The 109714-nt window shown below is 52.6% G+C and overlaps 1 protein-coding gene across 7 annotated transcripts; it reads left to right on the top strand.

The window, feature by feature from the left end:
• The first annotated feature begins 11451 nt into the window (after positions 1–11451).
• On the top strand, positions 11452–102515 carry RFX2 (regulatory factor X2). 7 transcript variants are annotated; one of them, XM_047095409.1, is made up of 18 exons: positions 50144–51468; positions 63424–63536; positions 65250–65339; positions 67224–67303; positions 68727–68988; positions 82758–82832; positions 88280–88461; positions 89885–90004; positions 92667–92782; positions 93709–93827; positions 94433–94545; positions 94954–95108; positions 96318–96415; positions 97256–97405; positions 98054–98262; positions 98726–98879; positions 100352–100394; positions 100922–102515. In XM_047095409.1, the coding sequence occupies exons 1-18, from the start codon at positions 51363–51365 to the stop codon at positions 101032–101034; spliced, it is 2298 nt and encodes a 765-aa protein (XP_046951365.1). In that variant the 5' UTR covers positions 50144–51362; the 3' UTR covers positions 101035–102515. The 7 variants fall into 7 exon arrangements, with proteins under 7 accessions (XP_046951363.1, XP_046951364.1, XP_046951366.1 ...); XM_047095407.1 differs by lacking the exons at positions 50144–51468; positions 100352–100394; positions 100922–102515 and adding exons at positions 11452–11630; positions 99695–100345; XM_047095408.1 differs by lacking the exons at positions 50144–51468; positions 100352–100394; positions 100922–102515 and adding exons at positions 39355–45783; positions 99695–100345.
• The last annotated feature ends 7199 nt before the right edge of the window (positions 102516–109714 follow it).

Below are 109714 nucleotides of genomic sequence, written 5' to 3'. Positions count from 1 at the left end.
ATGCCAGCATCCATTTACATGTCGATTTCCCCTCTGGTGAGAAAAAAGTAACTCCAGTTTTTTAAAGGTTTTATTTTTAAATAATCCCAACGCCCAATGTGGGGTTTGAACTCATAACCCTGAGACCAAGAGTGGCGCAGGTGCCCCAAGCCCCTATTTTAAAACCTGCTTCGGTTAGATTTTCTTTTAGATGCAGGTCAAATGCTAACTGCTGTAATCTTCAAATGAGAGTTCTGGGCTGACTAGAAGTTAGCAGTTTATGATGGGCGTAAGTTATCTAGCTAAGTAATTAGCCCCAGTTTCTCAAGACAAAAGTCTGAACCTCATTCGTGAGGCCCACATACTGTTGGTAGCAATGCATCAGTACAACTCTGTTGAAGAAAAACTTGACTGTGTTTGTCAAAAATTGAAAACATATATCCTTTTCCCCCTGTCCCTGTATTGAGTCAATTTAGTATTGGGTGGGGGGGGGGTGCTAACCCGTTACTTTTTTATATTTAAATTAATTCCTAGAGGCACCTGGGTGGCTCAGTCAGTTAAGCATCCGACTTCAGCTCAGGTCACGATCTCACGGTCCGTGAGTTCGAGCCCCGCGACGGGCTCCGTGCTGACAGCTCAGAGCCTGGAGCCTGCTTCGGATTCTGTGTCTCCCTCTCTCTGCCCCTCTCCCTCACACACACATTCTCTGTTTCTTTCTCTCTCTCTATCAAAATAAACAAATATATATTTTAAAAAAAAGGAAGTTGCTAAGAGAACAGATCTTAAAAGTTCTCACCCCAAGAAAAAAAATTCTAAGTACCTACAATGATGGTAACAGGATTTGTGATCACTTTGCAATATATGCAGATAGAATTGTGTTGTACATCTGAAACTAATGTTATATGTCATTTATATCTCAATTAAAAAAAAAAAACAGGATAAAATAACAAGGCAAAACAGAAACAAAGCCCGCAGGTAGAGGGCCGGATTTGGCCCACCGCGTGGCGGTTTGGCGTTCCCTGCTGTAGACCAGCCTTGGTGATTTTCAGTTTTACTTTTTCCAGACAAAAGTCGTTGCGTTTTGTCACAGCTCCCCCTGGTGGGAGCTTCCACATCTCTCTCTACCTTCCAGGCAGCCGAGACGGACTGTCCAGACGGGACTCCCCGCCGTGGTGGTTTTAATTTATACATTGTTTCCCCGTTGTTCCAGTATCAAAAAGATTAGAAAGGTTTATCCCGGAATAACAGCCCCTTGTGCTGTCTCTGCTACTCAAATCCCTCCACTAGCAACCAACCCTTTTCAACACTGACTCTTTCCCCTGGTATCAACCTTACTTTCAGACATTGTCTTTTTTGACTTCCTCTTACGGCCTTGCTCTCTGACGATTTCCTACGCGCTTTAATATTTTTTCCATTATGTTTGCCTTAGGCCTACCGGTAGGTTTGTTTTGTTTTGTCTTTTCGTTTTGCCGTGTGCTTGAACACACAGGACAAAGATTGGCAAACTGCGACCATTAGGCCAAGTCCGGCCTTCTGCCTGTTCTCATAAATCAAGTTTTATTGACACATAGTCATGCCTGTTCGTGTACTTCTTGTCTCTGGCTACTTTTCGTGCTGTAACAACAAAGATGCGTAGTTGCGACAGAGACCATAGGACCCCCAAAGCCAAAAATGTTTGTTATCTGGCCCTGAGAGAAAAAGTTTGCCAACCCCTGATATCGGGCAATACATCAGTTCTTTCTTTTCCCTCCTGGGAATCTTGGACTCTGAGCCCACTCTCCGCTCAGTTCCATTCTTCCTGTCTGTTTTTTTTTTTTTTTAATTTTTTTTTTCAACGTTAACCTATTTTTGGGACAGAGAGAGACAGAGCATGAATGGGGGAGGGGCAGAGAGAGAGGGAGACACAGAATCGGAAACAGGCTCCAGGCTCTGAGCCATCAGCCCAGAGCCCGACGCGGGGCTCGAACTCGCGGACCGCGAGATCGTGACCTGGCTGAAGTCGGACGCTTAACCGACTGCGCCACCCAGGCGCCCCTCTTCCTGTCTGTTCTTATGTGGGATGAGGTCATGCTGGATTTGGGTGAGTCCTAAATTCAATGACTAGTGTCCTTACGGGAGAGACGCACAAGTTGCCGGAGGGGGGCTCCCAGTAGAGACATCTCCCGGCAAAGGCCCCAGTCCCCACATAATGTCACTTTTCATAATTTGTGAATGGCTTGTAAAATAATTCCTATCACCTGTCAACTATAATTTTACCTGTGGCACAACTTACAAAAGTTGTTTGTCATTTCTTTTTTTTTTTTTTACTATTTATTTTGAGAGACAGCAAGAGAGGGTGAGAGGGGGAGGGGGAAGTGCAGAGAGAGAGAGAGAGAGAGAGAGAGAGAGAGAGAGAGAGAATCCCAAGCCCCAAGATGTGGGGCTCGATCCCGCAACCCTGGGATCATGACCTGAGCCTATATGATGAGTTGGACGCTTTAGCGACTGAGCCACCCAGGCGCCCCTGTTTGTCATTTCTTATCAACTGTGTTTGCATACAAAGTTTCTTGCCAGTTGTGCGTATCAAGAATTGGAGGACAGGGCACCTGGGTGGCTCATTTGGTTGGGCATCAGACTCCTGATTTCAGTTCAGGTCATGATCTCATGGGTCATGAGTTCGAGCTCTGCATCGGGCTCTGCACCGACAGTGTGGAGCCTGCTTTGGGATTCTCTTTCTCTCCTCTCTCTCTGCCCCTCCCCTGTTCTCTCTTTCTCTCTCTCTCAAATAAATAGATTAATTTAAGAAAAAAGAGTTGGAGGAAATTGGGACCCATCCAAATGCCCATCAACAGGGGAGTAGATAGCTAAATCCTGGTGTATTCATACAATGCAATCCTACTCACCAGTAGTTTTTAGGGTGAATAAATGATGACTCAACAATAGGGGTGAATCTCACAGACATAATTTTACACAAAGAATCGGGCACAAGAGAGTCCATTCTGTGTACTCCCGTCACCGTGAAGTCAAGAGTAAGCAAAAGCCGTGTGGCGGCACAAGTCAGAATCGTGGGCGCAGAGGTGTTTACTGGGAAAGGACGTGAGGGAACCATCTAGAGGGCTGGGAGTGTTCCGGGGACAAAGGTCCACACACATGTAAAAAGTCACACATAGGTAAAAAATGAACAACTGTTCGCTTTGAGGTACATAAGTTATAGCCCAGGAAAAAAGAAAAGTGTAAAATGCTTTTTTTTTTTTTTTTTTAATTTCGTAACATTCTCAAACAATTTGAAAAGACCATTAGCAAAATGTATCCATCGGAAACGGGAGTTAGTGATTACAAGCATGGAAGTTAATTTAAAAAGTTATTCACCCAAGGGGCACCTGGGTGGCTCAGTCGGACTCCTTGGGATTCTCTGTCTCCCCCCCACCCCCCGCCCCTCCCCAGCTTGTGCACGCTCTCTCTCAAAATAAATAAATAAATAAATGTTTTTTAAAAAAGAATTTTGGGGGCACCTGGGTGGCTCAGTCGGTTGAGCATCCGACTTCGGCTCAGGTCATGATCTCACTCACAGTTTGTGAGTTCGAGCCCCGCATCGGGCTCTGTACTGACAGCTCGGAGCCTGGAGCCTGCTTCCGATTCTGTGTCTCCCTCTCTCTCTCTGCCCCTCCCCCACTCATACTCTCTCTGTCTCTCTGTCTGTCTCTCTCAAGATTAAATAAACATTTGGGGTGCCTGGGTGGCTCAGTCGGTTGGGCGTCCGACTTTGGCTCAGGTCATGACCTCACTCACAGTTTGTGAGTTCGAGCCCCACATTGGGCTCTGTGCTGACAGCTCAGAGTCTGGAGCCCGCGTTGGATTCTGTGTCTCCCTCTCTGTCTGCCCCTCCCCCGCTCTCTCTCTCTCTCTCTCTCTCTCTCTGTCTCAAAAATAAATAAGCATTAAAAAATAAAAGTAAACCAGGGGCGCCTGGGTGGCGCAGTCGGTTAAGCGTCCGACTTCAGCCAGGTCACGATCTCGCGGTCCGCGAGTTCGAGCCCCGCGTCGGGCTCTGGGCTGACGGCTCAGAGCCTGGAGCCTGTTTCCGATTCTGTGTCTCCCTCTCTCTCTGCCCCTCCCCCGTTCATGCTCTGTCTCTCTCTGTCCCAAAAATAAATAAATGTTGAAAAAAAAATTTAAAAAAAAATAAATAAATAAAAAAATAAAAGTAAACCAAATGAAGAATTTTTGACAGCTTTTGTCACCGAATTGTTTCTCTTGCCCGCTTTCTAAAACCCTTCCGTGCCTCTTTTTATCCTCTCTCCTCCCCTTTGCCCTGTCATTCTCAGGCAATATGGAACGTTGGCACGGCCATTCTGTTCCCCTGCTTCCTGGTTGCCTAGAAGTGGTTAAGACTGAAAAAAATGGGATTTAAGGGGAAAAAAATGTGCTTGACGTGGATTCAGCCAGCCCTTGCGAAGGCTGTCCGAGGTCACAGCAGTTTGCTATGGAAATGATTCAGTATCGCGGAGAAATGTGGCAGCCAGTGGCCAGAAAGCCATGAGAAAAATAAGGATCTTGGTGGCACACAGGTGTTTTCCACACAAAATCCACTATTCAGAAGCTGCATCATTATGGAAATTGTCCTTTTGTGCCACCCTTGAAAGGATCAGATGCTCAGGTCTGTGCCAAAAAAGTGGCCTTTAAAACCTTCCCCCCACCAATTCATAAATGGTCTTTAAAGTCCTAATAGCACTGGTTAATTAACAGCCATTAGTTAAATAAAAACAGTCAATTAGGAAGAAGCCCTTCTGGGAGGGAAAAAAAAAAAAAGTTTTAACAACCACCGAGGGGAAATCCTTTCAAGGAGATTTGGAAAGCTCCCAGAGGGATGTATTTCATACCATTCTTGGACTCAAAACTCATTTTTGGTGGTCCTGTGGTTTTACTGGTTAATTCTTTTCTTGTAAACATGTGGTGAAACTTTTCTTAAACTTAATTTTTATTTGATCTTTCAGCCAAAGCTATCTTTTCATTTTATTCTGCTTTCAGGTTTTTTTTTTTACACCCTCCCCCCTCCCCCCCCTGCCAAAAAAACCCAAATCTGATTGGAATAGTAATGTTTGTGCTTGGAAATACAGACACACAGACATGCAGACAGCCTCAACAGTACGAAAAGATCTATGGAGAAAAGCTCAGCCTTTCTCCTCGTGTGTATGTTCCCTGATTATGCTCACTCTCTTCCAGGAATGTTCTCTCCAGGCTGCAGAAGGGCCACGAGACGTCCTGAGTAGAGGCCGAGCACATGGGTACCCCCCCCCCCTCCGGCTCTGTGGTTTATTAGCTCCGTGAGCTTTCTCCAAGGAGCCTCTGGTGGCAGTCACCAAGGCCAGGGCTCAGCAAAGGGGAGCAGGGACTCGCTCTCAATATCAATCTGTTTGCAACCCGATCCCTGAGTTACGGCACCTGGAGTGTTCCCGGGGACCTGGACCTTTCAGGGTTTAAAAAAAAAAAAAAAAACATTTAAAAAATCATTGCTCAGATATAATCCACATAACATAAACGCCATCGTATTAAAGTGTGCAGGCTGGTGGTTTTAGCATATTTGAAGTGTCACGTGCTCATTCCCATCGCTTAATTCCAGAGCATTTTCACTACCCCGGAAGGAAACCCCCAACATCTGACCCCGTTACACAGGCCCTCAATTCCCCCTCTCCGGGTCCCTGCCAGCCGCTAATCCGATGTCTCCCGGGCACGGAATCCCACATCTCGTGGCCTCTTGTGTCTGGTTTCTCTCACTGAGCGTCGTGTGTCCCGTGTTCATCTACGTTGTGTCTACGCTTCATCTCCGCGTGTCACCGCTTCACTCGTTCTGGCTGCATACTGGTCCCACCGTGTAACTACACCCCGTTTTGTTCATCCATTCAGCCGCCGGTGGCCATCTGGGTCCTTGCCACGTTTTGGTCCTTGTGCGTAATCTGCCACAGACATTCGTGGACCAGTTTTGGTGTGGACGAATGTTCCCCATCCCTTTGGGCATTTACCTAGTAGGGTTGCTGGGTCATAGGAGAACTCGGTTGAGGTTTTCCGTTTAAACAGCGGGAAAGTCCCAGGGAAGCCAGGATGTGTTGGCCACAGCCTGTGAATGATGCCTCCTTGATGTCATTGGCCCTGGACCTTTCGTTGAGAGGACAAAGCAAGCAGGAATGCGTCCCATCCCCTCCACCGCCACCAGCTTTCCTGGTCCTGTGGCTTCCCATTCTGCAGACTCTGGTTGTGCCATTTTCCCTTTAAACCGTGCCCTGCGTGGTCCTCGGGAGAGCAGGCTGTGGTCCGAGTGGCCTCTCTAAGCCGGCAACACTTTCTCTCGGGAACCGACTGTAAGCGGAGGGCACGAGGGGAAATGTCAGCCTCTCCTTGGTCCGTTGAGGAGCAGAGGCCTATCCCTCTCCTCCATGGCTGTCCCCGATGCCCCGTGAGAGCAGGGACCTGGCGCTCCTTTGGTAAGGGATCACTTGGGCCTGCATAGGGATCCTGGGAAGCAAGGAGTGACGGAACAGAAGGTTAAGGCCTGAGCTGAAGTTGCCTGCGGGAAGTTCACACGTGCCCCCTGCCCGGACGCGATGCGTAACCACCGCTTGGGCCGCCACGGGTGGATCTGGGAGCAACGCCTGTGTGTGTTTCCTGGGTTGGAGTCAGAGGGTTCAAACCCTTCCCATCAGCACAGAATTGCATTCTCTTCCTCTGACTCGTGGGAGAACCGCTTCACAGTCTCCGCCCATCTCACCTGAACAGATTCGAGCAACAAAAGAATGGAAAGCAGGGACTCTGGAGAGGTTGGCGACACCCGCTTCCTCAGCAGCTTTGTTCACAGTAGCCAAGAAGTGGGGCGACCTGTGTGTCCATCCGTGGACGAAGGATGAAGGCAATGTGGTCTGTCCACACACTGGAATATGGTTCCGCCTCAGGCCATCCTGAAACCTGCATCATAGACGGACCCTGAAGACATTACACTCAGAGAGAGAAGGCAGACACAGAAGGACACAACCTGTGTGACCCCGCGCACAGCGGGTCCCTAGAGGAGTCGCGTCCACAAAGACAGAGAGTAGGTGGTGGGGGCGGGGGTGGGGAGTCCGTGTTTCATGGGGCGGAGTCTCAGGTTGGGGAGATGGCAAGTTCTGGAGACCGATGGTGGGGGTGGCTGCACGACAGTGTGAGTGTCCCGGATGCCACTGGAGCGTACATGAAAAACGGTTAAACTGGTAAATTTCATGTATATTTTATCTCAAGTTTTAAAAACTCTTTAAAAACAAAGATTTGGGCAAGATTCCTGCACATGTGCCGTCCTACCACCCGTTTATTCAGCAGCGATTTAGTAAAGGAACAGCTGTGCTCCGGGTTCGATTCTAGAGCAGGGCTCCTGAGCCTCAGCACTTGACATTGGTGCCGGATCATTCTCTGGACCGGGACCATCCCATGTGTGCCGGGTGTGGAGTGGCGTCCCCACCTTCGACCCGTCAGATGCTCGTAGCCTCCTCTTCCCCATTCATGACTGCGCCAGCTCTGCAGGGACACGGAGCAGGGGACTTAGCCATGCCGGGGAGGGTGCCCAGGGGGGCATCACACACACCAGCTCCCAACCGAGTGAGCCACCCAGGCTCCCCAAGAAATTTCATTTTCAGACTGTTCATTGCTAGTGTATAGAAAAACAATTGAGTTTTGTATATTGACCTTGTATTCTGCAACCTTGCTGAACTCATGGATTAGTTCTCAAAGAATGTTAGAATGGCCTCACAGAGTATTCTTTACTCTTCTGACTTTAATAATAGTCTGGGAAGGATTGACATTAATCTTTATTTTTTTTAAGTTTATTCATTTATTTGAGAGAGAGAGTGCATGTGCTCGAGCAGAGGAGGGGCAGAGAGCAGGAGAGAGAGAATCCCAAGCAGCCTCCGCACCGTCAGCATGGAGACCAATGTGGGGCTCGAACTCACAAACCTTGAGGTCACGACCTGAGCCAAAACCAAGAGCCAGATGCCCAACCAACTGAGCCTCCCCTAATTTTCCTTTAAATAGTTGGTAGAATTCACCAGAGACACCATCTGGTCCTAGGCTTTTCTTTGTGGGAGGTTTTTTGATTACTCATGCGATTTCTCTATTTGTCATAGGTCCACTCAGATTTTCTATTTCTTCTTGAGTCACTTTCTAGGAATTTGCCCATTGCATCTGGGATATCTAATTCGGTGGCATAGAGTCGTTGACAGTATTGCCTTACCATCTTTTCTGTTTACATAAAGTTTGTGGTGACGTCCCCTCTTTGACTCCTGATGTGAGTAATTTGAGTCGTCTCTTTTTTTACCCCGATCTGTCGAGTTCAAGATTTGTCAGCTTTGCTGATCTCTCCAAAGGACTAACTTGTGATCTTTTTAATTCTCTGATTTTCGAATCTCTGTTCCATTCATTCCTAGAATCTTTATTATCTCCTTCCTTCTGCCAGCTTTGGGTTTAGTTTCCTTGTATTTGCCATCTTAAGGTGGAAGATTTGAAGTCTTTCTCTCTTTTTTGACACGTGACTATAGCTATAAATAGTCCTGTACTTCAGCTGAATCCACAAATTTTGGTATGTTGTGTCATTTTCATTCATCTTGAAGTATTATCTAATTACTCTAGTTTCTAATTTTCTAATTCCTAATATTTCTGATTCCAAAGTACTTGCTAGTTTCTCCTCATTTCTTCTTTGAGATAGCTGAGTCTTACATGTGTCAAATGGTTAAGGGGCGCCTGGGTGGCTCGGTCGGTTAAGCGTCCGACTTCGGCTCAGGTCACGATCTCTCGGTCCGTGAGTTCGAGCCCCGCGTCGGGCTCTGGGCTGATGGCTCGGAGCCTGGAGCCTGCTTCGGATTCTGTGTCTCCCTCTCTCTCTGCCCCTCCCCCCTTCATGCTCTGTCTCTCTCTGTCTCAAAAATAAATAAAATGTTAAAAAAAATTTTTTTAAAAAAACGGTTAAGAAAAACATACACATTATTGTAAATACAGCATCAAGTTGGGACAAACTTGAATTTTCAAAACACAAGTTATATCGGAATGGGCTGTGCAACGTGGCTTATAAGACACCTCCCATCACGCCCTGACACTTTACCACTCAGCTCCTCACATCCGGTCCATCAGAATGTTCTCCAAAATGTACCTCCACGCCGTCTACTTATCTCCGTCTTCACTACCAGGTGCCTAATCCAAGCCACCATACTCATCAGTCCAGGAGAACTGTAACAGTCTCCTGAGAGCTCTTGCTCTGTCTTTCTTGTGTCCTTCAATCTGGCCCCCATGTGGTGAGCTTTTAAAATCACAGACCACAAATCTGGTTACATCTCCCTCCTGCTTAAAGCCCTCCCATGGCTTCCCGATCTGATGAGGAGCCCTTCCTATGGCCTGGCAGACCTAAAGTGAAACGACTCCCTCCAACCCCTGACTCACCACCCCCCACCCACTTATGCCCTCCCCATTCCTTCAGCTCCAACCATACCCAGTGATCTGTTGTTTATTTAAAACGAGTTTCCACACCAGGGATTTTGAATTCTTGATAATTTCCTTTCCCTCTTCCTCATTATTCCAACATTGGCCCAAACATCACCCTCTCAGAGAGACCTAGGGTGACCAGCTCTTCCTGTTGGGTCCAGGAACTTCCTCTATTTAGCACTGAAAATCTCACGTCCCGGGAAACCCCATAATCTCAAACCATCCAGGATGGTTGGTCACTCTTGAGAGGCCATCCCTGGCTACTCTATCCAAAATAAGCCCCACCCACTCACCCCCAAGTTACTATCATATCCCTTTTCCTGTAAGCCTGGGAATTGTGTCCCTAGCACCTAGAGTGGTGTCTGGCAAATAGTAGGCAAACAGTACATATTTTGACTAAATTAATAATTGAAGGAAAGGAACTGATTCCTGCAGTCCTAAGCTTAAGGCCCCATCATACAGGTTATTTGCAAGAAGAAACCCATTAGAAAGTGGCCAAATCAATTCAGCAGGTCACCATCAAGCATTTTCATTAAAATGAAAAGAATAGAAAAGATCAAGCATTGCCTCAAGTATCATGCTTTGAAAATTTTGTTTTAGTTATGATGTGTTTGTGTGGACTGGGCCTTTGAGTCAAATGTATTTCCTGCTGTGATTCTGTGGTCAAAAACATTTGAAAACCACCCATCTAGTGGTCAAATGCATGGACTTTGGTACCAGACTGCTGGGATTTGAAGCCTTACAAGCTGTTTGGCATTGGGCAAATTCACTCATACTTTCCAGACCTCAGTTCCCTGATCTGTAATATGGGGGTAAATGCATATCACATTTCTTGGGAAATGAATGTGAGATTCAACCGAGTTAGCATACAAAAAATGTTTAGATCAGTTTCTGGCACCTAAGAACAATTTAATCAGCGCTCACTAATATGATTATTTGTTGAGTGAATGGATGAATGGATGAATGAACGGGGCTGAGGTCTAATCTTCCTTTAAATTGCCCTGCTTGTTTCTTCCCCAAACAAGTTTTCTCTCTTGGTGTTCCAGCCCCTTCCCCCGAATAACTATATATGTTTACTTATTTATTCAGTTTATTGTCAGCGTTCCCCCATTAGACCAAAAGCTCTAGGAGAGGCTGGATTGTTTGTGCAATGTGTAGTTGGATTTACGATCTAGGGATGAGGGGGGATGGTGAGAAGGGAAGAGGGTTGGCAAACATTTTCTTGTGAATGGCTGGGTGGTAAATATTCTAGGCTCTGCTTATGCCATTCCATTTTTGTGCAACGAATAAACTTTTCACTATGTAACTCTTGTCCATGTAGTGTGAAAACAGCCTTCCACAGTTTCTTAAAGGATGGGCCTGGCTGTGTTCCAATAAAACTTTATTTACAAACACAGAGACACAGTTTGCCAAAGACCACAGTTTGCCAACTCTTAAAGATATTGAAATACTGGATTCAGTAACACAAGAGTTTCATATAGATAACACAAAATTCTTCTTTTGACTGTTTTAAACCACTTAAAAAATATTCTAAAACTCTCGGCTTGTGGTCCATGAAAAACAGGCGGCGCGTAGGATTTGGGCCGCAGGTCGGAGTTTGCTGATCCCAGACTCAGACTGTGTTCGCAGGTCCGGTAATCATTTGTGGAAGAAACTAAGGCCCCATTAAAGTCACCGAAACTTAGCCTTCCCGGAGCAGCGCCACCCACCGGGGGGCCACGAGCGCTTCCCGCTCGCCAACCCTCCGAGCGGGGCGCGCCTCCTGCCAAGCCCCGCCCCCCTCCGCGGCAATTGGTCGAGCCTCGCCCTCATCCTCTCCAGGGAACGCCCCTCCTGACAGGCACTGTGGGCAGCCAATGGGGTGCCGGAGGGCCTTACGCCCCGCCCCCTCGTGCCCTTTGGAGGCGGGCGTGGGCGGGCCGTTGAGGGGTGGGGCGTGGAGCCTGGTAACCGTTGCCGGTAACAACGCCCCGCCCCGTCGCGGCGGGCGGGCAGGCGGGCAGGCGCGCGAGGCTGGCGGGCGGGCGGCGAGAGCGGGAGGAGGAGCGGCTGCCGCCGCCACCGCCGCCGCCATAGAGACTGTAGCCGTGGAGACTGTTACTTACCAACGGGGACCAACACGCAGCAGCCGCTGCTGCCGCCGCGGGAGCTGCTGCCCGAACTCCCGGCCCGAACTCCAGGTGACCGATGCGACCGCCCCAGGCCCGGCCGGGCCGGGGGAGTGCGGGGGGCGGCGGGGGTCCGGCTTGGGGTGGGGGGGCGGCAGGCGGGCGGCGCGGCCCCCAGCCGCTCACCCCAAACGTCCGGGACGGCGCGCCCGCGGGACCCGCCTCCTTTGCCCAGTTCCCCAGGCGCGGCCGAGTTTGGGGGCGCCCGGGAACCTCCCCCTTCTTTTAGCCAAACTCGGGGGCAAGTGGGAGCCCATCGCTTCGCTGTTCAAAAAACTTCCCGAGTCGCGGGCCCCCGAGACCCCACTCTCAACACTTACCCTCGAAGGCCACGAATTGGGTGCGCCCGAGGCCCCTCAAACTTTTACCTTCAAATTCCCAGAATTGGGGCTTCTGGGAACCTCCTGTTACTTTTATTCCCCAGATCCTTAAATTGAGGGCGCCCGGGCACCCCTCTCTCACTTTCTCTCAACTTCTTGAAACCATCTCAAGCCCTTACCTTAAACTCTCTGAATTGGGGGCTCCTGGGGACCCCTCTTCTCTTTTAGTCCCCAAATATCCGAAATTGGCGTTCCCGGGGCCCCCTCTCTCACTCCTCGCCCCAGACTCCTGAATCGGGGAGGGGGCCTGGAAGATTCGTTTTCACCTTTGCCCCAATTTCCTGGGTGTGGGGTGTCCCGGGGACTGGCTGTTCGTTAGCGAGTTTGAGGGCTCCCTTGGAATCCTTCTCAGCCTTTAGCCAGAAGTCGATGCGCTCGTCTTGGGGGAAACACCCCCCCTCACGTTTTCGCCCCAAACTCGCCGATAATCGGACTTCCCGGGGACCTGTTTCTCACTTCTTGAGGTCTTGAGCAAAGATCCTCGCGGCTAAGGCTCCTCGGACACTCCTCCCCTCTCTCCCTTTGAACCCCCATTCCTGAGTTTGGGCGGGGGGGGGGTCCTCCAGTGCTTCCACGCCCCTCGGGAAGCCCCTTCGCACACCCGCAGCTCCCCCATTTGGACTGATCTCCAAGCGAGAGAAGAGTTTCACCAAAAGTTTGTTGTTGTTGTTTTTTTAACGTATCAATTTATGATTTTGTTTAAAGAGCCCAACTCGTGGCCCAAACTGCTCAGTGACACTTTCTCTTGAGATTGTGCGAGTGCGTGTGCGTTTGTGAATTTAAACCCCACCCCTGAACACCCCCTCCCAAACGCGCACTTGCACACGCGCGCGCGCGCGCGCGCACACACACACAGACACACACACACACACACACCCACACCCAAACGCTCTAGTCCTCTCCCGGCCCCCTGGGATGAGCCACGGCGCTCCCTCCCGCTCAGTCCCCGCTGGCTGTTCTCGGCTGCTGCACCGGCAAAGTTGGGTTTCCCGATCCCAGTGGCTATTTCAGGGGCCCCTGAGGCCGAAGTTCCCCTGCCATTCCGGCGGAGGCGGGGATGGTTCATCGTCCTAATTTTAACCTCCCGCTTGCCCCGCAGGAATGAGGGAGGGCGTCCAGGTCCGCTTCTGGATGCTTTCCTTACGCGGCCCCCCAACGCACAGAGCACGCACGCACGCACGCACAACTACACAACTACCGTCTTGCTGGGCGCCGCGAACTGTCAGTGCAGAGCACCCCCCCCCCCGCCCGCCCCCAGCGGTTTCCCCTCCCGGCCTTGCCTCCGCCAATCCAAAATATCAAACCTTATACAAGACTCTCGGTTTCCACTGAGATTCCACTAAATCATTCATTACGGTAATGGTAATAATGACGCAGAACAGCAACAACGAAAACTTTTTTTTCCTTGCACATATTGTCAGCATGTTCCTATCATTTGGCTACCTGTTGTTTCTCTCCCTCAAGTTTAAAAATAACCTTAGAGTTGGTTCCTCACCTGCTCTTGCCAGAGAAGTGAGGAGGAGAGTGTATGGTAAGCGCCTTCCCCTCTCCTCCCCCCCCACCGCCCACGTCTCAGCCTGGCCCAGCACCCCTGCCACTCCACCAGGAATCTGATTTCCTTAATCACTGATCACTGCTAATTTGGACCCGGACAGGCTTGGTGAAGTATCAGAGGGGATTTGGTAGCTTTAAAAAAAAAAAAAAAGACTTCCTACAACACGATGGACAAACGTAACTGCTCCTGTGGTCCTGTGATATTCCGGCTGATTTTGGCTGGGAATGAGCTCAGAAACCGTTGGCCTCCGCAGTAAAAGCGAAACTGAATTATTTAGCCCCTTAGGTACATTCCTCTCTTGTGCCAGATAAGCTGCCGAGACGCTCCAAAGGGGCATCTGGGAACAGGGCGGCAGAGTTATGAATTACACCGGGCAACAGAACAAGTCCTTTGAAACTCAGCTGATATTTGCATTCTGGGTGAAGGGCACGCATTGCCTCAATGTCCATCTTTTAGCCATGCTTACTTACCACCCAAGTGCTGCCGGGAGGGAGCCATTCTCCAGAGATACAGATCCTGGGAAATTGTTTATCTGGATCTCATTCCTTGGAGCTAATTTGTAGTTTCAGACTCGAGTTAAAATTAAGTTCATATTAAGGCAATATTTAATTAATTGAACTTTAACTAATATTGTAACTGAGTCAAAGTTTTGAAGGTACTGGTGGGATTTTTTTAAATAATCACTTGCAATTGTTTTGCTCGTAAAATTCCAGGGCCCGTAGGAACCATATCTTACAATATATTTGGCCCTTTTTAATTAATTGCGAGTTGACCACTTATTTAAATAATGTACCTCCCCCACCCACCGCCCCACCCCAGACACCTACTTACTTGTAAAATGTGGACTATTTAAAAGGCAAGGGAAGTTCACAGAGACACCTTCTGGCTAGTTGGGACCCTCACTGAACTTGGGGACAGGAAAGCACAAGTCCTGATCCAGTGTCCGAAACCCCTGGCCCGATATGCAGGCAGCAAACACATCCATATTGTTTGAGTATTCCAACCAAATGGGTAGATAAGGACCATAAACAACCTCAAGCCAGTTCGGGTTAGAGTCTGCCAAATTTACCAAAAAACTTCCAGATTTCAGAGCTTTTTGGCTATCAGCACTGTTATAAGGGATTGTGGACTGGGGCGCCTGGGTGGCTCAGTCGGTTAAGCGTCCGACTTCAGCCAGGTCACGATCTTGCGGTCCGTGAGTTCGAGCCCCGCGTCAGGCTCTGGGCTGATGGCTCGGAGCCTGGAGCCTGCTTCCGATTCATGTCTCCCTCTCTCTCTGCCCCTCCCCCGTTCATGCTCTGTCTCTCTCTGTCTCAAAAATAAATAAATGTTAAAAAAAATTTAAAAAAAATAAGGGATTGTGGACTTACATATTTAAAAAGACGTTTCCACTCCCTTTCTAGAATTTAAATGGTGAGCAGCTCTGCCACAGGTCATGTTCTCTAGACGAGTGCCTGGCACACTTAATTTGCCGAATGAGGGAGTAAGTGAATACGCACCGAAAATTAGAGAGAAAGCTGAGAACCACCTAGGTGCTTCTTGGAAGCCACAAGAGCCGCAAAGGAATTCTTACGGGGGGGGGGGGCGGGGGGGGGGGAGAAGAGGGAAGACTTTAGGAGAGGAAGACCCAGAATCAAGTGTGTGTGGGACAAGGAGTAGGTGAAGGAGGCTGGGAAGAAGAACCAGGGATCTGCGCCTGGGAAGCATGGTCTGCCTAAGGTGATGAGTGGGGGCACCGGACCCTCAGGCCTTCCGAGCAGAGAAATCTGTCCAGCTACTCGCCGCGCACATCCAGGTGGATTCTGACAGGCAGCTTAAACACAAGGTGGCCAAACGGAGCTCCCGAAAGGCCCCACGGTCTCCCCCAGGCTCTACGCCCGCTGGCTTCTTCCGCTGGCTTCTCCTGGTTGATTTGGAGCCGCCCCGTATTCTTTTTCTCGTAAGCCATCAGCAAATGCTCCGGCTCCACTGTCAGTGGGGACCTAGAATCTGAGCACGCCTCACCACCCCCGCCGCCAGCCCCCGCTCCGGGCCACCAGCGCCTCTGGCCCAGATGATTCCAGCCCGCTAACCTGGCGGGGGCATGTTCCCTCCTGTTGCGTATCCCTCAACTCCAGACCCTCCCACGGCTCCCATCTCACTAGGAGCTGAGGCCAGCCTCCTCCCACCCTGGGCCTCTCCAACCCAGGACTCTTTGGCCTCATCGCGGACAGTGATCCTGTTCCTCAGGCCACTTCACCCCTGCAGGCCTCTTGGAAGCCCCTCGAGCCTTCTGTCTGGAAAGCTCTTCACGCATGGAATTGGGGGGTGGTGCTCTCCCACCTCCTCCAGGCCTTCTCTCAGACATCACCCTCCCAGCCCACCCCTCCAAAGTGACACACTCTCAGCCCCCTTCCCTTTCTCGTTCCTTAGCATTTATTGCTCACGTGCCAGACATAATGCGCATTTATTTTCTTATCACCATTTCGTCAGAAGGTCAGCTCCTTAAGGGGAGGAAGCTGTGTGTTTAATTCACTTCTCTTTCCTCCGAGCTGAGCACAATTCTGGCACCGAGTAGGCACTCAAGCACGTTTGTTAAATGAATCGTTTCCTGCATACCTACAGGGGGAGCCTATGTGGAAACTGAGAGTTGCTGCTCAACTTGCCATATGTCGCCGCCCGTGTCTGTCTTGCAACAGCTTGGGTGGGACGCGTGGGGGGCAGAGGGAAGAATCAAGGGGAAACCGTAGACCCGGGCCGGGACTCAGCAGAGAAGGGCTCGCGTGTGGTGTCTCCGCCGCTTAGCTCGGGGGCTCCAGGCAGGGTGTGGAATCCGTGAAACATGACGATGGTGCTACGGTCACCATATTAGAAAGATTATCGCTATTTAGCACAGGGCCTGGCCCAGAGCAGGTGCTGCCCGGAGACTAGCTGTGAACTATTCTTATCACAATGGTTATTATTACGATTAGGGAGCGAACGAGCAGCAGCGGCCTGGGATCACGTTCTTAGTTGGGTTTTCCGACCAGTACAAGCGCAAGGAGGCCTTCGGGACGTGGGTTTCGCCCGATGGAGTGGATGAGCCTGCGCTGTCTGCGGGCGAGGAAGGCCCTCCAGTGAGTGTAGAGGCGGGCTGGTACAAATACATCATCCCGCAAGCGTTAAGTGCGCGGCCAAAACACAAGCAACCAAAGCGACAGGAGCTCTTCCATTTTGGTTGTGGCGTGGGCCCGTCTCCGCTTAGTGCCCACACGTCATCGTCTCGGGTGAGCTCTGGCAAGTGGCCAGCTCTGCACACGGACGTTTAAAAGCCGGTTTCCCTTCTCTGTTACCGCTGGCCCTTGGGCGCCGTCCTGGCCGGAGTCCGGAAATCAGCCGCTCGGAGGTGAGAAGCGGCCTGCCCTTCGTGCCAGGACTCGAGTTAGGCCCTCAGGAGTAGACAGCCTGGCCTGGCTCCTTGCTGTGTTTCCTTCTCTTTTCCCGAAACGCATTCCTGCCTTATGATACACAGGGCTCGTGTGCCTGAAAACACTGTTGGTATGCCCTGGCAGCTCCCAATTCTCATTTTAAACGTTCTGGAGTTCTGTGGCTTCCTGGGAAATACAGTTGACCTCCCAAAGCTGTAAGTGGCACATACAGCAAGAGGGTATCAGACGCTGTGAGTCAGACCACACCTGCCGTAGTCTGCTTTAGGAAGGAAGGAAGGAAGGAAGGAAGGAAGGAAGGAAGGAAGGAAGGAAGGAAGAGAGAAAGAAAAAGAAAGAAAGAAAGAAAGAAAGAAAGAAAGAAAGAAAGAAAGAAAGAAAGAAAGAAAAGAAAGAGAGAGAGAGAGAAAGAAAGAAAGAAAGAAAGAAAGAAAAAGAAAAAATCATACAGCCAATTAAAAATAGGTTGTCGTACTTACACGGAAGGCCCGAGACAGTGATTCTTTGTCATGCACTCTGTAATGAAGCCCAGACGTGCTATATGCAGTAAGCCTATTTCTACTAAGATCTCCACGGTTATTTTGAGCCTGTGTATGTGTGTGTGTGTGTGTGTGTGTAAGAACTGGGCCACTGGGTCCCGGGGAGCTCTTCAGGAGGTGACAGTTGAGCTGAGACTGAAATGCTGAAGGGGAGCAGCCCTGTGGAGTTCAGAGGAAAGAGTCTTTCCAGGCATGGGGTGGATGTGGGGGGTCAGGTGCAAAGGGCCTGTGGTTGGAGGACACAGCTGGGCCTGGGCAAGGCAGAGAAAGGCAGCCATGTGGTTGATGCCAGTGACATCTCTGTGGGGCAGGCATTTGGGTGGGGACAGTCCTGGCATGACCGTGTTTTCAGGAACCTGCGAGCAGCCCTGAGCAGCCAAGTACAGGGTACAAGGGAGATGACATTAGAGAGAGGAGCAGGTGTCGGCAGACGACAGCCCTCAGGCCCATTCCAGCCTGCAGCCTGTTTTTGTGAGTGAGGTTTTATTGGAACGCAGCTACGCTCATCTACGTACTGTCTCTAGCTGCTTCTGCGAGGCAACGGCAGAGTCCAGTTTTTGCAAAAGAAGCAGAATGTGACCAGCAACACCTGGAATATTTACCCCCCGGGCCTTTAGAGGAAAAGCGTGCCGAGCCCTGGCTGGACATGTGGCTCTTGTCTCTGGCGCTGGGCTGAGAGCCGCTTGTGGGGAAGCAGCTTTGTGGTCACGTGTGATTTTGGAGGGTGCGTCGGAAGGCTTCGAGTCTGGAGGTAGGCAGGGGAGAGGAGGTTGTTGCCACGGTCCGCGCGTAAGGCGACAGGGGCCTGCCCGACAGCACCGGCCAGGGGGCTCTGGGGAAGGCTGAGCGGCCAGGTTCTCAGAGGCTCGGGGACTTCTGGACTCTCTGGGCCGAGGCGCGGGGAGGGCGATTCTCAGCTGTCTGACGTTGGGGGGTTCTGGTAGAACGTGTCACTGCAGTGAGTCAGGGGCCACGGGAGAAGCTGGTGTTGGGCAGGGGCAGTAATGAGTCCCGTCGTGAGCGCGGCCAGCTTGAGGTGTCTTTGGGACATCCTGCTGGGGACGGCTTTGCAGCAGGCAGCCGATTGCAGGGTCTGGAGCCGACGGGGGTGGTCCAGGCCAGGGGTTAGCATGTAGGAGCTGTCGGCACACAAATGGTCACTTCAGTCACGAGAACGCATGGGACCATGCAAGGAGAGGGTGCAGAGTGAGAACAGAAGGCCAGAGCCGTCAACATCCAAGAAGCAGGAGCCAAGAGTCAGCAAAGGAAAGTGGTTTTTTAAATTGTGGCAAAGTACATGGACCACATAAAATTCACCATCGTACCCATTGTTAAGTGTGCAATTCAGCGGTATTGAGTGCATTCACAGTGGTGTGCAGCCATCCCCACTGTTTCCAAAACTTTTTTGTCACCCCAAATGGAAGCTCTATTCCTGGTAGCAGAAACTTTCAGTTCCTTTTCTTTCTTTCTTTCTTTCTTTCAAGTTTATCCATCTGTTTTGAGAGAGAGAGAGAGAGAGAGAGAGAGAGAGATGTGGGAGGGGCAGAGAAAGAGGGAGAGACAGAGAATCCCACGCAGGCTCCACACTGTCAGTTCAGAGCCCAGTGTGGGGCTCAGACTCACGAACCACAAGATCATGACCTGAGCCAAAACCAGAAGCTTACCCAACAGAGCCACCCAGCCTCCCCTTTTAGTTCCCTTTCTACCCTCCCAGGCCCTTGGCAATCTTTAATCTACTTTCCGTCCCTATGAACTTACCCATCCTAGATGTTTTGCGGAAGTGGGATCGCATAACAAACGTGTCCTTTTGTGTCTGGCTTATTGCACTAAGCACGGCGTCCTCCAGGTGCATCCACACAGTGGCAGGTGTCAGAATGGCCTTCCTTCCTGCGGCTGCCTGATACTGCAGCGTGTGGGTGGGCCAGTCTGTGCCTACCCACTCATCCGTCAGTGGACACTTGGGCCGTCGCCACCCTCTGGCTACTGTGGCTAAGGCCGGGCGGAGGAGAGTTTGAAGGGATCCTTAGGTGGAAAGGGAGGCTGGGAAAGGACGCTGAAGGCCAAGGAGACGCAAGGCAGGGGCCGAGCCCCAGGCAGAGCGAGGCCCGGTAGAGACAGGCGGATGAGACCTGGGCAGCCCGAGGAGAGAAAGGAAAAGGGCCAGTCCCCACCGACAGAAGGCCCTGCTCGCATGCGCCTGTCTCCGTGGAACACTGCTGAAACCATACTCGTGATACAGAAGTCCATTCCTAAGGTTGCAGCGACACTTAATTACACTTACACCTTTAAAAATGCAAACTGTTTATCTTTTAGAAACAGTGCTGTGTCCAGGATGCGTTTCTGTCTGAAAGGTGATCTGTGGGGTGAGGCCTTGGAAGCCGAGGCCCCCACCCCCAAATTACCAGCCCACAAATATGTGTTCTTGCTCCACCCCAGCCAGTGAGAACCCAAAGAAAACACCAGACAGCACTCTCCCACCTCTCCTGTCCTCAGAATACAGACAGACAGATGTAGCCTGCCTTGAGAAAAAAAAAAAATATATTTGGAATCCCAGACTCGCAGAAAATAGCTTGAAGGATGTGCTTCTGATTTTTAAAATTCTTCATATTCTAGAAGAATCCACCTTCGTGGGGACGTCTTTGTGTGAGTTGCTCTCTGGGGTCTCTGTCCACTCGGCAAATATGCGTGGGCCCCAGACAGCAAGCATCTGAGGCGTTTATACTTGGCCGAGCACGTTCGTGTGTTAACATACCCTCCCGGGAGAAGTTGAGACCAGAGAAGGGGCTACAGCAATTTGGAATTGTCCGTGGCCATTGGCCGCTGCGCTGAGGTTAGAGCACGAAGGGGACATACTTCAGGAGCTCATCAGTTGTGTGGTTATACTGGCAACTCTTCAAATGCCAGACAGGAGTGCATAGAAAGTATTTCTGGAAGCCCCGTGTGACCCAGTCCCTTGCAGTCTTACTTTGCAGCCGGGCGTCCCATCTGTCAGCTGGACGGTGGCCTTCGGGGAGCCTTGGTGGGGAAAAGACACTGTTCCTCAGTTGGGGGTTAAGGGAAACTGCAGGCGGTGGGGTTAGAAGGGCCGCGGGGCCGCGCCGTGGTGCCCCCGCCTCATTTCGGGCCGCGCATCCCCACCTTCCTCCCAGCTGGGGGGTCCGCACGAGCCCAGCTTCCGTCCTCATTCTGGCTGCAGGGGCCACCACAGTCCTTTGGCCCCCTTGCGGCAGACAGCCCAGCCCTGCTCCCCTGCTCTGGAAGCAATATTGCCCCAGCGCCCAGGAGCGCACTCCGCGGTCACCTCCGTGCCCTTGCACAGGGCTGGTTCCTTCCCCTGGCACTCTGGTCTTGCCTCCCACCCACCTTGCTCGGCCCTTCTGGGCTGTTTCGGGAGGGCCGACGGGCACATCCCCCGCCTACTGGCCGACCTGGTGGACTGGCCCCTGGCCTTTGGCGCAACCACATGGTGCTTACCTCAGCGTTCGAGGCTGTTTCCGGCCTTGAAATGAAAAGGCTTCCTTGCCATCACCTTGTCCCTTGGTCCCTGGAATGGACTTGCCATGCCTCACACATGCCTTCTGTCTGCCCTCCTCCCTGAAATGTCATTTCTGCTGATGGAAATCTTACTTTTCCCTCAGGACCCGTGTCCGGGGCTCTCTTACCTGGGAACCTTGAGATGTGGCTTAGTGAGCCGAGTGGGAAGATGTTCAGACTCGAGCCAGATGTCTCCCTCTCGCCGCTGTCGCCTTTGCGCCTCGTAGGGCTCTGAGTCTCCACTGGCCTCCATCTGCCGGTAGCACTGCCCCCTGTCCCCCGGGTCGTGACAACAACCGTGTCTTCAGGTGTGTCTGAATGTCACCCCCTACTTAGGGACCGTGGGATTAATTGGCCAGAAGTGGCACTACTCCTGAACTGCCACGGCACAAGGCTCCTTGGACATGTGGTGTGATTTACGTGTCTTGTTTCCTGTTCTGGGTCGTAAGCTCCTGGAGGACAGGGGAAGCCGTGCCCGCCACACTTCCCCCAAGGCTTCATAGTTAGTGTGTGAGTGAGCCAAACGCCGGAGCCCAAAGCGTTCTTCAGGGGGCAAGGCCTCCATCAGGTAACGGCGGCCTTTGGTTTTAGCGAGAAGCAAAAGTCATGAAACCCTTGCCTGAGATCCGATAGCCCTAAAGGTGCCCTGTTTTTGATTCAGTCTAGATTAACATTCCAGTCGTTTCGACGCGTGGTTTGCCTTTACCAAATCCCCAAAGAAATTTGAATCAAAGGCCCCTTCCATTCGTGATGCCCCTTTTTGCTCAGCAAAGAGATCGCGCGTCAGGCAAGTCGGGTGCTTTTCCGGGAAGCGTGGGGTCTTCCTGGAGAAACGGGGCCTCAGAAGCCAGCGGCTGTACACAGTGGAGGGTACTAAATGCCTCGTTCTGCATCCAGGCCACTTGCCGTGTCTTGATTCGTATTTGGAACTTTTCAAAGATTGGACTTTGTTAAAAAGCTGGTTTGGAGCAAACCCAGTCACTGTGCCTGTTGGAAGTGTTTCATCCACAAAACGTAGCGCCCAAAATTTGTTGAATGGATGCATTCTTCTTTTTGCACCTTGTCAGTACTTAGACCCTTAGCTCCTGTGTGGCTCTGGCACTTTGTGAGGGTTTGAAAGCCTGCCGTGCTGTGCTGGAGGAAGGCGTCACAGAGGACCAACAGAACTGTGTAGAGTCGACTCACTTTGTAGGTAAATACTTCTAACCCTGGCTCCCTTCCTGAAAGATCCGTTTCCCCAGCTCAGGAGCGGTTCCCATAAGGAGACGCTGGTTCAAGGTCATGGCCCCTTGAGGTGGTGGACGTGGTGGACGTGTGTGGGGTGGGTGCCCAGGGAAGCTCATCTCACCGAAGGCACTTCCTCTCCTGCAGCCCCTTCCCCTGTCCTCTGTGAAAGTGTGAACGTTAGTCCCGTACCCGCCGCAATGCCCAGGCTGGGGAGGGCCCCACGTCCGACGTTTCCACCGCAAAGCTCCCAATTCTAGTTAGATCGTCATGATTCTTACTGGGAATAAGAATAACTGTGAATGCCACTCAAAATGGAAACCAGTTGGACAGGCTGAGATGCACTTCATGGAAACCAAAGCCCCCGTATTGTTTGCCAGTAGAGACCCTGAGATATCTATCTGTACGGTCCCTTGTCCTGTTACCAAAGCTTGTAGCTAACGTGACACGTGCCGTCATTTAGTATATGTGCTGCCGAAGCGAGCACACACGTGCCGGCATTTAGTGCGCCATTTTCACCTTCTCAGGGCCATATGAGACCTTCCAGTGCTGGAGGGATTCTTGTCCAAGGGAACTGGAGACACTTGGATGCAGGAACATGTTCTCAAACGACCGTGAGCCATATCCTGAGAGTTTCAGGCCGAGAGACTGCCTTCTGCGGCCAGGGAGGGGACGGGGCCCGGCAGCCCAGCACTTCTGACAAGCGCTTGTTGAGTGGCCAGGCTCCCCCTTGTGCTTTAGACCAAGGAAAAGGAGGTTTTTCGAGAAAGGCAGAGAGTGGCAGATGGGGCGGGGAATAAAGAGCAGCTCTCAGGAGGGGGCAGCCACTTTAAAAGTCGTGACCGCGGGATCCCAAGGTTATGTTTTGAAAGTAAAGGGGTTGCCGTGACCTCACACCCTGAGCACCTACCATATGCCTGGTGCTTTACACACATGCCTTCTGACCCTGGTGCAGCCCTGCTGGGGTCAGTAGGGCCAGCAGGCCCCGACAGAGCTAGAAACGCCTCCTGTGCTTCCTGGTCCCTTGGGCAGGTAGCGGAGAAATCCTTCCTCCTGCAAAACCCAGCTCGACTTGCCTTTCGGCCGCAGCGTGAGCTCAGTCTAGACTCCTCTCTAGTTTTAGAGAGGACTGGGCCCAGGGCCAGAGAGGACGGCAAGGCGGTAAGTGAAGGAGAAATTATTATCCTGATGCCACAGTCTCGGTGGCCAGCCTTGAACGCTGGGCCCCGCGCCCCCCGCCTTCTTCCCCTGTCCTTCACCCCACTAACCGCTGCCCACACGTCTCCATCCTGTCCATTCTGCTCCTTCTGTTCCAGTTCAGATGCTCTAGTGGAAGACTGCAGACTGCCCTTGCGAGGGCCGTGGCGCAGACCCACTGTTCCGCCTTCTCCTTCCACTGCTCAGCCGTGGCCTTAAGCTGCTGGCGGTGGCGGGATGGTGCCTGACGTGTTTGCGGGACACCGTGGAATATCAACGCCCTTAATTCAAATCACGTGCACTCACAATGTTCTTATTAAGCAAAACATGATTAAATTATAAAATACGATGCTGGTGCGCAACGGCCGCTCCGAGCAAATGTCCTTTAAAACTCCTGCCGTCGAGTCAGACACAACGGGCTGACCCAGCATCTCCCAGTAACGCCGTACGTGTAGGGAGTTGGTTGCATTGCTTACTGCTGGTCACTAGCAGATGAGAGGAGACCTGTACCAAGGGTTTAAGAAATATTCTAGGGCAGATTGTCTTTAATTTGAGAAATATATCCCTTACGTATATTTCTGCAAATCAGCAAAAGTACCATTACTTTATCTGAGCACATAAAGCCCATAGAATCTTTTGGTATTCCAAGAAAGTGGAGGAGTCAGCAACCATTCTCTATAAAGGACCAGACAGGAAATATTTTAGGCTTTGTGGGCCAGACGGGGCTCTGCTGTTGACAACATGTAAATGAATGGGTGTGGCCATGTGCCAATAAAACTTTATTTATGGGCACTGAAATGTGGATTTCATGTAATTTTCATATGCCACAAAATATTTTGGCTCTGATTTTTTTTATAACCCTTTATGAATATAAAGACCATTTTTAGCTTACGGGCTATATACACACCAGGCAGTAGAGTGGGCGGGACTGGCTGGGGCGTTGGGCCGTTGGGCCGTGGTTTGCTGACCTCTGCCCTGTAGGATGGAGTCGGGTGGGGGGGTGGGGGGCGGCTCCACCTGGCATTCACAGCCTTTCTCCGGGTGGCCGAGACTGTGCCCTCTGCTCCAACCAGCTCCAACCCATCACAGCCCCCTGCTGTGCCCAGCTTCCCACTCTTGAACTAGTCCCTCCTTCCTGTTTGCCCGACCCCCCATAGGTCCTGCCCCTCCCTCAGGGTCCAGGATGGGGCCGTCCCAGATTCCCAGCTGGAGTCTGCACCTGTCCCCTTTGCCGCATAAGAGTTATTTGTGACTCTCCTTTTCTCTCTCCTGAGATGAGAGAATGGAGACCATGTCTCAATGCCTCTGTGGGACACCAAATAATTACACCAAGTAATCACTTGTTGAATTGACTCGAGTTCTTACCAGGTCAAAATCTTACCTAGCTCTAGCAGTCATTTTGCTTACTTTCTAGGAAAATAGGACCTCGTAAGGTATTTGCAAATTCACAGTTTGTTGATTTACTCTAGGATTGTTCTAGATCACAGTTGTCTAACAAACACAATGTGAGCTGCATGTGCAATTTAAAATTTTCTAGTAGCCTCAGTTAAAAAGTAAACACAGACAGGTGAAGTTAATTTGAATAACGTGTTTCACTTACTCCAATATATCCAGAACATTGTTGTTTTTTTTTTATTTTAAATTTTTTTTTTTTTACGTTTATTTATTTTTGAGACAGAGAGAGACAGAGCATGAGCGGGGGAGGGGCAGAGAGAGAGGGAGACACAGAATCGGAAGCAGGCTCCAGGCTCTGAGCCATCGGCCCAGAGCCCGACGCGGGGCTCGAACTCACAGACCGCGAGATCGTGACCTGGCTGAAGTCGGACGCTTAACCGACTGCGCCACCCAGGCGCCCCCAGAACATTGTTGTTTTAACATGGGGTCTGTATGAACACATCTTTGGTAGGATGTTTCACATTCTTCCTGCGTGCCGAGTCTTTGGAATCCAGTGTGCACTTTACACGCACAGCACATCTCGGTTTGGACCGGCCGCATTCCAGGTGCACCGTGACCACAGATGGCCTGCGGTGTCAAAATGAAAACAGGCACACCTCCTTGGTCACTGCCATTCTTTCTAAAAGGTGACCATTGTCTGAGCTACAAACCGGCGTTCAGATAGTTCACGGCCAGTTCAGTTTTAGGTCACTCACAAGGTGTGAGTAGCACAGGCCCACCTGACTCAAATGTTTTCCATTTTCTCAAGTGGTCGTGGTTGGGCTTTGCGCACCAGTGTCCCTTCCGGGCCACTGAACAGTTTGATCCCAGAATTCCGTGGTGACCGGAATTCACGACTTGGGGACCCTACTGGGCAGTTCCCAATAACTCTTGTTTCCTTCCTCTTTTACGTCAGGGGAGTCTTTTCGTGGTGAAGCCTCCAGATAATACCCAAAAATACAAACGGGGAAGAAGAGCCCCTGGCTTCCTCCGCCTCTCTTCCTCTGCCCGTCCCACCGCTAATAAAGTTTGGTGTGGATTCTTTCCGATATTTTGTATGCATATAAAAGACACATGCCATACGGTGTTATTTTGAATTGAAATACATTCATATGCCATAAAAACTCCCTCTTTGATGTAAGTGTATAGCGTATAATAGTTTGGTGGGTTTTTTGTATATTCACCAGGTTGTATAACCATCACCACTGTGTAGTTCCAGAACATTCCGTCACCCTATAAAGAAACCCTGTGCCCATCAGTAGTCCTCCTCCACCCCGCCTCCTCCCCGCCGGCCCCCACGAGCCCCCTTCCTGTCTGTGGATGAGCCTGTTCCGGACGTTTCGCACACATGGAATCACACACCGTGTGGCCCTTTGTATCTGGTTCCCTCTCTGAGCGTCATGTGTTCAGGGTCTGTCCACGGGGTAATGTGTGTTGGCGCCTTGCTCCTTTTATGGCTAGTCTAGTATTTTTTCTTTTTACAGAAAAAGGATCATATCATGCCCACTTTTCTGCACCTTCTCCCTCACCTAGTACTTTCCTCATCACTGTTTGCCTGTCATCTTCATTCTTTCTCCAAAACCGCGTGACTTTCCACAGTACCCGTGTGCCCTGAGGTACTTAACTAGCCCTTTATTGAGGGGTGTTTTGTTGATCATTTTTCACTTCACCAACAGTGCTGCGGTAAACATCCTTGTCCAAATGTATTTGTGCACAAGTGCGGGATGTGTGAAAATTCCCGGAAGGGGACTTGCTGGGTGGGAGGGACTTCCTTCCCCTTTGCATTAGATCTCTTTCACCCACGTTCACGCTGCAGCCCTGCAGAGATGGTTACTTTCCGCTGTGTCCTTGCCTGCACGACACCATCCACAGCACGTCCGCTCTGCCACGCCCTCCGCTCCCGCCCACGCCACGGGCACCCTGACAATATGCCCGTCCTTCCCTCCACTCCCCATCCCGTCCAGAGAACAGTGGGCCACAGGACTTTTGGCAATCCGGTGAAAACGTCCCCCCACCCCCAATCACCTCTCTCCGGGCCAGCCCCTACTTCCGAAACTTGTTCCCTGTCGATTCTGCTCTGCCTAGTTTCCAGCCCACGGGGGCTGACTCAGCCCCAGTCTGTCACCACGAGCTGCACCCATGCCCGCGTGTGCCTCTGGGGGAGGCCCAGCCACCCGGCCGGTTTGTGCCCGCACAAGTTCACGCTTGTTGCCCTGGCTCTGAGCTGCCTCTCCCACAGCAACGGCATCTTCCCAGCCCTTTGAATTCCCTGCCGACACGTGGTTCCAACTCCTTGCCTCCTTGACACTCCAGCAAAGCGTTCATCCTGCTGCACCCCCAGCAGACCGGTCCCAGCAGGCCAGCAGGCCACCTCCGGGCCACCTCTGTTCTTGACCCGCGCATGGGGTCCGAGCCCCGCTGCAGTGCCTGCTCTCGAACCTCTGTCTTTCCGCTGTAGTGTAGACTCTTTCTCGTTAACGCCACACAGTTTGAAACCAGAAATCCGACGCCCTGGTCACGGATAAGCCTATCCAGCCTTCGTCTGAGCTTTCTGCCCACCTTAAATTCGATGGATCTTATTTTTCTTCTCAACCTCCTTTAAGACTTCTGAGACACTAACCTATCTGGCTTTTCTTTGTTAGTGCTTCGTGAGCGTAGAGTCTTCCAGAAACTATCTGCTCTTTCTCCAGTGGTAATGTTCACGTAGGCCTTGGCCAGAAGGTCTATAATTCAACTCCAGAATTGAGCCCTATTCTCGTGTCGAGTCCTGATGGTGAAATCCCTGCCTGTCGCCTCTCATTTTTCGCTCATTACCCACCATTGGTTCTGTGTACACATTGAACAAATGTTTTGGCATTTCTAAAAGAGGCTTCCTTACACCTTTCACCAGTACCCACCCCCTCCCACCCCCACTGCTGCACCTGTCCCTGGAGGTCTTCAAACAGAAAGTCTCTCAGGGATTGTGTGCAAGGGCTGTTCTGCTTGTTAACGAAGTTTGTTTCTGAAAATGTTAGGAAGGGTTTCGACCCGAGGCGCCTGGCTGGCTCAGTCTTGGTCCCAGGGTTGTGAGTTCAAGCTCCACATTGGGCGTAGAGATTACTTAAAAATAAAATCTTAAACAACAACAACAACAACAACAACAACAACAACAAAAGATTTGAACCTTCTTTGATTTGAACCCAGGCCTCACTTTCTTGTTGTTTCAAGCTGTATCATCTTTGCTTCTCAAGTAGAGAATATAGGCACAATTTCGGTTTATATGTTGTCGGTTCTCTTCTTGTCTGGCCTTTGCCAACACGTTTGCTGGGTCACCTTTCTCTAAAAATTGAGATAAAATTCGCGTAACGTAAAATTGACCATTTTAAAGGGCAATTCGGTGGTTTTTAGGCTATCCGAAATGTTATGTGACCACTGCCATGCCACCATCTAATTCTAGAATGTTTCCAGCACTTCAAAAAGAAGCCGCATTCCATTAAGAAGTCACTCCCCCCCGCCCCCACACCCCGGCAGCCATGAGCCCCCTTCCTGTGTGCGGATGTGCCTGTTGCAGACGTTCCACGTAAATAGAACCACGCGCCGTGTGGCCCTCTGTGTCTGGTTCCCTCACCGAGCGTCGTGTGTTCAGGGCAGCCGGCGTCGACGCCTCGCTCCTTTTCATGACTAAATAACATTCTGCCGTGTGAATGGACCACAGTCCTCTGCCGACGGACGTTCGGGTGGCTCCTGCTTTTTGGCTGTTACCAGAAATGCTGCTGTGAACATGTGTGGACGAGCTTTTGTGTGAACACGGGCTTTCATTTCCCTTGGGCAGACACGCTGGAGGGGGGCTGCTGGGTCACATGCTCACCCCGTATCCGACTCCTTGGGAAACTGCCCAGGGTGTGGCACGGCGCTGTGCCATTTTACGTTCCCACCAGCCCCGCAGGAGAGCTCTGCTTCCTCCCGCCAACACGCTGCCTTCCCTTGTTCTTGTTATGGCCAGCCTGGCAGGCGTGTGGTGGTTTCGACCTTCGTTTCCACGTGACCAATGACATTGAGCATCTCGTCATGTGCTTACTGGCCATGCGTGTAGCTTCTTTGGAGAACTGTGTGTTCAAGAGCGTCACCTCTCACAATTTTCTCGCATCCACAAATTTCTCTTCTGTGAAATGCCCAAAGACCCTGAATCGTGAAGGGGTAGGGTAGACGCCGGAACTAGAGCGGGCAGGGGCGCCTGGGTGGCTTAGTCGGCTGAGCATCTGTTGATTTCAGCTCAGGTCCTGATCCCAGGTTTGTGGGATTGAGCCCTGTGTCAGGCTCCGTGCTGAGCCTGGAGCCTCCTTAAAATGCTCGCTCTCTCTTTCTCTCTCTTTCTCTCTCCCCCTTTCTCTGCCCCTCTCCTCCGCTTGTGCGCTCTCTCTCTCTCTCTCTCTCTCTCTTAAATAAAATAAAATAGGGGCGCCTGGGGGGCTCAGCCGGTTGGGCATCCAACTTCGGCTCAGGTCATGATCTCATGGTTCATGAGTTTGAGCCCCACATCGGGCTCTGTGCTGACAGCTCAGAGCCTGGAGCCTGCTTCGGATTCTGTGTCTCTCTCTCTCTCTCTCTGCCCCTCCCCCGCTCATGCTCTGTCTTTCTCTCTCTCTCTCAGAAAGAAATAAACATTAAAAAAAATTTTTAATAAAATAAAATATAAAAATACTTAAAAAAAAAAACCACAGCAGGCGGTAGAGGCAAGAGAGGGTCAGAATCAGCAGGACATGAAGGCTGTCCTCTCTCTCCCTTGTGACACAGCTCCAGCTCCGGCCTGTGGGCGTGCCCATTTCAGAGACTTCCCACAATCCTACATCGTCATGGTTTAGGAGGAGGACGTGACAGATGTCGGCCTTTACCCTCAGAGGGTCCTTGACTGTCTGGGCACTGAGCTATCTGGAATGTTATTTGTAAATTAAATGTGCTATCTGATTCCTGTCCATTTGTCCAGAATTATTTAAGTCTCTCTTTTAGAGACACAAGTCCAAACATTGGAGTCTAGTACAGATTCAAAAAACCACCTCATGGGCTGACTCCAACCCACCATCCGATTTGGGATGGACGAGAGCTAATAATGACTTTTTATGTTTCATGGTTAAAAAAATAAACGGAAGAATAATATTTGGGAACACATGAAGTTACATGAAATTCACATTTCAGTGCCCGTAAATGAAGTTTGATGGGCAGGTGGCCATGCTCATTAGTGCACATATTGTTGCTGGTGGCCTTCGCCCTACAGTGGAGGGGTTGAGCAAGTCCCACCAGGGGCCGTTTGACCTGCAAAGCCTAAAATATTTGCTATTGGGCCCTTCACAGAAAAAGTTTGCTGACAGCTGGTCTAACAAAGAGTCCTGGTTACATCTGACTTGTAGTATAGCATAACATCACGCGTATATGGATACGATGTTGGTTTGGAGGTACATGAACGTCTTAGACTTTTTTTTTATGTCAATGAGACTGTGCCTTTTTTCTTTCTCTCTTTCTTTTTTTAATTCCACAGCACCCTGGCCTTTCTCTCCGTGGCGTTCCTCCTTGTCTCCCAGGCCGCGGAGAGCCCGGGTCAGGTTCAGACTATCACCCCAGGGCAGTAAGGCGCTCTGCAGTTGGGAAGCATGCGTTTCTCTCCTTTCTGGTCTCCAGCTCTCCAACACTCAGCCCTGCGTGGCTGTCACTTGAGGACTGCCACTCCCTTTTGGCAGGTGGCACCAGCTCTGGAATTTGGTGTGCAAATCCTGGCATCCAGGAGTGATTCTGGACACAAGTTACTGCTGCAGACCAGGGCCCAAGGAGGCAGGCTCCCGTGTGGGAGAAGCCGACGTCTGTGACCACATACCTTCGTACTGGAATATGCCGTTAACAGTGACTCCTAAGAAGTAAAAATGTGTGATGGCTAATCACTAAGGAAAAAAATCAGCGTTCAGAGATCAAAAAAGCCATTTCCACATTTCAGCCATCTTATATTGCACTAAAATCCCACCTGAAATGAATTCTGCGCGACCTTGTAATCTTTCGTTGTGGCCGTGTTTTTTTAGAATTAAGACGTTCTAGGGATCGCTGCTCGAAGCAGAACGGGTGTGGGGCTTCTCTGGGGTAAGAGCAAGTGGGGCCTCGCCTTAACCTCCTTGCTGCAGGGCCGGTCAGTGTTGGCTACCAAAGATGGCAAATCAGTTATGTTTCCTCAGGTCGGCTGCTCCCTTCTCCTCTCAGTGCCCCGCTGGCAGAGGCTTCTCTCTCAAGTTTCAAATCCGTGGCACGCGTGGGCTTGGTGGCCTGTGGGTTGCTTATTGCCGAGGTGCTCATTGAAGGTGTAGCTACTTATCAGCACAATCCCTTCCTGGACTGTTTGAATTCCTAACTGTGGGCTGGTAGGAAAGGAGACCAGATGCCTTCACACTGTGGCTTCCTGCTAGAGATGGGGCGTGCGTCTCACCGTACTCCCGTGACAGTCACCTGGCCCCATGTCTCTGCCATATGTGATTGGGGCCCACGGCCACCCTTACGACCTTCCTCCAAGAAGTGAATTGTGTGTCTTTCTTCTAAAGACCGCTGACCTGCCTGGATTATACAACAAGGCCCGTTTAAATTGGAGTCCTTGAATTTATAAACTTAACTTTAAAAAAAAGACAAACCCACATATCACGATAGCCCAGTGGTTCTTAACCCTTCTTCAGGCTGGACCTTTTTTGTAGTCTGCTGAAAGTTGGGAATTTCTCCCCAGAAATTACTCCCCAGGTGTAAGCACACATGCCCCCACTTAAATTTCACATTCAAGCTCAAGTTCATGGACTCCCTGAAGTGTGACCCTTGTGAATCTATTGACCCAAGGTATAGAATCCTGCTGTAGCTATTTGAGGGGGCATATTACAGAATTTAAGCCACTTCCAAATATTCTGTAGAAATTTTTAATGTTTACTTATTATTTTGAGGGAGAGACAGAGCATGAACAGGGGATGGTCAGAGAGAGGGGGAGACACAGAATCCGAGGCAGGTTCCAGGCTCCGAGCTGTCAGCACAGAGCCCGACGTGCGAACTCACAAACCGAGAGATCATGACTCCCCTGAGCTGAAGTCGGCCACTTAACCGACTGAGCCACCCAGGCACCCCTAGATTTTTTTTAATAAAAGAGGGCTGAAATGAGGTGGAAATCTAACACTTCAGTAGGAACCAGAAAAAGCAGGTCCTCACGAGACGTTTGTATCTCTGTAGAGTTGTGCGGGTCAGCTACGCACAAGTTCCATTTGAAAATGATCATGAGAAAGTCACCATGGAAAACAGAAATGAGAGGTGTGCACGGACCTATCCATCACCATTGAAGGGGAAAAGTAGAATTCACCTCATTTATGCCAGCTTCTTTCACAAATTCATATTGAGGGCGCCCTCTTGGCAAGACTGGATCTTCACATGTCACTTTAATTACTTCTTTATAATATCTTACTCCAGCAAGGGTGCCAGGACCATTCAATGGGGGAAATGACAGTCTTTTCAACAAATGATGTTGGGAAACTAGATATCCACCTGCAAAAGAATGAAGTTGGATCCTTACCTCACACCATATACAAGACTAGCTCAAAATGGATCAAAGACCTAAATGTCAGGGCTAATAGTACAACAGTCTTAGAAGAAGGCACGGGGGGAAAGCTGCGTGAGATTGGATTCAGCAGTGATTCCTTTGCTGTGACACCAAAGGCAAGGTCACAAAAGGGAAAAAGTAGATAAATCGGGATTCATGAAACTTAAAAAACTTTTCTGTACATCAGAGCATACTAGAAACAGAGTGAGAAGGCAACCCACAGAATGTGAAAAAATATTTGCAGATCATGTATCTCAGAAGGGGTTAATATTTAGAATATATAAAGACCTCCTACAATTTTACAGCAACAAAGAAACAACCCAATTAGAAAGTGGGCAAAGGACTTGAATAGACATTTCTCCAGAGAAGGTATGAAGATGGCCAATAATCACAGGAAAAGGTGCTCAACATCACTTAGCATTAGGGAAACACAAATCAAAACCACAATGAGGCCACTTTGCACCATTAGGGTGGCTATCCTTAAAAAAACACCCAAACAAACAGAAAAGTACGAAGATTGTTGGCAAAGATTTGGAGAAATGGAAACCATTGTGAACTGCTAGTGGGAAAGTAAATTGTGCAGCTGCTATGGAGAACGGTCAGGCAGCTCCTTGGGAAAAAGAAAATTAAACATAGAACTACCATATGGTCCAGCAACTCCACTTCTGGGCATACACCCGAAGGACTGAAAGCAGGGGCTTGAACAGATATTTGCACACCCACGTTCACAGCAGCACGTCTCACAGTAGCCAAGAGGTGGAAACGGCCCATCGACGGGTGAACAGATAAACACGGTGTGGTGCCACCAACAGTCTTCAGCTTTAAAAAGGAAGGAAATCTGACACCTGCTACACCACGGATGGACCTTGAGGGTGTTATGCTCAGTGAAATAAGCCAGTTCCAAAAGGACCAAACGCGCTATGGTTCTACCTCTGTGAGGTCCCTAGAGAAGCCAGATTCATGACGGAAAGTAGATGGTGGGAGCCAGGGGCACGGAGAGTTACAGTTAAGAGGGACAGAGTCTCCGATTTTGCAAGATGGATGGTGGCGACGGCTGTACCTAATGCCACACTGGAAAACCGTGCACCTGGGGCGCCTGGGTGGCGCAGTCGGTTAAGCGTCCGACTTCAGCCAGGTCACGATCTCGCGGTCTGTGAGTTCGAGCCCCGCGTCAGGCTCTGGGCTGATGGCTCAGAGCCTGGAGCCTGTTTCCGATTCTGTGTCTCCTTCTCTCTCTGCCCCTCCCCCGTTCATGCTCTGTCTCTCTCTGTCCCAAAAATAAATAAACGTTGAAAAAAAATAAAATAAAAAAAAAAAAAAGAAAACCGTGCACCTGATAAATTTATATATTTTATATATATATGTATGTTTGTAATATATAAATAATATGTGTGCATATATATATGTATAATGTATAAATAATATATATAATCATATATTTTACCACAATTAAAAATAAGAATAATAGGGGCGCCCGGGTGGCTCAGTCGGTTAAGCATCTGATTTCCGTTCAGGTCATGATCTCATGGTCTGTGAATTTGAGCTCCGCATTGACCTCTCTGCTGTCAGCACAGAGCTCACTTCAGATCCTCTGTTCCCCTCTGTCTCTGCCCCTCCATGGTCATTCTCTCTACCTCTCTCTCCCTCTCTCTCTCTCTCTCTCTCTCTCAAAAAATAAATAAATAATAAAAAATACTTTAAAAACTAAGAATAATAGACACTCCAGTTATATTTTCTAGTATTATATTAAAGGAGGCATATTCTTTCATCGTTTCTAGTTTCATAGTTTATTCTTTCATAGTTTATAGTCCTTGGGAGTCCCATCCCTCCTGCTGCATCATGGGAATGGAGCTTCAGTAGAGACCCTGGGAATTTATCTTGTGGTTGTGTACCAGCTGGATGGTGTGTAGCTAACTCACTGAACTTGCATACCCCCACTTAGGAAAATTACACTTCTTTAAAAAATAGTTTATTTGAGAGAGAGAGAGAGCGCGTGAGCAGGGAAGGGAGAGAGAGAGAGGAGAGAGAATCCCAAGCAGGCCCCTCACTGTCAGCACGGAGCCCGAGGCGGGGCTCAATCTCATGAACTGTGAGCTCATGACCTGAGCTGAAACCGACTGAACCCCCCGGAGCCCGGCGCCCTGGGAAAACTACACTTCTGAGTCAGTGGTCCTTACTGGAAAGGAAAGCACGAGGCAGATGGGGGACACGGTCTACAGATGGCTGGCGTTCTGGGTCTGTGTGCTGGTGCCTTTGGGGGACCTTTGGGTGAGAAGAGAATGGCAAGTAACCCAAGCAGGAAGCTCAGAAAGGTGAAAAGAGCACTTTTGTTCAGAGTCATCTGAGTGCCAACTTGCTAGAAGTTGCTTTTCCAAGAATACAAGGAGGAACCAGACCTGCTTCACAAACGGCCACCCAAAACAGAGGTCAGCCAACTACACGCTGGGGGGCCACACGGGGCACCCGCCTGTTTTTTTGTAAGTCCTACAAGCTGAGAATATCTCCTGCATTTTCAAATGGTTGAAAAAAAATCAAGAGAATAATATTTTGTGCCACATGAAAACTATATGAAAATCAAGTTTCAGTGTCTGTAAATAAAGTTTTATTGAAACAGGTCCAGGGCCAGAAAACCTCAGGTATCAAGATAAGTCACATTTCACTTATGTAGCATTTTAAAAATCGAAACATGCCACACACACACAAAAATCCATCGAGCAAAATGTCAACATTTTAAAGACAGGATCAGTATTGCTGATGTATGTCCTTTGCCGCAGGTTCTGGTAGGGCTCTGAATGCAACCACACCCATTCCTTATGTAAGGTCACTGGCAGCTTTCTGGAAACAGTGAGAGTTGAGTAGTTTTGACATAGACCCTATGGTCTGCAAAGCCAAAAACATACTCTGGCCCTTTACCGAAGAAGTTTGCCAACCCCTGATTGAACTCAATTTACTATATTAATCCCTACCAGTGAGTAACTGTAACCAAACTACAGGTTCAAGGCCTTGTTCATTTCCTCTGTCTACTTTTTTATGTCCCTTTTTAAAACAAATAAGTATGCTTGTAAATTATTTGATTTTGGGATAATGGCATGTATAAGTCAATACGGACAGTTAACACTGAATTAATAAGCAAGCTGATGCTTGTGGGCTGTGATGACTTACTAAGAGTGCAATTACCTGCATGAAAGTCGTAGAGGCTTTCATTTACTTTCGTGGTGACTAAATACTTAATTAGTTAACCTTTCATTTACTGGGATCAATGTTACTTGACTTCTTTATAAAATGACAGATTTGCTATCCAGCCTCCATATATAGGTGCTAATAAGCTCAGTTAGGGACTTAAAAAGCATTAATTATTATTAAAATCTTTAAACAGTGTATGCCGTGGGAGCTTCCTCCCTGGTTTTCCTGCCTTCACTCTTTCTCCCAATAGTCTAAGAAGAATATAGTTTAACCAGAATGTGTTGTGGCCCTGCTTGGAGTTTCCCTCAGGAACTGGAATAAGATTCAGACCTCTGGCCATGCCCTCGGGGTCTCTGCTGTTGTCTCCAGCCCCCTGCCCTCCCTTGCCACAGGGCCTTTGCACCTCCTGCTCCCTGTGCTGGGAGTGCTTGCTCCCATCTCCCTATGTCTGGCCAGGTCTCATGTCAGCACCGTCCTCCACAACACCCTTCACTGGCCTGGTGACAGCTTGGGAGCCCCTTTTCCACCACCCCTCCCCACCGGCTCTGTCCCTCTGCCTTCTCCCTTTGTCACGGCCCAGATCTCTATGAAATAACCTTGTATATCTGGTGACTGGTTTCTTGTCTACTCTGCTGCATGAGGATGTCCGCACCCCCAGATCTGGCTTGTTCACTTTTGAATCCTCTGAGCCTGCGCCTGCTTTTTGGTAAATTCACTTTGTTCCTTTCTGTTTATTCATAGTTTAAGTTTACATACAGTCATGTTTACATTTTGGGGTGAGTTTTCTCACACACGCATAGGTTCTGGTAACCACCACCCACCAAGTGGGCAGAGAGCAGTTCCGACCCTGGGGTGCGTTCTCTTGAGCTGCCCCTCTGCAGCCAGACCCTCACTCCACCCTTGACCCCTGGCCACCCGCTCTGCTCCCCTCCCCGTCGCTTGGCGTAACGCCTTCGAGACTCATCGTGCCGTCACGCGCGTCGATGGCTGGTTCTTTTCATTGCTGAGTTGTACTCCACTGTACGAATGCTCCACAGTTGGTTTGTCCAGCAAATTTCCTCTTGGTGTTTGATATTGAATTAATATTAAAGCCTCTGGCCGTGTAAGTGGCAGCATACTGTAGACCAAGTGGGTCGAATAGCAGTGGTGTTGCCTGTACGCTCCGCATTCACGACAGAGCGTGAGTGGGGGAGGGGCAGAGAGAGAGGGAGACCCAGAATCGGAAGCAGGCTCCAGGCTCCGAGCTGTCGGCACAGAGCCCGACGCGGGACTCGAACCCACGGACCGTGAGATCGTGACCTGAGCCGAGGTCGGACGCCCAACCGACTGAGCCCCCGGGTGCCCCGTGCTTCATTCTTTTTGATGGTGTCATGGCATCACACTAGGGATGTACCGTAATTTATTGAACGATTTTACTACTGATGAACATTTAAGTTGTTTGCAGTTTTTTTGTGACTTCGAGTAACTCCGCCAGGGCACTGTAGATCTTGTTTTCACAGCTGTATTGAGATATATTTTACTTACCACAGAGTTGGCCCATTTAGAGTGTGTAATTCAGTGGGTCTTTGTGTATCCTTGGGGCTTATGTAACCATCACCACTGTCTAACTCCAGAACATTTCCATCACTCCCAAAAGAAGTCCTGTCCGATTAGCAGTCACCCCAATGCCACCCCCCCCCCACCGACCCCGGCACCCACTAACTCACTCTCCGTGGGTGCGCCTGTTCTGAACATTTCACATAAATGGCTTTTGTGTCTGAGCGTTGTGTGTTCAAGGTCCATTCACACTGTGGCGTGAGTTAGAGCTTCACTCCTTCTTACGGCCGAGTAACATTCTCTTGCGTGGATAGACCACATTTTGCTTAATCAGCTGATGGACACGTGAATTGTTTCTGCTTGGGAGCTGTTATGAATCCTGCTGCTACGAACACCAGGGTACAGCACTTGGCCCTTTGCCTCTTCGGACATGTGTGTTTCCATAGGATCAGTTCCGAGGGAGAAAGGAAATCGTGCTTCCGGCTAGCTCTGCATCCCTGACAAGTAGGTTCAGACACGTCCCAGGCCTTGAGGGATGCTCAAAGGTCGTTTTCTGCGGGGGCTGACCCTGCTGTCGGGCAGGAGCCCCTCACTTTGTTGCGGGGCTTTGCGTCAGCCTTCATCAGTTTAACAACACAAAGCCTGGAAACTTGTAGCAAAGAAGAAAAGGCCAAGAGGGTCTCCTTATGGGGAATTGAAGAGACCCACCAGCTCCCGCTCCGTCTCCGCCAGGAACGACAGCACTGGACACATCTGCATCAGGCACCACTTGTCAAGCGATGTAAGAGATGCTCGGCCGTGGAAAATGTACCGTCTACGCTCTGAGGTCCCACGGAAGGACAGGATGCCTGAGAAGGGAAAAGGAGGCAATGATAAAATGTAATTTTTATGACAGTAAGGCAGCAGGGTTACGTTGGAAGTTTGGCTGGATGCTGCAAGAGGTGTGAGTTTTAAGTATTGGCCAAAATGACGAACCCGACAAATATGCCCTGGGATGGACGCAGCACACAGCGCGAGCCATCCCCCGAGGCGTTTAGCATGCTTGTTTGCCTGTGAGATCCCAAATAGCAAAGCGTCTCCCTGCTTTCAGAGTTTCAGATCAATGAACAGGCAAAACCCGGCAGGAGCTCTTGGCTACCTCGTAGTGGAGGGGATTCCGACCAGGACTTTAATGGATATTTACGGAGCGCTTCCCATGTGCAGCGCTGGTAATTAAACTCCACGATTGTCAGCCTCACCTTGTTCAGCACGGTGGCCCCCGGGGGGCAGACAGAAGGTATTTGCTCCATTTACCGGTAGAGAAATGGAAGCTCTGAAGGCCTTAAGTCACTGGCTGAAGGTCACCAGCTAGAAGGTGGAGGACACGGGACTTGGACGCAGCGCCTCCTCTCAGGAAGCATGTTCTGTTTACACGGCGTCATCGCTCTGCTTGGGCCGTGTGTCGAGGGGAAGACACGGGCCCTGGGCGCTCTCCCCTGTCGCGCACTCAAGGGTAGGAGGATGCTGGTCGGGGAGGAGAGCAGGAGTGAGGGGAAACGCTCAGGGAGGGCACTGGCGCCCCCCTGCTCCTCTCAGCAGGTGCCCCTGCCCTGGGTGCCTCCTACCCTGCCCCCAGCTCCACAGCGGCCCCCACCTGGGCCCGTCAGCCCGCTTGGGGTGGGACTGCCCCATTCCATCTTCTGTCTTCTTGAGTGTTGACCTTGACTGGGACACTTCCCAGAGCCCCTGAGGCCTGCACAGGCCTGTCTAGCGGCTACAAGAAGTCCCCGTGTGGTTAGCCGCGGTCACACACAAGTAAGGACCAAATGCACACGTCCTATCCGCCAGAGAGAGAAGAATCCGGCAGCTTTCTGCTGGTCTCCTGCACCCTCACAGATGTCCTCCTCATCAACACGCGCTGAGTAGTAGCCCGGGGAGATGCCTTAGATCCCCAGAGAGGGGCACCGAGCCCACACCACTGAGGTCAGCCATCCATGCTTAATCTCCTCTTAAGCATGAAATTCGGGGTGGCGCCTGGATGGCTCAGTCGCTTGATCGCCAGACTTCGGCTCAGGTCATGATCTCAAGTTCATGGGTTCAAGCCCCGCGTCAGGCTCTGTGCTGTCAGATCGGAGCCTGGAGCCTGCTTCGGATTCTGTGTCTCCCTCTCTCTCTGCCCCTGCCCCGCTCGCACTCTCTCGCTCTCTCTCAAAAATCAATAAATGTTAAAAAAAAAATTTAAGCATGAAATTCAGGTCGCAAAACAGATTTGACTTCTGCAGAAGGCAATCGGGTCTTCATTATCCCAGGCAGTAGTAAGCTTTAGAGGGCTTTTTATTGATTCGACCCGACTTTTTTCTTTACTCCAACAGTTTCAAATTTCATTTGGACAGAAGTGTCTCAACTGTTTATCTTTTTAAAAATCCGGCTGAAGTAGTAGTAAATGCTTTTCAAGCGTAGTGATGGTCCAGATCGCCCAGCAGCTAGGCGACATCAGCCCCGAGACTTCCAGAAGCAAGGAGGATTGGAACCAATATGGGGCCTGGGAGGACAGGGGTGGGGGAGAGGTGGCCAGTGGAGGCCGCTCACTGTTACTTGTGTTACGTTTCAGAGGACTCCTCTCTGTCGCTCTTGCCACCTTTCAAGCAGAGCTAGAACATTCTATTCCAGTTTTTTCCAAAATTATCTTGTGCTCTGCTTTGGGAGCTGACTTAATACGGAGCCGGGAATGGAGACACCAAAAACAGAAGCGCACAAAGCCAGGCATTTGTGCCCGACAGAGCGAGCTGCCCCCTGGTCTCACGCCCCACGGTCCCACCCCGCTGCACGCCAGCCCAGAGCGCCTGCTGAGAAAGACGAGGGCCCACCTCAAACCTTTATGAAATAGGAAACCATTTAAAATATTTTCAAGGTTTCATGGCACCTTCTTAATTAAAAAATTAAAATGTCCCCCCAGCCTTTTGATTAGAATGCCTTCTGAAAATGGAATCTGTTTCAGTGTATCGTCTTAGAATTAATTAGGGTTCGTTAAAAAAAAAAAAAAAAAACCTAACATATCTCCAAGACTTCTCTCTTTGGATTTAATTAGAAAAATGAGTTTAACACTTTTGTAAAAGGCTGTTTTGCTCCGTTCTGTCAGAGCACACTGAGGTTTGCACTGGGGTTGAAACTTTCGCGGGGACAGACACAGAATGTGCTTTTGTTCTCGTAGGATTGGATGGCGGGGCCAGAGATGAGGTGGGAGGTGACGGGTTGGGTAAACATTTCCAATTTTGCCTTTTGTTGCTTCATTTTCATTTCCTCAGAGACCCCTGGGTCCTGCCGAAGGGATGTCAGACTAGATTCTTGGTCCCGGGCCCCTAGAGGCGCAGCTCCCAGGCCACTTGAAGCAACGAGAGGTCCTCCCAGCAGGGGACAGCGTGCCAGCCCGGTGCCGAGTGCATTGGTGGCCCCAGCCGGAGGACTCTGCGTTTGAAACTCCCACAGCAGGATTCCTGGCCGTACTTGTTTATCTTACGCTAAATTTCTTGGTAATCTTGCATACTTCCAGCATGACTTAGCAAGAAATACACTTTTGTTTTTCAACGTGATGCTGAGACTTTTTCTTATTTAAGCTTGCATGTTTGTACGTTGACATGGCAGAAAAAGGAGCCGTATTAGAACTAGTCTCTAGCAATCGTTGGACCTGGAAAGATCAGACGTTTTGGTGGATCTGGAAAGAGGTGCATAGTCATCATAAAGAAAGCAATGAAAAGAGCAAATCATGTGTGGGGCGAAACACGAAGGATGGGTTCTGTGAGGCTGTTGAGGGAGACCCACAGGGTGGGGGGCAAGCGTGGGGTTGGCTCAGTCCATCGTAACAATACCACGGACTGGCCAGCTTCTAAACCACGGAAATCCAGTGTTCCCAGTTCTGAGTTCGGGTGCTGGCATGACCGGTGAGGGCCCTCTTCGGGGCAGCAGACTTCTCGCTGTGTCCTCACAGCCTGGAAGGGCTGAGGGAGCTCCCTGGGGCCTCTTTCATAAGGGCGTTCAACCCCCTCCCCAAGACCCCACCGCCCAACACCTTGAGCATTAGGTGTTGCCACGTATGAATTTGGGGGGGACGCAAACTTTCAGACTCCTGCATGGGCGGATGGAGCCCTGAAGCCTTGGGGCCCAGGGAGGCCATGTGGGGGCTCGTCCCTAGCTCCAGCTCACCCTTCTCAGCCCGGGCTCTGCCGGAGACTCTGGCGTGAGATCTGCAGACCTGAGTCATCTTGTGCGATGCCCAGCTCCCACCCCACGCTTCAAGCCTTCCACCTTGCTGAGGTTGGAGGCCTCCCAGCAGCCTTGCAGGGGCCAGCGCTCTGGCTGTCGGGGGCTTGAGTAGACTTGGAAGGGCCCTGGAATCGTCACACAGGGACCCCACAGCTGAGGGATGGCACTGGGGACTGGGAGCTCCTGAAGAGACTTGCGGATTTGGGATAACCCATTTATGACTTGGTGGTACCCCACCTCTCCCTGCGTCTGGGTGGAGGCCCTGTCCTGGGCTGGTGGACCAATGGCCACGTGCAAGTTCTGGCCAGCCCCTCCTCTCTTCCGCGGGATGTCTCCATCCCGTCTCACCTGTGTAACGGCACTCTGCCAGCAGTTCTCTCCACTCCCGCCCGCTGGGTCCTGCCCGTCCCTTCTTCCATTTCAGAAGCCCTCTCCCAAGCGGACTTCCCATTTCCATGGCTACCCTCTTCCTCTCCTTTCCTTTCCAGCAGAGATGCCTCAGGGGCTGCCTGTGCCTGGGGTCTCCAGTTCCACGACTCTTGGTTTCTCTTGAATCCCCCAATCTCTGTGGACTTTGCCCACAGGGTTCCCCTGGAACTGCTCTGTCACGTCACCATAATCCAGCGATCAGTTCTCAGCCCCCAATTCAACTAATGCTCAGGACGCTACTCGGTTTGCTGGATTTCCTCCTCTTTAGGATCGCTAAATGGTGGAGAGCCAAAGAGCCCAACCCTGGGCCTCTTCTCCGCCCTCTTTTGATGAGCTCAGCCAGGCTCCTGGCCTTAAGTAGGCATCTATACACTGCTGGCTCCAGTCCTTGTCAGCGATACACTGCTGGCTCCAGTCCACATCCTTAGACGCTACGCACATCTGTACATCTGTATACTAAAACTCTGGCCCAGGGCATCTGGACACTGGTGACTCCAGCCTACCACTGGCCCCTCCGGCCCTCACTTATATATCTGTTGACCTTCTCAGCATTCCAGCTTGGGTGTCTAAGAGCCTCTCACCCACCTCACACCTTTAAAACTCAACTTCTGAGTGCTCCCCAGTCCTCTTCTAGAAGGAGCACTTCTAATGCTCCTTAGAACTTCTCCCTCGGTTTTCCTGATCTCATCCTTTTCCCTGCCAAAAATCTTTGACACAGTCTTAACTCCCTTCTCTCACACCCCACATCCAGCCCATCAGTAGATCCTATCGACTCCACCTCCCTTTATCCAGAGTCTGACTGCTTTGCACCCCTCCACTGCCATCACCCAGGCTCAGCCACGTCACCGTCTCTCACCTGGACCATCACACCACCCTCTTAGCTGCTCTGTCTCCTTGCATCCTTTTCCTTGTTTGCCTGTTCTCTCAACCCAGTAGCCAGAGGCACCTGGTTAAAGCCAAGTCAGATCAGATCATTCCCTGGGCTAAAACCCTCTGATCACTTCTATTTCATCCTGAGCAGAAGCCGAAGCCTGTATGATTGTCTCTGTGGGCCTTTCCCCCTCTTCTTGTCTCCTAGTTTGCCCAGCTCAAGTCACCAGCCAGGCATGGCCTCATCTCAAGGCCTTTGCACTGGCTATTCCCTCCACAGGAATGCTCTTCCCCTAGATGGCTCAGCCCCTCACTTTCCTTGTTTCCTTAATGAGTCTTCTGGGGGAGGCATTCGGCAATCCTTTAAAAATTGCAACCCCATCTCACCCCACTGCTCCCTGCCTCCACTCCATTCCCACCCCCCACCTCTGGCATCTATCGCCATCTGACATATTGTAGATTTTCTTATTTTGTTTACTGTCTCTATCCTTCCCCACCCACCCCCACTACCTGGGGACAGAATATAAGTTCCAGAAGGGAAGGGAACTTTGTCTGTTTGTCTGTGGGAAATGCCTGGCCCATGCCAGGCACTCAATAAATAGTTTGTATTGAGATCAATGAATAATGTACAGAGGACCCCCATGTCAATCCTCTTTCCAGAGATGGGGTTCGGGACCCTCACAGCTGTGTGTCAGAGCCTCCCTTCAGATGCAGAGCACAGGCAGAATTGGCAGTGTCCCCTAGGCCTTGGGAGCAGTGACTCCCACACTTTCAGCTGCTGGTGGTCTCACTTCCAGGCTAGAGATCAGCGTTACTGCTTTGCCATGCGTTAATGGCCCAAATATCTGGCTTCAAACTTCCCATCTCCCTAGAACCCAGGTTCAGATTTTAACAGTGTGGAGTCTGCCTCCCCTTACTCTCAAGGAAACACTTTCATTCTGACTTGTTTATTCAAAGAGCGCCTCCTGTATGCTCTCTTAGGAAAAGAAGGTTGCTTTGCGTCAGTCATGTCTATCTCAAAGGCCAGGTTTCGCTGGAGGCCAAACCTCAGCTGGGAGCTGAAAGTGTATACCTTAATCACGCACAAATCTATCAGTGCCGGGTGCCTTTATAACCTAAAATGTGGACCCACTGTGGCTACGGCCACATACTTCCTGTTCTGTCAGCATGTTTTAAGATTCTTGGCCATGCTCCCCCCTTAGAATAAGACCATCCCCTTAGAACTGTGCCCTCCCCTTGTAAGATGGGGTGCTATCCCCTTCCCTTCCAAGTTCCAAAGCCCAAATTCCTCTGGACAGAGCCAAGGCTGGATTGGCTTTGAGGTTAGCTTGGGTTTTTTTCTCGGTGGGTCAAGATTGGCCAAAGCTAGACACCTCCCTATCACTGCTCTCCGAGACTGTGTGTCCCTGTGCTTCCCAGGCCTGGCTTCCTCTTCCTCTTCGTCTTCCTCTTCCTGTTGCTGAGTGGGGCAGGAAGAGCAGGCACAGGGACACCAGATGCTGTCGGTTCCTTCCCGCAGAGTCCCAGGAGGCACTTCTAATGCTGAGTCAACAATTTGGTTTGCACTTATTTGTCTGTACATGACATTTTCAAAAGTCTTTTAAATTAGGTATCTACTCCTCTGTTCTTACATCTTTTTCAAATAGCTCAATCCCCAGTTAGTTTTAGTTTGTATAATCCCTGCCCAGAAAACCCATGTGCAGCTATGAATATCCCACATTGTTTGCTTGATGATAAATAAATTCTTTCCTCTTGGAGAAAAAGGCACTTTCTCCTCCCAGCACTGGGAAGGCTTGTAGACGTTTCTGCTCTGATGCTGACCGCGGGGAGATTGGTCCTTCTTGGGTTTTGTTATTTCAGAACAAATATGGTAAACTGTTTCCCCCTTGGTTACTATAGAGAAGAGATTATTTGCCTTTCTCTTAGGGCTTCTGAAAATAATAGATTACATATTTGGGAGGGTTTTTTTTTAGATCTGGTTAATGTGAGATAGAGGGGATTGCTCCAGGGATGACATTGTTTGGTTTGGGAAGTATTCTTGCGGTTGCCCAGCAACAGGCTCTTAGAGACGGGAGTGGACTGCGTTGTCCCTGGCAACCGTTGTTACTCAGCAAACAATGAGGGCCAGCAAACAGCGCCAGGACTGCGGACTCCAGGTTTTAATTGAACATCTGCATATATTTTTCTCTGATGAAATTATGTTTGAGTTTGATTTGCCACAACAGGTAGACCTGGGTCCCCCTGGGGTCTCCGTGGAAGAAAACGTGCTCTCATTGTGACAGCTCATCCGGGGGGAAGAACCTTTAGCCATTTGAACATATCCTAGACTGCTCTCCACTGGAGACTTGTTTCAGTCCCGAGTGGAATTTCTTTTTTGATCTAATTCCCCGTGTTTGTAAAATTATTGCCTGGCCAACCTACTTTTCAAGTGCTTTCCAGCCTGATGTTTTCCTTGCGGCTGCTGGAGAGTATCAGAAAAGCCGGGACCTGAACCCAGTGGGTCACATGTGACAAAATTCACATATAAGATTGGCTGGTGATGGACACTGGACCCAGAGCCTTCTGGTTCTTTACTCTCCCTCGCTCTTCCCGTTGAGAAGTTGGATACTCGGGTGACCCTCAGGCGAACGCGTATATTGCGCATATTGGGGCAGCAGATGTGTTCCCTCTAACTGGAGCGGAAAACCCTCACCCCGTGGAGGGGCACTTTGCAGCCACCCCGTGGATTTTGATCAAAACAGTGTCACTCCCTACCTCCTCCTCAGTGAGCCAGAGATAGCGACTGTTTACCAGGGCTGGTTGCTTGGGTAAACATGCCCCTGCGCTTCATTCAAAGCCGGTGACACATTTCTTTCCCCCACTCTCGGCCCCGCCCTCCCCGCCCCGCCCCGCCCACCAGCCAGGGCTATAAATTGGGAACTGTCAGTCAGCGCAGGCTCTTGGTGGGGGCTCGGTCCTGCCTTGTTCATCTCGAGCGCAGCCTGTCTAAGGCAGCAGCAACCGCAGAAGTGCAGCCTGTATCAGAGCACAGCGCCCGCGGTCAGTCAGACAGCTCCGTGGTGAGATTCGCTTTAGTTGTACGGATCGGTTGGTTTACGGGCAGCTCGCTCTGTAGCTGAATGCCCCGAGAAGTGTCCCTTGCACTTTTCCCCAGCACCCCGGCTAGTGTCTCGGGACAATGCGAAGTATGTGAACAAGCTTCCGACTTAGTCTTGCAGCCAAAACTTACAATGGGATGTCATTTGCGTTCTAGAACAAATAAAAGCAAGCTGTGAGTATCTATAAAAGGCAAGCTTGTTAGCCACCAGCCCTGTTAGATGCAATAATTAAGATTCCGGTGACAGCAAGCGTTACTGGAATCAAAATGAGTAAGTTCTGACTTACACTAAGATGCCCCAAAAGATTAATCAGAATACAAGATTCTTCCTGTAACCTGTTAACAGCAGGATCGCGGGAGAGGAGTTTGTGCTGAGGAGGTCAGTCCTTCCACAGAAATGCTACTATGCATTCCAGAAAATTGGCAAGTGCTTTTCAGGAATTGTCGCCTCGCTTAAAAACTTCCTATTAAATGGATCATTTAAAAAACTTCCCCACGGAGATACCTCCCCCCACGTGAGGACTTGCAGCTTGGGCAAAGCGCTTAACATCTTCGCGTCCCTTCATCCTGCGGGCAGAGGAGCGGGGCTGGCTGATTCGTACGGGCCCCTCCAGTGCTGGCCTGTTACGGGGAAAGTTCCTGATGTTCAGCTCGGCCGTTTGTCTGCTTTCGAAACTCCGGAGTGAGGGGTGACTCCCGAGAGGAGTCGGGGTCACTTGGAAAGGTCCCGGGTGTGATGCTGGCAGCAGGAGAAAAGCCAGCCTCTCCTTTGCCTGAGTCAGTCGTGGAGGTACCGCCCGACGCTCGGGCCTATTGGCCATTTCCAGGAACAGGAAGTGCCCCTGTCACTGGGCAGCACCGTCCTGTGCGGGGTGGGGTCAATCGGGCAGATGTCCTGGAGCAGGGAGCCCCCGGCCAGCCCCCGGTCGGCCTGCCTTGCTCCTCCTCTCCCAGGCTGTCGGGGGCGCTCTAAAAGCCTTGTTTTCTTGAGGACGGCCTCGTCCGGGAACCAAACTTGCACAACTGGGAGACAGAAAGCAGAACCGAGGGCAGTGAGCATAGAGAATGGCTTGGTTGGTCTAGAAGTACCAGGTTCAGCGAGGCCGTGGCGTCAGACCAGTGGTTCTCAAAGGGGGCTGCGCTGACCTTCAGGGAACACCACTGGGTGGTGTCATTTGGGGTTGTGATGAGGAGGGGAGGCCCCTGGCATGGAGTGCGTGGGGCCGGGGATGCTGTCCCACCCCCCGCAGTGCCTGGGATGCCCCACAGAGAACAACGTGGCCCCAAACGTCTGCAGTGGGGAGGGGGGAAATGGTGGTTCAGAGAAGCGCCCCTCAAACTTTCATGCACGTACAAATCTCCCGGGGATTGGGCTGAAATGCAGGTTATAGTTTATGAGCAGTTCCAGAAAAGGCAGAGCAGTGCCTCTCACCCCCTGCTGACTAGTCCCCTAGGGGACACTTGGTTTCCACGGCTGGGGGTGTTCCTGGTTTGGAGTGGGTGGCAGCCGGGATGCTGCTCAGCCTACCCCCCTCCCCGCCCCCACACACAGGGCCCCGGACAGCCCCCCCGCAGCCAAAACCGATCCAGCCCCAGTGGCCACGGCACCGAGGCCAGGGAGCCCTGCTCTAGACCGGGGCGGGGGGGTGACGGACGGCGGGTGTTCATCGCTGTGCATGGTGCTGCTTGGGTCCATTCGGAAGCTGCCGATGGCGGCTCCCTGTGACCCAGCAGTCCTGTTCTAGCGGTCACGGGTGGGTGGACTTTGCGGGCCGCGGCGCTCTCTAGCCTCAGCCCTGCTTTCCGGGGCCACATCAGTCCCATCCTGGCAGGTGTCGTCGCCTCTGTCCTCACAATCGCTGCGCTGCTCACGGGGACGCCAGTCCCAGCCTCCAGTGGACCCTCACACCAGAATGGCCCCCACCCACCTCGTCCCTGCCAGTCGGGACCTCTGCAGCCACACTGGCCACCCGCAGAGCCGTATATTTGGTGGAGGCAGCACAGTGGCCCGCACCCGGGCCCACGGGCTCGGAACCTGGCACACTGAATGCCGTTGGGATTGAACTGGGGGTGCCGAGGGGTCGGGTAACCGTCCCATTCAGACCATAGAGGAGGCCTCGCTTTCTCCAGAGAGCGCCAGCCAAAGTGGGCACAAAGCAGAGGGCGGGACGGGGAGGGCTGCAGAAGATGAAGCCCAAGTGGATAGGCCGTAGCGTCCAGATGAACCCGTGAGGCTGGGAGAGGGCCGAGGGGGGCGCGGAAAACAAGGTGGCAGCGGGGCCACGGGGCATGGGATGTGCCCAGCTGGGCAGGGGCCCCCGGCGTGCTCCCCACTACGATACCACTCTGCTTTCTGGTTGCTTTGTGGGAAAAGACGGAGGGGACGGTGGCATCGGAGTCATTATTGACAAGTCCCTCCCAGGGACTGAGTGGCAGGAAGAGCAGCTTCTTGACTGGAGCCAGACAGAAAGGGCCAAACGTACATGTCCAGCTTGGACCCGTGTCGTTCGTCCGCATGAATCATTTCAGCTGATCCACAACTCCAGCCAGTGACATAAGCTCAATTACGTAGACACCTGTAGAGCAGGAAACTGAGCTCATGATATCATCCCGAGTGCTCTCTGCCGCGGGGCGGAGGAACGATTTACACGGGAAGGAGACGGCCTCTGCAGCACAGACAGTGGGAGCCTCGGGGGCCTTTACAGACCAAGTGCGCCTCCTTTGCCGAAAGGAGGAAGACCCGGTTCGAACCCGGCTCTGCCTCTTCAGGCTGTGTGGCCTCGAGCTCTCGCTTGACCTCTCTGAGCCTCCGTTTGTCCCTCGTTGTTTCTAAAACGAGGATGATAATGGAGTAGCTTCCCGAAGAGTTAAGTAGGATCACACTTGGCCCAGAGTCTGGGGTACAGTTAGGCCGAACCGCATTGCTGGCCGCTGCCGATGCAGGTGTCTTTGGGGTTCTCACCCTTCTCCCTTTCCACTAGGTTGTATTCTATTTATCAGGCACCGGCTGGGGGCCAGGCTCGGGACGGGCACGCCTCATGCATCATTGCACCTCATCCGCCCGACCCCTTTCTCAGATAAAGAAACTGAGGCCACAGCGAATGACGGAACTAAGATCCGAACTCATCCGTGGGAGTCCACACGGCGGGTCAGCCACCTCAGTGTTTGCTCAGAAGTTGTGCCTGCCTTACGTCTGCGATGACGGCTGCTGGGTCTTTTCCGTGACAGAGCTGAGACCCTGTGGCGGGCTGGGAAGCGGGAAGCGAGCCAGGTGTCTGTTCCCGGGACGCGCTCACGGAGCAGGGCTCTCGGACCAGCTCTGAGCAGACAGTCTTCATGTCAGAAGGTCTGGAACATCCAGGGCAGGCTGGGCCGCCTCGTGAGTGTGAACCGCGCCTGGAACCACGTGACGCTCGATGCTCAACCTTCTCGAGGACCACAGACCCTTGGCATCGGAACGTGACAGACGCCGCCCCACCCCTCAGTGGTCAGACTCCTAGTAGCCCTTGATTCCGGACCGGCAGTGTTGCCCTGGAGGCAGACCCAGAACTTCCAGCGTGCAAGGAGGAGGAGGCCGGGATTGCACCAGGTCCCTGGGAGGCGGGCGGTCCCGTCCGCGCCGGAGACATCGTTCGACGTGGCCCCGAGGCCTGGGGACATGCCTGCTGACCTGAACTAGTCCAGTGGCTTAGGAGGCAGAGAGGAGGCGGCAAGTCTGAGGAAAAGAAGTGGTTGGAAACCAAGTCTGGTGGCGTTCAAGGGATTACGAACGAGCGGCGGAATTGGGCTGCCTCCCAGAAGCGTATTTCCTGGGTGAAGATGCCCGTGAGGGCTGGGTGGTTTTTAATTCACGCGCCCCCTAAACCCATGACGTTGTAAACGGCAACCAAAATCAGACTGCGTGTGAGTTGACGTAACCATACCTTAGTTTGGACAATTTGTTTTTTTTGAGAGAGAGAGTGAGTGGGGGAGGGACAGAGAGAGAGGGAGACAGAGGATCCGAAACGGGTTCCGTGCCAACAGCAGCAAGCCCGAGGTGGGGCTCGAACTTGTGAACTGCGAGATCATGGCCTGAGCCGAAGTCGGACACAACCAACTGAGCCACCCAGGCGCCCCAAAAATTTTAAACTAATTGCCAAATCGTGTCCTTCAGGGAGGAACGTAAGCGGGTGTTGCCCCGTTGCGATGGGGGGCGGGAGGGAAGGCCGCTGTCCTTTGTGATGAGAGTAGCCTGTCCCACCCGTTGCGTCCTGCCTGGAGCCCTTCAGACGGCCAACTTGCAGGGCTCGGGCCCACTCCTCTGCTGGACGGCGAGGGAACGTTTGGCTGCTGTGAAGAAAACAGGAACAGAAGCCCAGTTCTTACCAACAGAAAAAGGAATTTGAATTCTGTCGAGACTTCATTCCAGAGAAACTCGGAGCCAGCTCCGACCCTTCAGAGTCGGCTGCTGCAGAAGAAAAAAATGAAAAATTGAGGAACGACGGGGCGTCCGAAGGGTTTAGGCAAAGAAGGAATAATGGGGCGCCCTTGCTGGCAGTTGAGACTGGATACCCCCCAGAAACGGGGGAAGCCTCCGCAGGGCCCACGTTTCTGCCTCCAGTTCTGCCTCCCGTTGGGCAGAATTGCGGTTACTTTGTGTCCGGTCACTGCAGCGTCCTCCTCTGTTGTCCTTCCTGTTGGTCACCTGTCTACATGTGCCTTCTACCCAAGGGCCGTCTGTCCAACTCCTTTCTCGGACACTGCACTTCACTTAGAGCGGTGGCTCTCCTTCGGCCGCCATCCTGCCCCCAGGGGACGGTCGCCAGTGTCTGGAGGCTCAGGGCCGAGGGAGGGTGTTCCCGGTGTGTGGTGGGAGGGGCCGGGGATGCTGATCAGCCCCCCACAGAGCCCGGGACAACCCCCCACGGGGAAACGGGCTGATGTCTGCAGTGCCCAGGCTGGGAGCCCTGCTTTAGTGCCCACTGGGTGGGTGCCTCGGCGGGGATCCGAGAGCGAGAAAGGATGTGTTAACGAGTACACTTTCCAGCAAGGAGATGGACATTTAGATCTCCAAGTGCACGAGCCTTTTCCGGGTGCCTGGAGCTGAGCAGGGCTATCCCGACGCCAGCAAGGATAGTTGGGACAGAATCTAAAGTGGGCGTCGCTGGCTCCTTAGACCTCGCGCCCACACTGAAGGAGGTCCAAGAGAAGCAAATGGACATGGTTTTTCTGGCCACCGAGATGACACTCGGAATGTCAAACGGGCATCAGGGCAGAAGCCGGGCTGGAAACAACGGTACTCTCTGAGGGCGTTCTGGACTTGTTGCTTCTTGTTCACGGGAAAATAGGAATTGCTTTCTCGGGGGCAAGGGGACCCTGGTGCCACCAGTACCAGGGACCAGGAGAGCATGAACTGAGAGCTTTGAGGAGGCCACGGGTCTCTCCCCACAGGAAGAGGGAAAGGCCCTGTGTCTCCCCAGAGCGGAAGTTAACTGGCCAATCAGAACGAAGGTGGCTAAAAGCGCCATTCTTGCTCCCCCCCCCCACCCCGTTCCTGCAGAGATGACAAGATGTTTTCTAAATACCGATCCGACCTATGTAAGGCAGGCGACCCCTCCGCTCCGCACACGGAGGAACAGGAATAGAAAGGAGATTGCTTCAGGTTGTGGTGAGTCAGCGCCCGCCCGGCCAGGAGCAGGGCCCAGAACTGCCCTCAGCTTTTTCTGCGTTTCCTTTCCTGTCATTACTGGTTACTAGGTAACCGGAGTATTTTCCTGTAAACAGAAGCCTCTTCCCTTTGTGCCCAGGGCAGATCCATTCATCGGGAGGGCGTGATCCAGGCTGCTGCCCGCCGGTCCCCCCGCTGCCCCTCACTTACACTCGGGAAACCCGGGCAGAGGCTCCCCCTGCCGAGTGTCGCCGGCAGGGCCCCCAGGTCGGATGAGCCTTCTCAGGCCTGAGCCGCAGAGGGGGGCAGTCGCACCAAGGAGGCTGTTCTTGCCCACTTCCTTCCCCAAGTGTGTCTTCATCAGGGACCAGGTGGCCAACGAAACCTGCTTGGCTTACAAACAACACACTGGGCGCGATTCTGAGCCAACCTCACAGGCTGGGCAATGGCTCGCATTCGAGGCCTCTCTCCTCTTGACTGACCATCTTGAGGCCCCCAGAGCCCAGTCGAAAGTGGCCACAGATGAAGGGAGTCAGAGGAAGAATGCTCAGGCCCCCGCCTTGGTCAGGGTTCTCCTGTTTAGGGGAGCAGGCAAACGAAGCTGAGGGAGCAAGCGGGGAGTCAGACAGACTGATTCCCAGTTCCCGTTGCAAGTTCAAGTTCAGAGCAGAAGCACAGACCCACACTCTTCCCTACCAGAGCGTGTCCAGGGGTCCAGGGTGACTGCCATCACTCAGGAGCCTGACCAGCTGAGCAGAGAAGGCGAAAAGCAGAACTTAGGGATTCCCCGACCTCACATCCTATGTGGTTGGTGCCCTTGTCCCTGGGGCCAGCCCTCCCCCTTCCCCTGCTGGTCCCTGTTCTGCCGGGTGGAGGGGTCACTCACATCCAGCCTCACACCTTCTAGAAGGACTCCCCGATCCCCTGCCCTCATCGCCAAGGGCTGCTCGCATGGCAAGCCAGCACATGCAGAGAGAGGCGGTGACAGCATGTGCCTGCACATACCCATTTGGACTGACGGCTAATTGCCGGGTGGGTTTTTATTTAACCTTTTATCACGGAAAACTCAAACATCTACAAATCAGCAGACGGTATAATGAGCCCAGTGCAGCTATCACTGGGCTGTACAGGTATCATCATTCTGCCACTCTCATGCCACTTATTCCTGCCCACCCCCAACCTCCACTCCGTTACTATATTTTTACAGGGTTTTCTGGGTTAAAATTTACATACTGTAAATGCACGAATCTTGACTGTCACCTCTTGACAAATGAGTGTTCCGTGTAATGCATACCCTGTTTTCATGGAAAATGTGTCCATCCACCTCCCCGGAAAGTTCCTGCCTGTCCCTTGCCCATCAGTTCCTGCCCCCTACACTGATCTGATTTTGTTGTTTTTTTAATATTTATGTATTTTTGAGAGACAGAGCGTGAACTGGGGAGGGGCAGAGAGAGAGGGAGACACAGAATCGGAAGCAGGCTCCAGGCTCCGAGCTGTCAGCACAGAGCCTGACGCGGGGCCCGAACCCACGAACCGCGAGATCGTGACCTGAGCCGAAGTCAGATGCTTAACCATCTGAGCCCCCCAGGGATCCCTGAGTTTTTTTGTTTTTTAAAAAACCTTAGATTAGTTTTGTCTGTTCTACATCATGTACTCTTGGGTACGGCTTCCTTCGCTCAGCGTAATGACTTTGAAATTCACCCAGGGGTTGTATATTTCAGAGTTCATCCTCTTAGATTGATCAGTAATATCTCAGCAGTGTTCCCCTGTTAGCTTTTAGCTGCATCTTTTGTATTTTTTTTTAAGTAGTTGCTTTAGGGATTACAATCTGCATCTTTAATCTAGCACAGCCTACAGTTTCTCATCCATTCTCCCGATGATGGACATTTGGGTTATTTCACTTTGGGGCTGTTGTGAATAAAATTGCTGTGAGCCTGTGTATACGGGGTTTCGTGTAGACACGTTTCCATATTTCCTGGATGAACACCTCGGAGATGCATTCTGGGCTAAAGGGTGGGTTTAACTTTCTAGAAAACTGTCAAAGCTTTTTTCCAACATGGTTGTATCATTTTACATTTCCACACGTGTGTGAGAGTTACGATTACTCCCTGTGGTCACAACATTGGTTGTTGTCAGATTTTATTTTAGCCATTCTAGTGAGTGTTTAGTGGTATCTCATTGTGGTTCTAATCTGCATTTCCCTGGTGACTAACAATGTTGAGCATTGTTTCGTATACTTGTTGGGGATCTGGATATCTTTGTCAAGTGCCTGTTAAAGTCTTTTGCCCATTAGATTGTCTTCTTATTATTGAATTATTGGAGCTTTTTACATATCATAAATAAAAGCCCTTTGTCAGATACTTGTTTTGCAAATATTTTCTCCCAGACTGTGGCTTACTGATTTGTGTTGTTGAAGTCTTTTAATGAACAGAAGTTTTAAATTTTTCACAAATCAAATTTATTGAGTTTTTCAGTCATACTTACTACTTTCTGCATTCTGTCTAAAAAATTTTTGCCTATGCCCTTATGTTTTCTCTCAGAAGTTGTATAGTTTTGACTTCTTTGTGTAAGTCTGTGATCTAATTTAAAATCACTTTTGTGTGAGGTATTGGACAGGGATCGAAGTTCGCTTGTTTTATTCTTCCCATATGGATATATAATTTGCTTAAACAATTTTCCTTTCTCTGTTGAATTGCTTTGTCACCTTTGTCAAAAATCATTTGAGGAGGGAAGGAGCTGGGGCTTCATTAGGGGGAAAAAATTGAAAATGTAAGTATGGGTTGTTAGTTTCATATTGCTGGATTTGATTTATAATATTTTGTATGATTTTTCTGTATGTGTTCATGAGAGATATTGATCTAAATACTTCTCTTATAATGTCTTTATCAAGTTTTGGTATCAGGTTTTTTTTTAATTTTATTTAAATTCATGTTAGTTAACATAGTGTAGTATCGGTTCCAGGAATAGAATTTAGTGATTGTCACTTACATATAACGATGAGTGCTCATCACGACAAGTGTCCTCCTTAACGTCCATCTCCCATTTATCACATTCCCCCACCCACCTCGCCAGTATCAGGGTTTTGATGACCTCCTAAAATGAGTGAAGTATCCCTTTCTGTATTTTCTGATGGAATTGATGTATTAATTTTTGTTTCAGTGTTTTATAGCATTTAACAGTGAAAGTCTCTGGGCCTGAAGTGTTCTCTGTAAGGAGGATTTCAATAACATATTCAATTTCTTTGTTAGATATTCCATCCACAGTTTCTATTTCATCTTGTGTCAGTTTTGGTATGTTGTGTTTTTTAAAAAACGTGTTCATTTGATCTAAGTTGGTGAATTTATTGGCTAAAGTTCATAATAGTTCCTTATCATTTTGGTTTCTATAAGATTTATGATATATCTCATTTTGCTTTTGATATTGGCAATTTGGGGTTTTTTTTTTCTTTCTTTTCTCTTATCAATCTTTTATAGGGGGTTGGCAATCTTTTCTCTAAGACTTTATCTTTTTTAGGGCAGTTTTAGGTTCACAGCAAAATTGAGAGGAAGATACAGAGATCTCCCGTGTCGTCTCTGTTCTCACACATGCACAGCCTCCCCCTTCGTAACATCCCCCCACCCCACCCCCCCCGCCCCAGAGTGGTGTATTTGTAGAGGAAATCTGCACTGACACATCGTTATCACCCAACGTGCATAGTTAACATTAAGGTCCACCCCTGATATGGTACATTCTGTGGGTTTGGACAGATATATGATGACATGTGTCCACCACGGTAACGTAGCATCACACAAGGTAGTTTCTCTGCCCCAAAAAATCCTCTGTGCTCCACCTGTGATCCCACCTTCCCCTTAAACCTCTGGCAGTCACTGATCTTTTTACCATTTCCATAGTTGTTCCTTTTCCAGAATTGTCATATAGTTGGAATCGTACAGCATGTATGCATTTACCTAATAGTATAAATTAGTATAAATAGTATAAAATAGTATAAATTTACTTTTACCTAATAGTATAAATTTATGTTTCCTCCAGGTCTGTTCATAGCTTTATAGCTCATTTATTTTTGGAAGAAATTTCACTTTTGGAGAAATTTGGGTTCTGTTGGTTTTTTCTCCATGGTTTGTGGAGTTTTCTTTCATTATTTTAAAAAAAATTTTTTTTTCAACGTTTATTTATTTTTGGGACAGAGAGAGACAGAGCATGAACGGGGGAGGGGCAGAGAGAGAGGGAGACACAGAATCGGAAACAGGCTCCAGGCTCTGAGCCATCAGCCCAGAGCCCGACGCGGGGCTCGAACTCACAGACCGCGAGATCGTGACCTGGCTGAAGTCGGACGCTTAACCAACTGCGCCACCCAGGCGCCCCTCTTTCATTATTTTTTGACTTTATTATTTCCTTTTTTCTACTAAAGTTGGTTTGCTTGTCTTTTTGTAGTTTTCTAAGGCTGAAAACTTGAATGGCTGATTTTTAAGCCATCCTTTTGAACTTAAGTTTATAAAGCTAAACATTTCTCTCTAAGCACTGCTTTATATGCATCCCACAAATTTTGATATGTGATGTTTTCGTTATCAGTCAGTTCAAAATATTTTCTAGTTTTTCTTATGGTTTATTCTTTGACCTGTGGGTTATTTGACCTGTGGGTGTGTTTAAAAATTTCAAAATATTTAGCGTATTTCTAGATATCTTACTGACTTCTAATTTATTCCGTTGTTGTCAAAATACATATATTTACTTTATGGCCCAGAATATGACCCACCTCAGCGAATATTCCTTGCACATTTGAAAAGAATGTTCAGGTTTGGTTTGTTGTGTTATATAAATGTCAGTTAGGTCCCTGTGGTTGATTGTGTCATCCAGATACTCTGTATCCTGACTGCTGTTTTTGTTTGGTTTCTATCAAAAGGGAAGAGTGTTTCCACTCCAAATCTCCACTGTGACTATTTATTTTTTCCTTTAAGTCTGTTAATTTCTTCTTTGTGGTAATTTGAAGCTGTACTACTAGCTGCATGTACCTTTGTCATGATTAGGTCATCCTGATGAGTTAATTGATAATTTTATCAGGATGAAATGTCCCTCATTATCTCTAGTAATATTCCTTGTCTTGAAGTTGCTTTTGTCTCCTCATTACAGCCACTCCAGCTTTCTTAAGATTAGAGTTTGCATGGTATGTCTTTTTCCATTCGATTACTTTCCACCTTTGTGTGCCTTTGTATTTAAAGAGGATTTCTTTGGGGGCTCCTGGGTGGCTCAGTCGGTTAAGTGTACTGCTTTTGGTTCAGCTCAGGTCATGATCTCACAATTCGTGGGTCTGAGCCCCACATCGGGCTCCATGCTGACAGTGTGGAGGCTGCTTGGAATTCTTTCTCTCTCCCTCTCTCTGCACCCCCCTCTCAAAATAAATAAATCAACTTTAAAGAGGATTTGTTTTGGGGTGCCCGGATGGCTCAGTCGGTTGGGCATCTGACTTCGGCTCAGGTCATGATCTCAATGGTTTGTGACTTCGAGCCCCGCGTCAGGCTCTGTGCGACAGCTCAGAGCCTGGAGCCTGCTTCGGATTCTGTGTCTCCCTCTCTCTTGGCCCCACCCCAGCTCATGCTCTGTCTCTCTGTCTGTCTGTCTCTCTCTCTCTCAAAAATAAACATCAAAAAAAATTAAAGAGGATTTCTTTTAAAAAGGCAACTTACCATTGGATCTTGGGTTTTTTTCATCTAGGCTGACCATTTCTGTCTTTTCATTCAAGTGTTTCATATATTTACACTTAATGTAACTATTAATATACCTCAATTTAGGAAAGCCATTTTGCTATTTGTTTCATCTTTTTTGTTGTTCCTGTGTTCTTCATTTTCTGCCTTCTTTGAGGACAACCAAATATGTTTAGAATTTCATTTGCTTCTTCATTAGTTTTTAAGCTATATATTTTTTTAATTTTTTCAGAGATTACATTAGGGATTACATGATGCATCTTTAATTTATCACAAACGAGATTACTACATGATGTAAAATGCAAGAACCTTGCATGCCTAATTCCATTTACCCCTCCCCTTCCTTTGTGCTATTGTTGTTGTATAGATTACCTCTACATATGTCATAAAAACACACACTAGAGTGTTATAATATTTTTTTGTTAAATAGATGTATTTTAAAGAAATTAAGAGGAGAAGGGGTGCCTGGGTGACTCACTGAGTTAAGCATTGGACTTCGGCTCAGGTCATCATCTCACAGTTCATGAGTTCGAGCCCCGTGCCAGGCTCTGCTGACAGCTCAGAGCCTGCTGGAGCCTGCTTCGGATTCTGTGTCTTCCTCTCTCTCTGCCCCTCCCCAGCTCATGCTCTGCCTCTCTCTCTCTCTCTCTCTCTCTCTCTCTCTCTCTCTCTCTCTCTCAAAAATAAATAAACATTAAAAATTAAAAAAAAAAAGAAATTAAGAGAAGAAAAGGAAAAAATACAGTTTTGCTGGATATAGAATTCTAGATTGGCAGGTTTTCTGCAGCGCCATAAATATGTCATCCCATTATCTTCTGGTCACCGTTATTATTGATGGGAAGTTGGTTACTATCCATACTATTGTTCCCTTACAGATCATGTGTAGTTTTTCTCTGACTGCCTTCAAGATTTTCTTTTTCTTTTTTTATTTTAGCAGTTCAACCGTAACACATCTAAGTCAGTTTTCTTTGTATTTGTCATTCTTGGGCTTTGTTGAGCTTCTTGGATCTATAAGTTGATGACTTTTTAAAAATTTTTTAATGTTTATTTATTTTTGAAAGAGAGACAGAGAGACAGAGAGAGAGAGACAGAGTGCAAGTGGGGGAGGGGCAGAGAGAGAGGGAGACACAGAATCCAAAGCTGGCTCCAGGCTCTGAGCTGTCAGCACAGACCCCGATGTGGGGCTCGAATCCACGAATCGTGAGATCATGACCTGAGCCAAAGTCACTTGCTTAACTGACTGAGCCACCCAGGCGCCTCTCTATAAGTTGGTATCTTTTACCAAATTTAAGAGATGTTTGGCCATTCTTCAAATACACGTTTTTCCTCTCCCATTCTCTCCTTTTCTTCTGGGACTTCAGTCACATATATGTTAGACCTCATGTTCTGTTCATTTTTCTTCAGCTTTTCTCTCTCTCAGTTCTTTAGATTGGGTTCCATTGATCTATTTTCCAGTTCACTGATTCTTCTTTCTGCCATCTCCAATCAGCTATTAGGTTTATTCAGGGACATTTCCATTTTAGTTATTGTACTTTTCAACTCCAGAATTTCTACTTGTGTTTGTTTTTTTTTTTTTTTTTTATAGTTGGTCTTTCTCCATGGAGATTCCTGTATGTTCCTTTATTGTGCATATAACTTCCTTCAAGTTCTTGGCCATATTTTTAGTAGCTGCTTTGTCTATATCACCTGGATTCTCTTGGTTTGGCTATCGACTCTTCCCCTTTTTTCTTGGGTATGGGTCACAATTTCTTATTTCCTGCCCCTCATGCAAATATATCTTTTTCAGCAGCTGAACTCTCCTCTTAGCTTGTCCATCTTTGAGCTGCTGGTTTTTCTCCAAAACCCCTGGTGTCTTTCCCACACAAGTGTGGCTTAGTCAGCTCATCAAAGATTTCGGTGGACTCCAGGCAGATCTGGGGGCTCGCCCCCTCTGTGGCTCTCTATCTTCCAGGATTCCCCCTAGCATACTGAACTCTCTTCTCTGACACTTCAAGACAACCAGACTGCTGCTTTCTGCCACCCAAACATTCATGGAGCGTGCCCCTGGCAAAACTCCAGAATCATCAGTCTGACTGGCAGAAATCTTTCAAGGGTGGGCTCGCTGGCAGTGTCTGCCTGCTTTGGTCGCCCCCCAGTGTCTTTAAATAGGTGTGTGCCCTTGAATAATGGACCTGAATTTTTTTTAAAAATTCAGGAAACTGGATCAGCTTATATGCAATGTACCACCTCTTAGATGGGTAAGGGAGGATTTCATGCCCTCTGCAGACAGGCATATTGTGTGTCAATGTATTGGGGCAGCCAGGCTGACCTACATGGTGTCTGTGAGTCTGTCTGTCCGATACTAACATGAAGGGATGTGTCCACAGAGAGCAGAATGGTCAGTCGCCAAAGGTGATTACATTTCCCAGAATAGTCCTATTTATCCTTAAAGTAACCAGGTAGATTGTAGGGGCGCCTGGGTGGCTCAGTCAGTTGAACGTCTGACTTTGGCTCAGGTCACGATCTCACGGTTCTTGGGTTTGAGCCCCGCATCAGGCTCTGTGCTGACAGCTCAGAGCCTGGAGTCTGTTCCAGATTCTGTGTGTGCCTCTCTCTCTGCCCCTCCCCGACTCGTGCTCTGCCTCTCTGTCTCTCTCAAAAAATGAAGAAACATTAAAAAAATTTTTTTAATAAAATAAAATAACCAGGTAGATTGTAAATGTTCTGAAGCTTTATGTGGATGCTCAGTATATATAATTTCCTACAATTCAGTATGGGCTGTAATCCTAAAGAGGCACTAAGGTATTTATTTAGTTGGTAAACATCAGCTGCCTGGGTTGTGTGTGGCACCGCGTACTACACAGAAGCCATCTCGTAGGATGCTTTTGTCCCAACTGTACGGGACTGTCCCAGCTGTCCCAACTTGTCCCAACTGTCTTCATCGTACGGATCCCTGCATGCGTTTCCTGGGGTCGCCATGCTAACTACCACAGACCGGGTGGCTTGAAACACGTGAAATTTACTCTCACAGTTCTGGAGACCAGAAGGTGTCAGCGGACTGCGCTCCCTCCAGACAAGGACGCTCCCTGCCTCCTCTGGTTTCTGGGGGCCCCAGCCATCCTTGGCTTCCTAGGCTTGTCGCTGTCTCCATCTGTCTCCTCCTCTGTCGTCACACAGCCTTCCTCCCTGTGTGTCCTATCCTGTCTGTTGTAAGAACACTGTCCCTGGATTTAGGGCCCGTCCTAATCCAATATGACCTCATTTTGATCCTTTACCTTGATTATATCTGCAAAGACACTCTTTCCAAATAAGGTCACATTCAGAGATCCTGAGTGGACATGAGTTTTGGGGGTCACTATTCAATGCAGTACAACTTCCCAAAGTGATCTGCCCCTTATGCCCAAACTCCTGTCTTTTTCTTTTTAATGTTTATTTATTTTTGAGAGACACAGAGAGACAGAGCATGACCTAGGGAGGGGCAGAGAGTGAGGGAGACACAGAATCTGAAGCAGGCTCCAGGCCCTGAGTTGTCAGCACAGAGCCCGACACGGGGCTCGAACCCACAAACAGCAAGATGATGACCTGGGCTGAAGTCGGTTGCTTAACCAGCTGAGCCACCCAGGCGCCCGTCCTGTCTTAAGTTTTAAGGGCTGTGACTGGCTTCTGAGATTCCGGGACTTGGTGATTTTATTTGTAACCTTATAAACTTCAGGAGCACCGTTGTCAGTTCAGGCCAGATGATATTTCCATTCGTCTTTAAATGCTGGCAGCTTCATCCTCCTAACAATTTGGATCATCCCCTATGGCCCCCCCAGTTCTCTCATGCTGGTGAGATGTGGCCACAGGACGTTTGCAGTGGTTCCAGGGCCTGGGACCTCAAGACTTTGACCCCAGACAGTGTAATTTTTCAACCCACCTTCCAAAACCACATCACTTCATCAAACCTAAATTATATGAGCCAAGGACCAACAACTATAGTCTATAGGACATTTTGTAATGGCCTTTTTTTTTTTTTTTTTAAGAAATGAAGTCTTATTAGTGCTCAACCAGCATCACTCGTGTGTGTTAGCAGTGGCCGCTCCTGTGCCAGCACAGCAAAGTGTAGTAGTTGCAAGAAAAGCCTCTTGTCCTTTGTGGAAAAAATTTTGTGACCCTGGGCCTACACACCGTACGCTGAGCAGGGTGACAGACAGCACATGGTAAATAGTGCAGTAAACCAGGAAGCACGTCAGAGTGAAAACTTGGCGTGGTGTCGGATGACCTGCATTCTGGAAGTCGCATTCCGGCCGCGGTGAGCCGAGCATGGGCTCGCTGTCTACCTCACACTCTCACGGGCTCCCCGGGTTTTCATAAGACTTAGACTGTGGAGCACAGTTATTTCCTGCCCGTGAGCAAGGAGCCGGCCTCTGACTCAGCTCGCTGGCTTCATCACTGGTGGATTCTTTCCACCAAGAGCCCAGGTCCAATGCTTTCCTGCTCCTACCACTGGAGTTACCCACTTCCTGGCTTCAGATTGGAACAAAGGGGCGCATGGTGTGCAGATGACTGATTCGGATGTTGGAGGAACTGTGCATAAGACCTCGACTGCGCAACTTCCTGCAGAATAATTCCGAAGGTCAGTTCTGTCAGGAAGGCAGAGAGTTGGAGACCCAGGAAATACACACTGGAAATTCTCACGTCTCCTCCTCTTGTGGAAGAGGAAAAGAAAAGTAGGGGGTGCCACTCATCACATGGCTCTGGGGACATCTAGTGGTAAGGACCGAGTCAGGGAAACAGGGAAGCGCCACAGGCACAGGCCACAGATCCGTGGATCCAGCCAGCAGCTCTCGTGGTGCCAAAGTCTTTGGGAGGGGGATGGGCCACGTCATAGAATACTCCTCATCAACAAAGATGGGGTCAAACCAACACTCAACAGATTTAAAACACTCACAACGCTGCCTTCCGCTTTCTTTAGGCAAATTATATTCATCTGTTAGCAGTTTTTCTTTGCATTAAAAGAAAAAAAAAAAGAAGTTTTCAACAAATTCTTCACTCGTCCTCAGAGGTGGGAGCCCTCGCGGTGATAGAAGCATATGGAAAGTTCTGGCAGGTGCCTCCTGAGCAGCATGCTGTGTACCTGCTGCTCAGGCCCCGCATGAGGCAGAAGTGGGGAGACCCCACCTGTGGCTTGGGGGGACGTGCTCAGGACAGGGCTGTACCTGCCCACAAAGCCACCTCCTCTCTGCAGTTTGCATATTTAACAGCTTCTCAAGTGCCGAAGGTAGCCGGTTCTTACAAAGTGCAGACCGTCTGACCTTGAGCATGTTGATGGAATGATTTTTTTGTACCATCTGCCACTTTGTTCTGGTATTAAATGAGTCTTTTTGTATGGAATTTAAAAAAAAATTTTTTTTTAACGTTTTATTTATTTTTGAGAGAGAGACAGAGACAGAGTACAAGCAGGGGAGGGGCGGAGAGAGGAGACAGAATCCAAAGAGGGCTCCAGGCTCTGAGCTGTCAGCACAGAGCCCAACGTGGGGCTTCAACTCACGAACCGCGAGGTCATGACCTGAGCCGAAGTCAGACGCTTAACCGACTGAGCCACCCAGGCCCCCTCTGTATGGAATGTTTAAACTACCTACTTGAAAGATGTACGCATCTGGCTGCAAAGAAATACACTTTTATGCCCTTCTCGTGGGCGAGGATCTCCAGGAACAGAAGGCAGGACTTCTAGCCAGCCCAAGAGAAAATGCTTCTCTCCTCCCACTGTGTATCTCCTATCTTGGACAACGTCTGAAGATATTTTGGGTTGTCATGACTGGTGGGGGGTGGGAAGGGGAGAGGCGCTCCTGGCATCTAACGAGCGGAGGTCAGGGATGCCGAGGTCGGCCTGAAGGACAATCCGGCCCCGGTGTCCCCAGTGCTGAGGGGCAGAAACCCCGCCTTAGGAGGATGCACTTGTAGTTTGGGGTACCGTAGCCCGCCAGATGGCAAGCATGCATTAGGAGCTTGTGATTCACTGGATGGATGAGTAAACAATTGTAGGAGCCCTGGAAAGGACTGTCTGCAGAGCTAACGTTTGGTTTTATATTGGGAAAAACGTTTCCTGCCACCCCTCCCCACCCCCGCTGCTCTTCCTATGAGGCATTTGTGCCACTGGGTTCCCTTTCTTCCTTCCCCAGTGTGGCCAGCCGACTTGCACGTGAAGTTTGAAGACCGTAGGTAGTTTGAAGTTTGAAGACTTGGGCCTCCGTGGCTGCAGTCCCGCCCCACTCAACCTCTCTCCGCCTTTCTTTAGAGCTGAGCATGCAGAATTCAGAGGGTGGATCCGATTCGCCGGCTTCTGTGGCTCTGTGTCCGTCGGCAGCAGCCCAGGCCCCCGTGGCTCAGCCTGTGCCAGCCTCCCCGCAGGTAACAGACCAGCCTGCCCGCTGCTCGGGGCTCAGGCTGTTCCGAGAAAGCCAGTGTGGCCTGGGGGGGGGGAACGCCCCCACTTAGGTTTGGGAAAACACTTGAGACAGCAGAGAAAGGAATCTATATTTTCCTGAACTGACATTACGGTCCCAACGCTGCTCCTGTCAAAATGGCAACCCCTCTGTTCTGTTCCCCCTGCCCCTCCATGTCACACTGGCTTTTTCGCTATTTGTTGCAAAGGCCCCACCAAGGACCCAATGCTACAAACTCAAAAAGAAACTTGGCTTGGTATATTCCTATCTTTTAATGGACATTTTCTTATGCCTTGGAAGTACCCCTATTACACGGGGAAACCTTATGGATAAGGCAAAAGATCGGTTAAAATTCTACCATCCAAACGGATACGTTCTTTACAATTTGCAAGGAGAGAACGTCCACGTTAAGGCTCTTGCCTTCTGGATTTCTACCACGGCTGGAAACACACCATAGACTTAAACATAAAGTTAGCGATGTAGGACCACACCAAGCTGAAGGCCACGGAACAGACTGGAAACCTGGAGACATGCACGGAGGCCCCCTGTGGCCATGTGACCACCTACGAGTACGAATGCAAAAGTCAGAAGCATGACAGAATTGACAAAGGTAGAAAAGCCCCATCATTCAGCCCAAACCAGAGGGCAGACTGAAAGCGGCTTGTTCATTTCAGAACAGATAAGCAGACGTGTTTAAGCTCTCATTTCTTGCAAACACGCAGCCCCGGTGTGGGCCTTGGAAGCCCGTCTCAGGGCACCAAGGGGATGTGATCAGACCGAGTTGTAGCTAATTGACTTGTTTCCCTGCCCACTTGAACCTGACACGCCGGCCCTCCGCCCCCGGCCGCCTTGGCTCCTTCTCGCCACACCGCAGTCTCGGGCCTGAGTGGCCCAGCCTTTCTCGGTAGCAGCCCCGGGCTGGCTGGGGCCCAGGCCCTGCCTCCAGGGTCCTGCCATGGCCACCGCGTGCCTCCCAAGTTCCAAGGCTTCGTCCCTGCCAGCAATGCATCCGGTCCCCGCAGCCACCCACGCACCGTCCCTGGCCTCACCTCCCCCCGCCCCCAGGGCGCATTGTCCGCTCCCCGTGCAGACTCCCTGCCGCTGACATGGGGTGCTCTCTTTCTGGAAAGTTCCAAGCACTCCTGCTGGTGGGCTTCCCTGCCTCCCCGCAACAGTGGGTGCCTCTCTCCTTGCCAGAGAGAAGAGTTCCTGCTGCCTCAGTTCCCCCAACGGGCTCTTCACGCTTCGCCTTCCAGCTTGCCCCATCCAGCATAGCTTCCCACCGCGCTGGACACGTGCGGCCACCAGCCCCAGCTTGGTGCCAGGGATGGGAGAGGTGGTGTGGACAGCTGTCTGCAGGGTTCTTCTTATCACCCAGCCTCTCAGCCTGATGTCAGGGACAGCCCAGGCCACCTCGCAGACAGACCCGAGGGAGGGAAAGCTGCTGGGGGCAGGTGGAGGCGCATGTGCTCCTGCGTGAGAATGAGAGTGTGTGTGTGTGTGTGTGTGTGTGTGTGTGTGTGTGTGTGCGCGCGCGCGCACTCCTCTCCTGCCAATCTCGCTTATGTTTCTGGAAGGTGATGGTGGAGTAGATGGCGGTAGCCCTGGTTATAACCTGTATTTGCTTTAAGGACTAACCTCTGACAAGTCTAAATGTCCTTTTCTCCTTCTATTTTAGAGGGTGTTGGTCCAGACAGCGGGCTCGGCTCCCAAAGGGGCCCAGATGCAGCCAATCTCCCTCCCCAGGGTCCAGCAGGTGCCACAGCAGGTAACTATAGCCCAGGTGAAACGGGACACATCAGCACTGAGTGATCCGGTGCCCTCTCTGGACAATGCACCCTTTTCTGTTGTTGCTATTGCTTTGTCTTTGATATCTTCAGCTCTGTACCAGAAGGTTCTTTTGAAGGCTATGTTTAAAAAAAATTTTTAATGTTTATTGATTTTTGAGAGAGAGAGACAGAGTGCGAGCAAGGGAGGAGAGGCAGAGAGAGGGAGTCACAGAATCCGAAGCAGGCTCCAGGCTCTGAGCTGTCAGCACGGAGCCTGACGCGGGGCTCGAACCCACAGACTGTGGACTGTGAGATCATGACCTGAGCCGAAGTTGGATGCTTAACCGACTGAGCCACCCCTTGAAAGCTATGCCCCTTGAAAGGCTCAGCCTTTCTCAAGGCTCAGCCCCTTGAAAGCTATGTTTAAAAAAATTCTTTTACTGCAGATAGTTTGCAACAAGCCAAGAAAGCTGATGATCTTTCATTCATTCAGAGATTCAGCATTTGGGGGGCAACCCAGCACCCCGACGGAGCACTGGGGTGCTGAGGTAGACACGCAGACAGAGAGCCAAGTTTCAGGTTTGGAGGAACATGGAACCTCTTGGGGAGGCAATTGTCGTGCCCTCAGACGAGTGCACGACCCAGGAAGCACTTCTTGTGACATGAGGTTATCTGGCAACCGAGCTTCAGGGCCTGGGTGCACCAGCCACACAGAGTCGTCATGATCCGGGACAGCGGAGGGCAGAACTTTTCCAGAAAAAGCCAAATAGTGTATTTTTTGGCTTAGCAGGCCAGCTGCTGGACTCTGCCACTGTCCCACAAAAGCAGCTGTAGATGTACCCGAAGGGGCGTGGCCGTGTCCCAGGGAAACTTAATGTACAAAAAGAGACGGGCCAGATTTGGCTGGAGTTGGCGGACTTGTGCCCTGTCACATACGGAATTAAAATTAGTGCACATTCCTGCCTGAAAAGACCCCTGAGCGTGATTGTGGTGACAGCTGAGACCAGAGAGCACACCTCTCTCCCCCGGCAGCTCCGGCTTAAATCTAAACTGGTGAGTTTAGAGGCGCTTGTCCGGTAACTGCGTCAGTGAAAACGGGAGCAGGTTTTCGGGTCGTGGGCAAGAAGCGAAGGCTTCGGCAGGCCCGGCAGGGAGCCAATGGCTCTGTCTCAGCTCCTTGGGGGACAGGAGAACAAGACCAGTGTCGTGATTCTAGAAGCTTCCTCTCTGTGGGGCCTTTGTCCCTGAGCAACTTGCACTGGCAGAGTGACTTCTGTGTTTCACCCAGTCCCCTAAGGCACAGCCCGCCCAGCATGTTAATCCCTAGAAGCTTCTCACGATCCATCGATTGTTAATTCCAGCACCACACTGGCCTGGCCTGGCCTGGGAGGTGGGAGTCAGTCCCATCATCCTGCCAACCCCACACGAAGGCTTAGCGGTCACGATGACACCCAGCCCCAGATTTTTTCACCCCAAAAGGAAGCTGGATTAGGCATCCATTAAGGTTCCCTCCGTGGTGAGGTTTTCAAGGTCTGTGCGCAGAGCTCTGGGTCTCCACCACCAGGGCCAGCGTCCCTGTCCGCGGAGGTGCGCCACGGCCACTGCCACAGACGAGGCTTCCCGGTGCCCCCTCTCCATCTCCCACTCCAGGCACGTTTCTCCTTCCAAGGACCCCGGCCCCTCTGGGGAGGGGTGCCAGGGCCGCCCGGCCATGTAGAGTATAACCGGCTTGCGCCCCCTGCCCTGCAGGGCGAGGGGTGTCTGACGCCCCAGATCGGAAACATAGGAGTCAATGTCCACAAAAGGCCACAGAAGACACAGACAGGCTGAACAGCAAGGGGACTGGTGTGTGTGACACGAGGTATCTGATGTTCATGTTCCAGGTCCAGCCCGTGCAGCACGTGTACCCCCCGCAGGTGCAGTACGTGGAAGGCGGAGACACGGTCTACACCAATGGAGCCTTGTACGTGGGTTTCCTCTCCCCTCGGAAGGGCCCGCCTGTCAGAGAAGCGTGGGCCACGTCCGGAACCTTCTCTCACGACTACCCCACCTTTTTCCATTTGGGGCCTGTACTCGCAAACTTCTCCTCCTCCCCCTTTGGGTGGTGTGGGAACCATTAGGACCGTCTGAGGGCATCAGAGCCCTGTGGAGATTTCAGAAATCACAGGCCTTTGTAGTTTTTACTGCCAGAAAAGGCAGTCTTTCAACAAAATGAAACGAAACGAAAACCTAATCCAGCTTTTAAGTCTGAAGGTTCAGTCTTCACAACCCAGAGACCATTTTTATCTCTGCCTTCTCATCCTTGCCTGTGTTCACCTCTGGCTCTTTATGAGGTTGCTAAAACTTGATTTTCCATTTGTCAAGGACCTCTAGAATGTTCTGCCTTCCAACTATGTGGCGCTCGGGGCAGAACATGATACATTTCCCATGAAGCTCATTGCGCTTAAGACACGAGCCCCTTTGCCCATTTGCTTTCCATCACCCCCTTTCGGAAGTTGAGGGGTGGGCATGAGGGCTGGCGGCCGTGACGGCTGGAGCTGTGTGAGCTTCTGCAGCACAGCGCCGAAGCTTCCGAAATATGCACAGACCCACGCACGTCAGGACGTGAACAGGGCGTGAACAGCCCGTGAAAGCTGAGCGAGGTCCGCAGGTCGCCCCGTGCCCCTGGGCTCGATCCTGCGCTGCAGTTAGATAAGCTGTCGCCCTGGGGTGGGGTCGGGACAGGAAGGAGAGCACACTTCTGGGAGGCGGTCACAGGGGCCTCACTGCCACGCGGAGGGGCCAGCTCACGACACATCGCTACGCTTTAGTCTTTTACTGGGGTCAGCTCGACAGGAGCGAGCGGAACTTAAAACTGTGAGTCTCAAGCCGCATGGTTAATCATTTAATCCAGATGGTAAAGGAACATCAGGCAAATTCTTGGTATCGTTAGAAGTTCTTTTAAGTATGCAATTTCATTTTGCAAACCTTTTCGTTCTGAAAGAATCAGAGACTCTAAAGAAGTTGCACAATTAGCACACAGCCTCCCCCAGGGGGGGCATCTTCTGTGACCGCAGCACGATACCAGGAAATTGGCTTGGGGATACACCGCCAGCTAGCCTGCGGGCCTCAGTCCCGTCTATCGTCCTACACGCGTGCACGCTCTGCGCCATTTTACCCCACGGGTAGATTTCGTGTAACCATAAGACACAGAATTGTTCCATCGGTTTCGATGGGTCATCCCGCGATCCTTAATATTTTCAGAAACGATCGCTTTGAACTTTGCACTGCCCTGACCCCTCGTGTCTGAGTGACCCCGTAGGCGCGGTCTCCTGGGGCTCCGCCTTAACGTGGAGTCCTCCCGGACCCCGGTGAGACTCAGGAGGCACCTCCTCTCTTCCTGACAGACGGACGGCCTACGCCTACAACCCTGAGCCTCAGATGTACGCCCCGAGCAGCACAGCGTCTTACTTCGAGGCCCCGGGCGGCGCCCAGGTGACCGTGGCAGGCTCCTCCCCGCCGGCGGTCCCCTCCCACAGCATGGTGGGCATCACCATGGATGTCGGGGGGAGCCCTATTGTCTCCAGCGCGGGAGCCTATCTCATCCACGGGGGGATGGATGGCACGAGACACTCCCTGGCCCACACTTCCCGGTCATCGCCGGCTACGGTACGTACGAGGCTCTCCGGGGCAGCGGGGTAGACCCAGAATAGACTCTCCTCGGCAGCGGGGATGGTGAGTGAAAGGCAGCCTGGGGCACCGGAGCCGGAGCTCTGCGGCCAGGAAGGGCGTGTGGTCCGAGGCAAGCGTCCACCCCTTAGAACCAGGTACCCCGTGGTAAACAGAGAGGGTAAAAGGCCCCTCCCGGGCTGCTGTGGAAATTGCATCCGGGGCCAGCGTCGCCGTGCTGGTGGGACCGCCACCCTTGGCGTCGCCCTCCCAGAGCCCCAGGCCCGTCTATCCCCGTGACCGCTGGACCGACCTCGGCACGGAGCAGTCTCCCTCGGGAACTGCACCCCCTTGTTGCCACCAGGGTCCTGCCCCAGACTCTGCTCCTGACCTGCTTTAAAAACATGTCTGCTCTCAAAGCCTAGTTTCCACGCTTACTTTTATTTTAGTTCATTTGGAAAACTAACACAGAGTAAAACTGACCCTTCTTGGCACTCACAGTGGTGCCTTTGAGACCCATTCACGTTATCACACGAATCCGTACTTGCTGCTTCTTTGCTACTGGGAAGGATTCCATTATACCGCAGCTCACCTATCCATTCACCCTTTGAGGGTCATTTGGGCAATTTCCAGTTTTTTGGTGATTATGAATAAAGCTTCTGTAAGTCCTCACGTACAGGTTCTTGTATGGACATACGTTTTCCTTTCTTCTGGGTAAATACTTACAAGCAAGATTGCTGGTTCACGTGGTAAGTGTCTGTTGAATGTGATCAGAAACCACCAACAGTTTTCCCAAGTGGCTGTACCATTTTGCGTCCCCCCCACCCCACCCCCGGCGTATGAGTCCCCATGCTCCACTTCGTCACCAGCACTTGATGTTGTCAACCATTTTTCATTTTCGACGTTCTCATAAGGTGTGTAGTGATATCTCACTGTGGTTGTGGTTTGCGTTTTCTTAATCGCTAATGATGGTGAGCAGCTTTCTGTGCGATTGCTTGCCTTTCGTTATATGCTCTTTGGTGACCTATCAGTTCACGCCATTTGCCTATTTTTTAACTGGGTGGTTTGTTTTCATACTGTGGAGTGTTGAGAGTTTTTTATATATCCTGGATACGAGTCCCCTGTCAGAGATGTGATTTGCAAATATGTTCTCCCGGTCTTTAGAGTGTCTTTCCATTCCAGATTGGGTAGAGCGTTTCCTCTCACTTCACTATTATGTTGGCTGTTTACATAAATTTAGAATTTTCTATATAAGTTTTAGGTGAGTCTGTCTATATCTACAAAAAATTCATAGTGAGATTTTGATTAAACAATATTAGACCTGTAGATCAATTTGGGGAGAACTGACATCTTTACTGTGTTGGGTCTTCCCATCCATGAACATAGTATGTTTTTTCCATTTATTTAGATCTTTGATGTCTTACGTCAGCATTTTGTAATTTGTGGCATATAAATTCTGTACATATTTTGTTAGATTTATGCCTAAATAGTTTATGTTTTTGGAGCTATTATAAATGGTATTGATTTTTAATTTCAGTTTCCAACTGCTCATTTTTGGCTGTTGGCCTCGCATCCTTTAGCCTCCCTGGACTCACTTATAAGAGCTGCAAGAGTTTTTTGTTGTCTGCGAGTGGGAACAATTTTACTTCTCCCTTTCCAATCTGGATAACTTTTATTCCTTTTCCTTGTCTTTTTGCACTAGCTAGGACTTCCAGTACAGTGTTGAACAGGAGTGGCAAGAGTGGACATCCTTGCTTTGTCCCCAGTCTTAGGGGAAAATCTTCAGTCTTTCACCACTAAGTGTCATATTGGCTCTGGGTTTTCATAGATGCCCTTTTTCAGATTGAGGAAATTCCCCTCCATCCCTAGTTTTCTGCAAGTCCTTATCATCAATGAATATTACTTTTGCCAAATGCTTTTTCTTCGTTCATATGACCATGAGTGTTTCTTCTATAGACTGTTCCTGTGACAGATTACATTGACCGATCATCAATTAGGAAGTAACTTCCTCTTTTGGTGTGGGGCTAACCTCCCAAAATAGAAGGTGATGTTCCTGCCTCATCCCTGTCCTTTTGGTCCTGATGTGCTTTGGGGTCACTGACATCAGAGAGCACCCCCTCCCGGGTTTTGCTGCCCTCTGTGTCCAGAGTGCTCTCCAGGACCCAGTTCTGTGGACAGGGTGGAGAAAAGTCACTTGTTCTCTAGAGGCAGTAGCATGTGGGGTGGGGTTGGTCCTGGCTCACCAGCTCGCACCTCGCCTCGCTCAGTCCCTTCCACCCGGCAGGGCCTGGGTGGCCACTTGCAACCACACGTATACTCCCTCGGAGGACTGGCTGCAGGGATGTGAGTTTAGAGCGGATACTGATGAGAAACATTCCTCACAGACCACGTTAACTGTCATGAACCTGACAGGCTGGATGTTAGTAAATTGCATCAGTACGTAATAGCAGCACATACTAGGGTCGCGGGTCACAGATCTACTGAGAAACTACAGCGTTCTCTATGGTCCACGCTATCCTGTTGCAAGCATATGTGCTGCCCAGAGCCTAGGCCACCCGGCCACTGTGGTTTGTCGTCCGGTCGCTTCAGAAGAATCGTGTTTTTAAACCAATTGGGAATCCAGGAATGGGCTGTGTTTTGACACCCCTCTCCATGCAAGCCCCGGAGAGTGATCGTTCCAGAAGACAATCTGGTTCCCGACCCTGCCTGCTCGCTTGTTTATCGACCTGTTTTGGCACAGGAACATGTCACACGTTTGCAGCAGGGATCTGTGGGACTTTCCAGGAACCACAGAATTAACCCGAGGCTCCTGCCCCCAGCACTTGACGCCTGCCAGCTTTGCCCGTCAGAGTTTTGGGACTTCGAGTTGATTCCGAGAACAGAGGCGGAGGCTGGAGGGAATCACCCTGCGGCCTTGAGGAGAGGTTTCCGACTTCCGTGGTAGATTTTCTTGAGTCTCAGTTATTTCATCGGTATCTTGTAAAACTGAAAAGTGAGTTGCCCGAATGGTGCGTTTTCGATAAAGCCACTCAGCGCTGCACTTTCTTCAACCACACCCGACAGAGGTTCTCCCCCGAGAGGCCTGCCCCTGCCACTCCAGCCCAGGATTGGCCCTTTGGGTCGTGTCGGGGTCGGGGGAGCCGGGGGCCCTCGGGCCGCCCGGGGTGGAGACCCTGCTGCTCCCTCCGCCCGCGGGGCTCTCGGGCTGCAGGCAGTCATGCCGCGCAGTCGGGCGGCCCCCGTGGGCCACACCGTGGGGACTGAGGAAGGGAAACGGTCCGGCCAGTTTTCACAGTAATAACACAGCACTCCTGTCCGTGCGGGAACCTGCCATCGCGGTGTTTCATCGGGGCCTAGGTCCGGCCTACTGAAGGGTAAGCCGACCCGGTGGCCAAGTCCCACTTGACCCCTCTGGGTGGTGTCTTCGTGAACTCTTAGCTTCCAGGAAAGCGGGGTCCTGGCTCACAGGTAGCGGCGGAGATCGTCAGAGATCGGGATGGTGTCTGCCCGGGCCACGCGGCTGGCCTTCCAGCACGTGCCGCGCCGAAGCCAGAAGGGTGAGAAGTGACGTCGCCTCTGAGAACGGTGTCAGGCGGGCTCTGAGCTTGCTCTGGTCGCGTTCCGGCCCCGGAAAGAAGTGGCATCAGCTTTGTGGCGCCTGCTGTGATTTTCAAATGTGCCTAAGACTTGAGATCTGCCTAAGACTGCCATGATTGCTTCCTCCTCCAGAGGAAGAAAACCCTCGTGCGCTGGGTTTGAGAAGCCAGTGGGGATCGGCAGCCCAGTCCCTTGGGACACTGAGTCGTCTTCGAAAACCCTGAGATCTCCTTTGCAACATGAGAAATGGCGATATTTAGGGCCCCGGACCGATGGCTCCAAGTTCCACAACGCACACCCCGGAGACACGTCACTTGAAATCATAGGAATTTCTCTACCGGTGTCATCAGAGACTCAGCTCCCGCTTTCAACACGCAAGCGAGCCTCTCGGCCCCGAGCACCGGCACACGTGAGTTCAGAAAAGCCGAATCCCGTGTACTCCATCCAGCTCATCTGCGCTGGGTCAAGGCCAGGGGAGACCGTGAATGGAGCGTCCGTGGCTCCCGCTGTGTGGCCTGGCCTCCCGGCCTCACGGTGACCCTTCCAGGTGGCCCGCGGGGCCGGTGTGCCACCCACACAGGTCACAGCTCACGATGGATAATCAACCACGAAAACGTCTTCTCTATAGCCTGCCAGTGAAGATGCGGAACACCTTAACTGCACAGCGACCTCACACGCATCGCAAGCATTTGCTAGAAGCTGCCTCATCCTCTGCACATCAGAGCTTTTGCCCAACGGCCAGAGCAAACCCTTTGGGAGCAAGCGCACGTTGTTTGATGAAGGAATTTTGCCGATAGCGCATCCACTTTTTTCTCTGACTAAAAAAATATTTATCATCACTTTTTTTCTTTAATAGACTCCTTTTTTTAAATAATTTTTTAACTTTTTTTTGGGGGGGGGGAGAGAGAGATTCAGAGCATGAGCAGGGGAGGGACAGAGAGCAAAACTGACACAGAACCTGAAGCAGGTTCCAGGCTCTGAGCTGTCAGCACAGAGCCCAACACGACACGGGGCTCGAACCCATGAACGCAGGATCATGACCTGAGCTGAAGTCCGATGCTCACCGACTGAGCCACCCAGGCGCCCCGACTCCTTTTTTTTTTTTTTTTAAGCACAGTCTTAGGCTTACAGAAAAATTGAGCAGGAAGTACGAGAATCCCCGTAGCCCCCCTGCCACCAACACACACACAGTTTCCCTTATTAGCATCTTGGGTAAGTTTGGTAGGTTTGTTACCCCAGTGAGCCAATCTTGACACACTGTTATTATTAACTAAAGCCCCTAGTTGACATCAGGGTTCATGCCTGGTGCTGTGCCTTCTGTGGGTTTGGACAAACATTCAATGACATCATCACCCTTTTTTAAAATTTTTTGTTATTGTTTTTAATGTTTATTTTTGAGAGAGTGAGAGACAGAGTGTGAGCGGGCAAGGGGCAGAGAGAGAGGGAGACACAGAATCCGAAGCAGGGTCCAGGCTCTGAGCTGTCAGCACAGAGCCCGACGCGGGGCTCGAACCCACAAACCGTGAGATCGTGACCTGAGCCAAAGTTGGACGCCTAACCGACTGAGCCCCCCCCCCAGGCGCCCCTGACATCATCACTTCGGAATCTGGTTTTGCACATTTCTCCGTAAAGGCGGGGAACACTACCTGCGTTTGCTCAGGAGCACCGCTTTGAGACGGATCTGAGGTTTTCGTCTCTGGTCTCCTCTAGTGACAAAAGTAAACAATGTGAATGTCCTCCTGGAAAACATTCTCCTGTGCTTATTCTGAAAAGCCTCAATTAATTTACCGGAGAAGCCGTTGTTCCTGTGCAGAGCGACACAAACCCACGTGGGAGGTCAAGGGCGACTGTGGACAAGTGGGTCGTTTATCTAATAAAAGCTTCTTCCACTCCCCGCCCATTTCTCATTTTTCTGGTATTTTCTCTCACGGCTGTGTATGCAAAATGACCACAGCGTGTGACTCTGGACTGGATCCCGGGCCAGAAAAAGGACAGGAGTGCAAGGACCGTCACATTCTAATGAGCCCTTTCGGTTGGCTGAGCGTGGTGAGTGGGGGTTGATTTCTGGGTCTTGGTCCTTGTGCTGAGGTCACGTGAGACCTGGTTCCGTGGTCACGGGAGATGCTAACATTTCAGGGAGGCTGGTGGAAAGGGTCTGCGGGAATTCTTGGCACCAATTTTAGAGTGTTTTTGTACGTCTGGAATTATTTCCAAAGGAAAAGTTTAAAATTTTGAAAATTGATTAAGAAGTAGGACTCTATTGTTAAAAGTTCTAGGAATTATAAGAACTAAACACGCTAGCTGCTAAAAATGATTACCAGTAGAAAGACTGTTTCTGTGGCAGGAAGGACAAGAGAAGAGGGAGGCTTGCTGTTTTAGGTACCTTTTCCTTCTAGTGAATTCTTTTTTTTTTTTTAATGTTTATTTATTTTTGACAGAGACAGAGACAGAATGCAAGTGGGTTAGGGGCAGAGAGAGAGGGAGACACAGAATCCGAAGCAGGCTCCAGGCTCTGAGCTGTCAGCACAGAGCCCGACGCGGGGCTCGAACTCACGAGCCGTGAGATCATGACCTGAGCCGAAGTCGGACGCTCAACTGAATGAGCCACCCAGGCGCCCCAAGTGAATTCTTAACCACATGCATATGTTACCTTATAAGTTTTCTTAAGTTTTTTAAGTTTTTTTATTTATCTTTTAATTTTGTTAATATTTATTTTTGAGCAAGAAAGAGAGAGCGTGCGCATTTGAGTGAGGGAGGGGCAGAGAGAGAAGGAGACAGAATCCGAAGCAAGCTCTGTGCTGTCAGCGCAAAGCCCGACGCGGGGCTCGAACCCACGAACCGTGCGATCGTGACTTGAGCCGAAGTCGGTCACTCAACCGACTGAGCCACCCAGGCGCCCCTAAAGTTCATTTATTTTTGAGAGAGAGTGAGGAGGAGAGTGCCAGCAGGGCAGGGCAGGGAGAGGGAGGGAGAGAGAGACTCCCAAGCAGGCTCCGCACTGTGAGTGCAGAGCCGGAAGCAGGGCTCGAACCACGAACCGTGAGATCATGACCTGAGCAGAAATCAAGAGTGGGATGCTTACCCAACTAAGCCATCCAGGTGCCCCTATCTTATTTATTTTTATTTTTTAATTTTTTCTTAAGGCAAAATTTCTGTCACATAAGATTAACCACTTTGGAATATGGAATCACTCACAATACCACACCACCATCACCTCTATACCCATGTCGTTCACAAAAAAACAGTTTAACAATAGTCTAAAACACCCATAATGTGTAATTCTTGGTAGAATTATGGGGCAGGGGGAGCGGCAGACCACAGCTCCAAAGCCAAATCCAGCCAGCTGCCTGGTTTTCTAAACAAAGTTTTATTGGCACACAGCCACGCCCGTTCCTTCACTGGTCTGTGGCTGCTTTCCAGCTCCTAGGACAGAGTTGAGTAGTTGCGGACAGAGACTGGCCCACAAAACCCAGAACAGTCACTATCTGGCCCTTTATAGAAAAAGCTTGCCGGCCCTTGATGTATAACAACTGCCTCAGAGAGGTAATCACAAAAGATTGAGTGGTAAATGCAGATAAGCAGAGCTGAATACCTAACACAACCCCAACTAACACAACCCCCCCCCCAAAAAAAACACATTAAATGAAATGTGAGTCCGATATAATGCACCTGAAAGGACCCACACCAGGCTATTGGTAAAGGCCTCTCCTCCCACGTAGGGAAGTCGGGTGCCGGGGAGAAGTTGAGGCAGGGCTAGAATGGGATGGGCCGGGCCAGGTGCCCAGGGCACCAAATTTAAGGAGGCGCTCACCCCCACGTGCCAACCTTGCCCCGACAGGATCTTGAGAATGAGCGCCTCCTTAAGGTTGGTGCCCGGGGCACCTTGTGGCCCCACCGCCGTCCTGGCCCTAAGTGGAGACCATCTCTGGCATAATCAGATTTTTGTACGGCAAGCATGTTAATATTACTTACATGTTTTTAACATGTTTAATGAGCAAAATAAAAATGGACAAACAGATTTAAAATGCCCTGTTTCCCCCCAGGCCAGCCTCCTCCTTCCCCAGCGGTGAGCCCCAAATTCTCTCCACGTTCCCACCTGGCCCTTCGCTGTGGGCCCCGTATCCTTTCTGCAGGCAGAATTCTGGGCTTTATATCCTTGCCCTCAAGAGTCCAACGGTGTCTCTTCCTTTTAAACGACTCTCCATTTTCTTTAGAGATTCATTCAAAAGGGTTGCTCCTAAAGCATTTAAACTTTGATCTCCTCCGTTCATGGTCACATAACTGGGCTACATTTGAGGATGCAGGGTTAACACCTTCCTGTCCCGTCCCCACTCCTCCCTGGCCTTTCCAGGGAACCCCCCGGAGGCATGGTCCTGATGTCAGATTTTGGCAGACCCGTCTGGAGATGCCGGGGCCACTTCAACGCTGGTCATTGCTGGCCCTTGGTAGGGGTGACCCCTATCCCGGCAGGTCCTTTTAATGAGATTATTTTGTTATAAGTGGAATGGCCACGTGGGCATACACTCACGAACCTCCACTCATGCCTCCTTAGGAGGCACCAGTACAGTCTTTGAATCAGGAAGAATCTTGCTAGGATTACACATGAAAGGAGAGGAATTTTCTAAATAATTGGCTTATTTTAATATACTCGGGAACTGTTGAAACTTGACCGCTACCTGCTGTTACGTCAGGTTCTTTTATCTTTGATCGCGAATCCTTATGTATTTTTTCTGCCCTCCTTCTGAACAAGCCCTTAAAGCATGTGTCCTTTTCCCCTGGCATTCTGTTAATAATTCATGTAGCAGAAAAAATGATGTTTAGGGGGCCAGTCAAAAGGAGTATGTGCTGCATTACGCCGAACCAAAAATAAAAATTAAGCTCCCGAGGAGTCAAGAAATGGACGCATCAGCATATGCACAATACCAAGATGGAAGGAAAGTGCTGGGAGTTCAAAAAACAAATGATTTTAGGGAAAGCTGCCTGGGCCCCGGGCGGGGTGGGGCTCCACGGAGGCCACCCTTGGCCCCTCCTTACTGAAGATTAAACTCCAGGCAAACATAAAATTAGCCTCTATGTTAAGCGTATTCAGAGAGTAGACACTAACTTCGCCAGCCACTGAGCGGACCGGATAAGGCGTTTGTACTTGTGCAGCGAGAGTCGCCCCGGCAGGTGTGCGAGGAAGTCTCGGGCCGCGACAGCGAGATGCTCCTTTTCCGCAGATGCCGGTAGTGCCGCCCGCGCGGGGCTGGGAGGTGGCGCCGCAGCGCCCTCTGCTGGACCGGCGTGCGCACTGCGCCTCCAGTGCTGCCTGCCAGGCGTTAACCTCCCCCTCTGGCCTTGGGGGGGGGGGTGTTCCTTACCTTCTTTATCGCCTTCTGATGTTTACCCGACGTCTTAATTTTATTTTAATGTTTGTTTATTTATTTATTTTGAGAGAGAGAGCACGAGCAGGGGAGGGGCAGAGACTGAGGGAGAAAGAGAGAATCTCGAGCAGCCTCCGAGCTCAGCGCGGTGCCTGATGTAGGGCTCCATCCCACGAGCCTCCGATCGTGACCTGAGCCGAAATCAAGAGTCAGATGCTCAACGGGCTGAGCCATCCAGACACCCCAACTGTCGTTTTGATTTCAAAATACAACGAACACCTGGGGGAGGTTCCACTGTGCATTAAGTTAATGCTCTGCACCCGTGGCCTTGAGCGGACCCTATTTAATAGCTATGGGTTCTTCAGGATGGTCTTCTGCAGCAAGCCTTAACTTGTGTGCTTTTCCACGATACTCGATACTCACTCGTAGCTCTACAGTTTTTAGCAGGCAGTCCTCAAGACGTCTGGCACTCTTCTGGGTGTCCCCAAGACCGGCCCCGGGGGCCCACCGGGTCAGAACGGTTTTCATAATAATACTAAGCCATCAGGCTGTCGCCAGCTCTCCCTGTGCTGAGGTTTGCACTGATTGTGCAAAATCAACATCGATGCGCCCCCGGGGCACAAACGCAGGCGCGGAGCAAGGCGGAGGCGTCAGACTCTCCCAGAAGCCACCGGCTTCTGCACCACCCAGCGCTCACAGTGAAAAAGAGAAGAGAAGCAGCGAATTCCGTAGTGCAACTTGCTGTTGCGGTTCACCTAAGGTCCTTGGTGAAGCGGTAAACAGTCATTGTATGAAACCCCAGTCCTTTCTAATATTCTGGGTGACAAAAGGCACTTCTGCTGCCAAAGTGTGATGACCGTGCTAAGGAAGAGCCGCCGGGCAGATGACTGTGAGCTGCAGCAGCCACTTCTGTCACGAAACACAGTGTCTGCTTGAAGGAATAACAGACAAGTGATGAGTTTTCGGACTTGAGGATGTGGCAGGCATTTTTCTCAAAAAGGAGAGCACGAAGCGGATGGGTCCGGGGGGGGGGGGGTGGAATTAATTTGGTTGCCAGTAAATTTTCAACCAAAAAAAGAAAACTTCGAATTTTGAAAACCTGGTAGCCTCCTGATGAGCTTGGTCAATAATAACAAATGCGATTTTCAATAGCGTTTCGTGAAGTGCGTCATCATTTGGAACATCCGGAAACTCGGTGAGCCAATATTTTCCACGTGACCAGTGTGTGATGTTACAAAAACCATACACGTGGGCAAAAGATCCATTCAAATCGCAAGAGAACAATAGGTTTTTTAATTGGTTGTATATTTTTTTAAATCAAGGTAAAACTCACGTAACATAAAATGCATCTTTTTAACCATTTAAAAGTATACAATGCAGGGGCGCGGGGGGGGGGGGCTCAGTCCGTTAAGCTTCCGACTTTGGCTCAGGTCGTGATCTCACGGTTCGTGGGCTCCAGCCTCGCGCCAGACTCTGCTGACAGCCCGGAGCCTGGAAGGAGCCTGCTTCCGATTCCGTGTCTCCCTCTCTCTCTGCCTCTCCCCCACTCACGCTTTGCCTGTCTCTCTCTCAAAAGTAAATAAACGTTAAAAACAATTTTTTTTGAGCGTACGATTCAATGGCATTTAGTACAGTCACAATGCCGTACGACCATTAACTTTATCTAGTAGTTCTAGAACATTCTCCTCACCCTAGAAGGAAACACGCTGTCAACTGGTAACCCTGACCAATCGGCAGTCACCTCCCCCGCCCCCCACTCCCTCCTCCTCCAGCCTATGGCAGCTAGTCTGCTTTCTGTCCCGGACATTTCACATAAACGGAATCATACGCTACCTGGGCTTTCGTGACCGGCTTCTCTCTCTGAGCATCACGCATTTGAGGCCCATCCGCATTGTAAACGTGTATCACTACCTCATTCCTTTTTGTGGACGAGGAGCATTCCGTTGTATAGATATACCACGTTGGATGCACATATGCAGTCGTCTGTGACCGACACTCGGATTTTTCCTTTTTTTTTTTTGCCATTATGAATGATGCCGCTACAGACATTTGTGTACCCAGGAGTGGAATTGCTGAGCCGTAATAGTTCAACTGAGTTTCCGTGTAACTTTTTGAGGAACTACCGGCCTGTTTTCCACAGCAGCTGTACCGTTTTACATTCCACCGGCCACGTGTGAGGGTCCTTTCTCTTTTCTTTCTTTCTTTTCTAGTAGCCGTACCAGTGCGTGTGGAAGTGCCGTGTCACCGTGGTTTGGGCTTGTGTTTCCCTAGTGACTAATGATGCTCGGTATCTTCCCATGTGCCTCCTGCAGACAGGTCTGTTCGAGTCCTTTGCCCATGTCTTAATTGAGTCATTTGCCATTTTGTTGTTGGGTTGTGACAGTCCTTTATACGTTCTGAATACGAGACCCTTATCAGAAATATGGTTTGCAAATATGTTCTCCCATCCTGTGGGATAAAGTCCCATTTATCTTTGTAAAGAATTTTTTTTTTAATCTTTTGTCTGTGCTTTTAGCATCATATCTAAAACTCCATTGCCAGGGGTGCCTGGGTGGCTCAGTCAGTTAAGCGTCTCGCAGGTCATGATCTCACAGTCCGTGAGTTCAAGCCCTGCGTCGGGCTCTGTGCTGACAGCTCAGAGCCTGGAGTCTGCTTCGGATTCTGTGTCTCCCTCTCTGTCTGCACCGCCCCCCCCCCCGCTCATGCTCTGTCTCTCTCTGTCTCAAAAATGAATAAATAAATAAAAATTTTAAAAATCCATTGCCAAATCCAAGGTCATGAAGATAAACTTATTGTACGTGACTACGTTATATTTTCCTCTGAGAGTTTTACAGTTGTGTCTCTTACATTTAGCTCTTTGATTCATTTTTGAGTTGTTTTTGTATATATTGTGAGGTGGGGGGCCAACTTCATTCATTTGCCTGTGGAAACCCACTTGTTCGGAAGTTTACTCTCTCTATTCAATGCTCTTGACGCCCTCGTCAAAACTCAGTTGACCACAGATACATGGGACTCTTCCTGGAAGTTTGATTCCACCCCACTGGTCTATATGCGTCTACCTAGATGTCTCTCCTTATCCCCGTACTGCACTGTTCTGGTTACTGTAACTTTGTAGTAGGTTTTGAAACTGGGAAACGTGAACCTTCCAACTTTGTCCTTCTTTTTCAAGATTGTTTTGGCTATCCGGGGTCCCTTGCAATGCCATACGAATTTTACGATCATCTTGTCTGTTTCTGAAAAAGCAGTCAGAAGTTTAATAGAGGATTTTCATAAGGATCGCTTGGAGTCTATAGATCAACCTGGAGAGTATTGCCATCTAAATATTAAGTCTTCCAGCCCGTGAATATAGGACGTCTTCTGCTTATTTAGGTCTTTAATTTCATTCAACAACGTTTTATAGTTTAACGTACAAATGCTTTACCTTGTTGGTTAAATTCATCCCTAGGTATTGGATTTTCTTTGACGTTACTGCAAACGGGATTGTTTCTTTATTTCGTTCGCCTGTTGTTCACTGTTGAGACAGAACCGATTTGTGGGCATTGATCTTGTAACCTGCAACTCTGCTGGGTTGCTTATCAGCATTAACAGTGCTTTGGTGGGTCCCTCGGGATTTTCGGTATTTAAGATCATGTTATCCGCACGTTACTTCTTCCTTTCCAATACGGATGCCTTTGGTTCCTCACTGTTGCCTGACCCCCCGGCTAGAACGTCCGGCACGGTGTCGGGTAACAGTGAGGACAGCGGACACACACACACAGCGGTCAAAAGAGGTGATGGGCAAAGCAGTAACCCTCTTGCTCCCGCACTCAGCCCCAGGAGCCCCGTCCAGCTGCGCTTTCCGAAATACGTGTTCCCCCTGCTCTCTGCACAAGCATCACTGAGGTCTGCCTTCCGTGCGTGTTTGAGGAAAGTCAGCGCATTAGGTTTACTTCCTTCCATTGCAGTCCTCGGCCTGCGTGGTGGCCTCCGGCAGATTTTCAGTTTCCGTTTGACGTGCACAAGTCACATTCAGCACGGACAGATGTGGTGGGAGCCGCCCACAACCGGCTGTTTCCTCCTGTGCGTCGACCCACTGCACCACCTCAGCTCCTTGCCTCCAGGAAGTCCTCGGGACCCAACTCAGAAGCCCCTTCCCCCAGGAAGGCGCACCGTTAGCTTCACGTGACGTCCCCCTGCGACTCGCTCTCCTTCCTGTATAACCCTCTTTGCCCGGCCCACGCTTCATTCAACATTCAGGAGCTTATCTCTGTGACATGCCCGGTGGCCCCTACGCCTCCCGATGGCAGGGCCAGGGTCTCCGGCCTCGTTGCTGTTTTCCTGGAGGCTCTGAGCTCTGTGACAGGACAGGCTGGCCAGGAAGTCAGCGCCGCTGGCCGCCCTTGGGTAGACAGCTGATTCTCCCTGGCAACCGACGACGATGACGGGTCCAGGGGAGCAGCGGGCAATTATGGTGCTGGCTTTGCTTATACGTGAACTTAGGCCTCGGCTCAGCGTTCGTGCTCTGCGTGTGCACATGTTGTGTTACAACGCAATCGCCAGCATTCACAGCACAACTCATCCTGCTGCCGCCTGTGCTCCCCGCCCCCCGGCTCGCCTGCACGGCAGGAATAACACTCCCGGCCGCAGCTTGAACTCACAACTTAACCGTCCCCCCGCCTGCCTCCAGCCTGGTTTTTATTTTGTAGGCGCTTAAATCATTATTTGGATATTAATAAAAACAAATCTTGGCTGATGCTAACCATCTGATTTCCTTTTTTTTTTTTTTCCATTTTGTTTTGTTTTGTTTGTTTCTGCACACATTTTCTTTAGCTTGAAATGGCGATTGAAAACCTCCAAAAAAGCGAAGGGATCACCTCACACAAAAGCGGTTTACTCAACAGCCATGTAAGTGTGTGTCGATGTGGCAGTCTGCCCTGCCGCGCTCGTGACCTTCACAGACAGTTTAAAAGCCAGCGAAGACGGTGACGTGACACGAGAGATAGGGGGGCCACCAATCCAGGGTTCCATATCCGGCCAGAATGCCTTTCACCCGCGTGAGGGAGAAGAGTCTCCACTTGCCAAGGTGGCTGGTGACAGCACCCACCCCTTCTGGCGGGCGGTGGGACTAACGTGCGTGCTACGCGTGCCGCAACTCCCCGAGTGCCTGGCAGGGAAGAGGCAGAACCAGTAAAGTGACACGAAGAGAAGCGGTGGCCACAACAGGAGAAGCGGGTGCCACCGTGACTCTTAGCTGCATTTTCTGCGATCAGCTTTTTGGGGGAAAAAAAAAAAAAACAAACCAACAGGCAATTTGAGAAAAGTGCAAACCAGCAAACGTCTGCCTGTTCTAACTGCGTAGGGTCTTCCTCCCTCGCCTGCGTCCGGGGAAACCAAGATGGCAGGTTGTTCGCCAGGAGACGGCCAGTGTCCCTGTCCCTGGGCAGCTGCGCGGGGCGGGACGGGACTGGCAGAGGTGACCGGCTAAGAGTCTTTATTGCCTAACTACGACCCCATCAAGACTCTGGTCAGGGCCGACATTCACACAGGGCACGAGAAAGGGCAGTGATTGTGGGGCGGAAACCGCGCTCGGGGAAGGTGCAGACACTTCCAGGTTGGTGGCTCGGCACGGGTGCGCTGTGCTGCCCCAGGGACGCGTGACGAGGGCCTCAGAGGGCCGGTCACGGGAAGGAGGAGCAGCCTCACACCCGCTGTCTTGAAGCCGTAAGTGAATCGAAGCGTCAGGACCCTGCTGAGTGTCCCCCACCCCCAGAGCAGGTGGCTCCTGCCCTCCCCGTCGCCCGTTCCTGCTGGATGACGTCAGCCCTGCGGGCCGACCTGGCGAGGGGAGCATCTGCAGACGAGCTGGGGGAGAAGACCCCTCGGTCTGCAACTCGGAAGGCACCACGTGGCCAAGGCTGCGCAACGGCGGCCCCGTTCAGCAGGGCCCCGACGCGAACACGCGTGGCCGTGACTCGGCCTGCCGGCCCAGCGCCGGGTCGGCCCCGCGGAAGGCAGCGTACGGGGCGCGAGCCCCGGGCAGCCGGGGTTCGCGGGGGGATTTGAAGTGTTGGGGGGACACGCGTGAGCCGCTTGTCTCTGGCCGCAGGGGTGCTTCCGGCTTCTGACACTTCCTTTGGAAGGAGGCTGCTTTGACTGCCTCCCTGCCCGTCGGTTTCCCAGCAGGAAACCCGCCCCGCGTCCGTGCCTCCCTGGCCGTGTGTCGTTGAGTCTCGTTCGGGCATCAGGCGCTGCGAGACGCAGGGTGTGGGCTTGGCGGCCTAGAATCAGAGACTAGAAATAAGATCTTTCTGAAGATTCAGCCACACACACCGGAGTGAGAGACCCACCTAGAGCTCGTCCCGGGAAATGTGAGAGCCGGGAGGGAGGGAGGGAGGGAGGGAACGTGTCCCGGCCGATAGGTCCGATAGGTGGGGCCCGTGGGGCCCACGCTCGCTCACGATGGTTGTCACCGCCGCCGCCTGCGGCCCACGGCGCTCTTGTGTTGGGCGACGCTGGCCGAGTCCCGCTCCTTTGCCAGCCCAGCCCCGGCGCATAGGAGTCTGGTTGAGGGCTGGGCCCCACGGACCCGCTCTCCTGGCGGCCTCCCAGCCGACCCCTGTCGGAAAGCCTGGGTCGTGCCGTCCCACCCCCACCAGACCCGTGCTTGAGTAGGAAGCAGAAGGAACAAGGGAATCTCACTCCAGGGAGCACAGTGGCCAAGCGTGTGTGAGAACGTGCGCCCAGGTGACACGTGAGCGTGCCCACAGTCCCGCCGTGGGAGTCCTCAGCCGGAACTGGTTGTCACGCTCCGCAGAGTTGGCTTCTCGAAGCGCCGTCGTAGGCTGGGCGGGGCGGGCGAGGTGCCCCGAGCCTGGGAGGCTGGACAGCGCCTTCCACACGCAGCCAGTGCCGCGGTCCCTGGAGCTCCCCAAGATGCCCTGAAGGGGCCGCGACCAGGGGGTGTGCAGGTGGAAGGAACTTTCCAGCCTGGGGTTGAAAGGCCCACGGGAGGAGGGGGGCCTCAAGCGGTCTCTGAGCTGAGGAAACGTGGGAGAGCTGTTTCCAAGGACGTGAAGCGGGGCCCTGGGGGCGGAAACGCCTTCCCCACCCGCAGCCACCGCTTGGAGGCAGCACCCCCCGCCCCCCGCCCCGTGCGCCTGGCCCCGGGAGAGGAACTTGGGGTCGAGGTCCCCCTCCTTGAGCAGGGGGGGGCCTGGGCTCCTCCCAGGGCTGCCCCTCAGCCAGATCCCCACACAGAACAACGCCCCCCACTCAGGGACCCCTCCCCCCACCGATGGCTCAGTCACTGTCCCTTGGGGACAGCAGTGGTCCACTGCAGTGAACTGTTATTTTCCAACCCTGGGAGGAGGACCTGTTGTTAGATTGAGTGTATTCAGATTATATGACTTTTTTTTTTTTTTTTTAATGGAGAAACAGATCGTCAAAGGGCGCTTGGCCGTCAGCTGGTGGCCGACTGGAGGCCCGTGTGACGACCAGGCTTACCTTGCAGGCCAGGCTTGGGGCTTGGCTAGAATCGGCGGCTCCGTGGTTGGTCACCGGCTTGCTGACCCCACCCTGGCTCCCTGGGGGAAAGGCTGTTTCCCAGCGGGCACCCCCCACCCCCCGGCCTCTCCCGAAGCTCCCCCTCCAGGACCCGCCTGCCGCTTGGGGCCCAGCACCGTGTGTCCCAAGCGGAGCCCTGACCGCCCCGACCCCTGTGCCCCCCACCCTCTGCTGCGGGGCACCCTTGCTTCCCACCCTCCTCCCCAACCCCCCCCCCCCCCGCCAGATGCTCTTGACCTCACCTTCGGAAAGATCCAGAATCAGACCACTTCTCCCTCCTCCTCCACCACAGCCCCCCTCCTCCCCCTCCCCCCCCCCACCCCCGCCACCACCGTCTCTCCCGTGGAGTGTCGCGGCCACCACCTAGCCAGCCCTCGGCCGCTGCCCTCGCCCAGCTTCCGGGCCCTTCTCGCAGCAGCCGTGAGGGTGGTCCTACTGGAACCAGAGTCAGATCGCGGCACTTCTCTGTTCAGAAGCCTCCGGGTCCCCCCGTCACATTCCCAAGTAGAAGCCTGCGTCATCGAAACAGCCTCTGGGGCCCTGGCCGACCTGCCCTGTTCCCTCCCTCCCCTCCTCCTTCTGTCTCCAGCCACGCAGGCCCCTCACTGTTCCTCCACTGCACCAGGCCCGGTGCCGCCCCAGAGCCTTTGCACAGGCTGTTCCCTCGCTAGAATGCTTCCCCATGGCGCCCTCTCTCAGCTCCCTCATGACTCGAGTCATCGGTCGCTTGAAACGGCTTCCCTCGGGGTACCTCCTCAGCGCAAAAGAGAGAGAGAGTGTAACTGACCGTTCTTTGGGGGGGCTGCTAGTGGGGTCCGTTCTCTCTGGGGTTACGTCGACCTGGGAAGAACTTGTTGTCGAGATACCGATGCGTCGTTGATGTCAACGTCCACATACCAACCCAAGTAAAAGATCCACTTCCAACGTCAACGACACGGGGCCGGGGGCAGTGATGAGGTGAAGCGAGCATCCTTCCCGACACTTCCTCATACGTGTGAGCCAGTCCTGTGTCCTCACACACGTGAGCCGGTGCCCCGTCCTGCCCACCCCCCAGAGTCTGGCCTCACCCCCTCTCCGGCCCCAGAGGACCCCTCAGACGCGGCACCGTGTGCCCCCCGCCCCCCTGCCCGGGGTGGCAGAGAGACAAGTCTTCGGCCTCCTCGCCCTCGGCTTCCCGCACACGGGGGGGCCCCCCTCTGTGCCTCCGTGTCTCTTGAGGCGTCGTCAGGATCCTGGGGTGCAGATGTGGACGGAGCCGCTTCCGTCTCTACCCGCCCGGGGTTCTCAATCCCGCGGGGCGGACGCGCATTAGATAAAGTGTGCCCGTCAGCTCCAGAGGGGGAACGTCTTCTGAAGACAAGCTCAGGGTTCAAAGGACCCCCTCAAACGCCAGCCCCTCGTCACCTGGCTCCGCGTCCAGAGCCCCGGCGGCAGGGGTGCTCAGGGCGGGGAGGAGGGTGCACCCTGGGGTCAGAGGGCACTGCCACGCTGGCGAACTACTCACTGACTTTGCAGCTAAGCCTTCGGCCCGTGGCACCAAGGGGAGAGGGGTCGGGGCGAGGGGGGACCAAGGAGGCGGCTCCGCTGGGACCTGACTTTCTGTGTGGCCGGCTCCCGCCCTTCTGACCCGAGGCTGAGCTCTGGGGGGGCAGCGACTCGCTGTGGATTCGCTCACCCTGCCCTTTGGCCTGGGCGCAAAACCTCGCACGTAAGCCTTTTCGGTATCGCGTCCCGTTTGCATTTGCAATCTCTCAGTCAGGGACGCGAGGATATATCAGTCCGTCTGTCCGTCGTCCCGTGTCTTGTTTTGTTTTTGTTTTCTCAGAAAGAAAGAAAAAAAGCTTTACTAAGAGAAAATACACAACAAATTCCAGAGTGCCTGGTCTTCAGGCCACTCCATCCCCCCCCTTCCCCCCCCACCCCGGCAATAGGAACACAGACCATTCTGTCCGCACACATCCCCTACCTCGGGGAGGAAGTGTAGCCGCTGACATCTGGCCTGGGAGCTCTAAGGAAAGGGGCAGGGCAGGAGATGCCATGGGCCCCGCCCTTGGGGAGGGCCCTGGCTTGGAGCAGACTCGCGGCCAGGCTGCGGTGAGGTACCCTCCGTGGGGGCTTCACAGCCCAATTAAGAAAAGGGGCAGGAGGAAGGAGTGTCTTGGGAAATCACCCCCTCCTTCTTGGCCTGTTCTAGTACAATCTGACCGCCCCAGGACGCGGAAGTCCTGGTTGGGGGCAAAGACATAGCAGCCCAAGCAATAAGGCAAGAATTCAACTAGGACTTTTATATTCGGTGACCAGCGGATGAGACAGGTGGCCAAGCCCCAGCCACCTTCACCCTTAGATTAATGATTTGTCCCTCAAGGGCAAGGTGCCAAGAGGTGGACAAGCCATAAAGGCCGAGGTTGCCCTGTTTAACGCCGGGTGCAGTGCTGATGGGTCCGTCAAGCTCTTTTCAGTCCTCTTTGTCCTGACATTCCTGAAAGTATAGGAGACACTTGGTGTCCAAATGACTATGAAGACCCAACCCAAAAGGTCTCAGTCACACGCAGGCTTTTAAAAATCAAATCAAGGAATCTGAAGACCAGGCTGGAAATTGAAGGAACAAATACAGGCGTGGAGACAAGCTATTAATTCCTGCGCCCAGAATCTCTTGAACCCAAATCCGTGACTGGGGATGTGAATTTCTTCACCACATCAATGGGGAGAACGTATGTGATTCTCTTAATGAGTCCGTGTTAGCATTTGGGGGGATCCTGACGAACGTGAGCGTGTCTTTCTTTATCCAGCTCCAGTGGCTGTTAGATAATTACGAAACCGCGGAAGGCGTGAGTCTCCCCAGAAGCTCCCTCTACAACCATTACCTCCGGCACTGCCAGGAGCACAAGCTGGACCCTGTGAATGCTGCCTCTTTCGGGAAGCTGATCCGCTCGGTTTTCATGGGGCTGCGGACACGGCGGCTGGGCACCAGGTGGGTGCACGCACGGGGGTGCCTGGGGGTCCCCCGCCTGCCCATCCTCTGCATCCCCTGCACAGATATTGAGCTTTGGGAGAACGTGGGCTCCCTCCTGCCCGTGTGTCCTGACCTGCGTGCCCCTGGGTGAACTTGGATTTGTTCTGAATTGGCGGCACGGGACTGGCCGGCCCAAGGTGTTGGCAGTGGGCCATGTCTCTCCCGGTGACACGGGCTTTGCTCCAGCACTCTCTCGTTGCTTAACAATTTCCACAATAACAGGCTTTCGCCCCTGGTTGATCCAGTAGAGTTGGATTTTTCATCTCTTGGTGCTTCTGCCATGCCTGGACCCATCCCCCAGGGCCTGCCCTTGGCCTGCAGCAGCCAGGGACCGTCATGCGCCATAAGCTTTTCCCAGGCACGAATCCAACACTCCCCCCACTAGAAAACAAAAAGTGGGTGGCCCAGAGCACACAGAAGGCTGGTTCCTGCATGGCCGCTGTCTGTGAAGTCATTCATGGGGTCAGGGTCATGCGTACACCCTCCGAAGCTGGTGTCTGGCCAAGAGAAGGTTCTCGGCCATCCTCTGATCCATAACAGAACATCCTTATGCAACATCGCTGGACGGAGGAGGGTAGGAAGGGGGAGAAGGAGAGCGAGGCCCTGGTCTCTGGGGACACAGCCTCCACTGTCTTTGGGTCCTCTCCAGAAGGCTCGTGCCCGGCCTCCACCGTCAGAGCGTCCCGAATGCTTGGCCTCGGGCCAGGACCGGGGCTTTTCTCCCCACTGCTTTCCCTCCCCTGCCACCAGCTAAGCTCTTACCTCTTCTAGAAAGGACCCGCGCTCCTCCCGCTTGTCCCCGTTGCCAGACACCTGTCTGTCCTTCGGTGCTTCTCTCCTACGGAGCCCCTCTGACCTGTTTTCTTAACCAAAATGTCTAAAGCCCTTGGGTCATCGTGTCTCCCATAATAAGCTATGACAGTGTTTCCCACAAAGGTGCCATTTTCCAAATCATGTTGTTAGATGATGTGGGGCGGGGATGGGGGTGATGATGACGGTGGTGGTGGTGATGATGGGGATGATGGGGGTGACGGTGATAATGAAGGCGGTGTCGATGATGTTGATAATGATGGTGTTGACGGTGGTGACGGTGAGGATGGTCGGGAGGCCGTGCTGGGTCACACAACGCCGGACTGCGTTTCCCATTGCGAGACTTCTCAGAGCTACTATGATGCTTAAGTGCAAGAAGGCAATCTCCAAGAGAGGGGCGAGTATAGAATTTCCTAAACCCCTCGGATTGTGGAATAGCCTGTGAACATTTCCCATATGGTCCAGGGGACACTGAACCCCAGAACCCGAAACAAAGGGCCAAGACCCGGCACCTGTCTTGTCGTTCAGGACATCTGCAAAGAGAGCTGACCCTGAGATGCTTGGTTTCTAGGGGCAACTCCAAGTATCATTACTATGGGATCCGTCTAAAGCCGGACTCGCCCCTGAACCGGCTGCAGGAGGACACCCAGTACATGGCCATGCGGCAGCAGCCCCTGCACCAAAAGCCCAGGTGAGTGACCTGGCCCAAAGCCAGCCCGCGGGCCGACTTCCCTGCCCGAGGTGGGGGTCAGGTCTGAGCTTCGCTTGGGAGAACATACAGAGAAGTGTTTCTCAAACGTTAAATATACAGGTGGGGGGGGGCTCCCCAAACTATGATGGAAAAAATAAATTCACATTAGCCTCTGGTTCCAGTGTCCTGGGAGAGCCAAGGCACAGGAGGCTGGAGTCGCAACCTCGTCCAGCTAACAGAGCCTTCGGCCTTTCTCCTTCTAAAAAAAAAAAGATAGGCGTTATTTTTTAGAACAGTTTTAGGTTCACGGCAAACTTGGGCAGAAAGTACAATGCTCCCTGTCCTCCCGCGCACGCCCCCCCCCCATCAACATGGCACCAGAGCTGTGCGTGGGCACCTCGTTACCACCTAAGTCCATGCTCCACGCTCGGGTTCTCTCTTGGGGCTCCATTCAAATGGGTTAGGACGGGGGCACCTGGGTGGCTCAGTCGGTTAAGCGTCCGACTTCGGCTCAGGTCACGATCTCCCGGTTTGTGAATTCAAGCCCCGCATCGGGCTCTGTGCGGACAGCTCGGAGCCTGGAGCCCGCTTCCGATTCTGTGTCTCCCTCTCTCTCTGCCCCTTCCCCGCTTGCGCTCTGTCTCTCTCAAAAATAAAACATTAAAAAACAAACAAACAAAAACAAATGGGTTTGGACGCAAGCGTACCCAGCATCACAGGGTAGTTTCACAGCCCTCGCAATCCCCTGTGCCCCACCTCCTCACCCCTCCCTCCCCTCAACCTCTGGCAGCCACCGAGGTTGCCATAGTTTGGCCTTTTCCAGAAGATCACAGAGCTGAAATCACAGATCTTTAATTTTCAACAGTAGGGGGAAAAGAGAATGTTGAAAAGAACCCAAGAAGCCTGGAGAAAGAAGCTTATATACTTAAATGGCTGCCTCTTCCTGACATTTTGATCCAATGGCTAGAAAGGCCCGGTCAGTTTCTGGAATGTTCTCTACCCATCACATACCTGCTCATCGGGCCGGGGAGCATCTCTCTTAGGCTCTGCAGGCCAGACACCCTGCTGACTGTTCAGCTCTGCCGTCGTAGAATGAAAGCCACCGCATGATCCCTAGACAGGCGGGCATCATGGCTGTGTGCCAGTAAAACTTTATTCACAGGCACCTCTTTCTGCCCACAGGTCCTGGGCTCTAATAAAATCACCTTGTTTACACCCCCCCCAAAAAAAAAACTTTATTCACAAAACAAGGAGCACAATTGGCTCTCCACAGCTGTGATCTGCAGACCCCTGGTTCAGGGCCCCACTCGAGTGTCACCTCCCCGGCAGCCTCGCAGTCACCTCTCCTTCCCTGCTTCCCTCTGCCCCTGGCTCCTCTCCGCAGAACCCAGACTGCTCCGGGGCAGGGACCGTGCCCCACTCACCTCCGCGTGGCATCATCGTACCTTGGCCAAGCCGTATGTGGCTAAAAGCCGATTTTAGCCGCTCTAAGGCCATCCCAGTGACTCCAAACCATATGTTCAATCGTGGGAGCCGGAGGCCACGGAAGAGAATCTCTAGAACGTTCTCCGGGAGCCAACAGGTGGAAGAGTGGACCCAGCAGTCCTTCCTGTACCTGTCTGGGCACAGTGTGGCCTCTGTAGCTTCTTCTTGTTGTTTGGTCCGGGCCCTGCAGACACCTGTGACTCATGATGCCAGGCGGCGTGTCATCTTAGGACCAGCCCTGCACCTCGTGCCGTTGACTCTTGGAACCGCCACGCATCCGGGAGGCATTTCTCCGTCCTCACGGGAAGCCCGCCCCCACTCTCCACAAGGAGAGGAGCCCTCCGCTGGAGCTGGACACCCCCCACCCCGGTTCTTGCCGCCACACGCTGTCACCGCCCCCACAGCGTCCTGCTGGGCTCAAGGGACACGGGGCCCCGGGGAGCGCAGTTCGCTGCCGGGACGGGCTGGTCATGCGTTCTGGCTCGAGGCGAAATGAAAGTCCCGGAATTTCCTTTGAGACTATGTAATAGTCAGATACTTGTGACTCTGTAGAAAGAAATTCACTTATCTTCTAAGAGAGAAGTATTAGGGGGGAAACACACACACACACACACACACACACACACACACACACACAATCTGAGGACTCATCAGCAGATGAATGGATAAGCAGATGTGCCCTCCAGACCCTGGAATGTCATTCAGCACTAAAAAAGGACATCCTGACGCCTGCTACAAGGTGGATGGACCATGAGGACATTATGTTCAGTGAAATAAGCCAGACACAGAAGGACAGATACTGGAGGGTTCCACGCACAGGGGTCCCTAGAGGAGTCCCATCCACAGAGACAGAGGGTAGATGGTGGGAGCCAAGGGGGGGGCGGGGGGGTGGGGCGGAGTCAGTGCTTCATGGGGACAGAGTCTCAGTTTGGGGAGATGGGAAGTTCTGGAGACAGTGGGGGCGGCTGCACGACAGCGTGACTGTGCCTGAGGCCGCTGAGCTGTGTGCTTGGAGACGGTGAAGGTGGTACGTTTTACGCTGTGTGTATTTTAGCAGGAGGCTTTTAAAATTACACAGACACACACCCCAAACTGAATCCTGCTCAGCTCTCTGCTCCCCGGGCCCCCGCGGGCAGTACTGCTGGGGCCTCACGGTGGCACTGTGTCCCCCGTCCAGGTACCGGCCGGCCCAGAAGACAGACAGCCTTGGGGACAGTGGCTCGCACGGCAGCTTGCACAGCACACCGGAGCAGGCCATGGCCGCCCAGAGCCAGCACCACCAGCAGTTCATCAGTGAGCCCCTCCCCCCGCCTCCCCCCCCCCCCCACCAGGCACAGGGCCTTCTGGAAGAGCTCCGGCTTCCTTGAGTTGCTCACGGGGTTCACCTACAGGGGGCTTTAGGCTGCTTTCTTGTATAATACCTTGTAAATTACATAGAGGTGTTCTATGGTGTCCCCAAGATTTCAGAATAATCAGCAGATGCCCCCCAAATTAACGTGCAAGGTGACCGTCGGGAAAATAAATACGTAACGTGAAATGCCCATCAGAAGGAAGGCCAGATTATTTTAAAACCTGTTGGCTCAGGACTTGGCCGCCCTCCTCAGTTCTCCCCCTTGCTGCCCCAGAGCCTTTAGAATGCTCGGGACTCCCTGAAACTGTCTCTCCCCTCTGGGGGCCCTGCCACCGGGCTGCCTGGCCCTCCCCTGGAAGACCCCCTTCCCCACTGGCGCCACCCCTGCCCCGGGGGAGCGTCTAACTCCCAGACTACACTGTGCGACAGGCCCGGGGCGGGGGGCTTGCTGAGGTCACTGACCATAGGCTCACACGCTGAAGACAGCAGTGGCAAGCGTACCCAAAAATATCTAAAATATCTTTAGTGTATTTTTGGAGCCCAGGCAGGACCCTTCTGGGAAGTCACCAGGGACAGCCACGGCTGGCCCCCTCCCCGGATTCGCTGCCCTGGGTGCACGCTGGGGTGATGGGAGCGCTCGCTGAGTGCCGGGCCCTGGGCTGGGCGCCCACCTGTGTCAGCGTATTTGCTGTCGCCGGGAGAGGACAGTCCTGTCCCATTCTGTCCCTGAGAAGACCAAAGCTTAAAAGTTGTGAGACCCGGGGCTGTGGAGCCGTCACCGGCACGCCGGCTGGCACTGGCAGGCCTCCTAGCGACTCCTGCGTGCGGACCTCCTGCAGCTCCGTGAACCCCCGCTTTCCTCCCCCAGATGTCTCCCACGTCTTCCCGGAGTTCCCTGCGCCTGACCTGGGCAGCGTCCTGCTGCAGGAGAGCATCACGTTGCACGACGTCAAGGCCCTGCAGCTGGTCTACCGGCGGCACTGCGAGGTGACCGTCCCCGTCCCCCCCCGCCCGCAGCGGAGACAGACGGCCCGAGCCGCGGGGGGGGCCCCTAGAATGTGGGCGGGGAGCAGGGCGTGCCTCCCCCAGGTGAGGCGCTCAGCCTCTCACGTCACCAGGTGTCTCTGGGTGACCCGGAGGAGACAGGAGTGCCCCCCCCCGCCTGCTTTGGCTGAGAAGTAGATAGGGTTTCCACTCTCTCTTTTTTTTCTTTTTAATATTCATTATGAGAGAGAGAACAAAAAAAAAACCCCAAAAGATCGAGCAGGGGACGGGCAGAGGGAGAGAGAATCCCAAGCAGGCTCCATGCTGCCAGCGCAGAGCCCGATGCAGAGCTTGATCCCCTGAACCGTGAGATCGCGGCCTGAGCTGAAATGAAGAGTCGGACAGTGAAGCGACTGAGCCGCCCAGGGGCCCCAGAATCTCCAGTCCCTGAACCGTGGCCCATCCGCTCACTCTGTCCCTTCTTGGGGTCTCTCTCTGCATTTCAAGGGACCCCACTGCGGCTCCTATCACGCCCGCCCGCCCCGACAACGGTGCCAGGCGCGCTTTCCAATGCACAGCTGTGTCTGACCGGCCGTGTTTATTCGCAGGCAACCTTGGATGTCGTGGTGCACCTGCAGTTTCACTACATGGAGAAGCTGTGGCTTTCCTTCTGGAACTCCAAAGCGCCCTCGGGTGACGGCCCCGCCCCTCTCCCTGCCAGGTAACTCACCGCCCCTGCCCCTGCCCCCGCCGAGACTGGCCGCTCATTTCCCAGGACCCCAGGCTTAACCTGCAGGCTGCGCCCCCCCCCACACACACACACACACTGTGACCCAGAGACCAACGTGTCACCTTTCCGGGAACTGGTGCTCAGGGCCCCCTTCTGGGTGTGTATGCTTTTCACACCCTGACCGTGGCCTGTGGCTGGTGTTGCCCCTCCGTCAGTTCAGCAGGAGGGACCGTAGGGGACCCCAAGAGTCCCAAATAGAGGACGTGTCATCGCCTGGCCACAGGCAGGGGAGGGGCGGCGCGGGCCCGCCGGGGACTCGGACGCGGGGCTCGGTGCGGTCCTGTGGCCCTCCTGCCACCCCACAGGCCGCGGCTCACCCCATCTCCCCCTTCCCCACAGCGACGGAGAGCCCGAAGGTGCCGTCCTCCCGAAGGACAAGCTGGTGTCTCTGTGCAAGTGTGAGCCCATCCTCAAGTGGATGAGGAACTGCGACCACATCCTGTATCAGGCCCTGGTGGAGATCCTCATCCCCGACGTGCTGCGGCCGGTGCCCAGTAAGCTGCTCGCAGGCGGCCGCTCTCCCCCTTTGGCCCCCTGTGCTTTCCCTGTCCCCCAGAACGAGGCCCAGGGGAGGGCCAGCTCATGTCTCCGTGAGGCCCGCCACCCTCGGGCCACCGCCTGTCTGGGGCTTTGGAGGGTGCGTGTGAGGCTGAGGTGTGCTCAGTGCTGTGGGGGGGGGGGCGGGGGGTGCGCCCAGGTGACACTCCAGCTGGGAGGAGATCCCCAGAGGGTGGGGCTGAGGTCACAGGACAGACCCACCCCAGTCTGCAGGTTTGCTAAAACCCCAGGGGGCCCCTGCCCGGATGCCTCCAGGATGCAGGTCGGGGGTCCCTACAGGCTCTCCCTCTGGGCCTCCTGAGGGCAGAAGGAGGAGGAAGCTGGGCCCTGAGGCCTCGCTCTTAATGAGCGACTGCAGGGGGCGCCAGGGGTTGCTCCGGGGCGGGCGGGGACCTATCGATGTCTGTGCCTCTCGCCTCTGGGCCCAGCCGAAGCTTTGCTCTTTCTCTGTGGGCCGGTCTGCTTCCTTCGTGCCAGAAAATGGGAAACGGCAAAACCATCACGTTTCTCCTCTGGGCTCAGCCTGCCCGAAAACTGCTCGTTGTAGCGTGCAGTTAGAGCCTCCGTATGAAGGTTTGGGTTGGGGTAGATTTCCTTTTACGTTTTTGTAGGGTTTTCTGTTAACAGCCTTAGTGGTTTTGTATTGCCAGCCATCTCTCAATGCACTCGGAAGCCAGTAGAATATACGCATGTGGGTGTGTCTGAGGGCTTCCCCTCAGCACTGTGTGGACCGTTCCATCATGTCATCGGGGCTGTCCTGGGCACTACGGGGGGCGGGGCCTGGCCCCCACCCACTCGGTGCCCGGAGCTCCCCCAGGTGCACCGACCACAGAGGTCTGCACCCATCCCCCGGTGTCCCCTGGGGGCAGAGTCGCCCTCAGTGAGAGCCACTGGCCAGACAGGCAGGTGAACAGAGCTGAAGGCCCTGGGCGGCCCTCATCCTTACCCAGCGCCCCCCCTGCACTGCGCGCCCCGCCCTCTGCCTGGCCCCTCGTCCGTCCGTGTGAGCCCGCCGCCTCTTCTCCTGCACCGCTTGCTCTTCCGGGTTCTCTGCGCGCGTGCGTGTGTGTGTGTGTGTCTTGCACTGATGCTGCTCCTGATGGGCGAGACTGCCTTTCTCACGGTGTCTCGGCTTTATCTCCCAGGCACCTTGACGCAGGCCATCCGTAATTTTGCCAAGAGCTTGGAAGGCTGGTTGACGAATGCCATGAGAGACTTCCCACAGCAGGCCATCCAGACCAAGGTAGCCGCTCCGCTGCGAAGGGAGCAGCTGGGAGGGGCCCCTGTCCTCTGCCCCGGGGAAAGCAGGCGGCTCTTGTGCCTCCTGGACCCCTAGTCCTCCCAGGAAGCCCCGAGGCTGCTGGCGAGGAGGGCCGGCACTGGCAGGGAGGGGCACGACAGAAGGTGTCATTTGCTCTGAGGCACTTGGGTCGATTCAGAACAGGTAGAATGATTCCATGTCCGTCATAGGGGGGAGGGTTTAATCTCCCTGCTGCCAGCCTCACTGCGACGGTCTTGGCCACGAATCAGAACCTGAAATGAGCCCACTTGGCCTCCATGCACAGAGGACAGTGATTGCCGGATGCTCTCACAAGCGTCTCTTAGAGACCTGCAGACCGGTGAGGCCGGGTTCCCAGCATCTGGCCTCCCTGACCACCTTCGGGAACTCTCTGTTAGACCAGTGACTCTCAGACTTAGGGTGCCTACGAGTAGCCGAGGTAGCGGTTACAGTCACAGATTCCCAGGCCCCACCCCCACACAGCCTGATCCCGTGGCACCCAGGAATCTGCATTTCCCCTGGCCACTCCTGAGAGCCAGAGGCTTCTGGGGGGATAAGCACACCGTCCTGAATGCTACCTCCCCGATACCGTGGCATCTGCTGTAGATGCCAAGGTGCCTTGGGGAGGTTTGTGTCCTTCATTTATTCTCACTCTCCAGGTCCTTGAGACTGTCCGAAGCTGGGGGGGCGGGGAGGGGCTCTTCCCTGCTCCCTCCCCCTGCGCTGTCCCTGAGCCCAGCACCCGCCCAGGAGGAGAGAGAACAGCCGCTCGGGCTCACTGTCTGCGGGTCTCCCTCGCCACAGGTGGGCGTGGTCAGTGCCTTCGCACAGACTCTTCGCAGATACACGTCTCTCAACCACCTCGCTCAGGCAGCCCGGGCCGTGCTCCAGAACACTTCCCAGATCAACCAGATGCTCAGTGACCTCAACCGCGTGGACTTTGCCAACGTGCAGGTGACTCTCCCGTGCGATCCCCCGCGTGGCCTGGGTTGGGGCACGAAGACCGGGCCGCAGATCGGCGACGCCGCGCGTGGACCCCCCGCCCCCACCCCCCACCCCGCCGGCCTAGCCTTCCAGCCTCGAGAAAGATGCACAAAACCACAAGATTCAACCCACAGCAAAACCGGCATGCGTGAGAACAGGTTCAGGGTGGAGGCCCCCCCTGCAGCCCACCCAAGTCCCCCCCCCAACCATGATCCTGCAGGCCCCCCAGCGTCCGGGCGCCTGGACCCACACCTCCGTTCACACTCCTTAAGAATCTACTTTCCATTGCCATTTTCGTGGCTGTCTCCTCCGGGCTCAGGCTGTGCGCGTGTGGCTCCTGCCGCGAGGACGCTCACACCGAGTTCGTCCAGTAAATACACGAGACGCACATTTGGGAAAGTGACCACTTGAAAGTAAAACGCCACAAAGACCCGGTGTGTCCTCTGAGCCTCCGACGCGCGAAGCGCGGATTCGAGCGCTCAGAAGCCCGGGGGGTTCCCTCTCTGGGTGTTGTCTGTCCATCGGCGTCCGCCCCTGGGCTCGGCGGCAGCAGGGAAAGGCCCGGAGCTGGCCGTGGGGGGGGGGGGGGGCTGTCCTGATGCCGCCCCCGCCCCGCAGGAGCAGGCCTCGTGGGTGTGCCAGTGCGAGGAGAGCGTGGTGCAGCGGCTGGAGCAGGACTTCAAGCTGACCCTGCAGCAGCAGAGCTCCCTGGACCAGTGGGCCACCTGGCTGGACAACGTGGTCACCCAGGTCCTGAAGCAGCACGCCGGCAGCCCCAGCTTCCCCAAGGCCGCCCGGCAGTTCCTTCTGAAGTGGTCCTTTTACAGGTGAGTCCGGCTTGACTTCCGCCAGAACTCGGGCCGGCGGGGCTGGGGGCCCCAGGGCCGGAGCTGCCTGCTCGGCGGGGACCGGGGACGGCGGGGACCGGGGACGGCGAGTTGATAGAGTTGATAGCTTCCGAGGGGAGCCAGCGGCCTGTGACCTTCCTTTCGGGACCCGTGCCCCTCCCCCTCCGCCCCGCCCCCCGGGGTTGACAGGAGGCCTTGGGGAGAAGGGGGCGGGCGCAACGTCAGCAGCTCGTGTGTGTGGGGGGCGGGGGGAGGTCCCCGCCAGGGACCCAGAACGCGAGCTCGCCCGGTCACCTGCGGGGGGCTCGGGCACTCGGGGCCGGTCTGGGCGGCTGGCAGGCCCCTCGCGGGTCCACGGGGCCCCCAGGAGGCCTGGCTCGACTGCCTGGCCGCACTCCCTGCTCCCCGGAAGGTTCCCAGCCCCCGTCCGCCCATCCCCCAGCTCCATGGTGATCCGCGACCTGACGCTGCGCAGCGCGGCCAGCTTTGGCTCCTTCCACCTGATCCGTCTGCTCTATGACGAGTACATGTTCTACCTGGTGGAGCACCGCGTGGCAGAGGCGACTGGAGAGACACCGATCGCCGTGATGGGAGAGGTGAGGGCCCCCTCCCCCCGGCCTCGGGGCCGCGGGGCGCAGGGGCAGGTGTGGGCGCCGCGGACGCCCCAACAGAACAGCCTGCAGGAGGCCCGCAGGTGGGAAAGAGCGCCCGGGCTGGACCCGACAGAGCTGGGTTCAGACCTGGCTCCAGAGTCCCCGCCCCCGAATCGCGACCTTGAACATCCACCCCACCACCACCCCCCCGTGGCGTTTACTGTAAACGACGTTTACAATTTACCATTCTAGCCATTTTTTAAGTTTATTTATTTATTTTGAGAGAGAGAGCACGTGCGAACAGGGGAGGGGCAGAGAGAGAGGGGGAGAGAGAGAATCTCAAGCAGGCTTTGCGCCACGAGCGCAAAGCACGACGTGAGGCTTGAACCCACGAACTGTGAGATCATGACGTGAGCCGTGCAGGTGCCCCTGCCATCCCAGCCATTTTTAAGCGAACGCTTCAGTGGCATTTAGTACATCAAGACTTGTGCAGGGGCGCCTGGGTGGCGCAGTCGGTTAAGCGTCCGACTTCGGCTCAGGTCACGATCTCGCGGTCCGTGAGTTCGAGCCCCGCGTCGGGCTCTGGGCTGATGGCTCAGAGCCTGGAGCCTGTTTCCGATTCTGTGTCTCCCTCTCTCTCTGCCCCTCCCCTGTTCATGCTCTGTCTCTGTCTCAAAAATAAATAAAAAATATTTTAAAAAATTAAAAAAAAAAGACTTGTGCAAACAGCACTCCTATGTGATTCCAGAAAGCTCCATCACCCCAAAGGCAAACCCCGTCCTTGGCAGCAGTCTCTCTCCCCCCGTCCCTCTCCCCAGATGCTGGCAGCCACCGCCCCGCTTTCTGCCGGGATTTGCCCGTCGTGGACACTTGACTCGCACAGACTCACACGTGACGTGGCCTTTTGTGTCGGGCATCTGTCACTCGACATAATCTTCCCATGTCGTAGCGGGTGTCCTTGCCTCACTGCTTCTGTGGCCAAACAGCATCCACCGCGTGGCTGTTCAACACTGTGCGTCACCTGTCCCCGCACCGACGAACATACGGCTCGTTTACACTTTTGGGCTGCTGTGAACCCTGGGGGCACCTTCTGGTTGGAATCCCTGTTTTTGCCTCATTCGGGCACACTCCTGGGAGTGGAACGGTGTGTCACATGGGGTTGTTCTGAGGAACATATGAGGTGATGCTTACAGAGCTCTTAACACACAGTAAGCCTGTTACCACTCAGAGGCCACAGTCCCTGTCCCCTTGGTGGCCTGAGCAGTCAGCACCCCCTCAGCTCTCCAGCGGCTGCCAGGCAAGGCCCAGAAGGTGCCAGAGGGGACACACCCAGCCTCAGTGCCTCCTCTCGCGTGGGGACCGCTACCATTTCTAAGCGAAGGCCTGTTTGAACTGTGGATAGGGGACGGTGGCTGACATTCACCGGGACCAGGCCCCTCTGCGAGGCCCCTGACCCCCGGGCTTCTCTCTTTCAGTTCAATGATCTCGCCTCCCTGTCGCTGACACTGCTCGATAAAGGTGGGTGTGTCCCTGGCTTTTCTGTGTGGCTCTCCCGGGGGTTCCTCCTCCCACTCCTGTGCTAGTGGAAATCGAGGCAGCTCCCGGGGTGGGCTGGGGACCTTTAGGAGCTGCCTCCAGACAGGCCAGGATGGGCCAAGGCTCCAAGGAGCAGCCCTGCACCTGCCCCTCGGGTGGGCGCCTCGGGGCGATGTCTAATTCCTCTCCCCAAGCACCTCCACCCCGGGCCCAGGAGCAGGGCCACAGCCCCGGGCCTCCGGCATCCACTTCTCCCCACCCCAACCCATTCCCTGCCCCACGGGGCGGGGGCACCAGTGCCAAGGGGGACCCTGCCAGAAATGTGACCGGGCAATTGGACCCTGGTCAAGGGAGGTCTCCGGTCACAAGGCCTCCTGGGGCACTGCGGTGGGGTGGGGGGGCGGAGACCCTGGCCTGGCCATGCCTGTGCACCTCTCAGAACGTGCTTCTCTCTCCCCCCCTGCCGCACCCCCTGCCCGCACCCCTCATCCCCAATGCTAACCCTGCAGATGACCTCGGCGAGGACCGCAGCGGCGAGGCTGACCCGGACGCCCACAGCCTGGGTGAGCCGCTGGTGAAGCGGGAACGTGGTGACCCAAACCACTCCCTGCAGGGCATCTAGCTGGACGGTGCCTTCCCTGGGCTCCGGACCGGGCCCCTCGAGCTCCGCCGCAGCAGTCCCTCTTAGGTGACGTGACCTGACTCGCGAGGCACTGGCGCACCCTCACAGGACACGCTATTCCTCAAGAAAACCATTGGTAAACACGGCAGAAGGTCACATCGGGCTCCCGAGCGCCCAAGCTGCTCTCCTGGTGCCTCCTGGGTCATCTTCTTCCGAACGTTCTCGCTCTCTCCTCTGCTGGGCTGTGAACTTCGGTCTGAGATTACGCACCCCCACCTAAGGGCCAGACGGGTCGGCGCCCCCACACTGGGCTCCTTCGCTGTTCCGCTGGTCCCAGTTTCCACCCTTGTGTCTTAAAACTCAGATCCCAGGAGGGACGGGATGTTCTGCAGCTGTTGGGCAGCGCTGGGCTGACCGGTGCCCACGGGGCCCCCTGGCCTGGTGCCCTGTGGTGGGAAGGGACCATCTCAGCACCGTGCCCGAGGCCTCCTGCCCTGCCCGCTGTGCCGAGGTGCAGAGGCCGGCCCGCCGGAGCCCCACGCGCAGACGCCAAAGGTCTCCGGAAGCCGCTGCCGATTGCCGAGTCCCTGGACCACGCACAGCCCACAGCCCCACGTGCCTCAAAGAACATGTCACGGAAGTGGCCTGCTCATGCCAAGATACAGTGGTGTCTTTAAGAATCAAAACCATAAGTTTCATCAGCAACTAGAAGGATTTGGGTTCTGTCCGAGTTCGTGGCCAACATCAGGCCAAACTGCTGGGTCTGGAATGAGTTTTTCCAAGGGGGCTGGGTGGTCGGTGTTTCAGTGGCACTTTGAGGGGGCAGCCATCGGGCCACGTCTGCCTGGCTCCCACTCCACAGAATCTTCTGGAACGCCTGCCTTTGAACTAGCAATCCTGGAGCACTTTGACCCCCGGCAAGTCCCATCTTGAACTGCTCAAAGTTGAAACTCTTCTTTGAGTGAAATGAATCCCGAGGACTGGCACAGCCTCGAACTTCGAACGCTCCGGATCTGCATCCGTCATAACACGTTGCACTTGGTTAGTTCCGTGCGAGAGTTCTGCCCCCAAACCAGCTGCAAAGAAGAAAGACAAACCTCCGGTCTAAGAAGCGACATCTTATGAAATGCAATAGTTTCTCCTTTTGGAAATATGTTTATATCAATAGTTTTGTGCTCAACGCGTTATTAGAACGTTTCTTATGAACACGTATATTGCAGTATATTCAGTCCCCGATGTTTTTTCTCATTCACACAGAAGGTACCGATGTAAACTCACGTGGCCTTTAAAAACCTTCCTTCCTCAGCCCACTCCAGGTGTGCGGAGAGGTGTGGAGGGAAGGACGAGAAAGACAGGCGCTTACTTTAGAAGCCAGAAGTCCATGATAATCACAATGTTTGCCTGCTTTGACAGATGGAACCAGACAGAAAGAATGTCTTTAAAATATATATCTCCTCTCCTGGGAGACATTTAAGCTCACAGTTGACGGACTGGGATGGCCTGCCTTTTCTTCCACATGCGCTGAGCAGTACAAACGGGGTTTCTGCCTCACGCTCCCGCCTTTGCAGGTTCCACGAGGGACGGTAGAAACGACGGTAAAGACACGAGCCTTCCAAGCCCGTTCTTGTTTCGCGCTGCAGTGAACACACTGAGTGTACCCACTCCAGGGACCACGATCCACACCCCAGCCCCTCCTACACACACACACACAAACACACACACGCGCGCGCGCGCGCGGTGGTCCTGAAGGATGCGGCCCTCCCTCCAGGCCAGTCCCCTGCCTTAGACTGCCAGCCTGGCCAGGCTCACCCCAGGCGAGGCTCAGAGGAGAAGCAGGGGCCTCTGGCACCTTCTTCTTGGCTCTCTGGGGAGTGTTCCAGAAGGAGCAGGTTCCCTGAGCTTCATTTAGCAGGGCCAGCCCTGGGCCAAAGGTAGCAAGAAAAGAATTCTCAGCCCAGGATGATGCAGACTATTTGTAGGCAGACGAGACTCGTTCACATCCTGCTCCAGCCACTGACGAGACCGCCAGTTGTCCTCAGGGACAACTCTACTTGTCGGGTAGAGCGGTGGGGGCCGAACTTGGGGATCCCCTAAGAATCACGGCAGGAACTTACTCTAAGGTGGCTGATTCTTGGGCCCCAGCCACAGCGGAGCTGCCTGGGGCGGGGGGGGGGGTGCTGTGGGGGGCCGGAAAGCAGCACTGTTTGGACCGCCCCTCTCGGGGGGCTCTGACGCAGGGGGTGGTAGGACTTGGGACAATCCTTGCGGAGGAGACCAACAGGCTCCGAAGCCGGGATGGGAAGACGTTCCAGAAACACGGACTTGGCTCCTGGCCGGCCCCTAAAGTTGCCCCTCCGTGCCACGCCAGTGCCCCACGTGCCCCGGAGATGCTCAGCCCTGGCCCCAGCCCAGGCCCCTCTGTCCCTCTGCCCTGAAGCCCCTAGGTGACACTGAAATCGTCTACTACGTCCCGGGGCTGGGACCTCCACGGCCTGCAGGTGGCTTGGTGCCCTGCTGTCACCATCTTGAAATTCTCAATGATTTTTTGAACAAAGGGCCCACGCTTTCATTCTGTACTGGGCCCTGATGCAGATTTTGTGGCCAGCCTCGGGAAACTCCCAGGACGCAACCACACAGCCTCTGCTTCGGCTGGGCAGCCGGGGCCCGTCTCTGTCGCGACTCCCTGCCAGGCTCTGAGAACCCAGCAGAGCCCAGACTCACCCCATCTCGTGGTTCACGGTCTCAGGCCCTCTCCAGCCTGAGACCCCCGAGCAGTGCCAGCCCCGGCACCGAGCAGGAGCCAACCCCACCCCCCACCGCCCTGCCTCCCCGTCTAGACCCAGGCCCAGTGCCCGGGTGGCAGGGTCCCTGGAGGAGGAGAGCCAGGCCCGGCTCTTGGGCCTGAGTGGCTGGTGACAGAGCGAGCACAGGTAATGCCCCCCTGACAGCTGCCTCGGGAGCCCAAGCGGAGACGAGCAGGGGAGACCGCTGAAGGTCCACAGGCTGTCGAGTCCCTGTGGAGGCCCACCGGCTAGGAAGCCAGGCACGGGGGGTGAACAAGGGGAACCTCATCTTACCAAGAGCCTCTGGGGGTTCTGAGTAATCACGCCAGATGCTTCTGCCCGAGCTCCACTTTTTGACAGTAGGTGTTACCCACATTGTACACACCCGGGGAAATTTGAAGCTGCTGGCTGGAATGCGGGCATGATGGCTGGAGCATCCACAGACATTTGAGACCTCGAGGTGGACATCATAGAATGAGGATGGCAAAGTGATGAGACAAAGGATCCTGGATCCCTGATGATCACGGCGCTGCATTAGAATCCCGATGACCCCCAATCAGAGTTCGATAAGCCGGGGCGGGGGGGGGGGGGATGCAGGGCAACCCACAGATGTTCGTGCCTCTGGGAATTCTCTAGAAGCAAGAACTCCAAAACAAGACGTGAGGTACACCCCACACAGACCTACACATGCCCCCCAGCTGTGGGCACGCTAAGAAGGGAGAGATCCCTGGCTGACGGTGTCACCCCTCCCCCACTCTTCCTCCCACAGCTCTGGCTGGTGCCCACCCGCTCCTGGGTCCTCCAGAACCTTCCACACTGTGCCCTTGCACGCGCTGCGGACTTGCTCCCCAGCGCCGCCCCACCCCCCCCCCACCCCACCGCTCAGAGGTTTCCGGGTGCTTCTCCCTCCACACAGCAAAGCAGGAGCTCAGCATCTGACCTCGCGGACCTCCTCCTCGTGTCCGTACAGCACTGCCCCACCGTCCATCCCACTGTCCAGGCCAGAAACCCAGGGCCACCTCCCACTCCCCAAAATGCCCACAACGCAGCCACTCTCTCCTTCCTCCTTGCCACTCCCCAACTCCTCCTGGCCGGGAAAGGCAGCACGACAGGGAAAATAGGACTAGGCTATGCACGTGTGAGCGCCAACTCCACGCTGGCTGTCCCTGCCTGTGCCCTCATCTCAATGACAACTGACCCTTGGACAACGTGGGGGTTAGGGGCGCCAACCCTCCTTGCAGCCAGAAATCCACGCAGAGCTTCTGACCCCTCGAAATCTTAATAGCCTACTGTTGACCGGAGGCCTTACCAATAAACAGTCAACACGCGTTTTGTGTGTTGTATCATATACCGTGTCCGTAAAGCAAGCTGGAGAAAAGAAAATGTAGTTAAGGTGATCACGAGGAAGAGACACTCCGTCTACAGAACTGTCCTGCATTCACTGATGTAAAGCTGCATCTAAGTGGACCCGTGCAGCCCAAACCCACGTCGTTCAAGGGCCAACTGTACTTACATTAGTTGCCCCCCCCCCCCACCTCACGGCGTTTAAATAAGTGGACACTGAGAAAGAAAGTGCCGGAGTAAACGTTCAACAATTGTTTCTCAGCCTTGGCACCGTGCACACTTGGGACCAGAGCTTTCTCACTGGTGGGGCGTCCTGGGCTCTGCGGCATGTGGCACAGCACCCCTGGCCTCTCCCGCTCTGTGCCAGGCCACCTTCCCTCCCCGAGTTGTGACAACCACGGACGTCTCCAGACATCGCCCGGTGTCCCCTGAGGGTAGGATCGACCCCCCCCCCCAGCTGAGGGCCACTGGGTGACAGCATGATCTTTATGGCCCGTTCTTGCATCTTTTAAACGTTCACGGCCACGTCACTGATCACTTGTCTTGCTCGCCCTCTGCCTCACACACACCCTTACCCACTCGATGCTCTGATTTCTTGCTCCTGGAGCTGAGCCCACGGCCTCATTTGGGGCTCTGAGCTTCACCGCACCTCCCATCTAACCTCCATGCCTCCACACACACGCATCTGCCTCGGACGTATTTGACACCTCCTCCAGGAAGTCTTCCTGGAAGCTCTCCCACTAGATTAGGATCCTGTATACCCCACATTTCCCATTAACACTGGGGAGTAGCTCTTGTCTGCCTCGTTCAATACTGCATTTTCCAAATCTAGCATAGGCTATACACATGCTCAGCAAACATTTAGCGAGTGAGTGAGTGAAGGAGGCTTCTGGGAGAAGGTGCTATTCATGGTAACCATGGGAAGGGAGGGGGAAGGAGGAGAGAAAACACGTGGAAGAACACTGAGGAGTGACCAAAGGAAAGAAAATGCAGGCACACCTTGTGCTCTGCGAGTGTTCCGCAAGACGAGCAAACGTTTCTAACACAGTTTAACTTGATAAACGAGCGATGTCCTACAATAACGAGTAGTACGTGATGCCGAACGTCACGTGATCACGACTGAGCCAGTGAGTTCTCTCTCTCTCTATCTCTGTGGGATTGTGGGTGATCGTCTCCCACACTCGGATGCTCGGTGTGAGGCCGTGGCGTTGGGCAGAAATCAGTGGTTTTTCAGAACGTTGGAAGGTGCCCGCAAGTGGCCCTCGTGTGTTTTTTGTCCCTTCAGAGCACCCGTGGACAGTCCTTTGCTCTTCCAGACAAGAGTGAGCTTAGGGATGCTTCGCTTCCTTCTAGGCCAGGCTGCCCGCAGATAGAGACCCTTTCCTCTGCTGCCTTATTGCCAGCTACATTCAACACAGTCTGTGACAAGAGTTTAATACTGTACTGGAGCCCACATCCATTAGCGGCAGTGAAAGTCGTCTTACACAGCAACCCTCCTGTCCCTTGACCCCCTCACACCAGCCTCAAAGGTTTTCCAAGGTGCGTGCAGGCTAATTTATGTTTCTTTATTTTTTATTTTCTTTATTATTTTGTGTTATATTGCCGTACTGTAATCCTTTTTATATGAAGATTTGGGGCCTATGGAATGAATCATCTGAGTTTCCGTGATTTCTTGCGGGGAAATTTGCTTTGGTATACAAGCACTTTGGATTAAAGCACGTTCCTGGAACAAATTAATGCTCGCAAGCCAAGGTTGTACTGTAAATCCATTCAAGAGGCCACCACCAGAATTATTTCATATAATCAGAGATGAGCTTTAGGAAGATTTATTCTGGCACGGTGGATTGTACATAAACGGGAAGCAAGGACGCCAGTTAGGTGCCTGTTCGGATGGTACAAGCAAGGGGTGGGGACACAATTGCAGTGTGGCAGTGGAGAGAGCGCCAGGGAGGGGAGTGGGCAGAAGCGAGAGGTCCTCACAGCAGACCAAGTGAGTTATGAAATCAAGCGGGAGGGTTATGACCAGGTTTGGTTTTTTTATAATGGAGCAGGATAAAAGCAGAAACCATGTGAAGTGCTGATGCAATCAAGACACACACACTTGGTAAAAACCTTGTTTCAGTATATTGTGTGTACATACAGAGACGGTATCAGGCTGCCATATAATGCCGTGTTAAGTGTACAATGTATCAGATAAAGGAAATGTATCGCATATACGTATGTCTCGAAGGCCACCAGTACTAACCAGTGATTCTCAACCTATTTTGAGGTCACGGGTCCCTCCTAAAACCCTCTGTGATAGACGTTTGTGGGGTTTTGCCAGCCAGCATCCATTCCACATCCCTTGGCAATAACACCCCGATTCCCTTTGGAGGAACAACATCTCTGCCAGGGATTTAAATGCCACCTCTGTGTGCGCGCTGGAGAGAAAGGGCTTGGCGTATGTGGGGAGCAGTGAGGAGGCCAGAATGGCTTGGCACAGGGTGAGGGGGCGGGAGGGAGACAAGGAGGAAAACCTGGAGGGCTTCCTAGACCCTAGCCGGGACTTAGGCGTTCATTCCAGGAGTGAGGACCCAGGACCGCACAATAGATTGACAGCCCCCCTCCTTCAGCTCTCAGACGAATGGCTTCCCACTGGCTGCCTCCACTTGGACATCTCAAATGGCAGGTGGCATCTCAGACCAGCCGCTGGGCACCTAAAGGCATTGGCTCAATAAATGTTTGATGGAGGCATGAACTGGATAGCTGGGGAAAGCAGGAGGGGGGCAGGGACTAAGTGCCCTGCCATGCTGGACCCATCCAGCACTTTCTGTTGGGAGTCTGAATCGTGAGCTGAATGTAAGCCTGAAAGCAACAGAAGTCTGGGAATTCTCCTAGAGGTGCCCCTCCCATTCTGCTAAACTGTTCCGGCTGCCAAGACCCACTGGAGTTACAGTTTCTTCTCTTCTCCTTTTGATCTTCTGAGCATCTTCAAAGCTTCCCAGCAAATTCTTCCTTTGCTTACATTTGCCAGAAGTGTCTTCGCGGTTTGCAACCAGTCTCCAAAACGACACACCTTCGGTACCCACGAATTTCGCAGTCAGGTTCAGAAGGGATTCTCAGACTTCCCGGAAGTCCTTCCGGGATGGAGAGCCCCCTCGGTCAGAGGTGGCGCATGCGCTGTGCTGAGAGCGTGATCCACAGAGCAGCAAGCTTGGTGCAACGAGAAGTGCTCCGCCTTTATTGGAGCAGCCGGCGCCTTCCTGACCTGGTTCGGGGAGATGCCCGACCCCAGCTGATGCATACGCAGCCTTTGAGTCCCCTCAAGTTTAGCTACTTAGGAGCTGAATGGCTTCCCAATCCTCTGCCGCCCCCCAGTGGTCACTGTGTGACACGGCCTCTTTCTTTTCCCCTGGGGACACACAGAGCTCGGATTTTTGCCTAGAATGGAGGCAGTTTCATTTACTAAATTGCAACAATGCATGCTAGGAAAGACCACAACAGACTGAATGAGCGAGCTTCCTTCTTGCCCTCCTCTGCCTCCCCCCCTTCTCTTTCTCAAATATTCTCTGCTTATTTACATAGACTCAGTATCTCCCCACGAGATAGTAATTACAACGGGAAAAGTAGTAACCCGGCAGACGCTATCTAAACCAAGTGATCTCAGTTATCATCACTAATGGTACAATTGACATCACGTGCCTCCTGATAGGGCGCTCTGAGATGGACACATCGCTCCTGCCAAAAAATTAGCAACCTGAGTTTAATCATGAGGAAAACATGAATCAAACCCAAAATTAAGGGGCATTCTTCCAAATAACTGGGAGTACTCATTACCAGTGACATAGTCAAGAAAAAATAAGACCGAAGAACTGATCCAGACTGAAGGAGGCGAAGGAGAAATGACATCTAAGTGGGATCCCGGACTGGATCCTGGGACGGGGAAAACAATTATCAGCGATGAACAATCGAAATTTGGATAAGGTGTGTATGTTAATGAACAGTATTGAATCAATGTCAATTTCCAAGTTTTGATCGTTGTACTGTGGCTGTGTAAGATGTTAATATCTGGGGAAGCTTGGTGAAGACTATACGAAATTCTTTGTGCTATTTTTGCCACTTTTTTAAGTCTGAATTTATCTTAATACTTGTTTAAAACTACAAGTAAAAAAAAAATTCTTCCCAATTCCATACTATATTTAGCTGTTGCCGAATATAGGAACAAGGGAAGCTGATGCACCCAGCTGGAGTCAGCTCCCCCCCCCCGCCGGCCCCCATCAGCATCAGCATCAGCCACACTGGATGTCCTGCTGTCAGGAACCCCACCTGTGGACTGAGGGAGGCCAGGCAAGGGTGCGGGGCGGAGGAGGCAACCCAGGACGACTTCCTTGCCCTCACCTGACTCTGAGCAAATTGAGGGTGGGAACTGCAGCTGATTAATCATTAGGTCCTTGGTCTCAGCGTGGGGCTGGGCGCAGAGCAAATATCTCACACGCCGGCTTCCTGCCCATGACAGGAAGATGAAAACCTAATCACAGCTGTGAAAACCCTTTCAACGGAACCCGAAGTACAGA

This window comes from Lynx rufus, unplaced genomic scaffold (assembly GCF_022079265.1).
Source record: "Lynx rufus isolate CCGP_SWC_20201006 ecotype Redwood Valley unplaced genomic scaffold, mLynRuf1.p SCAF_4, whole genome shotgun sequence".
Lineage (NCBI taxonomy): Eukaryota > Metazoa > Chordata > Mammalia > Carnivora > Felidae > Lynx > Lynx rufus.
Note: the sequence above shows the minus strand (reverse complement) of the source record. Positions and strands in the feature narration are given on the sequence as shown.

What these genes read in the sequence shown, in the direction of transcription:
- RFX2 (XM_047095405.1), top strand. Translation starts at nt 51,363, where the DNA reads ATGACAAGATGTTTTCTAAATACCGATCCGACCTATGTAAGGCAGGCG. An exon ending in GGAGATTGCTTCAGGTTGTG is followed by an intron (nt 51,469 to 63,423) that starts GTGAGTCAGCGC and finishes GCCTTTCTTTAG; the next exon opens with AGCTGAGCATGCAGAATTCA. An exon ending in ACACGGCGGCTGGGCACCAG is followed by an intron (nt 88,462 to 89,884) that starts GTGGGTGCACGC and finishes CTTGGTTTCTAG; the next exon opens with GGGCAACTCCAAGTATCATT.